This window comes from Eptatretus burgeri, chromosome 8, assembly GCF_056783735.1.
Source record: "Eptatretus burgeri isolate ZD-2024b chromosome 8, Ebu_testis_v1, whole genome shotgun sequence".
Taxonomy (NCBI): domain Eukaryota; kingdom Metazoa; phylum Chordata; class Myxini; order Myxiniformes; family Myxinidae; genus Eptatretus; species Eptatretus burgeri.
In genome coordinates, this window is record NC_140968.1 from 18,797,268 (window position 1) to 18,941,446 (window position 144,179).

At 46.7% G+C, this 144,179-nt stretch overlaps 3 protein-coding genes and 1 pseudogene across 3 annotated transcripts in view; 3 read left to right on the forward strand and 1 right to left on the reverse strand.

Annotated features, from left to right (window-relative positions):
- The first annotated feature begins 1,077 nt into the window (after positions 1-1,077).
- On the forward strand, positions 1,078-4,303 carry LOC147021237 (uncharacterized; annotated as a pseudogene).
- A 16,366-nt stretch (positions 4,304-20,669) lies between these two features.
- LOC147021238 (uncharacterized) lies at positions 20,670-120,917 on the forward strand. Its single transcript, XM_085891029.1, has 4 exons — positions 20,670-20,739; positions 39,781-40,213; positions 51,056-52,282; positions 118,736-120,917. The coding sequence occupies exons 2-4, from the start codon at positions 39,793-39,795 to the stop codon at positions 120,139-120,141; spliced, it is 3,054 nt and encodes a 1,017-aa protein (XP_085747155.1). The 5' UTR covers positions 20,670-20,739; positions 39,781-39,792; the 3' UTR covers positions 120,142-120,917.
- On the reverse strand, positions 27,832-35,925 carry LOC147021239 (uncharacterized). Its single transcript, XM_085890426.1, has 4 exons — positions 35,802-35,925; positions 32,049-32,140; positions 31,393-31,464; positions 27,832-28,416 (listed from the first exon to the last, which is right to left on the reverse strand). The coding sequence occupies exons 1-4, from the start codon at positions 35,923-35,925 to the stop codon at positions 27,832-27,834; spliced, it is 873 nt and encodes a 290-aa protein (XP_085746552.1).
- A 16,263-nt stretch (positions 120,918-137,180) lies between the features above and the next one.
- LOC147021240 (uncharacterized) overlaps positions 137,181-144,179 on the forward strand; it is a 10,119-nt gene continuing 3,120 nt past the window's right edge. The window contains 4 exon segments of the mRNA XM_085890427.1: positions 137,181-137,217; positions 142,451-142,926; positions 142,929-143,125; positions 143,127-144,179. The exon segment at positions 143,127-144,179 is cut by the window's right edge and continues 3,120 nt beyond it. Of these exon segments, the coding sequence (XP_085746553.1) occupies positions 137,181-137,217; positions 142,451-142,926; positions 142,929-143,125; positions 143,127-144,179 (1,763 nt within the window).

Consider the following 144,179-nt stretch of genomic DNA (forward strand, 5'->3'; position numbering starts at 1 on the left):
CCTGCATGTCAAGGATTCTGCCGTGAGAGGGATGGCAGCCGGCTTTGAGAGGTGAGCGTGGAAAAGGAAAGAAAAGGTGATTTGATAAAAGAGAGAGAGAGAGAGAGAGAGAGAGAGAGAGAGAGAGAGAGAGAGAGAGAGAGAGAGAGAGAGAGAGAGAGAGAGAGAGAGAGAGAGAGAGAGAGAGAGAGAGAGAGAGAGAGAGAGAGAGAGAGAGAGAGAGAGAGAGAGGAACTGAGAGGACTAAGAGGACTAAGCGGAAGTCGGGCTTCGAGGCGGGAAGGCAGGAGAGGAGACGCCGGAGCCTCTGACGGTCCCTGCTCACACCAATAGCTCGACACATTTGCCGATCCGCTTGCCGGAGCCAGGCACCTCGATTTGGGCCTTGTCTGGTGGACAGGCCAGGCCTGGATTTGTATGCTGGACCTTGAGAGAAATCGGCTGAGGCCCATCGTTGATTTGGCGCTCTCGTGCCATTGACCTTAAGCAGGGTCAGAGCGCGCACGGTGCGAAGGGGACAATAGTATGGCGCCACCATCTTGCCACGCGGCGCGTTCGAGCTGGGGCTCGAACCCGTGGACATCTGCCTGTTGCGAGCGACATTCATGCTTTTGACACTGTCCTCTCATCCATGAAACCTCACCAAGTACTCTGTCTTGTCTTGCATGCATGCTGTCTGTCTGTAGTTGTCTGCACGTTGTTCAAGGCATATTTTGGTAGCGACCCCCTCAAAACCTGTAGTCCGTTGTTTCCTCGTTAAGAACGGGTTGAGAATTGTTAACAAAAACATTGTTGTGAATTTTGCTTGTGTTGTGATCCCTGATGTGCCCCAGAGGAATAAATCCACCTGATTCGTCAAAAAAATCTTTTTTTTTATAAATGGCTACGGATTGGAGCCGACACCTATCGAACTACACCGTCTGAATCCGCAACAATTGGTAGTCAGGCGCGGGATACTTGGACCAGTGGTGCATTTCGCACAACGGATATTGCTTACGAAATTAAAAAAACAGTCCAAATTTGATTTGATTTTATGCTTGAGCGGATCGGAAGAAAAACTTGCAAATTATAAAGAAAATGGAGTCGCAAAATGGCGGCGCAGCTCCATCTCGGCGTGACACGAAGCGGGAGAGGGCTAATTATAGGGCAACGAACCGTGCGGCACGAAGGAAACGCTCCCGCCCACCGGTTCAGGCCACCTGGACACGGTATACGCCATGGCAGACAAGTCAGGACGCCAACGCGTATATTGGCAAGCTTGAGACACAATTGTCGGATGCCTTGGAGCAGTGGAGGTGTGGTGATGACTGTATAGAGGAATTGCAAATTGAATTGGATGAGGCACAACGGCAAGCAGACGAGGTTCATGAGGATTACGTGCACGGGGAGTCACAACAGTTGGCCAATGCACAGGAACGAGTTCGGGGACTGGAAGAGGACTTAGCCAACACAGGCGTGGAACTACATGGAGAAAGGATTAGAGTGGAGTGGTTTATCCGAAGGATGTTGGAACTAGAGAGGAGCGAACTGAACAAAAGAATAGAGGAAGAGCAGATTGTTATCTCCCGGGATAGAAAGAATTTGGAGGAAGAATGGGGAAAAAAGCTAGAAAAGGAAAAATGTGAACACGATTTGGAATTGAAACAACTGAAGGAAGAGGTTTGATCAGACAACCATATAAGAGAAAGCCTCGAACAGAAGATAAAAAGAGGAGAGAAATCTCTGGAGCAAAGGAAGGAAGAATTGTTGGAAAAGTCAAGACAGTTCGAAGAACTACAGGGAGAAATGAGGGAAGTAGAGTGGAGTACCCATGAGTTGGAACAAGAGAAGAGCGAACTGAACGAAAGAATAGAGGAAGAGCAAATTAGTAATTCTCGGATAGGAAGAACTTGGAAGAAGAATGGAAAACAAAGCCAGAAAAGGAAAAACGGAAACATGATATGGAATCAAAACAACTGAAGGAAGAGGTAAGCTCAGGCAATCAGATAAGACAAAGCCTCGAACAGAAGATAAAAAGAGGAGAGAAATATCTGGAGCAAAGGAAGGAAGAATTGTTGGAAAAGTCAAGACAGTTCAAAGAATGCCAGGAAGAAATGAGGGAGGAAGAAGAAAGGAAAACAAAGCTGGAAGAGGAAAATTGTGAACAAGATTTGGAATTGAAACATCTGAAGAGAGAGGTAAGAGCAGACAATCAGAGAAGAGAAAGCCTGGAATAGAAGATAAAAAGAGAACAGAAATATCAGGAACAACGAAAGGAATATGGTAAGAAAAAGGACGAATTGAGGGAGGAAGCATGCGAAAGAGGTGCGGAGATGAGCAAGAGAATGGATGAAATGAGGAAGGAAGCATGTAAAAGAGGTGAGGAGGCGAGAGAGGAATTATGGAAAAAACCTTCTGAGTTACGGAAACACCAAAGCAAAGAGAGGGAATTACAAAACGAACTGTGGATGTTAAGGGAGGAAAGAAAGAGAACGGAGAATGAAACGTTAAGGAACCACACTGTGTAGATTGAACAGTTAGAAGCCAAGGCCAGATTTAAGAATGAGATGCAAGAAAGAGCAATGAAAGAACAACAAATGTAGCAGGAAAGGGAGATCAATAAATTGAAGGAAACAACGAGATTGGGGAATGAAAAACATGAGAGACAGTGGGATAGAAAACAAAAAGAACATGGATTTGAAATAGAACAACTGAAGGAGAAACCAAGTTTGGAGTACGTGGAGATGGTGAAAGAACAAGGAATGAAGAAGGAAAGGAAAATCAGCCAATTGAAGGAAACGACGAGATTGGAGAATGAGGAACAAGAGAGACAGTGGGATAAGAAACAAAAAGAACAAGGAATGAAGCAGGAAAAGGAAATCGACAAATTGAAGGAAGTGACGAGATTGGGGAATGAAGAACAAGAGAGACAGTGGGATAGAAAACAAAAAGAATATGAATTTGAAATTGACCAACTTAAGGAGGGAGCAAAGTTGGAGTATGGGGAGATGGAAAAACTCTGGAAAAATAGGAAACAACTCAAAAGGCTCGGAGAGGAAGAACGACTCGAATGGAAAAGAAAATGGAGCCAGGAAGTAGAACAGCATAATAATATGGGATGTGTGACATCACCACAGGGAGGAATGTTAGTGTTGCGGAACTTGATTCACATCACTCGTCGGATGACACAACAATTAGAGCAAACCCTGCTGATGGAGACATTGAGGGAGTATACGGGGTTGTTGACGAATGAAACACATTTTGAGCAGGTCCAGCATGTGGAGCTGACAGCCCCAGAGGAGTATGGTGAACCGATGATGAGTAACCTGTTGGAGAGAAGCGTCCAGACAGAGGTGAGTCTGGAACGAAGCAGGTACGTGGGTACATGCATACATGGTGCGGACAATGAGCTTAAGGTAGAAATTGAATTTTATGTTAATGAAGAGACTCTGTCCAATGGGGTGCACGTATGCGTGACCCCTGAAGGTGTGTGTGGAATGCCTGTGAACGAATGCTGTGAGCCCACATTCCAGACTACAGCACCGGTATGTGCTGCCGAGGCCGAAGTGTGTGTGGGTATTTACCTGGCGGTCGAGAATGTAGCCCTGGAGTGCGAGGCAGTTGGTCAGTACACAGGGAAGTTTGAATGTGTGGAGGGTCAACACATAACCTTGGAATGTGTGCAGCTTACTGTTTGTGGGAGTCCTGGGCATGGAATGAGTGGTGACATAGGAAATAGGTTTGAGGTGCAAGGGAAAATAGAAATGCCACCAGGACAGAACTTGAGCCAGGGGATGGGATCGATAATGGACAGCTCCGCATGGGTTCTTACAGAGTTGGTGGTGCTGCATCCAGGAGCAGGCTTTAGAAATCGGATTTTAATTTCTCTATCAGCCTCACAGGAACTTTGGAGTGGAGTGCAGATGAGTAGCAGGTGGCACTGGCGTGTTTCACTTGGTCTTCAAACCTTTCTGAGCACACGAGTGGTTTGGCTAGCTGAGTGGGGTTTATCTGTCTTTAGGGAGTTAATGGAGAAGAGGGGGAGGCCGCCTCCCTGATTGGGGTTTACCTGATTTCCGTGAACCCTGGAAAAGAGGGAGAGGCCATTCCACCTATTGGGGTTTACCTGATTTCCGTGAACCCTGGAGAAAAGAAGGGGGTACATCACAACCCGCATTGAGGCGTGACCCCCTTGAGCCGTGGTGGAAAGGCATCGGGCTCATGTAATGGTAATGATGGATTCGTTCCCTCACTCCCCTTCCAATGAGCCAAAGAAGCAGGCCATATGGGGATGTAAGAAATTTTGATTGGAAATTGTACCGAAAGTGATTGCAAATTGAGAGATGGCAGAAGGCATAAGAGTGGCACGGGTGGATATGGGTGATTATTGAAAAAAATGGTGGAGACATTACAGGCAGAACGTTGAACACACCTGAAACGAGTGGATGACAAAGAGTGGCTTGTTTGAGGAAGGATTGAAATACCTGGTTAGAACCATGCAGAGGTCCATGGGGCTGGTGAAGAGATTTTGATGTTTTTTTAAATTGTTGGAAATAAACAATTAGGGCAGTATGGAGGAGGCCAGCCGAAGATGGACGTAGTGACAAATTTATAGGGGTTTGAGGAAAAGGTGTACCAGTTAAATTTGATGACCAAGTGGGATCCGAGGGACTGGTGTGTTTTTGTTTTCACATAAAAGTGAAAGGTGTTGGATGGTGTTGTGGACTGGGTGTGTGGCACTGTGGAATGAATGACTAAAGTGTTTGGGTGAATGGCATGATTGTGCAAATGAGGTGAGTGAGCGCGAACAAAGTACCCTGTCGGTAGGTGTCTCCTAACCAAGTTAGTGTAGGTTAGGGGGACTAAGAGGACTTGACATGGATTCTGGCTGCTGTTCCATTGTGCAGGCGGACTGCGATGGGGAGGTGCAGGCCAAGGTATGGGGATACTGGCTGGTAGTGTGACATGGCATGGGAAGTTGGTGAGTCGGGAAATAGGGCAGCAGGGCTTTGAGGGTTCAGTGCCAAGAGAGCACCGTAGGGTTCAGTGCTAGGAGAGCACGGTAGGTTCAGTGTCATGAGAGCACAGTATGGGTGCAAGGAGAGCACAGTGTGGGTGCTATGAGAGCACAGTATGGGTGCTAGGAGAGCACAGTATGGGGACTAAAGAGAGCCACCCCTTAGTTAGGAGTGCCAGAAGCACGCTCAGGTGAACCCCGAGGTCACTGGGTGTCCTCCACCACGATTGGAAGCAGGTGAAGAGGCCTGGTAGTAGTCACACTCCCCAGCCAGCGAGTTATGCCTGGCACCACCGCATGGCAAAAGATAAATAAGGGCCTTGCCCAGGTTTAATAGAATGGAACAGTGTGCCAGGTCGGGAAAAATGGGTCATTGGGATCATTCTAGCCATAGCAGGGTTTGTTGCATTGTTTCGGGCTAAAAAGTAAATGGTTCGGTTCGATGGATTCTCCTCTGCACCATTCATGTGTGACACCTGGTACGAGTCGTGTTGATGGGCGAAATTGTTGGCAAGGGCCAGGGTAGGTCACCCTCTCCAAGTGCTAGAGAGGCCACCAGTATGTCATGACCACACATCCACAAAGATAACAGGTGAGTAAGAGACACACCATCCTGTCTGTAAAAGGAAAAAAAGAGTGAGAAAAAAAAGAACTTCACCAAAGCAAGTCAGGCAAGGAAGGTTAAGGGTACATTCCATCTCACCTGGTCTGAGGTCATCACACCCATTTGCATCCTCAAGAACGCCTCCGAACTGCATTTGTTTCCCATCGATATCACCGTGCCACCATTGCTGTGTCACCTGCTGTCCAATGCAGGGCTTGTTGCCTGCTGCTGCTTGTGAGTAGGCCACATGGGCCGAAGCATTTTTGTAGGCCATTGAGGCCAAAGTGCTTTTGTGGGCCGTTGCGGCCGAAGATGCATGCCATTTTGTGGGCTCAGTGGGCTGAAGAACTGTGAGATTTGGCCACTGGGCCGACTGAATTCACCTGGTGAGAGGCCAATAAGGCCACGAAGTGAGGAAACTCTCAGGGGTGAATGGACAATACTGCCGGGAGGGGGCATGAAGGAGCGAACACGTGAAAGAACTTTGAACCTTTGAATGTCCTGCTCCTATGCCAATATTGGTGTTCAAAGTAAAATTGAATGCCCTCCCATTGAAATCCATAATTAGAATGTTAAGTAGTGTGCATAGAGTGTGAATTTGGTTGTTAGATTGGTGACCTGACACACTAGGATAGGCACATGCCAATCCTACTGTGACACTTTGGTTTTTGGAGTTGTGCTTCTCATGTTGTGGGTTAGAGTAAATGGGAGATCTGTGCTGTATGTTAGACAGGGCCATTGCCATGGGCTGCCCGAGATGGTGGCTCGGGAGAGCCTCGGGAGAAAGGTGGGGGTAGTGTAACGGAAATGGCCCTTATTGGACTACGAAATATAGGATTAGCTCAGATCCCCCATTAAATGCATGTATAGATAGGTTGTTTGGTAAAATGAACATTATATGTGTGTCTGGAGAAGTAAGAGGCTGTTTTATTGTTTGTGCGGTGGTGGTGGAACAAGGGCCCCATATTCTTCCTCCCCTCTACGGACGATAGGCTCCGCCCAGTCGGCTGAGAGGGTCTGGCTAAAGGGAGGAAGTGACACGAAGCGGAAGAGTTTTGTTGGACTTCACTGAGAGAAGGGAGCTCTTGTGTCGAAGGAGCGAATGAGAAAGCAAACGAAGACCTCGTCAACAACTTCAGTTTGGCAGAAGTACAAAACTGCACTCGGTTGAGAGGCATGCTCGTATGTCAAAGAAGCGAAGGAAAGAGAAACGAAGGCTTCGCAAAAGAGGATTGCGTGTGAAGAACAGTCGGGTTCTCGAGGTGAGCTCGGAGTCGCTTCAAAGTGAGTGAACGAAGGAAGCACACTGTTGGATCTGCCGGGAGAGACGCTGAACCGGCCTGCACGTCAAGGATTCTGCCGTGTGTGGGACGACAGCCGGCTTTGAGAGGTGAGCGTGGAAAAGAAAAGACAAGGTTATGCGACAGAGAGAGGAACTGAGAGGGCGAAGCAGAAGTCGGGCTTCAAGGCGGGAAGGCAGGAGAGGAGACGCCGGAGCCTCTGACGGTCCCTGCTCACACCAATGGCTCGACACGTTTGCCGATCTGCTTGCCGGATTTGGGCCTTGTCTGGTGGACAGGCCAGGCCTGGATTTGTATGCTGGACCTTGCGAGAGATCGGCTGAGGCCCATCGTTGATTTTGCGGTCTCGTGCCGTCGACCTTACGCGGGGTCAGAGCACGTGCAGACCACATGCGGTGCAAAGGGGACAAGAGTATGGTGCTGCCATCTTGCCACGCGGTGCGTTCGAGCTGGGGTTCGAATCCATGGACATCCGCCTGTTGCGAGCGACATTCGTGCTTTTGACACTGTCCTCTCGTCCAAGAAACCTCACCAAGTATTCTGTCTTGTCTTGCATGCATGATGTGTCTGTCTGTCTTTGTTTGCATGTTGTTTAAGGCATATTTTGGGAGCGACCCCCTCAAAACCTGTAGTCCGTGGTTCCCTCGTTAACAACGGGTTGAGAATTGTTAATAAAAACATTGTCGTGAATTTTGCCTGTGTTGTGATCTCCGAGTTCCTCCAATAAATCTGGTTGATTCGGATGAAGTTGCCGCGATGGATTAATTCGTGTCGGGTCGAGGAATGATCCGTTAGATTGGCATCTTCTTCTTCTTCTTCTTCTTCTTCTTTCGGCTGCTCCCGTTCGGGGTCGCCACAGCGGATCATCCCTATGATCCGCATAGTGATTTGGCACATGTTTTACGCCGGATGCCCTTCCTGACACAACCCTGGTCGCCTCTTACGACACAGGGATATGGTACACCTATTTTAACCGGGGTATACACCGGCCCAGTATACTGGTACTCATTTCGCCGACCTCAGAAGGATGACAGGCTGAGTCAACCCCCTGGTGTATTAATTCAGTGGCCCAACGGGGCTTGAACTCAGAACCTTTTGGATCCCAAGCCGCTGCCCTAACCACTGCGCCAACACCAGGCTCTATCTGTTAGATTGGCATATAACACCAAAATGGTTCAGACTGGCAGAAAACGCTCAGCATCTGACAAAACCAGTCTGTAACCGGGGGCTCTATTTCCCCAACTGGCAAGGTTCAGGATTACGTTGGTATTGCGATTGAAGATGCGTGACCCGAGGCCTGTGCTGAGCCGGCCAGCATTATAAACCCCGGAGATGGTGGGGGTGAGGGTGGCGCCAAGGACCGGGTGAGAAGCCCGCCACCACAGATCCGCAACAATAATATATCCAGTATATTTAAGTTAAATAATGAGCTTGTTTCCCCCATGCAGGTACAGAGGGGGGTAAGGCAAGGCTGCCCAGTCTCTGGGTTATTATTATTCACCCTTGTGTTGGAGCCATTTCTAGTTTTACTGAGGAAGAATGTCTCTCGAGTGGTTGTCTCCAGGGTACCCTTCAGTTATCTTATCAGCCATTACTGATGATGTCTCGGTGGTTGTTAAAGATAATAATGACATTGTTGCTCTCTATAAGTGTTTAGATTTGTTTTATTTCACTTCGTCTCTGAAGTGCAACTGGGAAAAAAGCAATGCTCTATGTGTTCCTTGCGTGAAAAGGAAGTTACCTGGAATAGCCCAATTCCAACAAGTACATCTTCATCAAAAGCTAAAACGTGTGGATGAAGCTGTTAAATTTCTGGGGTGTCCACAACATAGCCAAAAAAAAACTGGGATGGTGTTTCTGAACGGGTGGAAAAAAGATTGAGTAGGTGGAAAAGAGCCCTGCCCCATCTTTCGTATAGAGGTTGGCTCCTGGTCATCAACAATTTACTTTCCTCCTTTTTATGGCACAGGTTCATTTTGCCTGTCACCACCAGAAAGCTTGTTAAACATAGTATAAAAGCAACTGTTGGACTTCTTTTGGGGAGGCCATCACTGGTTACGACCAAGCATTATATGCCGTCCATTGGTTGAAGGTGGCCAGGGTATGGTCGACATCAGGAGCTGCATAATGGCCTTTCGGCTATTCTTTGCTAAAAAATTTGCTATCTGAAGAACAATTACCAAACCCTCTCTTGCCTTCTCAGATTCTGCAGCAAGCAGGTGGGCTCGGATATGGCCGTGAATGTTTTCTGGTCCTGCTTCAGTGTGTTGATGCATCTTCTCTCTCTAATTTCTATCAGAGTCTATTGAACACCTGGCAGAGCCTTTCAGTGTGCCGCCAGCAGGACACCTATGGAACGAAGATGTTCGCTCAAGAACCTTTGTTCCACATTCGTCTCTTCCCCTGTCTTCCCAGAAGTCGGGACTTCTGCCAACATTTTATATCAGCAGGCGTTACAAAAGTATGGCACTTCTTTTATGTTTCAGATTGTAGATGGAAATCTGCACAGGAAATAGCCGACCCAACAGGAACTCACTCCAAAAGAGTGATCGGAAAAATCTTGAGAGAGGTCACATGAATCGGGTCCCGACTGGGATTAGTTTGGACCCAGGAACATGATGCACTGTTTTATGAGGGGTTTTTCCCGATTTATGTGTGTAGTTTATCCCTAAAAACTTACTCCCCCCCCCCCATTAGAATGGGGTTAAACCCTTTTGAAAGATGAGCAAGAACTTTCCAAGTCTTGTGTCAAACATGTGTCCCCATGTGGGAGTCCATGTATAACAAGCTCATAAGTAAAAGGTCCGATGATCTCCAATATAGGTTGATCCACCGGATAGTCCCTTCCAAGAGGCTAATTAGTAAATTTTCTCCTGAATCTATGAGTTGCCCATTTTGTGTATGTTCGGAAGATGTGTTCCATGCCTTTATTAATTGTGTGAGATTGATTCCTTTATTTAATTGGTTTAATTTTGTATCACACAAAATTGATGTTGTGTTTTCTTTGTGTTCCTTTATTTTTGGTTTTCATGCCAAACATAATGAGGAAAATAAACTTTTTAGATTTCTCATAGCAACTGCCCAACTTGCAATATATCTCTCAAGGAGAGAAAAAATAAATGGAAAACCCATCGGGCAATGCGACATAATGTTTTTCTTTAATGCTCTCGTGTGAGCGAGAATAAAACTTGAATTTTCTTACTCCCAAGATGCTAAAAAGCTTGATGAGTTCACCAATACTTGGTGTCAGGATGCAATCTGTGAGGTGCGTGAGAACCAACTCATAATACTTTTGTCGTGTGCTATGGATTAATGTACAAAGTTAAAGTTCTCTTCTTTCTTTTCTTCTTCTTCTTCCTGCCTGTCTCTCTATCTCTCCATCTGCAGCCATCTCAGCCATCTATCTACAGCCATCTCATTGGTGGGTAGTTTCCTGTTGATGAAGTGTTTTTTTTTGTTTTTTTTTCCATGGTTGATTTCTACATATTAAATTTTGCACATGGTGAAGTCTCTGATTAGTGTTCCCTGTCTCTGTCTCTGTCTCTGTCTCTCTCTCTCTCTCTCTCTCTCTCTCTCTCTCTCTCTCTCTCTCTCTCTCTCTCTCTCTCTCTCTCTCTCTCTCTCTCTCTCTCTCTCTCTCTCTCTCTCTCTCTTTCTTTCTCTCTTTCTTTCTCTCTTTCTTTCTCTCTTTCTTTCTCTCTTTCTTTCTCTCTTTCTTTTTTTTTTCTCTTTTTCTCTCTTTCTCTCCTTTTTTTCCTATTTGTTAAATTGTATTTTAGTAATTTTCTGAAGCTTCCTTTGTTTCATTGCTTTGATGTACCAACGGTTGATGGAACTGCATAATTTTTTTGTATTTTGTGATAATAAAAGGACTTCAAAAGTCAAAGTCTCTTTCTCTCTTTCTCTCTCTCATGAAAGTTCATGTGAACATTTTCTTTCAGAACAGGCTGGTCTCATCTGTGTTGAAGACCTGCTTCAGTACATACCCATTCTCCTCGTTGAGTTGCATGAGTTGATCAGGGAAAGTTTCACCTGCCTCATGGTCCGCTCAGGTACTCTCACCTGTGATCTTGATATTGTGGAGACTGTAACACTACTTGAAGCAGTCAAACGATCCCCTAGTGGCTTGGAAGGGACTGGAGCCACTTGTACAAACATCACTCCAAACCGCATCACTCATGCTTGCAACACCACCTATGCCAGCCAAATAATTGTCCATGTGCTTTGCCTCATCACAAATCAGATGTCTGCTTTAAGGCAAGTGGCCCTGGCCACTCCATGCCTATATGCCTCAGCTATACTGCATGTGGTGTGAGGGACTATTGCAACAGAGCTCTGCACAAGTTGCTTCTCTTCTCCACTTATTCTCCCCACCTACTCTCATCCACTTATGCTCTGTCCTACACCAAGTTTAACCAAACATGGTTCCCCGTTCACCATGACAGAGCATGAGATTGTGCTGGGAGAAATGAGACTCATGAGAGACTCTACTCTGCAAGGTGGCGTTGGACTTCTGAAGGAAAATGCTTGTGGCTGCTGCTTCTTCTTCTTTGTTGGAGAAATGCCATGAGTTTCCGAAACACCCAAGTTATTGTCATTCTCTTATTTAAAAAAAAACTGATCCTGATCAAGAAAATGCAACATTCCGGTGAGACAGCACCGCCCTCTTTGGTGGTACTGCATGCACCCAGCTATCAAAGGAAGCATACAGGAGAAGATTGAGGTCCTGATACCCTGGAAAACTTGAGTGCGCAACACCTAACCTGTCTGGCCTGTCTGGACTCGCATCACCGTTCACCTCCTATGAAAAATGGATCAGCAAGCTGTGCAAAGCTTTGGAGGACTGCGAGGGCTGGGCTCGGTGATCTGCACACAGATGCTGATGTTCCTGGAATATGAAATGCTCAAGTTTTGCCTATATAGTCTCTTAAAAATTCATTAATTGTGATTGTTGTCTGAATGACAAAAAGGGAGGATGTCGATAGAATTCTCCAAAATGAACATGATGTGTTTGAGGGTGATAAAAATAAGAATGAAATGTTGCCATTTGCACCTGATTAAAAATAAATGTATTATAAATCTTTAATGGAAAATGTACTCAAATATGTTATGATTATTACTATTCTATATGCTTGAACATGTATCTGTTTTTAATTTACATGATTACCGAAGTTCTTTCCATGCCAAACGACCACTTACAGAAAGGCACCTATCCCTCTTTACATCGCTTATTCAGTCCTGTGGTGGAAAAGAACTCAATTTCCACAAGTTGGATCAGCATGCAAATGAAGAATCTTTAACTTCATATATACGGAGGAAGAACATTGTATGATTCACTGAAACATTTGAATGAACTTCAATGGAACAAGCCCAAACTAATCCCTTTTATACACAATTTAACATTACAAAGAATGGGAGGGTGAGAAGTATGAGGCAAAAGAACTCAAAACTGCAATACGTGTCCACTTTGGGTGGGAGGGAGAGAATGACACAATCATGGCAAAAGTTTAGTGTTAACAACCAGGTCACTCTGTTTCTATGTGACAAGCAAGACCTTTTTTCATAGTAAGATATTCCTTTTATCAATATGTAGGTCAAAAGACGTGGGGGGAAAAGGGAAACATTACTGACAGCCAATTGGACTTTAGTACAAAAATTAAATTTATGAAGTACCAGCAACAATTCAACACGTCAATATAATTGAAAATACATGAATATAATTATTTTTCTTCCACATGACCCTCAAAATTTTTCATACTTACCAGATGTAGTTTTCTACATCTGCAATGATGTCATAACGAAGGCACTTATGACATCATAGAAATCACACTTATTCCCCACGCGGAGTACTTGTCAAGTTTCATTTTTTTTCCTTGGTGCAGTTTCAGAGATACAGAGGTACAAAGTTTTTCTGTTTTTTCCAACACGGCTGTCACACCACGTGACCTATGACATCATAATTATAACTCAAACATTTTACATGAGCAGTCACACCTGTATTGAAAATTTCATCTCAATCAGACAAGAGGTTGTGGAGAAAAACATGAAAGTTCTGTGTGGACAAACACACAGACAAACAAATGGCCCCAAATGTAACACCCTCTCTGAATCCTTCGATGAGGATAATGATATTGGAAACATCAACGTTTCACAACTGGACTTTTATTTCAAGATGTTTTGAAATTCTTGCAAGCTGATGTAATCCCATGCAACTGCAGACTCCACGGGCACCTATCGGAGGCCATGCCAATACCAGTACATTGGTACTCATTTTGCCAACCTCAAAAGGATGACAGGCTGAATCAACCCCACCTGGTCTTAATTCGGCAGCCAAAGCAGCTCAAACTCAGTACCCGAAGATCCCAAGCTAGCTACCACAAACCATTAAATCAACACCAGGCTTACCTATCGACTTACTAACAGTGTTCATGTGATGAACACAGAATGAGCTGTGCGACTGCAGTGATATTGTTGTGGGCCGGGGGTTGGTGGCGAGGAACGGCCGCCAGGTGGAGCAGTAGAGCCGTCTCCCACCGAACACCCGGAATTGTAGGTCGTAACCTTCAGACAACTCCGAAGGTCATGGGTCACGTTAGGACCGTGATCGTCAATTCTCTGAGGTGTGGGGTAGGGTTAATAGCCAAATTTCAATATACCTTTGTACCCATGTCGTCAAAATTACCGGGGAAGTCACACCCTCAACGGACTCTGTCGAACCGGGTCGCTCTCGCGACCTCAGTCCAGTGTAACCAGGCAGAATTACCAAAGTCCATCAGTCCAAACGACAACTTACAGTGCAATCGGCTTACTGGTTCTCAAGCACGAACCGTGCTGGGTCAAAAATAGAAAGCACAACAACGACCTGGTACATTGAACAATCGAGGTTTATTTATAATGGGGCAGGGGAGCATAAACCGAATATGAGAAATGCAATTTATATACAAACAAACACTGAGCAATTTCTACTTAAGGACGGGACCCACGGACGGACACACACACACACACACACACACACACACACACACACACACACACACACACACACACACACACACACACACACACACACACACACACACACACACACACACACACACACACACACGAAATGGACCCCGTCGGGTCTTTTTGGGACCTTCCAGCCGAGGAGGATAGGTCAGCTTGGGAGTCAAGGTCTGGCCGGGTCGCTGTCCGCCTTGTGCGGTCACACTGGACTCCAACCCCACACGGTGGGACTCGAACCCACGACCCCGAATCCACCGAGCCTACGATCCTGGCTGCTCGACCACCACCACCACCACGAGGAGCTCCGCAAAACACCGCAGACCATGACCGCTGATTTTTTTTTGCTTCCGGTTTTTTTTTCCTTCCGGTTTTTGTTATGGGGAATGATGCATGCCGGGAGATAAAGGCATCGTCGGAGACATGAAAGACCCAAATAATATCAGACATGGTGTATATTTCCTCCACTGATTTTAATAAAGATATCTTCCGCATCATCAAAAAATAAGTTTTAATCGTGATTTACGTTATTTGATCGCTGATCCCGAATCCAGGTCGAAGTAACCGGAAATTGCGTATACAGTTGTGAACAAGTTATTGGTAAATTCAGAAGCGAATGTGAGAAGAATTCTATGTTTGCTTCTGATATTTATTTTTTTAGATGAGATCCTGTTCGAGGTGGTGTAGTTGTTGTTGTGAAGGTAATGTTGGGGAAATATTTATTTTTTTAGATGAGATCCTGTTCTAGGCAGTGTAGTTGTTGTTGTGAAGGTAATATTGAGGAAATATTAATTTTTTTAGATGAGATCCTGTTCGAGGCGGTGTAGTTGTTGTTGTGAAGGTAATGTTGAGTAATCTTAATTTTTTTAGATGAGATCCTGTTCTAGGCAGTGTAGTTGTTGTTGTGAAGGTAATGTTGAGGAAATATTTATTTTTTTCAATGAGATCCTGTTCTAGGCGGTGTTGTTGTCGTTGTGAAGGTAATATTGAGGAAATATATATATATATATATATACATATATATATATATATATATACATATATATATATATATATATATATATATATATATATATATATATATATATATATACATATATATATATATATATATATATATATATATATATATATATACATATATATATATATATATATATTTTTTGATGAGATCCTGTTCGAGGTGGTGTAGTTGTCGTTGTGAAAGTAATGTTGAGGAATTTTATATTTTGCAGGTGAGATCCTGTTCTAGTTGGTGTCATTGTTGTGAAGCAAATGTTGAGGTATAATGTTGAGGTAATACTTATTTTTTTTAGATGAGATACTGTTCTTGGCGGTGCAAATGTCGTTGTGAAGGTAATGTTGAAGAATTTTAGGTTTTTTTCAGATGAGATCCTGTTCTCAGCGGTGTAGTTGTTGTTGTGAAGGTAATGTTGAGGTAATATATATATATATATATATATATATGTATATATATATATATATATTTTAGATGAGATCCTGTTCTAGGCGGTGTAGTTGTTGTTGTGAAGGTAATGTTGAGGTAATATATATATATATTTTAGATGGGATCCTGTTCTAGGCGGTGTAGTTGTTGTTGTGAAGGCAATGTTGAGGTCATATATATATATATATATATATATATATATATATATATATATATATATATATATACACACATATATATTTTTTAGATGGGATCCTGTTCTAGGCGGTGTAGTTGTTGTTGTGAAGGCAATGTTGAGGTCATATATATATATATTTTTTTTTTTAGATGAGATCCTGTTCTAGGCGGTGCAGATGTCGTTGTGAAGGTAATGTTGAGATAATATATTTTTTTTCAGATGACATCCTGTTCTCGGCGATGTTGTTGTTGTTAGTGTGTACTAGGTGCGGTGGGACGCAAGAAGCACGCGGGCCACCATCTACTCCGCTTTATTGCGCGACCAGAAGCACAGTCCTGCCACCCCTAGCGGGCGAGGCATGATATACGAAAACCCAATCACGTGACACAGCACACTCCTCCCCCCGTAAAATGACCCGTCACATAACGAACGGATACTCACAACATGACCATCAGAAACCCATCAACACTCATAATCCTCCAAGTACCGCGGCCGCACCCTGACCCGCCTCGGACGGGCAGCGCCACCAGACAGTCCAGGCTCATACGCCTCCCGGCTCGGTCGAGGTGACACCCTCGCCGGACTCGCACTTTCCGCAACACCAGCTACCCCCGACTGCCCAGCCTGCTCGACGTCCCCGGGTAGGACGGCATCAGGCGAAGACCCCCTCGGCGCCGGCCCAGCCAGTCCCGGCGATACAACGTCAGGTGCCGGCGAGACTACCGGTGGGGGCCCCGCAACGTTCGGCCTGGGGAGGTGTGGGGGGGGGGTGACGCTGAACAGCGATCATGCATCTGGTCCACGTGCCGCTTCCACACACCCCCACCATCAGTCCGCACCATGCAATTCGCCGGCCCCAGCACCCCAGAGACCACCGCCGGCACCCACTTGGAACTGTGGAAATAATCACGTACCATCATCCGCTGCCCCACCTCGAAGCTGCGCAGCCGCGCCGGACGTGACATAGCCCCACTCCCCGACCCTCCAGGTCGCAGCAAATCTAGCCTGGACCGCAAAGCCCGTCCATAGAGACGAATAGCAGGCGTGTCACCCGTGACAGGATGAACTGCGTTCCTGTAATGGAGCAAAAAAACATCGACCACCGTCTGCACAGGTGCAACACCCCCCCTGCGCAAAGCCCACTTCAACATCTTGACAAACGACTCAGCTTGGCCATTCGTCTCAGGATAAGGTGCGGACCTTAGATGTCGAATACCATTCTGGCGCATAAACTCATCAAATACACCCACGATGAACTGCGGACCATTATCAGAGACCAGGATCTCCGGCAACCCCTTATTAGCAAAGATCGTCCTCAGCTTCTCTACCGTAATGCTTGCTGAAGTATGCTGCATTACTACCACCTCCGGCCATTTCGAGAATGCATTAATCACAATCAAAAACATCTTGCCATTAACCGGTCCCGCAAAATCTACATGGACCCTCTGCCAAGCTCGGTCTGGCACAGGCCAGAGACTCGAAGCTCGACGCGGGTTATCAGCATCTGTCTGGCACGTGGTGCAACGCTTAACCAATTGCTCAATGTCTTTGTCCAACCCCGGCCACCACAACAGGCTACGAGCAAGACTCTTGGTCTTCACGATGCCCAGGTGACTGACATGCAGTTCTTCCAAACACCGCTGCCTGAACCTCGGTGGAATCACGGTCCTCATTCCCCACATTACGCACCGTTGGACCAACGACAGCTCCGCTGCGCGTGACGTGAAAGGTCGAAATGCCGGTGTCGAAGGCAGATCGCTCCAATTCCCCGTAGAAATCGCCTGGACGACACGGGCAAGCACCGGATCACGAGCCGACTCCACCGCGACCTGCCTGGCCGTGACCGGCCCGCTTTGGACCTGGTCCAGCGCAAACACGTCGACACGGTCGCCCAGCTCAGACGCAGGTGGACCCTCCGCACACGGCAAGCGTGAGAGCCCGTCGCAGTTAGCATGCTTCTCGGTGCTTCGGAACTGAATATCATAATCGTAAGCACCCAGAAACAGACACCACCGCTGTATTCGCGCGGCTGCTACCACCGGCACTCCGCGTTCGGGTCTCAGGATGAATTGAAGCGGTTTGTGATCCGTCTGTAAAATGAAATGCCGTCCCAGCAGATATTGATGAAACCTCCGCACACCCCAGACGAGGCTGAGAGCCTCCCGTTCGATCTGGGCATATCCGCGCTCTGCTGTGGACAGGGTCCGGGATGCAAAACAAACAGGCCGCTCGGAACCATCGTCCATCCTGTGGGAGAGCACTGCCCCGATGCCATATGCAGAGCTGTCGCATGCCAATAGGAGCGGACGCGCAGGCTCGTAGTGCACGAGGACCGTATCCTCTGTGAGCAGCCGCTTGACGCGGTCGAACGACGCCTGGTGTGCAGGCCCCCAAGCCCAGCGCTCGTCCTTCTTGAGCAACCGCGTCAACGGCGCAAGTTGTGAGCTGAGCCCGCGCACGAACCTTTGGTAATACTGGGCCATACCAATGAACGCGTGCAGCTGCGTCTTGTCGCGAGGCGGTGGCATGCGCTGAATCGCCTCCACCTTCCGAGGACCTTTCAACAGCCCCTCCGGCGTGATGATGTGCCCGAGGTATTCCAAGCGCTGCTTGAAGAATGCGCACTTGTCCCTGTTTAAGCGCAGGCAGCACGCTTCTAGCTTCGTCAGCACTCGGGCAATGTTCGCCAGAAGCTCGTCCGCCGTTTTCCCCGCAATGAGTACATCGTCCAGGTAGGTCTGAGCGGGCAGGCCAATGCAAACCTGATCCATGGCTTTCTGCCACAAAGCTGGGGCCGAAGCAATCCCAAAACAGAGTCGGGTATATAGATAGAGTCCTTGACACGTGTTGATTGTTAAAAGCTCGCTACTCCCGGGATCCATCGGCAGGTGAAAATATGCATCATGCAGGTCTAGCTTCGTGAAGTATTGACTCCCCGCCAATCGTGCATATATTTCAACGATTGACGGCAGTGGATATTGCTCCACGCTGAGCTCCGGGTTAACTGTGGATTTGAAGTCCCCGCACAATCGGACGTCCCCATTCCGTTTCAGCACCGTGACAACCGGGGTGGCCCAATCCGAGCATGACACCCGTTTGATCACTCCACAGGCCTCCAGCCTATCCAGTTCACCCTTGACCTTGTCCTGCAGGGCATACGGCACCGGACACGGTTTACAAAACCGAGGAACCACCCCCTCCTTCAAGAAGAGTTTCGCCTCCATGCCCTTGAGTTTCCCAAGGTCGTCTCTAAACAACCGTTGATGTCTTTGAAGAATCTCCTCCAACTGATCCTCCCACTGGCTCGGCACGGGTTGCACAAGGTGAACTGCGGCCCAGTCTAGCCTGATGCGGGTCATCCAATCTCGGCCGAGGAGAGACGGCCCCCTCCCCCGTACGACGTACACCCGAAGCGTGGCGACCTGGCCTTGGTACCGCACAGACACGTCTGCCATCCCGACTGGCGTTATCCTCTCGCGGGTGTACGTGAACAGCGTGAGGTTTGACCTGATAAGCTTCAAGCCGTTGAGTCTACGCGCGGTCTGTTCGCCGATGAGCGACACTGCTGCTCCCGTATCGACCTGGAACGTGATCGGCGTTTCGTTCACTTCGACCTCCACCGTCATCGGGCGCGCCGTCGTCGGGCCAACTGAACCCAGGCTCAACACCGGCCGCTGGTTCCGCCCCGAGTCGCGTAGCACATCGCCGTCCACGACCTTAACGGTGGCCGACGCCCCACGGCACACACGCGCCAAATGACCCACCTTGTGACATTTCAAACACACGTTGCCTTTATACGGGCATGCACGGCGCAGGTGTCGACCTCCACATCCCAAGCATGTCCGCGGGGTCACCCCGCCGCATGCGTGGCCGCGCGGTGACGTCCGACCCGCATCGAAGGTCGTGCGCGCGTCCCGGGGCGCTCGCGACCCCGCGCGGCCGGTGATGGCTCGAACATCCCCGCGAGTCTGCTCAACCGCCATGTGTGCTTTCATTTTCTCCACGATGTCCCGAAACGCCAGCCCGTCATCCCGGGGCCTGTTCGGTGCCACTAAGTCACCCAGCAGCCGATAATGCTCCGGCGAAAGCGAAGCGAGCAACATTGACTTCTGCTTGCTCTCGTCGACCACATCGTTCGCGTGGAAATAGCAATCCAATTGCTCTGAAAACGATTCGAAGTCGTCCCCGTCGAAAACGGGCATAAGTCTGTATGATCCCATCTTCGTCAGCCAACTAGTGTGTACTAGGTGCGGCGGGACGCAAGAAGCACGCGGGCCGCCATCTACTCCGCTTTATTGCGCGACCAGAAGCACAGTCCTGCCACCCCTAGCAGGCGAGGCATGATATACGAAAACCCAATCACGTGACACAGCACAGTTGTGAAGGTAATGTTGAGGTTATATATATATATATATTTTTTTTAGATGAGATCCTGTTCTAGGCGGTGTAGTTGTTGTTGTGAAGGTAATGTTGAGGTAATATATATATATATATATATATATATATATATATATATATATATATATATATGTATGTATGTATGTATGTATGTATGAATGTATGTATGTATATATATATATATATATATATATATATATATATATATATATATATATATATATATATGTATATGTATATATATATATATATATATATATATATATATATATATATATATATATATATATATATATATATATGTGTTTAGATGAGATCCTGTTCTGGGCGGTGTTGTTGTTGTGAAGGTAATGTTGAGGTGATACGTAAAGTCAGAAGCGAATGTAAAAAGAATTCTGCGTTCGCTTCGAGGCTTTGCCTATTCCATATTATCCACAACTTTGAATCGGGTGAAGGATACCATACTAATGGACGTGAAAGGGAGTGTGTGTACCTCCAACCTTGGTGCCAGTCGATGTTTGAACAGAAACCCAACGAAAGGTCATTCTAAAGAGGTGTTACACGTGCACCATGAACATTGAATGGAGTGGTAAAATGGCCGCTCTGTGGCTTCAGTTGTTCATATGACACCAAATGAGAAATGAGCCGTCAACGACTGTGGTTGAGATCAGGGCTTCATATTACGAGAAGAAAAAAGAAAAATTTCCATGAAGAAGAAGAACGAAGGATTACTTCCGGGTTGATCTTCCTGTGAACCTTGAACCGGAACTCGAACGGAGGTCCACGTGGTCAGAGCAGAACTGATCAGAAGAGGTATTTTCGGAATTCTTATTTAATAATGAGAAAAATCTGTGAAACATTAATTTAATACAAAATAATTTTCTGTTCCTTGATGAATGCAATGAAGGAAATTTATGGCAGTTTTCATTGAATCTTTGTTGAGGTGTTTGATTGTTGATTTAATGAGGTGTTTTTAACTCGTTTTGTTTTATTCACCACATTGTTTTATATCACATCGTCACTAAACTTCCTACGAGGATTAAACCTCATTCTTCCTTTTAACTACAAAACTACCAGAAACCTTTTATTATTAACTTGTACTAGTGCGGGCCCGTAGGTGCAGCTTCGTTCCTTCGCTCTCTTAAACGACGACTGGACTGGGGTTATTGTTTCAATAAGATCGGACCAACCGTATCATAAATGGCCATAACTTGGGAAACACCTGGGAAACACACTCAGGTCCCCAGCGTCAATTGTGACGTCATATCAAACGAAGAAGAAGAAGAATTGTGACTCCCCCTCTCTCTCTCTCGCCCCCCTTTCTCTCGCCCCCTTCTCTCCCTTCTCCCCCTCCCCTCCTCCCCAGCCTCGCCCTCCCTCTCCCCATCCCTCCTCACTTCTCTCTCTCTCTCGCCCCCCTCTCTCGCCCCCTCTCTCGCCCACCTCTCTCCACCCCCCTCTCTCGCCCCCTCTCTCGCCCCCTCCTCTCTCGCCCCTCCTCTCTCGCCCCCTCCTCTCTCGCCCCCTGCTCTCTCGCCCCCTCCTCTCTCGCCCCCCTCCTCTCTCGCCCCCTCCTCTCTCGCCCCCTCCTCTCTGGCCCCCTCCTCTCTGGCCCCCTCCTCTCTCGCCCCTCCTCTCTCGCCCCTCCTCTCTCGCCCCTCCTCTCTCGCCCCTCCTCTCTCGCCCCCTCCTCTCTCGCCCCCTCCTCTCTCGCCCCTCCTCTCTCGCCCCTCTCTCTGTCAATGCATTCACAAATGTCCACCAAGCACAACAATTAATTCAAACCTTGGGAAAAAAAACAACTTTCAAACCCTTGAGAAACATCTGTTTCCCTTGGGAAAATTCAATCCATGGGATTATTTAATAATTTGAACAATTAATTCAAAACTTGGGAAAAAAAACAGCTTTCAAACCTTGGGAAACACTTGGGAAACAGCTAAAACGGATGAACGATATCAAACCTTGAAAAGGCACATAATTAGGTACCTAGCCGATTGTGACGTCATACCAAACGAAGAAGAAGAATTGTGACGTCAATTGTGCAAAAAAAAACTAATTGTGACGTCATAGCACCTGCCCTGTCATTGGTTGACAGACAATATATACACGGTTCGTACGGGTCCTTAAAACCCATAAAAGTCCAACATTTCTGAGTTGTGCAATTTAAGTACTTAAATGTCCTTAAATTTCAGGAAAATGTTCAAAAGTCAATAAAAATCAGATTTTCCTATTATTTGGTGAAGGGTGTTTCATTTTCCTCGCACGAGTACTCGAAACAAGGACAAATGTGTCCAAGAGCCGTGTCCTAAAGGTTTTGTCTTCACTATAAGAAGAAGAGGAAGAAAAAAAACAAAGAAAACAACAACTTCCGATATTTCGTCACGTGCTTTGACGGAGCCAATAGCGAGAGCCGTCATGGACGATCGTAAAGATACCTCTGCCAGGTGCGATCATTTTACTGATGTAACTGGGTGTAAAGACTTCTCATTGAAATTTTGTAAGCACAGGTGGGTTGAGAATGGTCCTGTCTGCAGCAGAGTTATTCAATTGTGGCCTCACCTGAAGTTATTTGTTGAGGCATGTGAAAGCAAGAAGAAGCGAAAACCAACCAGCAACTCTTACAAAACTCTGCATGGTGCAATGAATGATGAGCTATCTGTCGCAAAACTGTCTTCAAAGACAGAGGGGGGCGAAAGAGCGAGGAGACAGAGGGGGGCGAAAGAGCGAGGAGACAGAGGGGGACGAAAGAGCGAGGAGAAAGAGGGGGACGTGAAAGAGCTAGGAGACAGAGGGGGACGAAAGAGTGAGGAGAAAGAGTGGGACGTGAAAGAGCGAGGAGACAGGGGGCGAAAGAGCGAGGAGACGGAGGGGGGCGAAAGAGCGAGGAGACGGAGGGGGGCGAAAGAGCGAGGGGGGCGAAAGAGCGAGGAGACGGGGGGGGGAAAAGAGCGAGGAGAAAGGGGGGCGAAAGAGAGAGGAGGAGACGGAGAAGGGAAAGAGCGAGGAGACGGAAGGGGGCGAAAGAGCGAGGAGACGGAGGGGGCGAAAGAGCGAGGAGACGGAGGGGGGCGAAAGAGCGAGGAGACGGAGGGGGGACGAAAGAGCGAGGAGAGGAAGGGGGGCGAAAGAGCGAGGAGACGGAGGGGGGCGAAAGAGCGAGGAGACGGAGGGGGCGAAAGAGCGAAAGAGCGAGGAGACGGAGGGGGCGAAAGAGCGAGGAGACGGAGGGGCGAGAAAGAGCGAGGAGACGGAGGGGGGAGAAAGAGCGAGGAGACGGAGGGGGCGAAAGAGCGAGAGAGACGGAGGGGGCGAAAGAGCGAGGAGACGGAGGGGGGCGAAAGAGCGAGGAGACGGAGGGGGGCGAAAGAGCGAGGAGACGGAGGGGGCGAAAGAGCGAGGAGACGGAGGGGGGCGAAAGAGCGAGGAGACGGAGGGGGCGAAAGAGCGAGGAGACGGAGGGGGCGAAAGAGCGAGGAGACGGAGGGGGCGAAAGAGCGAGGAGACGGAGGGGGGCGAAAGAGCGAGGAGACGGAGGGGGGCGAAAGAGCGAGGAGACGGAGGGGGGCGAAAGAGCGAGGAGACGGAGGGGGCGAAAGAGCGAGGAGACGGAGGGGGCGAAAGAGCGAGGAGACGGAGGGGGGCGAAAGAGCGAGGAGACGGAGGGGGCGAAAGAGCGAGGAGACGGAGGGGGCGAAAGAGCGAGGAGACGGAGGGGGCGAAAGAGCGAGGAGACGGAGGGGGGGGAGGAGACGGAGGTGGGAGCGAAAGAGCGAGGAGACGGAGGTGGGAGCGAAAGAGCGAGGAGACAGGTGGGAGCGAAAGAGCGAGGAGACAGGTGGTGGCCAAAGAGCGAGGAGACGGAGGGGGCGAAAGAGCGAGGAGACGGAAAGGGGCGAAAGAGCGAGGAGACGGAGGGGGCGAAAGAGCGAGAGACGGAGGGGGGCTAAAGAGCGAGGAGACGGAGGGGGCGAAAGAGCGAGGAGACGGAGGGGGCGAAAGAGCGAGGAGACGGAGGGGGCGAAAGAGCGAGGAGACGGAGGGGGGCGAAAGAGCGAGGAGACGGAGGGGGGCGAAAGAGCGAGGAGACGGAGGGGGGCGAAAGAGCGAGGAGACGGAGGGGGGCGAAAGAGCGAGGAGACGGAGGGGGGCGAAAGAGCGAGCGAGGAGACGGAGGGGGCGAAAGAGCGAGGAGACGGAGGGGGCGAAAGAGCGAGGAGACGGAGGGGGCGAAAGAGCGAGGAGACGGAGGGGGCGAAAGAGCGAGGAGACGGAGGGGGCGAAAGAGCGAGGAGACGGAGGGGGCGAAAGAGCGAGGAGACGGAGGAGGGCGAAAGAGCGAGGAGACGGAGGGGGCGAAAGAGCGAGGAGACGGAGGGGGGCGAAAGAGCGAGGAGACGGAGGGGGGCGAAAGAGCGAGGAGACGGAGGGGGGCGAAAGAGCGAGGAGACGGAGGGGGCGAAAGAGCGAGGAGACGGAGGGGGCGAAAGAGCGAGGAGACGGAGGGGGGCGAAAGAGCGAGGAGACGGAGGGGGGCGAAAGAGCGAGGAGACGGAGGGGGGCGAAAGAGCGAGGAGACGGAGGGGGGCGAAAGAGCGAGGAGACGGAGGGGGGCGAAAGAGCGAGGAGACGGAGGGGGGCGAAAGAGCGAGGAGACGGAGGGGCGAAAGAGCGAGGAGAGAGCGGAGCGAGGAGACGGGGGCGAAAGAGCGAGGAGACGGAGGGGGCGAAAGAGCGAGGAGACGGAGGGGGCGAAAGAGCGAGGAGACGGAGGGGGGCGAAAGAGCGAGGAGACGGAGGGGGGCGAAAGAGCGAGGAGACGGAGGGGGCGAAAGCGAGCGAGACGGAGGGGGGCGAAAGAGCGAGGAGACGGAGGGGGGCGAAAGAGCGAGGAGACGGAGGGGGGCGAAAGAGCGAGGAGACGGAGGGGGCGAAAGAGCGAGGAGACGGAGGGAAGGCGAAAGAGCGAGGAGACGGAGGGGGGCGAAAGAGCGAGAGACGGAGGGGGGCGAAAGAGCGAGGAGACGGAGGGGGCGAAAGAGCGAGGAGAGACGGAGGGGGCGAAAGAGCGAGGAGACGGAGGGGGCGAAAGAGCGAGAGACGGAGGGGGGCGAAAGAGCGAGGAGACGGAGCGAAAGAGCGAGGAGACGGAGAGGGGGCGAAAGAGCGAGGAGACGGAGGGGCGAAAAAGAGCGAGGAGACGGAGGGGGCGAAAGAGCGAGGAGACGGAGGGGGGCGAAAGAGCGAGGAGACGGAGGGGGGCGAAAGAGCGAGGAGACGGAGGGGGGCGAAAGAGCGAGGAGACGGAGGGGGCGAAAGAGCGAGGAGACGGAGGGGGGGCGAAAGAGCGAGGAGACGGAGGGGGGTCGAAAGAGCGAGGAGACGGAGGTGGGAGCGAAAGAGCGAGGAGACGGAGGTGGGAGGGGAAGAGCGAGGAGAGGGAGGTGGGGGGGAAAGGGCGGGGGGACAGGTGGGGGCGAAAGAGCGAGGAGACGGAGGGGGCGAAAGAGCGAGGAGACGGAGGGGGCGAAAGAGCGAGGAGACGGAGGGGGGCGAAAGAGCGAGGAGACGGAGGGGGGCGAAAGAGCGAGAGACGGAGGGGGCGAAAGAGCGAGGAGACGGAGAGGGGGCGAAAGAGCGAGGAGACGGAGGGGGCGAAAGAGCGAGGAGACGGAGGGGGCGAAAGAGCGAAGGAGACGGAGGGGGCGAAAGAGCGAGGAGACGGAGGGGGCGAAAGAGCGAGGAGACGGAGGGGGCGAAAGAGCGAGGAGACGGAGGGGGCGAAAGAGCGAGGAGACGGAGGGGGCGAAAGAGCGAGGAGACGGAGGGGGCGAAAGAGCGAGGAGACGGAGGGGGCGAAAGAGCGAGGAGACGGAGGGGGCGAAAGAGCGAGGAGACGGAGGGGGGCGAAAGAGCGAGGAGACGGAGGGGGCGAAAGAGCGAGGAGACGGAGGGGGCGAAAGAGCGAGGAGACGGAGGGGGGCGAAAGAGCGAGGGAGACGGAGGGGGCGAAAGAGCGAGGAGACGGAGGGGGCGAAAGAGCGAGGAGACGGAGGGGGCGAAAGAGCGAGGAGACGGAGGGGGCGAAAGAGCGAGGAGACGGAGGCGAAAGAGCGAGAGACGGAGGAGACGAGAGGGGGCGAAAGAGCGAGGAGACGGAGGGGGGTCGAAAGAGCGAGGAGACGGAGGTGGGAGCGAAAGAGCGAGGAGACGGAGGTGGGAGCGAAAGAGCGAGGAGACGGAGGTGGGAGCGAAAGAGCGAGGAGACAGGTGGGAGCGAAAGAGCGAGGAGACAGGTGGTCGCCAAAGAGCGAGGAGACAGGTGGGAGCGAAAGAGCGAGGAGACGGGCGAGAGACGAGCGAAAGAGCGAGGAGACGGAGGGGCGGAGAGAGACGGAGGCTAAAGAGCGAGGAGACGGGGGGGCGAAAGAGCGAGGGAGACGGAGGGGGCGAAAGAGCGAGGGAGACGGAGGGGGCGAAGAGCGAGAAGAGCGAGCGAGGAGACAGGTGGGGCGAAAGACGAGAGACGGAGGCCGGCGCGAAGAGCGAGGAGACAGGTGTGTTTAAGAGGAGACAGGTCCTGTCTCGGAGGCTCTTTCCTGTCTCCTCGCGTCTGTCTCCTCGCGCCCACTCTGTCTCCTCGCTCTTTCACGTCCCACTCTGTCTCCTCGCTCTTTCACGTCCCACTCTGTCTCCTCGCTCTTTCACGTCCCACTCTGTCTCCTCGCTCTTTCACTTCCCACTCTGTCTCCTCGCTCTTTCACGTCCCACTCTGTCTCCTCGCTCTTTCACGTCCCACTCTGTCTCCTCGCTCTTTCACGTCCCACTCTGTCTCCTCGCTCTTTCACGTCCCACTCTGTCTCCTCGCTCTTTCACGTCCCACTCTGTCTCCTCGCTCTTTCACGTCCCACTCTGTCTCCTCGCTGTTTCACGTCCCACTCTGTCTCCTCGCTGTTTCACGTCCCACTCTGTCTCCTCGCTGTTTCACGTCCCACTCTGTCTCCTCGCTCTTTCACGTCCCACTCTGTCTCCCCGCTCTTTCGCGCCCACCTGCCTCCCCGCTCTTTCGCGCCCACCTGTCTCCCCGCTCTTTCGCGCCCACCTGTCTCCCCGCTCTTTCGCGCCCACCTGTCTCCCCGCTCTTTCGCGCCCACCTGTCTCCCCGCTCTTTCGCGCCCACCTGTCTCCCCGCTCTTTCGCGCCCACCTGTCTCCCCGCTCTTTCGCGCCCACCTGTCTCCCCGCTCTTTCGCGCCCACCTGTCTCCCCGCTCTTTCGCTCTTTCGCCCACCTGTCTCCCGCTCTTTCGCGCCCACCTGTCTCCCCGCTCTTTCGCGCCCACCTGTCTCCCCGCTCTTTCGCGCCCACCTGTCTCCCCGCTCTTTCGCGCCCACCTGTCTCCCCGCTCTTTCGCGCCGACCTGTCTCCCCGCTCTTTCGCGCCGACCTGTCTCCCCGCTCTTTCGCGCCGACCTGTCTCCCCGCTCTTTCGCGCCGACCTGTCTCCCCGCTCTTTCGCGCCCACCTGTCTCCGCGCTCTTTCGCGCCCACCTGTCTCGCTCTTTCCGCTCTTTCGCGCCCACCTGTCTCCCGCTCTTTCGCGCCCACCTGCCTCCCCGCTCTTTCGCGCCCACCTGCCTCTCGCTCTTTCGCGCCCACCTGCCTCTCTCGCTCTTTCTCTCGCCCACCTGCCTCTCGCTCTCTTTCGCGCCCACCTGCCTCCCCGCTCTTTCTCTCGCCCACCTGCCTCCCGCTCTTTCTCTCGCCCACCTGCCTCCCCGCTCTTTCTCTCGCCCACCTGCCTCCCCGCTCTTTCTCTCGCCCACCTGCCTCTCTCGCTCTTTCTCTCGCCCACCTGCCTCCCCGCTCTTTCTCTCGCCCACCTGCCTCCCCGCTCTTTCTCTCACCTGCTATCCCCGCTCTTTCTCTCGCCCACCTGCCTCCCGCTCTTTCTCTCGCCCACCTGCCTCTCTCAGCTCTTTCTCTCGCCCACCTGCCTCCCGCTCTTTCTCTCGCCCACCTGCCTCCCCGCTCTTTCTCTCGCCCACCTGCCTCGCTCTTTCTCTCGCCCACCTGCCTCCCCGCTCTTTCTCTCGCCCACCTGCCTCCCCGCTCTTTCTCTCGCCCACCTGCCTCCCCGCTCTTTCTCTCGCCCACCTGCCTCCCCGCTCTTTCTCTCGCCCACCTGCCTCCCCGCTCTTTCTCTCGCCCACCTGCCTCCCCGCTCTTTCTCTCGCCCACCTGCCTCCCGCTCTTTCTCTCGCCCACCTGCCTCCGCTCTTTCTCTCGCCCACCTGCCTCCCGCTCTTTCTCTCGCCCACCTGCCTCCCGCTCTTTCTCTCGCCCACCTGCCTCCCGCTCTTTCTCTCGCCCACCTGCCTCCCCGCTCTTTCTCTCGCTCCTTTCTCTCGCCTGCCTCCCGCTCTTTCTCTCGCCCACCTGCCTCCCCGCTCTTTCTCTCGCCCACCTGCCTCCCCGCTCTTTCTCTCGCCCACCTGCCTCCCCGCTCTTTCTCTCGCCCACCTGCCTCCCCGCTCTTTCTCTCGCCCACCTGCCTCCCCGCTCTTTCTCTCGCCCACCTGCCTCCCCGCTCTTTCTCTCGCCCACCTGCCTCCCCGCTCTTTCTCTCGCCCACCTGCCTCCCCGCTCTTTCTCTCGCCCACCTGCCTCCCCGCTCTTTCTCTCGCCCACCTGCCTCCCCGCTCTTTCTCTCTCTCGCCCACCTGCCTCCCCGCTCTTTCTCTCGCCACCTGCCTCCCGCTCTTTCGCTCGCCCACCTGCCTCCCCGCTCTTTCTCTCGCCCACGTGCCGCCCGCTCTTTCTCTCGCCCACCTGCCTCCCGCTCTTTCTCTCGCCCACCTGCCTCCCCGCTCTTTCTCTCGCCCACCTGCCTCCCCGCTCTTTCTCTCGCCCACCTGCCTCTCGCTCTTTCTCTCGCCCACCTGCCTCCCCGCTCTTTCTCTCGCCCACCTGCCTCCCCGCTCTTTCTCTCGCCCACCTGCCTCCCGCTCTTTCTCTCGCCCACCTGCCTCCCGCTCTTTCTCTCGCCCACCTGCCTCCCGCTCTTTCTCTCGCCCACCTGCCTCCCCGCTCTTTCTCTCGCCCACCTGCCTCCCGCTCTTTCTCTCGCCCACCTGCCTCCCGCTCTTTCTCTCGCCCACCTGCCTCCCCCGCTCTTTCTCTCGCCCACCTGCCTCCCCGCTCTTTCTCTCGCCCACCTGCCTCCCCGCTCTTTCTCTCGCCCACCTGCCTCCCGCTCTTTCTCTCGCCCACCTGCCTCCCGCTCTTTCTCTCGCCCACCTGCCTCCCCCGGCTCTTTCTCTCGCCCACCTGCCTCCCGCTCTTTCTCTCGCCCACCTGCCTCCCGCTCTTTCTCTCGCCCACCTGCCTCCCCGCTCTTTCTCTCGCCCACCTGCCTCCCGCTCTTTCTCTCGCCCACCTGCCTCCCCGCTCTTTCTCTCGCCCACCTGCCTCCCCGCTCTTTCTCTCGCCCACCTGCCTCCCCGCTCTTTCTCTCGCCCACCTGCCTCCCCGCTCTTTCTCTCGCCCACCTGCCTCCCCGCTCTTTCTCTCGCCCACCTGCCTCCCGCTCTTTCTCTCGCCCACCTGCCTCCCCGCTCTTTCTCTCGCCCACCTGTCTCCCCGCTCTTTCTCTCGCCCACCTGTCTCCCCGCTCTTTCTCTCGCCCACCTGTCTCCCCGCTCTTTCTCTCGCCCACCTGTCTCCCCGCTCTTTCTCTCGCCCACCTGTCTCCCCGCTCTTTCTCTCGCCCACCTGTCTCCCCGCTCTTTCTCTCGCCCACCTGTCTCCCCGCTCTTTCTCTCGCCCACCTGTCTCCCCGCTCTTTCTCTCGCCCACCTGTCTCCCAGCTCTTTCTCTCGCCCACCTGTCTCCCCGCTCTTTCTCTCGCCCACCTGTCTCCCGCTCTTTCTCTCGCCCACCTGTCTCCCGCTCTTTCTCTCGCCCACCTGTCTCCCGCTCTTTCTCTCGCCCACCTGTCTCCCCGCTCTTTCTCTCGCCCCCTGTCTCCCCGCTCTTTCTCTCGCCCACCTGTCTCCCCGCTCTTTCTCTCGCCCACCTGTCTCCCCGCTCTTTCTCTCGCCCACCTGTCTCCCCGCTCTTTCTCTCGCCCACCTGTCTCCCCGCTCTTTCTCTCGCCCACCTGTCTCCCGCTCTTTCTCTCGCCCACCTGTCTCCCCGCTCTTTCTCTCGCCCACCTGTCTCCCGCTCTTTCTCTCGCCCACCTGTCTCCCCGCTCTTTCTCTCGCCCACCTGTCTCCCGCTCTTTCTCTCGCCCACCTGTCTCCCCGCTCTTTCTCTCGCCCACCTGTCTCCCCGCTCTTTCTCTCGCCCACCTGTCTCCCCGCTCTTTCTCTCGCCCACCTGTCTCCCCGCTCTTTCTCTCGCCCGCCTGTCTCCCCGCTCTTTCTCTCGCCCACCTGTCTCCCGCTCTTTCTCTCGCCCACCTGTCTCCCGCTCTTTCTCTCGCCCACCTGTCTCCCCGCTCTTTCTCTCGCCCACCTCTCTCCCCGCTCTTTCTCTCGCCCACCTGTCACCCCGCTCTTTCTCTCGCCCACCTGTCCCCCCGCTCTTTCTCTCGCCCACCTGTACCCCCGCTCTTTCTCTCGCCCACCTGTCCCCCCGCTCTTTCTCGCCCACCTGTCCCCCCGCTCTTTCTCGCGCCCACCTGTCCCCCCGCTCTTTCTCGCGCCCACCTTTCCCCCCGCTCTTTCTCGCGCCCACCTGTCCCCCCGCTCTTTCTCGCGCCCACCTGTCCCCACGCTCTTTCTCGCGCCCACCTGTCCCCCCGCTCTTTCTCGCGCCCACCTGTCCCCCCGCTCTTTCTCGCGCCACCTGTCCCCCCGCTCTTTCTCGCGCCCACCTGTCCCCCCGCTCTTTCTCGCGCCCACCTGTCCCCCGCTCTTTCTCGCGCCCACCTGTCCCCCCGCTCTTTCTCGCGCCCACCTGTCCCCCCCGCTCTTTCTCGCCCACCTGTCCCCCCGCTCTTTCTCGCGCCCACCTGTCCCCCCGCTCTTTCTCGCGCCCACCTGTCCCCCCGCTCTTTCTCGCGCCCACCTGTCCCCCCCGCTCTTTCTCGCGCCCACCTGTCCCCCCGCTCTTTCTCGCGCCCACCTGTCCCCCCCCGCTCTTTCTCGCGCCCACCTGTCCCCCGCTCTTTCTCGCGCCCACCTGTCCCCCGCTCTTTCTCGCGCCCACCTGTCCCCGCTCTTTCTCGCGCCCACCTGTCCCCCCGCTCTTTCTCGCGCCCCACCTGTCCCCCCCGCTCTTTCTCGCGCCCACCTGTCCCCCGCTCTTTCTCGCGCCCACCTGTCCCCCCGCCTCTTTCTCGCGCCCACCTGTCCCCCGCTCTTTCTCGCGCCCACCTGTCCCCCCCCCGCTCTTTCTCGCGCCCACCTGTCCCCCCGCTCTTTCTCGCGCCCCACCTGTCCCCCGCTCTTTCTCGCGCCCACCTGTCCCCCCGCTCTTTCTCGCGCCCACCTGTCCCCCCGCTCTTTCTCGCGCCCACCTGTCCCCCGCTCTTTCTCGCGCCCACCTGTCTCCCCCGCTCTTTCTCGCGCCCACCTGTCTCCCCGCTCTTTCTCGCGCCCACCTGTCTCCCCCGCTCTTTCTCGCGCCCACCTGTCTCCCGCTCTTTCTCGCGCCCACCTGTCTCCCGCTCTTTCTCGCGCCCACCTGTCTCCCCGCTCTTTCTCTCGCCCTCCTGTCTCCCCGCTCTTTCTCTCGCCCACCTGCCTCCCCGCTCTGTCGCTCGCCCGCCGCTCTCCCCGCTCTTGCTCGCGCCCACCTGTCTCCCCGCTCTTTCTCTCGCCCACCTGCCTCCCCGCTCTTTCTCTCGCCCACCTGCCTCCTCCGCTCTTTCTCTCGCCCACCTGCCTCCCCGCTCTTTCTCTCGCCCACCTGCCTCCCGCTCTTTCTCTCGCCCACCTGCCTCCCGCTCTTTCTCTCGCCCACCTGCCTCCCGCTCTTTCTCTCGCCCACCTGCCTCCCGCTCTTTCTCTCGCCACCTGCCTCCCCGCTCTTTCTCTCGCCCACCTGCCTCCCGCTCTTTCTCTCGCCCACCTGCCTCCCGCTCTTTCTCTCGCCCACCTGCCTCCCCGCTCTTTCTCTCGCCCACCTGCCTCCCGCTCTTTCTCTCGCCCACCTGCCTCCCCGCTCTTTCTCTCGCCCACCTGCCTCCCCGCTCTTTCTCTCGCCCACCTGCCTCCCCGCTCTTTCTCTCGCCCACCTGCCTCCCCGCTCTTTCTCTCGCCCACCTGCCTCCCCGCTCTTTCTCTCGCCCACCTGTCTCCCCGCTCTTTCTCTCGCCCACCTGTCTCCCCGCTCTTTCTCTCGCCCACCTGTCTCCCGCTCTTTCTCTCGCCCACCTGTCTCCCGCTCTTTCTCTCGCCCACCTGTCTCCCCGCTCTTTCTCTCGCCCACCTGTCTCCCCTCTTTCTCTCGCTCTTTCTCTCGCCCACCTGTCTCCCCGCTCTTTCTCTCGCCCACCTGTCTCCCACGCTCTTTCTCTCGCCCACCTGTCTCCCCGCTCTTTCTCTCGCCCACCTGTCTCCCGCTCTTTCTCTCGCCCACCTGTCTCCCCGCTCTTTCTCTCGCCCACCTGTCTCCCCGCTCTTTCTCTCGCCCACCTGTCTCCCCGCTCTTTCTCTCGCCCACCTGTCTCCCCGCTCTTTCTCTCGCCCACCTGTCTCCCGCTCTTTCTCTCGCCCACCTGTCTCCCGCTCTTTCTCTCGCCCACCTGTCTCCCGCTCTTTCTCTCGCCCACCTGTCTCCCCGCTCTTTCTCTCGCCCACCTGTCTCCCGCTCTTTCTCTCGCCCACCTGTCTCCCCGCTCTTTCTCTCGCCCACCTGTCTCCCCGCTCTTTCTCTCGCCCACCTGTCTCGCTCTTTCTCTCGCCCACCTGTCTCCCCGCTCTTTCTCTCGCCCACCTGTCTCCCCGCTCTTTCTCTCGCCCACCTGTCTCCCCGCTCTTTCTCTCGCCCACCTGTCTCCCCGCTCTTTCTCTCTGTCTCCCGCTCTTTCTCTCGCCCACCTGTCTCCCGCTCTTTCTCTCCCCGCTCTTTCTCTCGCCCACCTGTCTCCCGCTCTTTCTCTCGCCCACCTCGCTCTTTCTCTCCCCCGCCCACCTGTCTCTCGCCCACCTGTCCCCAGCTCTTTCTCTCGCCCACCTGTCCCCGCTCTTTCTCTCGCCCACCCCTGTCTCCCGCTCTTTCTCTCGCCCACCTGTCTCCCCGCTCTTTCTCTCGCCCACCTGTCTCCCGCTCTTTCTCTCGCCCACCTGTCTCCCCGCTCTTTCTCTCGCCCACCTGTCTCCCCGCTCTTTCTCTCGCCCACCTGTCTCCCCGCTCTTTCTCTCGCCCACCTGTCTCCCCGCTCTTTCTCTCGCCCACCTGTCTCCCGCTCTTTCTCTCGCCCACCTGTCTCCCCCGCTCTTTCTCTCGCCCACCTGTCTCCCCGCTCTTTCTCTCGCCCACCTGTCCCCCCGCTCTTTCTCTCGCCCACCTGTCCCCCGCTCTTTCTCGCGCCCACCTGTCCCCGCTCTTTCTCGCGCCCACCTGTCCCCCGCTCTTTCTCGCGCCCACCTGTCCCCCGCTCTTTCTCGCGCCCACCTGTCCCCCCCGCTCTTTCTCGCGCCCACCTGTCCCCCCGCTCTTTCTCGCGCCCACCTGTCCCCCGCTCTTTCTCGCGCCCACCTGTCCCCCGCTCTTTCTCGCGCCCACCTGTCCCCCGCTCTTTCTCGCGCCCACCTGTCCCCCCGCTCTTTCTCGCGCCCACCTGTCCCCCCGCTCTTTCTCGCGCCCACCTGTCCCCCGCTCTTTCTCGCGCCCACCTGTCCCCCCGCTCTTTCTCGCGCCCACCTGTCCCCCGCTCTTTCTCGCCCACCTGTCCCCGCTCTTTCTCGCGCCCACCTGTCCCCCCGCTCTTTCTCGCGCCCACCTGTCCCCCGCTCTTTCTCGCGCCCACCTGTCCCCCCGCTCTTTCTCGCGCCCACCTGTCCCCCGCTCTTTCTCGCCCACCTGTCCCCCGCTCTTTCTCGCGCCCACCTGTCCCCCCGCTCTTTCTCGCGCCCACCTGTCCCCCGCTCTTTCTCGCGCCCACCTGTCCCCCGCTCTTTCTCGCGCCCACCTGTCCCCCCGCTCTTTCTCGCGCCCACCTGTCCCCCCGCTCTTTCTCGCGCCCACCTGTCCCCCGCTCTTTCTCGCGCCCACCTGTCCCCCCGCTCTTTCTCGCGCCCACCTGTCCCCCCGCTCTTTCTCGCGCCCACCTGTCCCCCGCTCTTTCTCGCGCCCACCTGTCCCCCCGCTCTTTCTCGCGCCCACCTGTCCCCCGCTCTTTCTCGCGCCCACCTGTCCCCCCGCTCTTTCTCGCGCCCACCTGTCCCCCGCTCTTTCTCGCGCCCACCTGTCCCCCCGCTCTTTCTCGCGCCCACCTGTCCCCCCGCTCTTTCTCGCGCCCACCTGTCTCCCCGCTCTTTCTCGCGCCCACCTGTCTCCCCGCTCTTTCTCGCGCCCACCTGTCCCCCCGCTCTTTCTCGCGCCCACCTGTCTCCCCGCTCTTTCTCGCGCCCACCTGTCTGCCCGCTCTTTCTCGCGCCCCCCTGTCTCCCAGCTGTTTCTCGCGCCCACCTGTCTCCTCGCTCTTTCGCGCCCACCTGTCTCCTCGCTCTTTCGCTCCCACCTGTCTCCTCGCTCTTTCTCGCGCCCCCTGTCTCCTCAGCTGTTTCTCGCGCCCACCTGTCTCCCCGCTCTTTCGCCCCCTATGTCTCCTCACTCTTTCGCCCCCTCTGTCTCCTCACTCTTTCGCCCCCTCTGTCTCCTCACTCTTTCGCCCCTCTGTCTCCTCACTCTTTCGCCCCCTCTGTCTCCTCACTCTTTCGCCCCCTCTGTCTCCTCACTCTTTCGCCCCCCTCTGTCTCCTCACTCTTTCGCCCCCTCTGTCTCCTCACTCTTTCGCCCCCTCTGTCTCCTCACTCTTTCGCCCCCCTCTGTCTCCTCACTCTTTCGCCCCCTCTGTCTCCTCACTCTTTCGCCCCCTCTGTCTCCTCACTCTTTCGCCCCCTCTGTCTCCTCACTCTTTCGCCCCCCTCTGTCTCCTCACTCTTTCGCCCCCCTCTGTCTCCTCACTCATTCGCCCCCCCTCTGTCTCCTCACTCTTTCGCCCCCCCTCTGTCTCCTCACTCTTTCGCCCCCCCTCTGTCTCCTCACTCTTTCGCCCCCCCTCTGTCTCCTCACTCTTTCGCCCCCCTCTGTCTCCTCACTCTTTCGCCCCCCTCTGTCTCCTCACTCTTTCGCCCCCCTCTGTCTCCTCACTCTTCCCCCTACCCCCCCTCCCAGCGAAGCGACGGTGTTTAATAATGCTTGATAACTCTGATCTCATCGGTCACACGGTCTGGCAGCCACCTTCGATTTACCTGAAAACCTCCAAAATTCCTCTTCTCCAGAACGGTTGGACAGATTGAGGTGAAACTTCACAAACCTATTCCTATTCAGCATGCCTTCGTGTTACCATGGTGATCAAGAATATTTGATGTCATGTGTTTTGGTGGCAATGTTGGATTGAAACAAGACATGAAAGAATGTTTTGTCGAACCACTGATCCAAACGAGTCAAAATTTACCAAATGTAATCTCACACTATGTTGCCTTCAGTGTGGAAATGGTGACGTTGGAGGTCGTATTGTGTGACTGCCATATTGGATAGAAAAATGAGCCATATCCGATCAAAACAAAACTGCACACATGTGATCCTCTCCAAAATCATGAACAAAGTCAAAACTTTCAATGCCATCGGTCATGTGGTTTGGCAGCCATTTTATGTTAGTTTGAAAACTGAAAATAAGGAAAACCTTTTCCCCAAAAACCGCTTGATGGATCGATGTGAAACATGTTGCTTTTCATGGAGTAAGGACAGTGGATCACAAATGCAAAGTTTCGTGTCGATTGCTGCAGCGGATTCTGAAATATAATTTTTATCCCCCGCCGCATGGCGGAATGGGGGTATTGTTGTCACCCAGGTCGTCCGGCTGTCCATCTGTCCTTCCGTCCGGGCGTCAACATTTATAGCTGTGAGTGCGATAACTCAAAAACTGTTGGCCATATCGATTTGAAATTTGAGTTACACATGTACCACCTGAAAAGGAAGAACCCTACTGATTTTGATGGCCGACCATGGCGGCCATCTTGAAAAAAACGTTTTTTGTAATTCATGGAAAACCGCTTCTCTGATTTCAATTATTTTTGGTTACTACGTTCCTCACCCCTGGGGAACTTTTTTGAGATGATGACCAAATGGTGTCTTGTTTCCAATTCACCTCCCTCATTATCTGGAATATGTATGACCTTTTTCATTCAATGGCGGGGGGTTCCCTATCTCTGATGGTATATTTATAAATTTTCCTTGAAACCAATGTGTGCCACATCATGTGACTGATATCATTTTTGAGTCAAATATATGCATCAGGAGGAGTGCATCATAACTGCAAAGTCTCGTATTGGTCAGTTAAATGGTTTCTGAGAAATAATTGTGACGTTGCTCTCAGTGCCGGGCAAGTTCTTTCCTTGGATTAATCTTGATAGAGTTCGCCACCATCTACTTGAAAAACGAGCACACAGAGCAGTCAGGCTTTACATAAAAGAGATCAATGATTGACCTTATCCTTGCCCTTCGGATCCTCACTGAACACCGAGATTTTTGGAAGGGGACCGAGAACATCATCAATAATTCAAAATTCAAAAACATCATATTTAAGAGCAAAGATCATATTTAAGAGCAAAAACATCATATTGCATCGAGTGGATTCTGGGGAGGATGTTGGAGATATCAAGGTGCGGTGCATCGTTTGGGAATGCCAAGATCTCTGACCTTGATTTTGCAGATGATGCAGTCACCTTTGCAGAGACTCTGGATATCTTTTTGGTGGCCCTCGAGGTGCTGAATGAGGAGTCGGAGCCGCTGGGATTATGGGTTTCCTGTGTCAAAACAGATCCAGGCTTTCACTGACATCTTGGAAGCTGCTATCTTGTCTGTACCAGTTTGTGGTGAGGATGTTGAGGTCACGGAGAGATTCACGTACCTTGGGAGTAACATTAATGTCTTTGCTGGCTGTGAACCAGAGGTCAATGGATGTCTGGGTCAGGCATTGGGAGTCATGTATTCACTGGGTCTTGGGGTGTGGGGCTGTCAGTTCCTGTGCAGGAGGACGAACGCGCGAGTCTTCAGGTCTTTGGTGCTTCCAGTCTTCCTCTACGGATGTGAGACTTGGACTCTGACCAGGGATCTGAGATGGAGACTTCATTCCTTTGGAACCAGGTCTCTTCGGAGAATCCTTGGCTGTCGCTGGCCGCACTTTGTGTCCAATGAGCAGTTAAGCCAGTCACTTTAACTGTGAAGCCAACACCAGGCTTTGGAGGTCTCTGCTCTTCATTGATGTATCTTTTAGCTCAACAATTGCTACTCTCGGCCCTGTGTTCCTGTTCTGTCCAATACCCCCATCCTCATGACCCTGTTTATACGTACTCTTTCAACCTGTGTTCCTGACTCTATCATTTACGCAACAGACTTTAAGTCTGCTTCCTGCCAACCTTTGTGAGTATTTGCAGAAGATTCAGGAGGGGAAACACAAATAAATTGTTTTTTTTTCTTCTGTTCCTTTCAGTCATCTCTTCTGCAGCAGCCATGCTGCCACTATTTGAGCGATCGTCATCCTGCTGAGAGTACGTTCCTCAAACCTCACATTCAGTGAGAGATATGATATGACGTTCAGGCTTGGCATGCTGTGCTTGGTTTACAAAGTGTGCTTTTGTGACATTCAGCAAATGTTCGCTCCAATCTTTTCTCTCAAACATTTTCACATTCTTAAGCCCTCTTTCACCTGACCAACATGGTGGTCAAATGATTTCTTTCACTTGTGGAAGGAATGTTGCACACAAATGGATGGATGAACCAACATGCAAGTATACACATCGATGTGTAGTGCAAAATTCAAAATCCTCTCCAAAAAAATTCAAAATTAAAAAAAAAAATCATATTTAAGAGCGAAGATATCGCGGCATGTTTCTTAACAGAAAAAAAAAATCATATTTAAGAGCGAAGATATCGCGGCATGTTTCTTAACAGAAAAAAAAAAATCATGAGCGATTGAGGCAGCATCTTTTGCTTTTTACACGGCTCAGGTTTAAATCCAAGGCCTGCCCTCACTACCCCTCACCACTGACTGCCCTCGCTACCCCTCACCACTGACTGCCCTCGCTACCCCTCACCACTGACTGCCCTCGCTACCCCCTCACCACTGACTGCCCTCGCTACCCCCTCACCACTGACTGCCCTCGCTACCCCCTTACCACTGAATGCCCTCACTACCCCTCACCACTGACTGCCCTCGCTACCACTCACCACTGAATGCCCTCGCTACCCCTCACCACTGAATGCCCTCACTACCCCTCACCACTGACTGCCCTCACTACCCCTCACCACTGACTGCCCTCGCTACCCCTCACCACTGACTGCCCTCGCTACACCCTCACTACTGAATGCCCTCGCTACCCCTCACAACTGACTGCCCTGGCTACCCCTCACCACTGACTGTTCTCACGACCCCTCACCACTGCCTACTCTCACCGCCCCATACCCTCTCACCACTGCCTGAACTTGCTACCCCTCATAAGGTGGTCACGTGTTGAACAAACGGAGAGGTGGCTCTGAAGACGAATCTTGCGTGGGGCGGCATTTCATCTCGGGCCTGCTCTGGATGGGCCAGGAGCAGATTGGTGGCATTACGTCTCACTGCATGAATGGAAACTCATTGATTCATTCATTGTAGGATGCTCCACAGCGCGTCGCTCCGTCCACTTTCCGCTCGTACTCCAGGGCCTCCGTCTGGCAATCCCCAGGCAAATGCCTGGCCCATCCCCATCACTTGGGGATTGGATATTGCAGACACCCACCCGAAGGGATGCCTCAGATTAATCTGAAGAGACTCGCCTGGTGGATGACACCTCAGCACCACCACCTCAAACACTTCAGTTTGTTTTGCTGTGGCTGGAGGGCAAATCCTACCACCAACCTCCTCAGAATGGTAACCAACTGCAGGATGATGTCCGCAGATGCAGGTGGCACCAGATATGGATGGCTGTTGGCTCACAAGAATCTCTTACGCCCTTTTGGCAGGTTTTGTATTTAATCCTGCTGGGTGTCCATGAAAGGGAAATGAAAAAAGAAAATATTGAGGTTCTTCCCAACCAAGGCTTTTCCACTTGTTTTGTGCAACCATGGTGTTCCTGTTGATACAATTACCTTTTTCCTTTGGATATTGATCATATGCTTATTAATGAAACAATGAGAGAGCAAGGCAGGGAGGGGGCACTTTCATTTTTGGTTCTTTCATTGTGTTTGCAGTGGCTGCTGGTTGCATCATTGCTGCAAGTGTGGTTGTGCCACTGATGTCGTGCCCCCTGTAAAATGGAAAATAAATTTTGAATTTGGCCAGCGTGCCAGTGGTAGCTCGCTTACTCTTAGAGAAAGATTCCATGGGATCTTTAATATCCACCAACTAATGCTGTGAGAGGTCATGCCCAGTTGAACGTTCCACTGAAGGATGGCACACGCATTGATCCCTTTCCCTATCTGTAGAACACCACGGTGATAGTTCATAGCCGTGTCGAGAATCAAACCCTAGGTAGACAACTCAGGGGCAAGTGTGCCTACCTCAAAGCCATCCTGTCAGCCCACATCAGGTGAACAAACTGGCTACAAAATCCTGCATTGATTAGATAAAATGCAGATAATAGAAAATAACATGTGTAACCTTTCCTTTGTTAACATGAGCATTGTGTCTCTGGCAGGTCATCGGTGAAATGGACAACTTCTTGGAATGGCTCCAATCACATGGTCTGAGAGCAGAAACAGCCCAAGTAGTGATCAGTATACTTGGAATTGAGAATCGGAATGTGCTTCGAGCTTGTACAGACTCCGATTCATTACGAGCAGAGCTCCTCTCTCTTGCCAAAGAGAAATTGAAATTTGCAATGTATGCTGACTTCTGTAAATTTGTGAAATCTTTTTTGAAGCCGCAGGTTGTCCAGCTTGCAGGCTCTTCTCTGTTGGGAAGTCTGTTCGTCAACTTGGAGAATGTTACTCGAGAACTTTCCAGTTTCGGCCAAAAGTTTATTGGATTCCAAAAGGTGCAGCTGGAAAATGTTCCTGGTTTCCGGGGAATCGGTTTCAGTGATGTCTGTAACCTCCACGATCAGGATGATGCATTCACACCTCAGTCTGGTATGTCACTATTTTATACACCCTCACATGTCAAGAAATACCTTGATGTTCAGCCATTGATGTGGTTTTTTTTCATGTAACTTATGGAATCTCTTTTGGAACAACTTTGAGTTGTTGAAGACGTTTCGATTCATGATCAATGTTTTTTTTTTTATGCCTCCGCACCAAGGGTGCCAGAGGCATTATGTTTCCGGGTTGTCCGTCCATCCGTCCGTCCGTTCGTACGTCCGGATTTCGTTTACGCGATTACTCAAGAAGCAAATTGTAGAATTTCATCAAACTTGCTAAAAAGGTAAAGTAAGACAGGGCAATTAAGTGATTAGATTTTTGGCCAGATGTGATAAAGGTCAAGGGTCAAAGGTCAAGGTCAAACTCTGAAATTTTACTGTTTGCACCCCAACTCAAATATTGGACAGAATTTCATCAAACTTGGCACGAAGGTAAATTTAGACAGGGAAATTAACTGAGTAGATTGTGGGCCAGATATGATAAAGGTCAAGGGTCAAATATGTCATTACTCAAGTATTTGTGCAGGAGAGCGGAGGCATGCCCGTCGACTGCGCGCAGTCAAATTACTCGAGTTTATTATGTTTCCGGGTCATCCGTCCGTCTGTCCGTCCGTCCGTCCGGAATTTCGTTTACGTCATAACTCAAGAAGCAAATTGTGGAATTTCATCAAACTTGGTAAAAAGGTAAAGTAAGACGGGGCAATTAAGTGATTCGGTTTTGGGCCAGATGTGACAAAGGTCAAAGGTCAAGGTAAAACTCTGAAATTTTACTGTTTATGCCCGAACTCAAGAAATATTGGACAGAATTTCATCAAACTTGGTACAAAGGTAAAGTTAGACTGGCCAATTAACTGATTAGATTTTGGGCCAGATATGATTAAGGTCAAGGGTCAAATATGTCAATATTCAAGTGTTTGTGTGGGAGAGCGGAGGCATACCCGTCGACTGCGCGCGGTCGAATTACTCTACTTTTCTTCTAAATAATCTTAAATTCCAAAGTGTTCCATGTTTATCAGCACATTTCATTTTTCCTCATGCAAGAAGTAATTTGTTTTCCCCCTCGTATAATGGTGGACAGTGTGACTGACATCCTCTGGGAGAAAGGATTTTGTTAAACAGATAGTAGAGTGGAGCCCTCAGATGTTTGAGGTGCACACACTGAGGTACAGCGGAGAAGGTTTGGTGGAAGGATGTACAAGTGGGTGTGGTGAGAGGTGGTGAGTTTGGGGGGGGGTAGAGCAGCTTGGAGAGGATGGAGTGAGGGGATGCAGAAAGAGGGGACATGAAGTGGAGGGATGTTGAAGAGGGGGGCACATGGAAGGACGTGGGCTTGTAGTCCATTTTTGGGAGAGCACTGACACGGAGGGGTTTGACACTGCAAAACAACGTGATGGGATTTGATTGTTGTGTGTAGACAACCTCTGCAAACAACTTCCCAAGATTCCCGCATTTAACTTTCTGAGAACAATGTGTGATGGGTGGATGACATTTTTTTTTAACACTCGGAGAAAGGTCGAGCTGTAGCAACCAGAGGTTGGATGACACAACCAGCGTTTCCAGGAGAGACAGGTTAACAAAATATGCCTGTGTTTAAGAGGATGAATAATAAATCGTAATGAAGATCACGTTGGGTGCTGATGCCAGAGAAACAAGGGGAGATGAGCATTTCAATACATTTTCAAAAACTTTTCAAGGAAGAAGCGTTTTCTTCAATGTGTGTAACACTTGAGGGTTGCGGGGGTTGGTGAGAGTGGTGGGGGTGTTTATCCAAACGTTACTGAGTGTTAGTAGGTGGTAGGTGGGGTGGGGGATGGGGTTTCCAGTGGAATCACAACAGGAGTCGGCATGACAACTTTCAAATGGAAGCCATTTTGTATCCATTGAGTGCGATGCACCGAACCTGTGCCAATTGCGCATGATGCGGAATGTGTTTTTTATATCATGAAGCTGTCTTTCTCTGCACGCAAATCGAAGATTTATGACTTCATGCTTTTTTTTGTTTTGTTTTTCGAACACGTCAGAATAAGTATATTCAATCAGTCAGAATCGATTTAATCTTTAAACAAATCACAGAAGCCAAGTCAAAATGAAGTGTCACACCTGAGTAAATTTCCTCATTTGAGGTAGACAGACCTCGTAATTGGAATAAACACATCGGTATTGACAGATAGAAAAGAGAAATTTGAAAAGTGAAAAAGAGAAATAGAGGCACGCCATCCACGGCAGAATTGCACATCATCAAGGGAGTCGAGAATTAGAGAAGATAACAATTTGGAGAGGGAAGAAAGAGATAAACAGCTTGAGTTGATTGATTGTTTACTCTGCCTGAAGGAAGGTCCTTGGCTGCTTGGCAAGGCTGATACTGTGTGGTTGCTATTACCTTTCCAGACCTTCATTTCTTTCAACGTACTGTTAACTTTTCATTCAGTACTGTGCCACTGAAAACATGCACACGTTGATTGTAATTCTTCATTATTTTCTATTTTCATAAAATCTCTCGTTTCTTGTTTTCCTTTTTCCCACAGCTCATAAACACATGTTTAGATATGATCAATTAAAAGGGGAGCATTTATCTTTGGCATGTGTTCAAGAAAGGTGAATGTACACTTGTGTTCAAGAATAGTATTTTCATCCTTTCATGAGCATGTACCTTTCCACAGCCTTTATTGAACACGTCTGGTGATCCACAAACAATTCCACAACTGGAAGGGTACCCGGTGGAGTGCATACTTCTGCCACGTAATTCCTGATCCACGAGAACATATTGGGCACAATGCATTTTTGAAATATCATTCCATACAGTACGATATCTTTTTTTGGCTCCATCTCTCAATGATGAAGAATCACTTTAAAAGTTTTAAATAATTCTCGTATCCTGATCTGGATTAGGATATTCACCAAAATCGAAGCGATTCGTTGTGTTCACACACCCAACCAGTCCACCACCTTTCATCCGAATCCATCCAAAACTTTTTGAGATATCGTATTGTTGCGAATCTGGAAGCTTGCTGCACACAACAGTCAGAGTCTCTATAGATCAGTTATATCGGAAAGTATGTGTTTCGAGTTAGGGTCCCGTCCCCTATGTCAAATGGGAATTAAGTGTGCATGCGCTGCAAAGTTATTTTATAGATAGGATTTTTACACTTATAACAACAACACGCCTTCACCTCGCTTCCTCGACACCACGCCATAGCGCCCGCGGTGGGCGGAGTGCAAGGCGGAACCTCGCGGAGGCTCTCGCCCAATCGGGGTGATGCGAGCGAGGTTGCCGTCCTTCGACCAATGGGACTCCTCCATTGTGTGAGGGGCGGTCTGCCGTGACAGGCCGCCACGCCCCCCCCCCCTCCGGTCCAATCAGCAGACTTGGCGCCCCTTTCGGCCAATCATGGGGGTAACGAGCGTAATTGCGCGCCAAAACCATCCAGTGAGAGAGAGCGGGTCCGAGGAGGTGGCTCCTCCCCTCTGGAAAAGGGGTGAAAAGTGTTTGGGTATGTTCTGTCTGTTGGGGAGAAAGAGAAGGTTGCCTTGTCAGCCTCGTCGCCTTGTCACCCTCGTCGCCTTCTCAGCCTCATTGCCTGATCATCTCGTCTGGCCTGCCGGCGTTCTGTCTGGTTCACCTTCGTGCCAACTGGCGTCCATCATTGCTTTGTGTTGCGGGTTCAAGTCCCGCCAAACCAGATCATCACAAACCGCACGAGGCGGAGATGTGCAAGACAGGTTCTCCCCTTCAGGTCACCTTCCCTCCCGAGCTGAAGGGCTGAAGAAAGGCCGCGGCCATCATTTCTTTTGGGTGTGTGCCTGTGGGTCCAGTCTGTAAGTCGGAATTGTTAAGTGCTCTGTGCCTTGTACATACTTGCATTTATTTTAGTCGGTTTTACCCTGCTCTTTGTGTGTTCCCTCCCCCCCTATTGTAAATAAATATACATTTGGTTGAATGTTTCAGCTCGTCCTCGTCCTTTCCCTCATTAGTTTAGCACGGTGCGTGCTGGGGGATTAAAAAGGCCGTTGCTGCAGTAGTTGTGCATTTGGACCGACGGGACCTCGGTAACCATCCGCTTGGGTTACGCAGGGGTCGAGCGCAGTCACGGCTCGTCCCGTTCGAGCTCCATCGAGGGTGTGAATTCCTCGGTATCTCGCCATGTGGGCCTCTAAGTATTTTGAAATTTGGCAAATAACCCTGTCCCACCCGGTTGAATTATTGACGATTCACGGTCCTGGAAGGGACCCGTACCTTCGGAGTTATCGGAAAGGTACGATCTCGATTCCAGGTGTTCGATGGAGCCGACTCTACTGCTCCATCTCGCGGTCATGCTCACCACCAAAACTCTGCTTCACAACAGTATTATATATCAGTTTAGACCGATCTGTCAATAGTGAAGAATCACTTAAAAAATTATCGGATCCAGATTCGAATCTTCACCCAAATTGAATCAATTCTTGCTTGTCACACACCCAAAGTGTCCACCAAGTTTCATCCGGATCCGTCCACAACCTTTTTTGAGATATCCTGCACACAAACAAACAGAGAAAAATTATGGTAACCAAGAGGTGGTTTTGCATTGTTCTTCATTGGGCAATGCAAACTGTAGAGGTGCAGCGTTTCACTGCAAACTCCACACTTTATAACCAAAAATTCATCGTTACTGACTTGTCCCACCCATGTGAACATTAACTTATCCACTATTATCATCACTACTTGGAAAGTTAGGAAAATCATCCAAGGGCTGGACATTTCAAAAGCTACTGGACCAGATCGTATCCCTGGGATTGTCCTGAAGATGTGCTTGTCAGAATTGCCCCCTGTTCTCTCAAACCTGTACAACCTATGCTTATCAAAATCAGTTTTCTCATCTTTCTGGAAGTTGGCTTCAGTTGTACCTGCCTTTTAAAGGTTCTGTTGAGAAATCGGATCCATCCAAATCTCAGCCGATCAGCTTTCTTCCCATAAGGATCAAAGTATTGGAATGCCTTATCAATGAGCAGGTTATCACCATCCTGGAAGACCACAATCTCCAAACTGATGCTCAGGATGGATTTCATCATTTCTCTCATAACTGAACACTTGAACCAGGCCTAAACTCGTGTGGTGAGGCCAGACTTGTTGCCCTTGACATCTCCAAGGCTTTTGATAGTTTGACACAAGGGTCTCATTCACAAGCTGCAGTCGCGTGCTATTCCTGGGCATCTGAATGCACTATTCTCAGAATTCTCACAGATCACCAAATTTTTGTGGCATGAGGGTCAATGTTCTGCAGCCCATATCATAAATGCAGGTGCTGCCCAGGTCGATGTAAGGGCCTTTGATGTTTCTGCTTTACAGGAATGATGTGCCCAAAACATTTCATTAAGGCTCGCCATTTTTGCTGATGACACAACCTGCTACAGAACCTATCCTTGCTGTCTGCCTGTTTCATTCCACCTTCAAGCCAGCGTCACTCTCGATTGGGACCTTGAGAATGTTAGTAACTTGGGAAAAGACTGGTTCATCAGCATCAATCAAAAGAAGACCCACCTCATATCCATGTCCAGGTCAAGATACCCCTCTTTTCACAACATCGTTGTGGACCAAACACCATAACAACAAGAGCGAGTATTGCTTTGCAATAAATGTCCCATACTGTGATATTTTCTAAGTCCAAAAAGGGCATAACTCTGTGAAAATATGACGAAATACCCTGAAACTCGAACTGTTTATATCAATTATCATAATAAAGCTGTGTACCAAGTTTCGGTGAAATATGTTTAAGGGTATCGAAAAAAAAGTCTGAAAAAGCACAGGTGTGACTGACGGACAGAAACCCTTTCATCCCCTCCATTGAAACCGGTTGGGGCCTAATAACTCGATGGCAACTGCCTTCTTGGTCCAGACATGACTTCTTACTTTGGTTGGGATAGGTACATTTCTGGCAATGCCAAAAGAGCTTCCTCGTGAATTGGCTGCTTGTATCGAGCTCTCTGATATTTCCCTCTTGAGGCCAGGCTCCACCTGTTCAAGACCACCATACGTTTAGTCATGGAACACTGCAGTCACATCTTGGAAAATGCTTTGACTCGTCTTCTGTCCCTTCTTGACAGAATTTAATGAAGAGGTGTTAATCTGGTCGGTCATGAACTGGCATCATCTCTGCAACCTTTCTTTGTTTGACACTTTGTGGATTCTCTGTGTCTCTTCTGCAGGTACTATAATGGAACATACTCAAAGGAACTTTCATTCCTTGTACATCACTTTTGCATTCTTTCACACACATTATCTGTTTGGCAGTCTCTGCACAACCCCACACCATCTGTTTCTTAGGGCAACACGGTACGAAATTCCTTCAGTTTTTTTTTTTCCCCATGCCCTGCCAAACTCTGTAATTCCCTAACTCCATCCTGTTTCCCAGTAACATCAACCTTTCCCAGTTAAAGAGAGATGTGAATAGGTTTCATTTAATCCTGGTACTTCCGGTTCCCACAATTTATTTTTTGTCGACCCCACCTTTGAATGGTGCGACTGTGCAGACTCCCTGCTGTGAAGCTGCATTCACACGATTCAGACCGACCAAGGTTAGGTCAATAAGTGGCAGGATTTATCTGCTCAGTTAAGCAGGGCTGTAAGGAATTTAATTCAGTCATGTGTCCAAGTGATTAAGTGGACATCGTCCTACACAATCTGAGGGAGAGAAAATGGAAAACAAGAACGGTGTGAATAGGTCCTCAAGCAGGCTTCTCAGACAGGATTATCACCGGCTCCTGGGGTTTGTGAAGAGGTTCCGATCCTCAGGAGGCTTCCTCCTGAGGTCAGGCAGGATCTGCAGGTGGCAGTCATACCATCTGTTTGCCTGACGTCTTTCTGCGTTGCCCCAGCCTGATGAAACTGTCACATAAAGTGGTTCTTGGAGTCCATGCAACAATTGTTGTGTTTTAGGTGGCATCATGGTGAGTCAGATGTTTAGATCCTCATGGAGGATCTCTAAGTCGAACTCACGTTGTTCTCGTGGACTTGTTTGTTTCACAGCCTTCAGTTTTCATCAAAATTTCCTGAAACTTGGCGTATGTATGTAAAAATTCCCTGTGCAGACAGTAACCATCTCCAATTTTGAAAATTCCTCCGAGAAAAAGTTATGATGTCAAAATATCTCCGCTAATGGAAATCGGCAAAAAGATTATCTCAAACTTGGCAAGCTTTTTGAATTCTGTTTGCGGGAATCGAACAGGGCATCAGCAGAGATGAATTACCGCACATATGATGCATCACTATGATGTCATATCAATTTTTATGACGTCATTCCTATTTTTTGACATTTTTTGTTTCACAACCCAGAGTTTTCATCGGATCTTCGTGAAACTTGCCATGTATATGCAGAAAGCATACGCAGTAACCATCTCCGATTTTGGAAATTCTTCTTAGAAAAATCGTTGACATCATAATATCGCCGCTAATGGAAATCGCCTCTACCATTATCTCCGAAACTCGGCAAGCCGTTTGAATTTTGTTTGCGGGAATCAAGCCGGGCATTAGCACAGATAATTTATCACAAATCTGATACATCACAATGACGTCTTATTCGTTTTTATGACGTCATCATAAAGAGGACGAGGATCTTAGCTCATTTGAGCTTGTTAAAAGTATTCTCAAAATCACAATGCATAAAGGAATTAATCGTTCAGTGTAGGGAGAAGTCAAATACCCTGAAAAGTCATTGCAAGTGCAGAGAGAGATTGTTATTGATGGAAAGTGCAACTCCACCACAAGGCTGTGGTTAAGGCCGAACAAATTGGAGACAACAAGTCAGGGAGAGACACTAAAGAGTCAGGGACATTCTGTGAAAGGAAAGATTCTGTGAAATGGATGATATCTGGTTCATTAGCAGTGGCCTGGATTGAGAGATCTATTATGTTAAAGCAGAGACCTTGGTTGATTGAGGTCCATAAAGTTGGGGATGGAGCGGTGGCATTGGGAGGGTGCAGGGTTGTGCTGGCAGGGGGTCGTGGGCATTGCAGGGGCAAGATTTCAGGAAGGCTTTGAGTGGTGCGGTAATGTGCAACGTTTGAGTTGCTCAGGTGCAGGGTAAGCATTGTGGTGGTGGGTGTGGGGGGAACGATTGAGAGGGTAGGTTGAAGTGGGATGCAGAAAGGGGGACATGAAGTGGAGGAATGCTGATTCCAAATTCCAATATTGGACAAAGGTATTCTGAAGATGAAGAGGAATAGATGATGGTGAAGATGAGGTACTCTTGATGTAAAAATAAGGAAAGTGAAGCATTTTAAAGGAAGAAGCATTTTTAATCAATGAAGAGCTTGAAGTGTTTGAGAAAAGGGGGGGGGGGAATGGTGAACAGAAAGTACAGGCAGAAGGAAATTCAAGTGGAATGAGATTTCTCTGAAGTGAATTTTTGTATTTTTTTTTTTGAAATGAGCATAAGAAATACGATAATTTTGAGGTTGAAGTGAAATATTTGGAAAGAAAGAAGCAAAATGAGGAATATGGAGACAAAAGGTACACCATTTTACAGTCGCCGGCTGAAGTAGGCCGTGATCAACACAAACTATTAATTCGACAAATGCAACACCATACGGTACGAATTAACACAGACAACACGTGACTTGAAATGATGTGATCTGCCTCAGATTGTTCGGCATGCATCCACAGAATCCCTTGTGACAATAGTCACCATGTGGCTTGGATGTATAGCATGCCTGCCAAATAAGGATTGCACCATGAAGCGACTCCCCAACTTTTAAAAGCATCTGAAAACATTTGGAAGTGTACCTCTGCACAACAAAATATTTGGAGAACTTTCTGAACAACTTAATACTTTCTGATCAAAAGTTAATATCTTGCAGCCCGAACCAGAAAAAATCCTTGATGCTCTGGGCCCATGAGGCACGAGGGTTCATAGACGTGCTTGTTTCTTCTCAAACCTTCGTGCTTCTTAACACCGATGGGGAGATCATATCTGGGGCTTTCCGATGCACAGGGTTAGTTTAAAGTGATGCTATTTACGATAAATCATGTTTCGAAGAAGTGGGAGTTGTGTGAGCTTTTGGTGCCATTATAAATATTTATTTTTGTATGGTTCCGGGGCCATGATAAAAAAAAAGAAGGGCACTTGGAAGAGTGCGTAATTCCACCTCCAATGTCAGATCCAGTGAAACATATCGAGCCCAATAACTTTTTGAAATATCATGTTGTTTGTCGTTTTTAGCCCCATCTCTTAATGGTGAAGAATCGCTTTTAAAAATATTGGAACCAGATCCTGATTTGGCTCAATTCTTCCTGGTCACACACACACACACTTTTGTTCACACTTTTTGAGATCTGAACACACTTTTTGAGATATCATGCTGTTTATCGATTTTTTCCCAATCTCTCAACGGTGAAGAATTACTTTAAAAATTCCAGCAGCCGGATTTTCACCAAAATCTAATCAGTTTGTCCTTGTCACACACCCGACCTGTCCACCAAATTTCATCTGAATCCGTCCACAGCATTTTGAGATATCCTATGGACAGAAATGGGTGAAAACATAACCTTCCACTTTCGGTGGCGGAAGTAATTTTCCTTGATTTTGCATCTTTTGGTGAGAGGAGAAGCGTCCGTCTGTTGTGACCACTGCCACCACTAGCTCATTGTATTAACAGAAAATGGTACGAACCCAGCACCTCTCATGCATTGATATTTCTCCTATTGCTGTATTTCTGAGTGCGATTTGAATTGAGGAACAACATTGTGGTTTACCTATTTGAAATTGCCACTCTCGTATGAACACTGAAAACTGTGTGTGTGTGTGTGTGTGTGTGTGTGTGTGTGTGTGTGTGTGTGTGTGTGTGTGTGTGTGTGTGTGTGTGTGTCTGTGTGTGTACATAGTCTCGGCTCGTGGAATAAAGGTCTATTTGAATTGCGGTTTAGCGTCAATAAAGGCAGGTTTAAAGTGCCTGGTGAGTCCAACAGTTTCACTGAAAACGCACAGAGCACATGCACAAAAGGATTCTTAGGCATTTCTACATCATTTCACAGGGATTGCGTTTTTGATGGGATATGACAGCAACACATGGGCGAAAATATAACAGAAAAACACAAACGATCTAGTTTGGAAAACTTGACTTTAATGTGTTGGATATAGCATCTGGCAATGACAAGTTTGATCTACACGTGTAAAAAAAATATATATATATATCCCCAAACGGGAAGTCAACGCAAGAGGTCGCAAAATTATAGTGCGGCTTATGTACACCAAATTATGGTTATACCAGGTCGAGCATGGGGAAATACCTCTGAAATGGTTGCGAAACATACCAGATCGTGTGTGCATATATATATATATATATATATATATATATATATATATATATATATATATATATATAAATATATATATACATATACATATATATATATATATATATAAATATATATATATATATATATTTCTCGTTTTAAACACCTCGATTCATCTAACATAATAGCGGCAGCTTTATGGAGCCTCGTTCTAACAGCGGAAATGACGTCTATTGCATACCACCTATTGGCCGGGTTTGCATTTGGCAGTGTTTTACACATGATGTCCATTATTTTCAAGTGATGTCGATCTTGTAAATGTGGAATCTGGATGACACAACAGTTCATCTTTCTCATAAATTTAAGATCTCCTTCGAGAAAGGGAGATTCAAATGTTTATTTGACAAATGGCAGCACTACCTGTTCTGCAACGCATGAGCAGAAACCGACAAAAAGAACATTCAATCTTTTGAATTCAGGGTTTATATAATTTTTGAAATCAATAAATATCTTGCATTTTGAGTTTTACAAAAAAAAAACCCAAAAATAACTTCCAGTTTGTTTTTGCAGAACAATCAAGCAGTCCAGTTGGGCAGATGAGGTCCAGGAGCAGCTTGATAGTGAAGAAGATGTCTATTTTGAACAACCAATCACAAGAACAAGACTCACAACCTTCAAAATACAAGTGCACATCTGGTGAAAACAGCACAAAGACCAATGTTAAATTAATCAAACCCCAAAAGGTTATCGAAAGTCAAATGTGTAATAAGTGTAATATATGCAGTGCACATTTTACTTCACCGAGAAACATCAAAATACACATGAGGACCCACAGAGGAGAACGCCCACACAAATGCTCTGTTTGTGATAAAGGTTTCTCTCGAAAAAGCAGTTTGAATGTACATTCGAGGATCCACACAGGAGAGCGTCCTTACAAATGCTCTTTATGTGATAAAGGTTTCTCTTGTATATATGCCTTTTATAAGCATATGAGGATCCATCCAGGACAGCGACCTCACAAATGTTCCATATGTGATAAAGCTTTCTCTCAAAAAAGCGATTTCAAGAGGCATATGAGGATCCACACAGGAGAGCGTCCTTACAAATGCTCCACATGTGATGAAGATTTCTCTCGAAAAGCTGATTTAAATAACCATATAAGGATCCACACAGGAGAGCGTCCTTACAAATGCTCCACATGTGATGAAGATTTCTCTCGAAAAGCTGATTTAAATAACCATATGAGGATCCACACAGGAGAGCATCCTTACAAATGCTCCGTGTGTGATAAAGGTTTATCTCAAAAAAGGAATTTGAATATACATATGAGGATCCACACAGGAGAGCGTCCTTACAAATGCTCCACATGTGTTAAAGATTTCTCTCGTAAAAGCCATTTGAAGATACATATGAGGAGCCACACAGGAGAGCGTCCTTACAAATGCTCCACATGTGTTAAAGATTTCTCTTGTAAAAGCCATTTGAATACACATATGAGGATCCACACAGGAGAGCGTCCTTACAAATGCTCCTTATGTGATAAAGATTTATTTCGAAAATATGATTTAAATAAGCATATGAGGATCCACACAGGAGAGCGACCTTACAAATGCTCCATATGTGATAAAGCTTTCTCTCAAAAAGGCCATTTGAAACTGCATCTGAGCATTCACACAGGAGAATATCCTTACAAATGCTCCATTTGTGATAAGGGTTTCTCTCAAAAACGTGATTTGAATATACATATGAGGATTCACACAGGAGAACGTCCTTACAAATGCTCCATATGTGATAAGGGTTTCTCTGAAAAACGTGATTTGAATGTTCATGTGAGGAGAGATGAAGGAGAGCATACCAAAACTCCACACAAAAACAACAGACAACAATACAGGAATGAGAAAACGAAGCATCCTGCAAATCCCTCAGAATAGAAGGCCCCAGTTACAACACAAAAAAAATGTGTAAAATAATCAGCAGAGTCCCAACACAAAATGAGACTAATTCTGAAGTCATCCCTTTCTACAATTAACAAAACCAAAACTATAAACCAGATTGCATTGTTGGTATTCCAATGTGGCTGTGCAATTATAAACTGGATACAATTGGAGATCAACAATTTAGTCACAAAACAAGGAAGCTTCTATTACTCACAAGATGTTCTCGAAAAATCTATGCATACTGCGGTTGAATTCACCAAAATGAGAATGAAGAGGTGGTGTGATTGAGCTGAACCAAGTGCACAGAATATCGTGTGTTGGACTCGCAGAATATGTGAAAAGCTCAACAGACTATAGTATGAGATGTGTACATGAGCAAGAAAACAACAAACCAGAAAAAGGATCCTCAATTAATTTAGCAACAACTTCCAAAAACAGGTGCAAATGTTGGATACGACACAGTAAAATGAAACAGAAATAAACAAACGCACCCCCAGTGATTGCAAAAATAAGAAAAACTACAAAAACAAGTCGTTTATATCCTCTAACAAATAGGAGAACAAGCCGGTAGGCAGACATGGGTAGTCGACTACCCAATAGAACCTGACGCGATGGGCCCGTTTGATGGGGTATGACCTGAGGATTAAGCACAAGAAAATTCATGATTCTTGCTTCAAGGGTTAATGCTGCAGATTATTTTTTCGTTAAAATACCCCCACATTTAGAGGTTTTTCGGCTGTTGCTCGGCAATGGAGGGGTCCATAGCAACAGTTCTTTCTCACACATAACTAGGAGATACCATCAACCCACCATACCAGTTTCATGTATATTTGACTCATTGTCTCTGAGATATAACGAACTTCGTTTTTTATTGTTTTCGACCAGGGTTCATTCAAAGTCTATCTTCTCCGACAGTTTTCATGGGATCCGGCTGGAAATTTTTGACAATATGGCTGAATGTACTGCGCTCGTGGCCCGATTTTTGATTTTCGAAATTTTTTTTTTTAAGATTTAAAAAAAATTTCAAAGTCCCGTTGCTGAGCAACCAAAGGTGCGTCAGCAACCAGTACCTACATGGCACAACGAGGTCATAAACTGGTCATACCACCCAAATTTCATCAAAATCGAACAACTGCAAGGGGGTCAAAAACCCCCGACAAACACACCCACGGACAAACCGACACCATGACCAACAAATAAGGGGAGATCAAAAAAAAATTTTTTTATCGAAAAAAACTTCTTTTTTCGAATTTTTTTTTTCGACTCGATCGACTACCCAATGATAAAAGAGCAGGAATATTAAAAGAAAGAACTTGACAGAACATGGATCGAAAAGGAAGACTCTTTGGAATGGCTATGAAGACGTCAAATTAATTGTGATGGACAACGAGTAATCATAAATGCTCAAGACCAAGGACATGACATGAATGCCTTTAAGAAAATGGTGGGAAGTGGGGACACCACAAACAAAGCATTGTGTCAGGACATCGAGCTCAAACACAAAAAGGAAAATCAGAATTGTTGATTGAGGTTTCAGTTCCCAATGACTTTGGACTAAATGCCACAGAAATCAGGAAAATGACCAAATACCAGGATCTGAAAAATGAGGTGAAGACGACTTGGAAATTGAAGAAGGCTGACATTATTCCAGTGATAGATGGAGCTGCAGGAATGATAAAGATAACCCTTCCTGAGTACTTAAAATCATCGTGGGAACATCACTCCAAACGAGCTGCAAGTGGAGGTTGTCAGACATTCAGTGAAGATTTTGGAAAGAGCCCTTGGAACGAGGCTATGAGAACGACATTTCACAGTTTGATTCATGAATCATGATCCTTTACCAAAAAGGAGGTGGAGCTTTTAAGTTCTGGGAGAATTTACTCCCACCTCCTGAAATCTGTATGAAACCAGCAGTTTGAAAATTTACTCATAAGATTCAATCAAAAACTTCGGAAGTAGAAGCAGAGTGTTGCAATCTCTCCACCTCAAAACGATGAACTAGTTCTGGAAAGGGATTTATGAAAACTGAAAAGAACACAAGAAGAAGGTGGAATAGATTAAAAACTTTGAAAGGAAGAAGCAACATCGAGGGGATATTCCTCAAGTGATAATTGCCAAACAGAAAATTATGAAACTCGCCAAGATGCCGATTCAAAACCCCTGGATGCCATCCCACATTCCTGATGCTCCCCACAATCACTACATTCGAGCATTGGATGAGCTTATCCAAGGGGAAAAGGCAACGGATGAGTGGAAGTCCAATCCTGATCTTCCTTCCTGAGTTTTCAAGAGGCAATTCACCATTTTAAGTCCTCTATCATCCTGACCCACTGTCTTTCGATCTTCACTCATTCACTGTGTCTTTTGCACCTGAGAAGGAGGAGAATGTTCATTCAAACCAGGAGTTAACTCGATTCTACCCTTGTTCAACATGGTCTCGGCTCGGGGAAAGAGCTCGGACACCGAACAGATCAGGACACAACATAATGAAGGGAACAGCAGTAAAAAGGGGAAAAACAGATGGAGATTGACAAACAAGAGATGCAGGTAACTATGAGCGGTAGGGGACAACGTAAGGTGTGGAAAAATTGGATACATAAGCAGAATTTTTGAAGTGGTGGGGATTGTTTAATGAGTGTAGAAAAGATCATTGTTTTTGATGGGTGATGACTTGAGATGGTGGTGAACAGATGTCTTTAAGACCTGGAGGGAAGAATCAAATTGAAGAATGTGGGGAAAAAGAGGAATACATGAGTTAATGTAAGCAGTGGTTCTGGATATTGGCAGTTTCACTCTAAGAGGGTTGCTGGTGTACTGCATGCATCCTGAATATACTTAGGAGAGAGGAAGCATGGAGAGGGAAGAAGGTGATAGACCAGAAGTGATTTGGAAGAAGTTTGAGACCACCGACTTGTTAGTGTTGGCAAAGTGAGAGGCCCATGGACAGATTCATCGTGAGAGATTCCCATGATCTTGAAAGCCTTAAATTCCACAGCTTCAAGCTGAACAAGATGGGAGCAAACGGAGCCAGCCCAGATGGGAGAGTACTCCATTAAGCTATGGATGAAAGCCTTGTAGGTATATAGGAGCTCAGGTGTACCAAGGTGTGTATGTTGATAGAAGCTCAGACGATGCATGACAGAGGATGTCAAGTCTGGTTTTGGAGAACAACTTTGAAATGTGGCTTGCCCAAGAGAGATCTTGGCTAACAGTGAGGCCCATGAGTTTGAGTGACTGAACCTCTTCAAGAGGGTTGTTGTGAAAGTTGATGTGTTTGTGGTATGGTCCTTGGGGGAGGAAGAGAGGGGGAGAGAAGTCGAGGAAGATGGGTGTTTGACCAGTTTGTGGTCTTTGTTAAGGTCCAAACAGAGGGAAGAAGCTGCTGTCTGTCAGAAGGATGAGGGATCTCATGGCAAAGAGTGGAGTCATCAGCAAAGAAACAATGAGGATTTTCCAGAGAGTCAATGAGATCATTGATGAAGATTAGGAATAAGATGGGGCTAGAAACACTGCATTGGGTCTCGCCTTGACAGGGAGGGGCGAAGAAAAGGTTCCGTTGAGAGTCCCCTATTGGCTACGAGAGTGTGGAGGAAGTGAGTTATCCAAGAATGAAGTATACTTTGATTCGAAAGGCAGACAATTTGGAGAGCAAAGCAGGATGTCAGACCATATCGAAAGCTCGAGATATGCCCAGAGAGATGGCTTTGTTGTCATGTCTGATATTGAAGGCCTCCAACGATTTTTGGGAGAGCAAAAGCAGAATCTCTAAGTTAGAGTGACCTGGTCTGAAACCAAATTGATGATTTGTGATGAGGCTGTTGGATAAAAGGTATGATTTTATATCAACTGCGATGATGGATCCACGACTTTGCTGATGATCGGAAGTTAGCTCAAATGCAGGATCCCGTGCCCTAACAAACTATTGTAGATGCCAGCTTGTAAGAAGAAAATATTTTAAAATCCTTTTTCATGCCTCTCGTTCGGTTTTGCCTCTATTAATCCAAGTGCAGTCAAGTGAGATATACCTTAAAATTTCTGCAGTTTTGTTTAAATAACTGTTGAATGTGAAATAAGAATGACTTGTCTTGCTTCAACAGTTTATTGAGCATTGCAGGTGGAGATGGATGATAAACCATGAAGATACAATGAAAGATCTGTCAGGTTGTATTCAATGACAATTTACGTTCCAAACTTCCGGGCAATACTTTGATGTGTTCAATGATAGATGCTGTTACCATTAATTATAGTTAAAGAGCAAATATATTACTAATGTAATCTACAAGCCATTGAACAATTTTGATTAACTATCTCCAGTCATTAATTCCTGTGTTAACGAATAAAGACATGATAGTTTATAGACAAATGTACATTCCAATATGACAAATGACTGCAATTATTCTACAGTTGAACAGTGAAAATATTATAGCAAGCTAACCACGAACAGTAATAGTAATATTGTTCTCCAATAAATGATGTATAACACACATGAGTCATGACACTTCTTATTAGAGCTCGTGCGATGTATACAATTGCACCGAGTTTGAAATGTCCCCGGTGTCCCCCCCCCCCCACGTTCTTGTGACAGCCAATGACGGCCGTCCGGTAGATGGCAGTGCGTAACCTCGACGGAAATGGCGACAATTGATGGAAATACCCGAGTATTTCAATGGAAATTTGTGAAACTAATGTGTTATATATGTGAAAACCATTGAATTTATTGCTTGACGGAAAAAAATCAAGAAACCCTCCCCTCTCATATACGAATGAAAGACGTCATTTCCGCCTACAATGGCATTTCGTGCTGAATGCTGAAAGCTAAGTTCTTCTTATGCCATCATTCTCTTTAATATTCGCCATAAACAAGTGTTTCGTCATGCATTAGTCGTTGAAATTTACTTACAATTGTGGCAGATATTGGTAACAAAGTGATAAGTGGTTCTTTCAACCAGGGACACCTTGAATCATTTTCATAACTTTGTACTGTACATTCAAAATATGCAAAAATTAAATATGCTTAAATTCAAAATGTGTTCGTCTATATTTTATATAATAACAATATAACTAATATTATGTAGTTGGTGTAACCACTATGTTTCAATGTTTTGCTCAACAAATATTTTAGCTTTGCTTTCATCTTTTCATCAGCAAAGCTTACATTTTACTCATCATTTGTTTGTCTGTACATTAACTTTAAGATTATTATTTTTTTACATCATTCTTTTGCGGCCCCCTGCCATGCTGTATCGAACAATTTCATTCATTCTGTTATATATAAAGGTGCTTATCACAATAATAACAAGATTTTTACATTTCAAATATTAAGTACACTTTTTAATTGTTTTTAAACTGAAAAAGCATAAATTGCATATTATAACATGTGTACTCATTTGCTTCACCACACGTGCTGTGTTGAAGGATTTCACTTGTTATTGCTGATAATAACTGAATGCATCAGTTAGTGTATCCAGACTCAGAACAAGCAATGATATAATGTTGCGAGCAATTTGAATTTTCTTCTCAAAATGAACATTACAGGAATAACAGACAAACAAATCAATTGGATTAAAGAAACATTTATCATGCCATAAGTGGGGTCAATCCAAACATTCAGGTTAGTTCAGGTGTGGGAGCAGCAAGTCGCAGCGTCCACTTTCCACTGGTACTCCAGGGGTCTCTGTCTGGCCATCCCCTATGCAGATGCCTGGCCCATTCCCATCTCCTTGAGATGCCGATCAATGTGCTACAACCACGAGGCACATGTTCGACCCATTGGCTTCCTCCACCCATGAGGCTCCCTTGCTGAGAGAATCTGGTGAGCAGGATCAGCATCAGGAAAACGAGCTACATGCCCCTACAGCCATAGCTGCCACTCACGGACTTTCCAGGAAACAAATCTCATCTGAATCTCTCTCGGCAACTGCTCATTGGACACAAAGTCCGACCAGCGATAGCCAAGAACTCTCCAAAGAGACCTGGTACCGAAGGAGTTAAGTCACCATCTCAGATCCCTGGTCAGAGTCCAAGTCTCACATCTGTAGAGCAAGACTGGAAGCACCGAGGACCTGAAGACTTGGACTTTTGTCGTCTTGCATTGGTACTGACAGCGCTGCACCCCATAGTCCAGTGAATCCATGACACCCCAGGCCTGACCCAGACATCTAATAGCCCCTGGCTCACAGCCAGCGGAGGCATGAATATCACTACCAGGGTGAGTGAATCTCTGCGTGACAACATCGTCACCACAAATGGGGACAGACATGAAGACAACATCCAATATGTCATTGAAAGCCTGGATCTTAGTTTTGACCCAGGAAACTCATAATCCCAGCAGCCCCGACTATTCAATCAACACCTTGATGGCCCCCTAAGGATATCCAACATTTCCACAAAGATGACTGCATCATCTGTGAAATTGAGGTCAGAGATTATGACATTCCCAAATGATACACTGCAACTTGACCTCTCGACATCCTCCCAAGAATCCAGTCCATTAAATCGCTGAAAAGTGTGGAGGCTCTGAATACCCTTACGTGATCATTGAACACATACGCGATAGTCCAAAGGTCAATGTGTGGTGTGGCCTTCTCCATGACCGCTTGATGGGTTTGTTTTTCTTTGCGGAGGGTATATTGACCTCTGCAATTTACATGAACATGCTGGAAGGATTCACCTTCCCACAGGTTGAAGATCTGCTACCCGATATCATTTTCAACAGTTGTTTGAGCACTGTTGACAGCACTCCCCCTCACTGGGCCTTAGTTGTTTGAGCCGTCATGTTTGAAATATTTCCAGTTTGCTGGATTGGCCGAGATGGACCATCCACCTGGCCCCATGATCACCAGACATGACCCCCCCTTGAGTATATTTTTTTTCTATCGGGGTTTGTCAAAGATTTTGGCTTCAACACCAAGGTGGAAAACCTGCAGGATCTTCGATCTCGGATCACTGCTGCATGCACACTGGTTCACCCAAACATGCTGAGCCGAACATGGGAAGAACTCGTGTTCTGCCTTGATGACAAATTGTCTTGTCTTGCGCATGACAAATTAAGCTCATATTGAAGTGTATCGATGGTATGTCCAAAACTCTATGAGTTTCTGTGTCATGTAAACCAAAGGGTATCGTATCTTGTTGTTCGAAATATATTATGTTTGCCGGGTTAGATGGAGGAATCCCTTCGTGAAGGTAGGATTGTATAGTATAGCATGAGCCGTGGACGGATCGGAGACATATCGATGTAATTTCAGTGGGGAAAACTGTGAGCTAAAGATTTTTACGTGTCACCACATGGCAGGTGGTGCTGTGTTAACTTGGTAGGCTAGATTCTCCCAGTGTGTGATTGCCCCGTGACGTTTTCCTATGTTTTAGCATTTACAAAGCCAGCAATAAAAGAACCACATTCTTGCAACAACAGAGCTGAATGTTTCCGAGCAGGCAAAAACTCCGCCTTCCCAGGTTCGTACCAGCAGGCCATGTCCCCAAGGCTTATGATTGGTCAGTTTGACGTCAGAGGGAGCATGATCGGAGAGGGGGGTAAGTTGGTGTGAGGAGAGCAGTTCGACGAGAGGGTCTCACTTGTCTCTTCTCTGCGTGGTCAAGAAGGCTGCTCAGGTCTCGTTGTTTGTGCTGGTGCCAATTTTCTCATGTACTGGAATAGTACACCAGCCATTGACTTCGGGTGAGTTTGTGTTTGTGCACTTTGGGAGAGAGGAGAAGAGGAGCTTATTCTCTCAGCTCTAACTCAGAGTCTCCTGTTTGTGCGGAGAGAAACGCCACGCCTTTTGCTGTGAGCCTGCATGGTGTTGAGAGCGGTGTCGGCAATTTCGATCATGAGTAGGAACTTAGCAGCTTGTGGACCCTTAATGACAGGAGGATCGCCCGCATGAGTTACCTCACGAACATAGCCACTGAGAGCGGCTACGCACCAACTGGTGCGTTTCCCATGCGGAGAGCAACTTGGTGCCATTTTGTGCATTTCCCGAACGGTGGCTTCGAGGCTTGATGATTGTGAGGCTCCGAAAGGTCATCTCTGGACAGAAAGCTGAGTACCTGCATAAAGGGTGGAATTTTATTTTATTTTATCTGTCCCCTTGTCTGTTTTTGTGATTGAGTGGATGTCTCAAATTAGGTTTCAGTTTACCTCACTTTTCATTTCCTCACGCTTTCATTTATTTTCATTTTCACTCGTGAATTTATTTCCATATTAAGTCTTTGATATATTTTTATTCAAAAATTATTTGTTAAATTTACTTGGATTCGTTTATTTGTTGTGGGTTCGAGGATAAACCCATATGCTCACGTTCTGGTAAATGCCCCGTTGTGGACGCCTTCGCTGTTTCCCATCCCGCGTGCGCCTCAATCTCCAAGGATTTCGGCCGTTTGCCTCCGAGTAAGAACCGTTCGGCTGTCCATCCAAGCCGGTGATGACTGACCGGGACACGACAACATCAACAACCAAAGTTGTCTGGGTCTTTTTGGATTATCCTGTGCAATGGATAAATAATTAATTCAACAGAGGAATAATAATATTTCCATCATTTCACTTGAACCAAAATCTAATCCACTTCTTGTCACCTCCCCAACTCATCCACCAAGTTTTGGCTGAATCTGTTCCAAACTTTTTGAAATATTAGCATTCTATACACGACCAGTCAAAAGTTTTAGAACATCCTCATTTTTTCCAGTTTTTACTGAAATTTAAGCAGTTCAAGTCCAGTGAATAACCTGAAATGGTACAAAGCTAAGCGGTAAACTGCCAGACATTAAAAAAAGTTTTGCTCTGCCTGATTCGGTCAAGGAGTTATGTGCTATCTTTGACGAGAAAAGCAATGATGAGGATTTCCTCGGGTTTAGCTGAAAAGCTTTATCAAACCCAAACGGCCCATTTCAGGGCTACAAATCATCAATAAATATGCATGATACCGGTATGAATCCATTCTCTTCCTTTTTCTCGGAACAAAAAAAGTCCTCCATTATGTTAAAAAATAAGAAAGAAAAATAAAAAACTTCTTGGTGACCTCTCCTCTCTTCAACTTCTTGAAAATGAGAATATGACTAAGATAAAATTTAAGCGGACATGGGAGGAAGCGTATTGATACCCACATCGCTTTGTTCTGTGCACAGTTAATGGACAAACATATTTAGATTGAGATCAGAAAATAAAATGATTAATATATTCATTTATTTTGAGGGTGAATAACATGGTGTGGTTAATACACCGGAAGTTTTTGTTTTATTATTATTTTTTTTTGAGGGTGAAAAACGGGTGTGGTTAATACACGGCCGCGGTTTTACACAGGAAAATATGGTACCCATCTTGCTATCGTCTTGCTGTTCCTCTTGCTAAAGCATTACCTACTGGTTCCATTGCTCTCCATCTCACTGAAAAGCTTTCCTACATCCATATTACTAATGCCCTTTATTATTTTAAATATTGTAACATGATCTGGTAATTTCCTCCTTTCAATAGTAAAAATTCCAGACTCCCTCCTCCAATTCCACATAGCTTAGTCTCTCGCCCCATAATAAATCTGGGAACTCCACTGAACTCCGTCAATGGCAGTTATGTCATTCCTAAAAATTGACCGTTAGACCTGGCTACCAAACTGAACACGACGATGGCAGATTGTATCGTACACAATGGCAGATTGTATCCTGGTTCTTCACTGATAAATCAATCATTGTAGCCGTCCATGCCCTCATATCACTGCTGTCGTTTTACATTTCATCTTGAGTTTGAGAAATGACACGATGTGAGATGTTGCCTTCACTTTGTGCTCCTCCTTGTTGAAATTTTTTTTTTCTAATAAAAACTATCAGATTTGATCCCATCGCTGTTTCTTCTGTTCTGATACACAATCCTAGTTCAAATGAGAGAGTTCATAGAATATGTTACACCATGCAGTGTTCAATTCAATACTTCCATTTAAATAAAATAATGATATCAAAGATCGTTAAATAAAACATTCTGCAAGTGTAGCGCTATTGCAGCAGTCTTATATACCACCTGAGTTAACATGTCCAAGTACTGCTAAACGGAAGGGTTTTGGAAGTGACAAGAAAATTATTTGTGTTCTGCAGTATTCAAGCATGTATATAATTCAATCTAAATAAAGCTAGTACGTGCCCATACGTGCAAAAAAAAAAAGCAAAACTTTCAAACCGCGAGCCAGAAACAACCACACACTGAGTTCCTTCACTCTCTCGTGCCCGTACGTGCAAACCAAAAAAAAAAAATTTCAAACAACCACGCAGGCCGTTCCTTCGCTCTCGTAAACGACAACTGGATTGGGGAATTGTGTTTATCTATAAATGCGCATAAGATATCGAGAAATTATTAGAATACAGTGAGTCATCACTATCCGGAAGTGGTGTGTCCCCGTACGGAATGTTCACATGCATTCCACTAATTATAGCTTGCATTTAAGAAACAACTGCTGTGATACTTACGCACAAAGAGTTAATTAAAATCAAGTTTACCTCCCTGTCTTTGCTTGCCATGACATTCGCTGCCATTGACCATTGCCACTCCTACGCCACAGTAACTAAGGCGCCTTTCCCCATCGTAACCGGCACGGCCCGTGACGTCATCGTCAGCCAGCCGCAACGGCCTACGCAGCAACGTGTCTTGTCATTGGTTGGTAAATAAATGGCCATAACTTGGGAAGCACTTGTCCGATTAATATCAAACCTTGAAAAGGCACATACTCAGGTCCCCAGCAATATACCAGGCAAGCTTCAATTCGACCAGTGGTTGTCGAGAAACAGCGGTCACAAACACACACACACACACACACACACACACACACACACACACACACACACACACACACACACACACACACACACACACACACACACACACACACACACACACACACACATTGCTGCAGTTATAGATCGATAAACGTTGTAAAAATCGTTTAAATAAATTGTTTTCCTGCTGTTTCACCCAATGCTTAGAACATCACCCTGTCCAACACGTTACATTACTTTTTCATGCCTGTTGTTTGTTTCCTTTATGACATCCTTAAAAACAGTAATTTTTTAAAAAACTTATCATGCTGTGCCACCTCCAGGTGGGCGAGGAGATAACAAGTCCCCACCCTTTGCAGTTCAGTATTCCTGTCCCCACGTTTTTCAGTGCAGTATTTTAATTACACGTTTGAATAAGGATAATGACATAACCCTCTTTTTTGTATACCATGTCGAGGCTCGTGTAAGAGCTAACACCCAGAACATATAACAAGGCGGGAGAGGGGAGCACAAAATAGTGGGGAACAGAGATGATAGGAGATCTGTGGAAGAGAGAGGGATGGGGGAGGGTACATGGGGTAAACAAGATGGTATTACAGAGATTTTCATGAAAGAAAACAAGGAATTTAAAGGAGATGGGTTTGGGGTAGATAAACGGGGAAAGAAAATATCAAGATTTTAGATGGGGGAAGATATGAAATGGTGTTGATCAGCTATTTTGAAGACCTGGAGGGAAGAGTGGGATTGAACAGAGTGTGGGAGTTTGCTCGAGGCCGGAAAAAAAGAGGAATGAAAGAGTGAAGGTGAGCAATGATTTTTGATTTTGGCAGTTTCACCAGAAGGGTTTTTTGGGGGAACTGAGCACAGACAGAGCAGGGGCGTGAGGCTGGAGAGGAGATGGTGGAAGATGGAAAGATCACCGACCTGCCTCTGGTGAGAGAGTGAGAGACCCAAAGACTCGGCCTCAACGCTGGAGATACCAATGATCCGAAAAGCCTTGGTTTCCACAGCGTGAAGCTGAGCTCGGTGTGAGGCAGGAGCATCAGCCCAGAGTGGAGACACACACACACACACACACACAAGCATTTAAAGGCCATTTTCCCCGCTAAAGCAGGGGTTAGCCTTGCGGGCCCCATGACGATCTTCTCCACTTTACCCTATTTTCTGCATCTCCCCTTCTTAAACCCCTTGCCCACATTTCCCCTTCCACCACCTTTAGCCAAGTTTTTCTCAGTCTTCCCCGTCTACTTCCGACTACACTCATTTCCAACACTCCTCTCACCCAGACACTTTCATCCTTCCTCAACACATGACCCAACCATCTCAACCTGTTTCTCTTCACAACATCCATCATAGACTCTATTCCCAGAGTGGAGAGCAGTTTTCTATCAGACTGAGGATGAAAGCTTTGTAAGTGGTTGGAAGTTGAAGTGTGCTAAGGAAGGACTTTGCATGATGTAGGATGCCCATTCGGCTTTAGAAGCCAGCTTGGAGATATGGCTTTCCCAGGAAAGATTGTGGCAGATAGTGAGGCCCAAAGACTTGAATGAAAGCACTTCTTCAAGGGGATTGTTGAGAAAGTAGATGGGGTGGGGGGGGGGGCAGGGATCCAGATGGTCCTTTAGGAGATACATAGTGAGGGTATGAGATATATCAGGATTGTAAGACATATTCCAAGTGTTTGACCAGCTTGTGATTTTATTCAGGTCTGCAGAGAGTGAAGAGGATGTTGCTTGTCAATCACAGGGATGACAGATTGTATGACAGAAGGTGAAGTCATCAGTAAAGAGATAGAGGATTTTCCAGGGAATCTGAGAGATCGTTGATGAAAACCAGAAAAAGAACAGGGCCCAAAACTCCGCCTTGAGGAAATCCAGCCTGGACAGGAGCCATTAAGAGCCACAAGTTTGCTGTGACAGGAGAGAAAGTCTGCGAGTCATGAGTGGAGATTGCCTTGGATACCGGAAGAAGAGAGTTTGGTGAACAATGCGGGATGCCAGACCGTATCGAAAGCTCACGATATGTCTAGGGAGATGGCTCTGATCTCATGTCTGACATTTAGGATCTCCATCCATTGTTGGGAAAGTTGAAGCAGCTTTCCCAGGGTAGAGTGGCCTGGTCTGAATCCAAATTTATGGTCAGCAGCCAGACAACTTAGCAGTAAAACCATAAACAGAAAAAGAGTAGTTTTGGGTGGATAAGTAATCCTGAATATCGTGAAAATGTCTAGAGGCTTCTGGAGTTCATGTAATAGATAGGGAAGTTACCTGTAATAATCAGGAAGATTCAGATTATTAAGATTGAGATTATTCGATACAAAGTAGTTGCATGTGATATCATTTACATAAGCTGCGTTGGCTGGAGTGCCAGCAAGACCAATAATTTCATTAAACGTGTTCACATCAGGACAATTTTGCAACTTAGAAAGTATTTGTTGGATTGCCAGCAGCAGCCAGGTGTGTGTTCAGTTAAGAAGTTTCTTGTCGAGTGCTCACCAAGTGGTGTAAGCACTCCATCCAAAGCCGCTGATGAGGAATGGCTGGCTTGGCAAGCGCTAACTGCTTGGTAACTGAACACATCCCAGATTGCCAGCAGGTTTTCCAGCAGTATCAGATGAAACAAGGAAGGTAGTGGAGATTCCATGATGCTCCATAAAACGTATCCAGTACTTCTGCATGCTCATACCATTTTCCAGATCTAAAACGACATTTCTTTCCTTCCTGCTAAGCCTTAGCGACCTGCTTTGACCATCGGCGTTCTTCTTGGAGATCTTGTGTGAGGTCTTTCACACAGCGCTAAGAGTTTGGACGATCAACCGGGAACACCATGAGGTTTCTGGTCGCACAAATCCCTTTTGCTGACCTCGGAAGGATCACAGGCTGAATCAACCTCACCTGGTGTTAATTCAGCAGCTGGCACGGCTAAAACTCTGGAAAACCTGAGGTTGTTGACTGCTTGCAGCTGTAGGTTTTGCCAGCAAGCGTTGGTGGTGGCTTTCATTTCATCCAGCGAATCTTTCATGGTGCTGAGGCAGTGCACTTCCAACATTTCCTGATGGAAAGTTTGGAGTCTTACTCCATAGCTTCAAAGATACGATGGAAGGTGGGGTGGGTGTTGTACATTTTAAACGTTGAAATTACACCTTGGTCGAGCGGTTGTATCAGGCAAGGTGGTGTTGGGTGGCAGAAGATGATGTCGTCGTTGAGATGGGCCACCTTCAGTGACTCAGGGAGGCCAGGAGCATTGTCCACCAGCAGGTGGACCTTGAAGGAGAGGTTATTTTCTGCGAGTACCTCTCCACTTGAGGGACAGAACAGTTGTGGAACCAATCCATAAAAATGGCAACTGTAACCCACACCTTTTTTTTGCATTTGAGAGCCATTTGAGTAACATCCCTGGGTCAGATTGCGGGAGAGTGTGTCGGAGTGGTGCTGATGTGTCGTCCACTAGACGGCGGTCTCCTTGGGTTAACCTGAGGCGGTCCCTTCGGGTGGGTGCCTGGAATGTCCTATCCCTAAGAGAGGATGATCACCTGTCTCTGTTATCATCTGAGCTCAAGCGTTTGGACATCGGGATTGCAGCTCTCTCTGAGGTTCGGAGACTGGATTGCGGCGAGATAATGGTGAGTGGTTACACCTACTATTGGTCTGGTCGCTCTGATGGTTACCATACCCAAGGAGTTGCTGTAGCTGTGTCCAATAAGCTGACCCCAATGATAATTGAGGTAACACAGGTCAACGAGCGTATTATGAGATTAAGGATTCGTCACTCCTTAGGTGTCATTTCCCTGGTCTCTGTTTATGCTCCGACTGAGGCGAGTGATCTCACCGTGAAGGATGCATTCTACGCCACACTCGAGTCTGTGGTTGATCAGTGCCCCAGACGAGATACACTTCTAGTCTTGGGGGATTTCAATGCATCGACTGGAACTGATAGGGATGGTTATGAGATGTGTGTTGGTCCCCATGGGTCAGGAACTATGAACCAGAATAGCACTAAGTTCCTTGACTTTGCAAGAAGTCATGGACTTAGGATGGCTGGTTCATGGTTTCAGCGCCCACAAGCTCATCGCTGGACTTGGTATTCCAACGCTGGCGGTGTGGCAAAGGAGATTGACCATGTCCTCATTGACGGTCGTTGGAGGATGATCCAGAACTGCAGGGTCTACCGGAGTGCTCAGTTCCTCAATACTGACCACAGGCTTGTTGTAGCAACTCTAAAGCTGCACCTTAAATCCTGGAGAATGGTACCATCCCAGCCTAGGCTGGATGTTGCCAAGTTCAGGGATGAGAGAGTCGCTGAGGAGTTTGCGAACAGGTTGAGTGGACACTTGGGGGTCTGGGTGCTTTGGGGGGTCCTGAAGAGTTGTGGAGCGCCTTCAAGACCACCATCCTTGATGTTGCCGGTGGATGCCTTGGAGCTCACCGCAGGGCAAAGAAGAATTTTGTCTCTCAAGGGACACTGGATACCATTGACCAGAGTCGCAGGGCCAGGCTGAATGGCAGAGCTGAGCTGTTCAGGGAGCTGAGGCGTAATACTGTACGTGCACTGAGGGTGGACAAGGAGGCCTATGTGCGAGGAATCTGTGAGGGGTTAGAGCATCACCTGTGGACAGGTGATTCTCGTCCCGCTTACAGGGGAATTCGCGCATTACGTTCATCCAAGCCCATCCCTCGGAGCACTACAGTTCGAGCAGAGAGTGGTAGGCTCTTGACAGAGGAGTCTGAAGTGAAGGCCCGCTGGGCCGGTTACTTTGAGCGGTTGTACCAGGCTGATCCCCCAGCTGTCGAGTTGGACGTCAAGGGTGTTACAATCCCTGTTGCTGACCCTCGAATCAACTGTGGTCCACCTTCACTTGTGGAAACACGGGCTGCGGTGAACCAGATGAAACGGGGCAAAGCTCCAGGGATCTGTGGCATCCATGCCGAACTTCTCAAGGCTGGTGGAAATACTGCACTCGTGTCGTTGCATGCAGTTTTGTGCTCTGCCTGGAACACAGGCATCATCCCAACTGACTGGAAGAGGGGCCTTGTTGTCCCTCTCTTGAAAGGGAAGGGTGATCGCCAAGACTGCAACAACTACCGAGGGGTGACGCTGCTCTCAGTGCCGGGCAAGGTCTTGGCTCGGATAATTCTCGATAGGGTTCGCCACCATCTGCTTGAGCACCAGCGTCCAGAGCAGTCAGGCTTTACACCAAAGAGGTCAACGATTGACCGTATCCTTGCACTTCGTGTCCTCACCGAACGCAAACGAGAGTTTCGGCAGGGGCTGCTTGCAGCCTATGTTGATCTCTGTAAAGTGTTCGATTCAGTGAATCGGGATGTCCTCTGGAGGATTCTTGGTCTTCGTGGGGTGCCACCAAAACTGATCGATCTGATGTCTGAACTCTACTCTGGTACTGAGAGTGCTGTGAAGTGTGGTGGTACCATCTCTGACTTATTTCCAGTTGTTACTGGAGTTCGTCAGGGATGTGTACTGGCCCCCACACTTTTCAGCACTTGTATGGACTGGATTTTAGGGAGGATGTCGGAGAGATCAAGTTGCGGTGCATTATTTGGGAATGTCAAGATCTCGGACCTTGATTTTGCAGATGATGCAGTCATCTTTACAGAGACTTTAGACATCCTCTTGGGGGCCCTCGAGGTGCTGAATGAGGAGTCGGAGCCGTTGGGATTACGGGTTTCTTGGGTCAAAACTAAGATCCAGGCTTTCTGTGACATCTTGGATGCTGCTGTCCTGTCTGTGTCTGTTTGTGGTGAGGATGTTGAGGTCGTGGAGAGATTCACTTACCTTGGCAGTAATATTCATGTCTCTGCTGGCTGCGAGTCAGAGGTCAGTAGACGTCTGGGTCGGGCCTGGGGAGTCATGGATTCACTGGATCATGGGGTGTGGCGCTGCCGGTACCTGTGCGGGAGGACGAAATTCCGAGTCTTCAGGTCCTTGGTACTTCCAGTCTTGCTCTATGGGTGCGAGACTTGGACTCTGACCAAGGATCTGAGATGGAGACTTAATTCCTTTGGTACCAGGTCTCTTCGGAGAATCCTTGGCTATCGCTGGTCGGATTTTGTGTCCAACGAGCGGGTGCTGAGAGAAACTCGGATGAGATTTGTTACCTGCATAGTCCGTGAGCGTCAGTTGCGGCTGTATGGACATGTGGCTCGTTTTCCTGACGCTGATCCTGCTCACCAGATTCTCTCAGCGAGGGAGTCTCATGAGTGGAGGAGGCCAGTGGGCTGACCACGTGCCTCATGGTTGCAACAGGTTGACCATCATCTCAAGGAGATGGGGATGGGCCTGGCATCTGCCTGGGGGATGGCCAGACGGAGGCCCCTGGAGTACCGGCGGAAAGTGGACGCAGCGACGCGCTGTTCTGGCACATGCTCCCATACCTGACCTATTTGAGAGCATGTGAATTCAGGGAACGATACAGCATCATTGGCTCGATCATGCAGTCGCTGCTGGCATTGGCACAGAGGAGAAGAACTATCCAGTCATTCACAGCCTTGAACACACTGCTGTTCTCTCTCTCCTTTCTTGCCCTGGTGGTAGTTTGGGTGTGCTGTCATGGCCGCTTGCTGCAGCTGCTCTGTGCTGTGGTGAGTTGCTTGTGTGGTTTTCTCCTTCCTGCCTCCCCTCCCTCCCCTCTCTCTCTCTTTCTATCCTGCTGTGTTTGTCTCATTTTTTCTCTCTAGTTGTGTTATCTACACCCTCTGTCCTTGAGAGAGAGAAAGAGTGAGAGTTGGCCTACTTGGGTGTGGCCTACCCAGTGTTGATGAGGCTTTATTAACGTTTTGTCTCATTGTTAATTTATTATTTTATTACTTAGTTTTGATCATGTTGCCTGAACTGAGCAAAGTGGTGTTAGTTAAATCGCCGTAATGGCGACCACAGGTCCTCGATATGAGGCGTTTGATAGTTTAACTCAGAAACATGAGCTCGTGTGTGTTCCGCCAGGAGTCCTCACTGAGGACGTAGTCCTTGCAGTCGGGAATATAATCGGTTTTAAACATGTTCGCGCTGTGTCTCGAATGAATCAGAAAGTTGTTGTGTTCGTGTCGAATGAAAATCTTGTTCACGATGTTGTGAGTGCGGGGTTAACCACCGAGAGTGGTGTTTTTATGTTAGCTTCCCCCATGGATTCTCCTGCGGTAAAAATCGTTGTGTCTAATGCTCCTCCATTCTTACCGAATGTTGCATTATTTTCAGTCCTGTCTCGTTGTGGAACAGTTGTCTCGAGAATGTCGATGATCACCCGAAGAAGCAGTGACAAGAGCATCAAACCTGTAATGAGTTTCCTTCGACAGGTGTACAAGGAACTTCCCGACCGTGGTGACGACACGGGGTTGACCATTTCGTTCAAGGTAAATTTTAATGATTGCTAGTATCAAATGTACACCTCGCTGTTGAGAATGATAGTATTTCACTTCTCGTTCCGGTAAATGAGGTAAATCCAAATTTGTCGACTATTCCTGTTGATTCCTCATGTAGTGAAGCAATGATTGAGGATCCCATTATTATTATTTCAATAAAACGGAGAGGATCAGCTGCTCGTCTTTCCATCGGAACTGCAAAGAAGGTAATATTGGAGAACGACAGTGTAGCTGAAAATACCCTCAATGTGTTCCTCATGTTTCGACCTGAATTGAGAAAAAAACAATCAAGTAGGTCCTGCAGTTAAGGAAAATACGTCTCAAAGTTAACATTATTTCTGAGAATACAAATTGTTGAATCGGTGAAGAAGATGGTGATGCTGAAGACAGTGTTAAACCCTCAAATTAACCATAACTATCACTAACTACTGTGAACAAGCAGACAGTGATTGACACGTCCCTCTTCATTGCTCCTTTTACCGACACGGATTCACAATTGTACTCTGGGATCTTGAATTAAATTGGTCGATAAGGCTCCGCAAGAGTGTGAAACCAAGGTTTTAATTCCTGTTGAGCAGAAGGAACACCATGGAAATGACGGCAACACAGTAGAGCTTTCCAGCGAATCGCCAGAGATTCGGACATTCCATGAGTGACTTCAGAGACTGAAAATCTTGTCTGATTTGTCAGAATCCGATAAGGATGACGAGGTGCCTTAGTTGTCTCGGCCTTCATCTGATCAGCCAATGATAGCTCCTCAACTCGTTCTTTCTTTCCAAAATGAAACTTATAGACAGTGAAATGTAGTTATCAAAGATAAATTTCCTGATCGAGTTTCATTTATTCAAACTGCGAAAGATATTATGAGAAAGGCCGATGAGTTCTCCTTCACAAAGTCACAGTTTCACCATTTTAGGAAATTCATGACAAGAGCCGGTCTTGAGATTCACAACACCCAACCAAGCCCTTTGAATGAAGAAAATCACCTTTGGTACCTTAAATATTAATGGTGGAGGTGTAAACCACAACCGCCAAGCTCAAGTGAAAAGTTTATTGAGACGGAGGAACATCGACATACTTTTATTACAGGAAACACACATCACTCAGAATGTGGACAGTGCGTTACAGGAAACACACATTGGTGTCGTCTTGTTTGGGGGGGGGGGGGACGATGCTTTTTTTTATAGCAACTTGTCCCCTCTCTCGGCAGGTGTTGCTTTCATACTGAGACCTGGGCTGACACCTGAGTCATGCCTCTTTCAGGAGGTTGTTAAAGGCCGGTTCATCTCTCTTGAACGAGTCATTAACAATTTCCATTTTATGTTATTTAATGTATATGTGCCTCATGAGAGCACAGAATGGAGAGCTTTCTTTGTGTCTGTGATCAATCACTTACAGGTAGTTGATTCAAGTCGCTGTGTTTGCATTGGGGGTGATTTTAACTGTACCTCTGAAACCGCAATGGACAGGAATACACCAGAACCTCATCCCAAACCTTGGAGTGATTTATCGCTTTTCTTTTCTCGGGTTGGTTTGTGAGATGTATGGAGGGTACTTTACCCCAAATGCATCCCAGTTTACGTGGAGCCGTCTTACCAGTGGGAGGTTTGCCTTTGCCAGATTCGACCGATGGTAAATAAACTCATTGTTTCGGAAAACGGTGCGCTCTCCAGATTTCTCTCCATCGATATTCTCAGATCATTACATAGTAACCATGGGGCTTTTTCTCCCTCAATCAATACATAGAAGTGTATATTGGAAATTTAATACCAATCTTTTAGAAGATGATCGATTCAAAGAAGCTTTCCAAGTTTTCTGGGCTTCCCAAATCCGAAGAAAACCCCCTTTTTCTTCAGTGAATTTATGGTGGGACAATACGGAAACCCAGATTATGGTGTTTTGTCATCAGTTTACAGCAAATTTGTCATCACAAATTTTAAGAATGTAACAATGGCTTCTTTCGAAGCTGACATTGTACACCTTGAAGGTAAATTGGCTAACAGCAATGATACAGGAAGTTATCAATTATTACTTGCAAAGAAGATTCAGTTAAGAGAGTTAATTGAAGAGAAAGCAGCTTGGTTGTTACTCAGACTGAGGATTAAAAACTTAAAGCTATTATATACCGCGAGGAAATAATTATTTTGGTTAGATTCATCTCGTAAGTCACCCAATACTATATTTTCTGTTTATGACCCCAACGGAGTTGTTGTCGTTGATCCCAATGATATAAGGTTGTGTGTTAAGGATTTCTTCTCCAATCTATTTACAAAACAAACTGTTTGTGATGAAATTATGAAACAATTATCCTCTCACCTCTCCTCTCTAACTGAGCCCCAGCGTCGAGAGTTGGACTCACCAAGTATGCTGGAGGAATTAACCCAAGCCTTAGCTGGAATGGACTCGGAAAGTGCTCCGGGGATTGATGGCCTGCCGGCTGAATTTTATGTGCAATTTTGGAACCTGTTTGGCCCAGAACTGATGCCCGTCTTTAAATCATCATTGTTGCATGGAGAACTGCTTCAAAGCTTGAGAAGAGCGGTAATGTCCCTTCTTCCAAAGGCGAGTGACTTGCGACAAATGAAGAATTGGAGACCTTTTTCTTTGCTTTGCACTGACTATAAAATCCTTTCCAAAGCCTTGGTGAATCGACTCAAAAAAGTAATTGGTGATTTGTTCCATCCTCATCAGAATTATTGTGAACCGTGCGGATCCCTATATGATAACATTTTTTGCATGAGACTTTATCGAGGGTAATTGTGCACAGATTGACTTTGGTTTAATTTTTCTTGATTTCGAAAATGCTTTTGATATAACATTGTATATACCATGGCTTTTGTATCTGTGCTAAAAGTTTATGGATTTGGGTTCATTTCAGGACTTAAATTGCTTTATTGCATAATAATGTTATGGAAATGGCCCTTATTGGACTACAAAATATAGGATTTGCTCAGATCCCCCATTAAATGCATGTTTCGATAGGTTGTTTGGTGAAATGGACGTTATATGTGTGTCGGGAGGTATAAGAGGCTGTTTTACTGTTTGTGCAGTGGTGGTGGAACAAGGGCCCCCTCTTCTTCCTCCCCTCGACAGATGATAGGCCTCACCCAGTTGTCTGAGAGGGTGTGCCTCAAGGGAGGAAGTGACGAGAAGGGTAAGAGTTTTGTTGGACTTCGCTGAGAGCAGGGAGCTTGTGTTTTGAAGGAGCGAATGAGAAAGCAAATGAAGACCTCGTGAACAACTTCAGTTTGGCAAGAGTACAAAACTGCAGTCGGTTGAGAGGTGTGCTCGTGTGTCAAAGAAGCGAACGAGAAAGAAACGAAGGCTTCGTAAAAAGAGGATTGTTTGTGAAGAACAATCGGGTTCTCGAGGCATGTCCGGAGTTGCTTCAAAGCGAGCGAACGAAAGAGGCACAGTATTGGATCTGCCGGGAGAGACGCTGAACCGGCTTGCACGTCGAGGATTCTGCCGTGAGAGGGAAGGCAGCTGGCTTTGAGAGGCAAGCATGGAAAAAAAGAAAAGGTGATTCGACCGAGAGAGGAACTGAGAGGACGAAGCGGAAGTCGGGCTTCGAGGCGGGAAGGCAGGAGAGGAGACGACGGAACCTCTGATGGTCCCTGCCCACACCAACGGCTCGACACGTTTGCCGATCTTCATGCCAGAGCCCGACACCTCGATTTGGGCCTTGTCTGGTGGACAGGCCAGGCCGGCCTGGATTTATATGCTGGACATTGAGAGAGATCGGCTGAGGCCCATCGTTGATTTGGCGGTTAGGGTACGGTGGGTACGGTTCGGGTTAGGGTACGGTTAGGGGACGAGTACAGTGCCGCCATCTTGCCATGCGGCTCCTTCGAGCTGGGGTTCGAATCCGTGGACGTCCGCCTGTTGCGAGCGACATTCGTGCTTTTGACACTGTCCTATCGTCCATGAAACCTCACCAAGTACTCTGTCTTGTCTTGCATGCATGCTGTCTGTCTGTCTTTGGCTGCACGTTGTTTGAGGCATATTTCGGTTGCGACCCCTCGAAACCTGTAGTCTGTGGTTCCCAAGTTAAGAACGGGTTGAGAATTGTTGATAAAAACATTGTCGTGAATTTTGCTTGTGTTGTGATCCACGATGTTCCCCAATAAATCTGGTTGATTCGGATGAAGTTGCCGCTATGGATTAATTGGTGTTGCGTCGAGGAACGATCCGTTCGATTGGCATATAACACCAAAAATGGTTACAGTCTGGCAGAAAACGCTCTGCATTTGACAGAACCAGTCTGTAACCGGGGGTTCTATTTCCCCAACTGGCAAGGTTCAGAATTACGTTGGTATCGCTATTGAAGACGCGTGACCCGATGCCTGTGCTGAGCCAGCCGGCGTTATAAGCCCCGGAGACGGCAGTGGTGAGGGTGGAGCCAATGACCGGGTGAGAATCCCACCACCCCAGATCCGCAACAATAATATATCCAGTATAGTTAAGTTAAACAATGAGCTTGTTTCCCCCATGCAGGTACAGAGAGGGGTAAGGCAAGGCTGCCTAGTGTCTGGGTTATTATTCAGCCTTGTGTTAGAACCATTTCTGGTTTTACTGAGGAAGAAGCTCTGGTTTAAATCCAGGCTTTCGGTGACATCTTGGATGCTGCCTTCCTGTCTGTGTCTGTTTGTGGTGAGGATGTTGAGGTCGTGGAGAGATTCACTTACCTTGGCAGTGATATTCATGTCTCTGCTGGCTGTGAGTCAGAGGTCAATAGACGTCTGGGTCGGGCTTGGAGAGTCATGGATTCACTGGATCATGGGGTGTGGCGCTGCCGGGATCTGTGCGGGAGGACGAAAGTCTGAGTCTTCAGGTCCTTGGTACTTCCAGTCTTGCTCTATGTCTATGGATGCGAGACTTGCACTCTGACCAAGAATCTGAGATGGAGACTTAATTCCTTTGGTACCAGGTCTCTTCGGAGAATCCTTGGCTATCGCTGGTCGGATTTTGTGTCCAACGAGCGGTTGCCGAGAGAGACTCGGATGAGATTTGTTACCTGCATGGTCCGTGAGCGTCAGTTGCGGCTGTATGGACATGTGGCTCGTTTTCCTTACGCTGATCCTGCTCACCAGATTCTCTCAGCGAGGGTGTCTCGTGAGTGGAGGAGGCCAGTGGGCCGACTCTATCAGTGCTCTCACTCTATCTCGTGCTCTCGTTCTATCTCTTGCTCTAGTTCTATCTCTTGCTCTAGTTCTATCTCGTGCTCTCGTTATATCTTGTGTTCTAGTTCTATCTCGTGTTCTAGTTCTATCTCGTGCTTTAGTTCTATCTCTTGCTCTCGTTCTATCTCGTGCTCTAGTTCTATCTCGTGTTCTGTTCTATCTCGTGCTCTCGTTCTATCTCGTTCTATCTCGTGCTCTCGTTCTATCTCGTGCTCTCGTTCTCTCTCGTGTTCTCGTTCTATCTCGTGTTCTCGTTCTATCTCGTGCTCTAGTTCTATCTCGTGTTCTGTTCTATCTCGTGCTCTCGTTCTATCTCGTTCTATCTCGTGCTCTCGTTCTATCTCGTGCTCTCGTTCTATCTCGTGCTCTCGTTCTATCTCGTGCTCTCGTTCTATCTCGTGCTCTCGTTCTATCTCGTGCTCTCGTTCTATCTCGTGCTCTAGTTCTATCTCGTGCTCTAGTTCTATCTCGTGCTCTTTTTCTATCTCGTGCTCTCGTTCTATCTTGTGCTCTAGTTCTATCTCGTGCTCTCGTTCTATCTCGTGCTCTAGTTCTATCTCGTGCTCTCGTTCTATCTCGTGCTCTAGTTCTATCTCGTGCTCTCGTTCTATCTCGTGCTCTCGTTCTATCTCGTGCTCTCGTTCTATCTCGTGCTCTAGTTCTATCTCGTGCTCTAGTTCTATCTCGTGCTCTCGTTCTATCTCGTGCTCTCGTTCTATCTCGTGCTCTCGTTCTATCTCGTGCTCTCGTTCTATCTCGTGCTCTAGTTCTATCTCGTGCTCTCGTTCTATCTCGTGCTCTAGTTCTATCTCGTGCTCTAGTTCTATCTCGTGCTCTAGTTCTATCTCGTGCTCTCGTTCTATCTCGTGTTCTCGTTCTATCTCGTGTTCTCGTTCTATTTCGTGTTCTCGTTCTATCTCGTGCTCTCGTTCTATCTCGTGTTCTCGTTCTATCTCGTTGAGGTGGTATCGGCAGGAATGTGGGAGATGCATTCAAAATGTATTTTCCTTTGAAGAGTTTGACCAGATTCTGGTACGTGGCGTGGATAGAGCCTCCTGGCTCTGAAAGCGCCATTAAACTTCAACAACAAAGAAAAAGAAGAAAGACGAGCATGAAGAAGAAGAACTTCCGGGTTGATCTTCCTGTGAACCTTGAACCGGAACTCGAACTCAGGTCCACGTGGTCGGGGAGGAACTGATCGAAGAGGTATTTTCGGGATTCTTCTTTAATAACGAGAAAAATCCGTGAACCGTTAATTTAAATATAAAATAATTTTCTGTTCCTTGATGACGGAAATGAAGGAAAGTTAAAGGAGTTTTTATTGAATGTTTGTTGAGGTGTTTGATTGTTGATTTCATGAGGTGATTTTAACTCGTTTTGTTTTATTCACCACATTGTTTGATATCACATCGTCACTAAACGTCCTACGAGGATTAAACCTCATTCTTCCTTTTAACTACAAAACTACCAGAAACCTTTTATAATTAACTTGTAAATCCAATTTGATATCTACATGAGGAGGTGTAACAAGGGGACGAGGTACAATTACCTACTTTACCTGTTCCGTGGGATATTTAACGATCAGAACCCGAATGGAGATGAAAAACCTGATTCATAATCCAAAAACTCATAAACATCGTGTGGGTCTAAAATGTAACATCCTCGTTAACCTTCCACGGACATTCCATCTCAGGTCAATTGGACTCCACTGGGAAATCATTCCAGAAATGGAGAACTCGGAGGGAAAGTGCAGTCCCGCCCCCCTCTACCCCCCCCGTATCGCCCTCTTCACCCCCCCCCCGTATCGCCTTCTTCACCCCCCCATATCGCCTTCTTCACCCCCCGTATCGCCCTCTACCCCCCGTGTCACCCTCTACCCCCCGTGTCACCCTCCACCCCCCTGTGTCACCCTCCACCCCCCGTGTCGCCCTCTACCCCCTCCGTATCGCCCTCGTCCCCCTCCATATCGCCCTTTACCCTCCCCCGTATCGCCCTTTACCCTCCCCCGGATCGCCCTCTACCCCCCCCCCAGATTGCCCTCTACCCCCCCTGGATTGCCCTCTACCCCCTGGATCGCGCTCTACCCCCCGTGTCGCCCTCTACCCCCCCCCGTCGCCTTCTACCCCCCCCGTGTCGCCCTCTAACCCCCCCCCGTCGCCTTCTACCCCCCCGTGTCACCCTCTACCCCCCCCGTGTCGCCTTCTACCCCCCCCGTGTCACCCTCTACCCCCCACCCCCCGTGTCGCCCTCTTACCGCCCCCCCCACCCCATGTCGCTGTGCACCCACTTTTTCAATTTTCAATTCCAGGAGAGTGTAATTTCATGATGTTTCTGTGTGAGAGAATTGAAGTAAAATTAAATTTAGATATTTGTTGCTTCTTCTCTCCATGGAGCTCTCCAGGTGGTGTGTTGTGTGTGTGTGTGATATGTGTGTGTTTCATTACCACTGATGTGTATATATATATATATATATATATATATATATATATATATATATATATATATATATATATATATATATATATATATATATATATATATATATATATATATATATATATGATATGACACCTTACACACTCCTTGAGCTAAAACTGCTGCGTAAGGCAACCAACAAGGCCTGCACAAGGTAAGCGTTTATTATCTGGCGATGCCTCCACATCTGTTCCCCACCCCCCCATTCACAAGTGAGAGATGTGGGTGGGTCTTTCTTTATTCTTTATATATTGACTGCTTTTGACGTTTGCACGTGGCACATGCTTTGGAGCCTCATTGGTATGCATTGCTGTCTGCGCTGTCGCTGATGATTCGTCAATAAGCAATTAAAACCAGTCTGGCAACTGAGGGATTCATAGTAGCACTGGGACTCTCATGTGTGTACTATTTGTGAACGTCTTCATAGCTGTGGAGGAACTCTGGGAAGGGTTTGATACAGCAAAACGCTTACCTCGTGTAGACCTTCTTGGTTGTTTTACGCAGCAGTTTCGGCTCGAGGAGCATGGGAGGTGTTAATTTATTTATATAACCCGAACCAGCTGGGTTTAGTTGATTAGGTGAGAGCTGATTGGCTATTCCCTCCATTCACAGGTGAGAGATGTGGGTGGGTCTTTCATATATATATATATATATATATATATATATATATATATATATATATATATATATATATATATATATATATATATATATATATATATATATATATATATATATATAATTGTTGCAGACCTAGGGTAAGGGTATCCCTGGTTCTCCGCCACAATGGTTAAAGGGAATCCCCAATGGAGCACCGAGGCCAAACACCAGTCTTGGTGAGGTTGAAATCAACTTTAATAACACACACGATACAACATGCCCGATTCGGCCAAACCTTCCACGATACAGCACCACCTGCACGGTAACCCCGTGCACCACGCTCGCACGACGGATTAAACCACGTACTCGACTGGCGCTCCATTTAACTGGGAACACGCAGTTGCCTTATCGGGGAATCACGCCCTTGGTGGTTGTGCTGCTGTTGTCTTTATTGGATCTTGATTAATGCGGCCGAGCTTAGCACTTGCCCAACGCCAGACTGATTTTAGAGCCAATTAGTTGGGGAATTACAATCTCCCAGCTTATCCATGTATGGGTATTGCTGGATCAATAAGAAGAAAGGACAGACACAGGCAGATTGATTGTAAAATCTGAACAAGGCAATTTGTTAACGGCACACAATGAGGAAGGAGGGAAGGGAGCTCGAGGGCTTTACTGGAGTCAAAGGTGCAACTGTGGCAGGAAAAGGGGAAAATGCAACAAAAAGCAATCGAGGTGTGTACTGTGTATTTACAAAAAGGAAAGAAAATGCACAAGTTGCAGACTTAGCTCAACGCATACCTTACCAACCGGAAAACAAGACAGGGTACCTACCCATCAGATCGCACACACAGGGAGACAAATTGGAAGCGGAAGGGTTGCCTCCATCTACTGGTATGTATGTAACTGTCTCCCTCCCCTGCTTGATACTGCTCTCCCTGCCACTCTCCAGAATGGCCCCGACACTGCACATCAAAACCGAGGGTCCACGAGCTCCATCGGGAGCGTCAACCAAAGCGTCTGGGACCAGGAAAGAAGCGAGGGTGATGCAAAGTGTCCGAGACTAGGGCAGAAACGATAGTGACAACCAGGGGAGAGAGAGATCGAGAGTGAGTGCGATGACCAGGGCTGCCCGAGAGGGATCCAGGCACCGAGCACAGCTTTATAACCCGTGGGGCATGGGGGGGGGGGGATGTAAAGAGCCACACGTCAGATCTTGAGGTGGCCTGGTGTAGCAATTTGGGAATTCCCCGCAACCCTGCCCATTTCTGCTGCCCGTCTGGATACACAATCCCTTGGTCTTTCTGACTGTCGCCAGATGAGGACCTCTGCACTTAATATGAGGAAATCCCTTTTTACCCCCATGCACCAAGGATGAACCCCACCTGTCCAAATATGTCTGGCACAAAGCCAGGGAATGCGGCGATTGTTGCAGGGAGGCTGTGTCGTGTCCTGGTCCATTTGCTGGTCATGTTCAGGTGGGGGTGAATGAACAGAGATTAAGGAAAATAAACACAGTAGAGGGGAAGACGGCAAGAAGTTACATGACGGGGTAGACATCCACACAGACAAACGGTGAAACAAAGACTTGGCAGGGCTTTAAACAATAAATAGGAATTTGGGGTGCACTACCTCAAGCCATGGCTTTGGTGAAGTTTCCAGAATGCTGTTGTTATTTGCACAATTTGAACAGCCGCATGGCAGTAAAACACGTGCGCCCAACGTGATAATGGCAGTCACAGCACGCGTCATCACACGCTGTTCTCGCCATTATCCCAATGGGATGAGAGGGGGCACAAGCAACCCAACCCAACCCAATGCTTTTAATTGCATAACAACTCCAAGAGGGAAGGTGTTATTCTTAACATACATTATGGAAATAACTATTCTCAGAAATTTCGTCATGCGGTATACATAACCGCAACAATAAATATATATATATATATATATATATATATATATATATATATATATATATATATATATATATATATATATATATATATATATATATATATATATATATATATATATATATATATATATATACCTGGAGCATACCTTCAGCATTCCCCCCACTAGGCAAATTGCCGCCATGTTGAAATTCCCTTTCCTCGCTATGATGCAAGAGGTACAGGCATAGCTGAGGGTGTGATAAGCACTTGACTTTATCAGGTTCCATTGACAAATTGATTCACATTTGTTTTCCTCTTTTGTTTGTTTTCCTTGGAATAGAGCTACGACCTACGAAGGTGACTGCCAACACTGAGAGTGATTTTATTAATTCAGAAGTGTCAAGTTGAGTTGTTCTGCGAGAATAATAGTTTCAGTGCCTCAATAAAATGGAACGAAAGTGGGGAAGGGGAAACGGTTTAAACCACAAATTGATAATCGTCCTCCAGTGTCCAGCGATTATACCAGTTATATCAGTTTGAATTTTCATGTCGATTTGCTTTTTTGTAATTGGAATTTTGAATATACCAGTATACTGAAAAAAAAAAATTGGAATGAAAATATATAATCGACGTATCACCAATGAATTGAAGAAAGGTGTTTACAATATATAAATGCCTGTTCATCATCGCTTTGAATCGCTGAGTGTATTGCAGTGCTTATAAACGCCTGTGGATGCCAGTGTTCTGTAGATGCCACTTACAAAGCATGTAGAGGTCTGTAATTTTTATCATAGGTACACTTCAACTGTGAAAGACGGAATCTAAAACAAAAATCCTGAAAATCACATTGTTTGATTTTTTAAAAATAATTAATTTGCATTTATTGCACGAAATAAGTATTTGATACATCAGAAAAACAGAACTTAATATTTGGTACAGAAACCTTTGTTTGCAATTACAGAGATCAGACGTTTCCTGTAGTTCTTAATCAGGTTTGCACAGACTGCAGCAGGGATGTTGGCCCACTCCTCCATACAGATCTTCTCCAGATCCTTCAGGTTTCGGGGCTGTCGCTGGGAAACATAGACTTTCAGCTCCCTCCAAAGATTTTCTATTGGGTTCAGGTGTGGAGACTGGCTTAGCCACTCCAGGACCTTGAGATGCTTCTTACGGAGCCACTCCTGAGTTGTCCTGGCTGTGTGTTTCGGGTCGTTGTCATGCTGGAAGACCCAGCCACGCCCCATCTTCAATGCTCTTGTTGAAGGAAGGAGGTTGTTGGCCAAGTTCTCGCGATACATGGCCCCATCCATTCTCCCCTCAATACGGTGCAGTCGTCCTGTCCCCTTTGCAGAAAAGCATCCCCAAAGAATGATGTTTCCACCTCCATGCTTCACGGTTGGGATGGTGTTCCTGGGGTTGTACTCATCCTTCTTCTTCCTCCAAACACGGCGAGTGGAGTTTAAACCAAAAAGCTCTATTTTGGTCTCATCAGACCACATGACCTTCTCGCATTCCTCCTTTTGGATCATCCAGATGGTCATTGGCAAACTTCAGACGGGCCTGGACATGCGCTGGCTTGAGCAGAGGGACCTTGCGTGCGCTGCAGGATTTTAATCCATGACTGCGTAGTGTGTTACTTCTGGTTTTCTTTTATACTGTGGTCCCAGCTCTCTTCAGGTCATTGACCAAGTCCTGCCGTGTAGTTCTGGGCTGATCCCTCACCTTTCTCATGATCATTGAGGCTCCACGAGGTGAGATCTTGCATGGAGCCCCAGACCGAGGGAGATTGACTGTTATCTTGAACTTCTTCCATTTTCTAATAATTGCACCAACAGTTGTTGCCTTCTCACCAAGCTGCTTGCCTCTTGTCCTGAAGCCCATCCCAGCATTGTGCAAGTCTACAATTTTGTCCCTGATGTCCTTAGACAGCTCTCTGGTCTTGCCCATTGTGGAGAGGTTGGAGTCTGATTGATTGAGTGTGGACAGCTGTCTTTTATGCAGATAACGAGTTCAAACTGGTGCAGTTAATACAGGTGATGAGTGGAGAATGGGAGGGCTTCTTCAAGACAAAACTAACAGGTCTGTGAGAGCCGGAATTCTTACTGGTTGGGAGGTGATCAAATACTTATTTCATGCAATAAAATGCAAATTAATTATTTAAAAAATCACACAATGTGATTTTAAGGATTTTTGTTTTAGATTCCGTCTTTCACAGTTGAAGAGTACCTATGATAAAAATTACAGACCTCTACGTGCTTTGTAAGTGGGAAAACCTGTAAAATCGGCAGTGTATCAGATACTTGTTCTCCCCACTGTATATGAACAACCGAGAGAATCTCTGAAACTAACAATTATTACAAAATGTGAGCTCCAGATTTGAAAATATCAGCAGTTCCCACTCCAAAAAAGTGTTGATTTGTCCAATTTGGCCAATGCATGAGCGTTCCCGGGTGCCAGTTGGATCGACGGCAATTGCTAATCGCTTTCCAAGCCATGCGTTCTGTTGGAATGCTTTCTTGAGTGCTAAAGCCACGTACTGAGCTGTACAGTGCAGTTCATGTGCCGATCTGGATGTACATTCGACAGTTATTCCAAGGAAGAGGTGGGTATGCAGCACACATACCCCCTCTATCTCCTCACTCTTCCAGCCCCCTCTATCCCATCACTCTTCCGCCCCCTCTGTCTCCTCACTCTTCCGCCCTCACTTGACTTCCGGTTCCGGGTTTGGAGCGTGGAGAGGTCTCCTTCGGGGCTTTCTGCTGACATTCTCAAAGTTAAGTTTACGGTCATTATTTGTCCCGTTTTAACTGTTTAATTTTCTCACCTACATGTTACTGTATGTTCCTAGTTCGGTTTTGTTTAAAAAATCGTGCTATTTTGTGAGTTTTTGTTGACGTTCTTACCGGTTGTATGAGGCCTCGACCTTGGCCTAGGCTTGAGACCTACCAGTTCCCCTCGGTGTTCGATTAGTTTTTTTTGCTTGTTTTTTCTCCCCATTACCTTCAATTTCTATCCTCCCCACTTTCCTAAGATCCCCGATTCTCCCAACTAATCTCTCTCTTTCTTATCTTAAAAATAAAAAATAAAGTAAAAAAACAATACGCAAACCTTCTCCCCATTCTGCCTCTTCTTCTTCCTCTTATTCTACCTCCTCTTCTTCCTCGATTTTTTTTTTTTTTTCTACAACACTTCCATGACCTAATCTGTAGAAAACTCTCTCAAACATTAATAATAATAACAAAAACGATCTTATGCTTCATCTTCCTCTCACACGTGGTACTCTTTACTGTTTCATAATGCACCACTCTTCTGCTATTTTAACAGACTGCTCTCATTTTGACCTCTCCTTCATTCCTTGCCTAAAAAATCCAACTATTACAGCGTTTCTTCTCTCCATTCTCTGAATTCGGCTTTATTGCATCCATCAAGAATTGTGTTAAATCGCATCTCTGACCTGAAACTTTAAAAAAACCCCAGTTTGCTATGAATCTTCGCTTTCCATCAACCATTCTTTTTTTCCAACTTCAGTGCCAACTCACCCCTCTTACCCCTCACTCTCACTCTCAAAGCAACCATCCCACTCTTCTCCCTCCAAGCCTCCCTCTCACCTCTCTCAAAAATTCCCCCCTCACCTTTCTCCCACCTTTCATCCCCCTCACTCATCCTTCTCAAAGTTGCCCCCCCTCTCATCCACTAAGCTGCCTCCTTCCACTGCCCTCTCACCTCCATCTCTGCACTCCACCTCCTCAAATCCTCAACTGCCTTCTTCCCCCTCTCTTGTCTCCCCTCTCCCCCAGCACCACAGAGCCTTTTCTCCTCCTCATCCAGCCCCCTCCCCGAGCTATTCTGCAATCCCCCACACTCTTTCAACAACCCTCCTCACCTCCCCCCCTCGTCCCTTGTCCTACCCCCCCCACCACCACCTGCACCCAAAGCCTCCTCCCCTACCTCTTCATTAAAAGGGTGGACCTCAAATATCCGGGGCTTTCGCTCAAACCTTTCAGATCTTTCCAGACAGGCTTCCACTGACAAACCACACATAATCTGCCTAACAGAAACTTTCCTCTCCCAAGACGTGTCTGACTCCCAAGTATCTCTCCCCGGTTCCTCCCTCCTCCAGTATGACAGACCTGAGCCTCGTCCTGGTGGAGGTGTTGCTCTCTTCATCAAAGACTCTATTCCTCACTCTCCATGCACTGCTCTCACTCCCCCACACCCCCAGAAATACCTCTGGCTACGGCTTACCCTCCACTCCCACCTCATGTTTATATGTGTACTGTACCGTCCACCTTACAGTGATGACTCCATCTACACCTCACTATCCGAAAACATGGACCATATTCTATCTTCTCATCCAAACTCGCTCTTCCTCTTATGTGGTGACTTCAATTGTCATCATGCCAGTTGGCAAGGTGTGGGTACCTGTCTCACCTGTCATGTCACCTCAGCAAAAGCTTTCTGTGATTCATTGGGACTGACTCAATCGGTCAACTTCCTGACCGGGAACTCAACCAATAGTACTCCATCTCTTCTGGATCTGATTTTGACAAATTTCCCTCACAATATCTGCTGCTCTTCCACCGCTGCAATTGGTTCTTCTGACAACGTCCTTGTCAAAGTGGACATCTCTCTGGCTGTTATCAGAGAACCACCTCACCTCCGTCGAGTCTGGCATTTCACTCAAGCCGATTGGCAGGGTCTCCGAGCAGCCATCAAACTTATAGACTGGTCTCCTATCACTACTTTCTCAAACATCAACTCATCCTGGGAATTCTTTCAAAGAAACTTGCTCTCCCTCATGCACAGATTTATCCCCTCTCGTCTTCAGTTGTCCTACCCTTCCTCCCGCCCTCAGTTTACTGAAGCTTGTGGCGAGGCAGTTGTCCTGAAACAACTTGCTTTTGCCTCATGGAAAGCAAACCCAACTGAGGGCAAACTCAGTTCTTTCCACAAAGCTCAGAACAAGTGTGTATCTACCCTCAGGACAGCCAGATAACAACATCTCTCTCATCTCAAGTCTGAACTCTCAAACCTCTTTTTGTCCTCAAAATCCTGGTGGCATTTAATCAAATCTGTTTCTGGTGTATGTTCCCACTCTATCCCCTCCCTTACCTCAAATGGCCGCACTGCTGAGACTGCACGTGAAAAAACTGAATGCCAAAACTCGGTGTTTGCAGCAAAATCTTGTGTCCTAAACCCATCACTTTCTCTACCCACCTTACCCAGTCGCACCCAACTGTCCTTGGACTCTGTGTCCTTTTCTCCTGACAAGGTGGAGAGCTTGCTTTCAAACCTCAACTCAGATTCTGCAACCGGTCCAGACGGCATCAGCCCACGTGTCCTCCGCTGGTACTCAAGGTGCAAAAACAGATCCCTGCAACTACAGACCAATCGGCCTTCTCCCAATCATCAGCAAGGTTATGGAATCCATCATCGCTTCAGACATGAAATCCTTCTCTTCTCCAATTGCTTGATTTCCAATCATCAATTTGGTTTCACACCAGGTCACTCTACCCTTGATATGCTGCTTCTGCTCTCCCAACAATGGATGGAGGTCCTCAATGCCAGACCGGAAATCCGAGCCGTATCGCTGGACATATCACGTGCTTTTGACACAGTCTGGCACACTGCCCTACTCACCAAACTCTCTTCCCATGGTATCCAAGGCCATCTCCACTCATGGCTCGCAGACTTCCTCTCCTGTCGCAGTCAACGTGTGGCCCTAAATGGAGTTCTTTCATCCCCTCTTCCTGTCCAGGCTGGAGTTTCTCAAGGTAGTGTTCTGGGCCCTGTTCTTTTTCTGGTTTTCATCAATGATCTCTCCGACTCTCTGGAAAATCCTCTATATCTCTTTGCTGATGACTCCACCCTCTGCCGTACCATCTGTCGTCCATCAGAGCGGCAAGCAGCAGCTTCTTCGATTACTGCAGATCTGGATAAAATCACAAACTGGTCCAACACGTGGAACATGTCTTTCAATCCAGACAAATCTCACACTCTCACTATGTCTCTTCAAAAGGACCGTTTAGAACCCCCCCCCCCCATCCACTTTCTCAACAATCCTCTGGAAGAAGTCTTTTCTTTCAAGCTTCTGGGTCTCACTATCTGCCATGACCTTTCCTGGGAAAGTCACATTTCCAACCTCACCTCCAAAGCCAGTCGCCGAGTGGGAATCCTCCGTCGTGCTAAGTCCTTCCTCGGCCCTCTTGAGCTCCTGACCACTCACAAAGCTTTTGTCCGTAGCCTGATGGAGTACTGCTCTCCCCTCTGGGCTGGTGCTCCTGCCTCCCAACATTCTCGGCTTCACGCTGTCGAAACTAGGGCATTTAGGATCATCGGCATCTCCCGCAATGAAGCTGAGTCTTTGGGCCTCTCACTCAATCACCGCAGGTTGGTCGGTGGTCTTTCTGTCTTTTTTTTTTTTTTTTTTTTTTTTGTATACCTTGGTCGAGGCTCGTATGAGAGCGAACACACAACTCACAGCAAGGAGGCATGAGACAAGAGGGGCGGGAGTGGAAGGGACAAAACAGTGCAGAACAGACACATTAGGTGAACTGTGGAAGGGAGAGGGATGGGGATGGGACGGGGAACATGGCGAAGAGAAGATGGACATTTCACGGACTTTCAGGAAGGAAAGCAGGAGAAATGAAGGAAGTGGGCTTGGGTGGATTATCGGGGGTAGAAAAGATCGAGGATTTGGATGGGGGAAGATAAGAGGTGGTGGTGAACAGCTGTTTTGAAAGCCTGGAGGGAAGAATGGGAAAGAATAGAGTGAGGAAGTTTATTCCAAAGGCGGGAAAAAAGAGGAATGAAAGAGTGAAGATGAGCAGTGATTCGTGATTTTGGTAGTTTTACCAGAAGGGGGTTGTTGGCGGACCTTGAGCGCCCTGTGGAAATGTGGTGGGGACAAATCGCAGAGAGAGCAGGGGGGCAAGGCTGGAGAGGAGTCGGTAGAAGACAGAAAGACCACCGACCAACCTGCGGTGATTGAGTGAGAGGCCCAAAGACTCAGCTTCATTGCGGGAGATGCCGATGATCTTAAATGCCCTGGTTTCGACAGCGTGAAGCCGAGAAAGGTGGGAGGCAGGAGCACCAGCCCAGAGGGGAGAGCAGTACTCCATCAGGCTATGGACAAAAGCTTTGTAAGTTGTCAGGAGCTCAAGAGGGCCGAGGAAGGACTTAGCACGACGGAGGATTCCCAGTCGGCGACTGGCTTTTGAGGCGAGGTTGGAAATGTGACTTTCCCAGGAAAGGTCATGGCAGATAGTGAGACCTAGAAGCTTGAAAGAAAAGACTTCTTCCAGAGGATTGTTGAGAAAGTGGATGGGGGGGTTTTGTAAACGGTCCTTTCGAAGAGACATAGTGAGAGTGTGAGATTTGTCTGGATTGAAAGACATGTTCCACGTGTTGGACCAGTTTGTGATTTTATCCAGATCTGCAGTGAGTGAAGAAGCTGCTGCTTGCCGGTCTGAGGGATGACAGATGGTACGGCAGAGGGTGGAGTCGTCGGCAAAGAGAAATAGAGGATTTTCCAGAGAGTCCGAGATATCATTGATGAAAACCAGAAAAAGAACAGGGCCCAGAACGCTACCTTGAGGAACTCCAGCCTGCACAGGAAGAGGGGATGAAAGAACTCCATTTAGGGCCACACGTTGACTGCGACAGGAGAGGAAGTCTGCGAGCCATGAGTGGAGATGGCCTTGAATACCATGGGAAGAGAGTTTGGTGAGTAGGGCAGGGTGCCAGACTGTGTCAAAAGCACGTGATATGTCCAGGGATACGGCTCGGATTTCCTGTCTGGCATTGAGGACCTCCATCCATTGATGGGAGAGCAGAAGCAGCATATCCAGGGTAGAGTGACCTGGTCTGAAACCAAATTGATGATTGGAAATCAAGCCATTGGAGAAGAGGAAGGATTTCATATCTGAGGCGATGATGGATTCCATCACCTTGCTGATGATTGGGAGAAGGCTGATTGGTCTGCAGTTACAGGGATCTGTTTTTGCACCTTTTTATGCAGGGCAGTGATGTTAGCAGATTTCCAAGCAGATGGCAGATGACCTTGGGCAAATGAGAGGGTGAATAGAACAGAGAGTGGGTGAGCAAGAGCAGAAGAGCAGGCTTTGAGGACACGTGGGCTGATGCCGTCTGGACCGGTTGCAGAATCTGACTCGAGGTTTGAAAGCAAGCTCTCCACCTTGTCAGGAGAAAAGGATACAGAGTCCAGGGACAGTTGGGTGCGACTGGGTAAAGTGGGTAGAGATAGTGATGGGTTTAGGACACAAGATTTAGCTGCAAACACCGAGTTTAGACATTCAGCTTTATCACGTGTGGAATCAGCAGTGCGGCCATTTGAGGTAAGGGAGGGGATGGAGGGGGAACATACACCAGAAACAGATTTGATTAAACGCCACCAGGATTTTGAGGAGGGAGAGAGGTTTGAGAGTTCAGACTTAAGATGAGAAAGATGTTGTTTCCTGGCTCTCCTGAGGGTAGATACACACTTGTTCCGAGCTTTGTGGAAAGAACTAAGATTGCCCTCAGTTGGGTTTGCTTTCCATGAGGCAAAGGCAAGTTGTTTCAGGACAACTGCCTCGCCACAAGCTTCAGTAAACCAAGGGCGGGAGGAAGGGTAAGACAACTGAACACGAGAGGGGATAAATCTGTGCATGAGGGAGAGCAAGTTTCTTTGAAAGAATTCCCAGGATGAGTTGATGTTTGAGAAAGTAGTGATAGGAGACCAGTCTGTCAGTTTGATGGCTGCTCGGAGACCCTGCCAGTCGGCTTGAGTGAAATGCCAGACTCGACGGCGGTGAGGTGGTTCTCTGATAACAGCCAGAGAGATGTCCACTTTGACAAGGACGTGGTCAGAAGAACCAATTGGAGCGAAGGAAGAGCAGCAGATATTGTCAGGGAAATTTGTCAAAATCAGATCCAGAAGAGATGGAGTACCATTGGTTGAGATCCGGGTCGGGAAGTTGACCGATTGAGTCAGTCCCAATGAGTCGCAGAAAGCTTTTGCTGAGGTGCCATGGCAGGTGAGAGAGGTACCCACACCGAGCCAACTGGCGTGATGACAATTGAAGTCACCACATAAGAGGAAGAGAGAGTTTGGATGAGAAGATAGAAGATGGTCCATGTTTTCGGATAGTGAGGTGTAGATGGCGTCACCACTGTTCGGTGGACGGTACAGTACACATATAAACATGAGGTGGGAGTGGAGGGGAAGCCGAAGCCAGAGGTATTCCTGGGGGTGTGGGGGAGTGAGAGCAGTGCATGGAGAGTGAGGAATAGAGTCTTTGATGAAGAGAGCAACACCTCCACCAGGACGAGGCGCAGGTCTGTCATACCGTAAGAGGGAGTAGCCAGGGAGAGATACTTGGGAGTCAGACACGTCTTGGGAGAGGAAAGTTTGTGTTAGGCAGATAATGTCTGGTTTGTCAGTGGCAACCTGTATGGAAAGATCTGAAAGGTTTGAGCGAAGGCCCCGGATATTTGAGGTCCACACTTTTAATGAAGAGGTAGGGGAGGAGGCTTTGGGTGCAGGAGGTGGAGGGGGAGGGGGAGGGTAGGGCAAGGGATGAGGGGGGCAGGTAAGGAGGGTTGCTGAAGGAGTGTGGGGTATTGCAGAACAGCGAGGGGAGGGGCCGAATGAGGAGGAGAAAAGGCTCTGTGGTGCTGGGGGAGAGGGGGGACAAGAAACAAGGAAGAAGGCAGTTGAGGATTTGAGGAGGTGGAGTGAAGAGATGGAGGTGAGAGGGCATTGGAGGGAGGCAGGTTGGTGGATGAGAGGGGGGCAACTTTGAGAAGGAAGAGTGGGGGGGGTGAAAGGTGCGAGAATGGTGAGGGGGGGATTTTTGAGAGAGGTGAGAGGGAGGCTTGGAGGGAGAAGAGTGGGATTGTTGCTTTGAGAGTGAGAGTGAGGGGTGAGGGGGGTGAGTTGGCACTGAAGTTGGAAAAAAAGAATGTTTGATGGAAAGCGAGCATCCATGGCAAACTGTGGTTTTTAAAAGTTTTAGGTCAGAGATGCGATTTAACACAATTCTTGATGGATGCAATGAAGGCGAATTCAGAGCATGGAGAGAAGAAGCGCTGTAATAGTTGGATTTTTTAGGCAAGGAATGAAGGAGAGGTCGAAATGAGAGCAGTCTGTTAAAATAGCAGAAGAGTAGTGCATTGTGAAACAGTAAAGAGTACCACATGTGTGAGAGAGGAAGATGAAGCATTATAAGATCGTTTTTGTAGTTAAAAATAATGTATGAGAGAGTTCAACAGATTAGGTCATGGAAGTGTAAAAAAAAAAAAAAAATCGAGGAAGAAGACGAGGAGGAGGTTAAGAGGAAGAAGAAGAAGCAGAATCGGGAGAAGGTGAGCGTGTTGTTGTTGTTGGGTATATATATATATATATATATATATATATATATATATATATATATATATATATATATATATATATATATATATATATTTTTTGTTGTTGTTGTTAATATTAATATATGAGAGAGTTCAACAGATTAGGTCATGGAAGTGTAAAAAAAAAAAAAAATCGAGGAAGAAGACGAGGAGGAAGTTAAGAGGAAGAAGAAGAAGCAGAATCGGGAGAAGGTGAGCGTGTTGTTGTTGTTGTAGGGTATTTTTTTTTTTTTTTTTGAGATAAGAAAGAGATTAGTTGGGAGAATGGGGGATGTTTGGAAAGTGGGGAGGATCAAAATTGAAGGTAATGGGGAGGATAGAAATTGAAGGTAATGGGGAGAAAAAACAAACAAAAAAAAAAAAACGATCGAACACCGAGTGGAACCGGTAGGCCTCAAGCCTAGGCCTTGACCTCAAGCACAGGTAAGAATGTCGACAAAAATACTCACAAAATAGCACGATTTTTGAAACAAAACCGAACTAGCAACACACAGTAACATGTAGGTGAGAAAATTAAACAGTTAAAACGGGACAAATAACAACCGGAAACTTAGCTTTGAGAACGTCAACAGGGAGCCCCAAAGGAGGGCCTCTCGCTGCTCTAAAACCGGAACCGGAAAACCCGATGGTCTTCTATGGTCTTCTACCATCTCCTCTCCCGCCTTTCACGCCCCCCTCTGTCTCCTCGCTCTTTCATGCCCCCTCTGTCTCCTCGCTCTTTCATGCCCCCTCTGTCTCCTCGCTCTTTCACGCCCCCTCTGTCTCCTTGCTCTTTCACGCCCCCCTGTGTCTCCTCGCTCTTTCACGCCCCCTCTGTCTCCTCACTTTCACGCCCCCCTCTCTCTCCTCGCTCTTTCACCCCCCCTCTGTCTCCTCGCACTTGCGCCCCTCTGTCACCTCGCACTTTCGCCCCTCTGTCTCCTCGCACTTTCGCCCCTCTGTCTCCTCGCACTTTCGCCCCCTCTGTCTCCTCGCACTTTCGCCTCCTCTGTGTCCTCGCTCTTTCGCCCCCCTCTGTCTCCTCACTCTTTCGCCCCCTCGGTTTCCTCACTCTTTCGCCCACCTCGGTCTCCTCACTCTTTCGCCCCCTCGGTCTCCTCCCTCTTTTGCCCCCTCGGTCTCCTCACTCTTTCGCCCCCCCTCGGTATCCTCACTCTTTCGCCCCCTCGGTCTCCTCACTCTTTCACCCCCTCGTTCTCCTCACTCTTTCGCCCCCTCGGTCTCCTCACTCTTTCGCCCCCTCGGTCTCCTCACTCTTTCGCCCCCTCGGTCTCCTCACTCTTTCGTCCCCCTCGGTCTCCTCACTCTTTCGTCCCCCTCGGTCTCCTCACTCTTTCGTCCCCCTCGGTCTCCTCGCTCTTTCGCCCCCCTCGGTCTCCTCGCTCTTTCGCCCCCCTCGGTCTCCTCGCTCTTTTGCCTTCCTCTGTCTCCTCGCTCTTCCCCCCCCTCCTCTGTCACCTCGCTCTTTCACCCCCAGCTCTCTCCTCGTTCTTTCGCCCCCTCTGTGTCCTCACTCTTTCGCCCCCCTCTGTCTCCTCACTCTTTCGCCCCTCGGTCTCCTCACTCTTTCGCCCCCCTCTGTCTCCTCACTCTTTCGCTCCCCTCTGTCTCCTCACTCTTTCGCTCCTCTCTGTCTCCTCACTCTTTCGCTCCCCTCTGTCTCCTCACTCTTTTGCTCCCCTCTGTCTCCTCACTCTTTCGCTCCCCTCTGTCTCCTCACTCTTTCGCTCCCCTCTGTCTCCTCACTCTTTCGCTCCCCTCTGTCTCCTCACTCTTTTGCCCCCCTCCTCTGTTTCCTCACTCTTTTGCCCCCTCCTCTGTTTCCTCACTCTTTTTCCCCCCTCCTCTGTCTCCTCACTCTTCCCCCCCCCCCCAGCGAAGCGACGGTGTTTAATAACTTTTGATAACTTTGATATCATCGGTCACACGGTTTGGCAACCACCTTCGATTTACCCTAAAAACTCCAAAATTCCTCTTCTCCAGAATGGTTGGACAGATGGTGATCAAGAATATTTGATGTCATGTGTTTTGGTGGCAATGTTGGATTGAAACAAGACATGAAAGAATGTTTTCTCTGGAACTGCTGATCCAAACGAAACAAAATTTACCAAATGTAATCTCACACGATGTTGCATACAGTGTGGAAATGGTGATGTTGCGGTCGTATTGTGTGACAGCCATATTGGATAGAAAAATGAACCATATCCGATCAAAACAAAACTGCACACATGTGATCCGCTCCCAAATCATGTGCAAAGTCTAAACTTTCAATGCCATCGGTCATGTGGTTTGACAGCCATGTTAGTTTGAAAACTGAAAATTAGAAAACCTTTTTCCCCAAAACCGCTTGATGGATCGATGTGAAACATGTTGCTTTTCATGGAGTCAGGACAGTGGATCACAAATGCAAAGTTTCGCGTCGATCGCCACAGTGGTTTCTGAAATGTAATTTTTATATATTTTCCTTTAAACCAATGTGTGCCACATCACGTGACTGATGACATCATTTTTGCGTGAAATGTATGCATCAAGAGGAGTGGATCATAACAGCAAAGTCTAGAATTGGTAAGTTAAATGGTTTCTGAGAAATAATTGTGACGTTGCTCTCAGTGCCGGGCAAGTTCTTTCCTTGGATTAATCTTGATAGAGTTCGCCACCATCCACTTGAAAAACCAGCACGCAGAGCAGCCAGGCTTTACGTCAAAGAGATCAATGATTGACCTTATCCTTGCCCTTCGGATCCTAACTGAACACCGAGAGTTTGGGAAGGGGTACGTGCAGCCGACGTTGATCTCTGTAAAGTGTTTGATTCAGTGAATTGATTTGCCCTCTGGAGGATTCGTGGTCTTTATGGGGTCCCACCAAAACTGATCAATCTGATTTCTGAACTATACTCTGGTACTGAGAGTGCTGTGAGATGTGGTGATGCCATCTCTACTTATTTCCAGTTGTTACGAGAGTTTGTCAGTGGTGTGTGCTGGCCCCCAGACTTTTCAGTGCTTGCATCGACTGGATTCTGGGGAGGATGTTGGAGATATCAAGGTGCGGTGCATCGTTTGGGAATGCCAAGATCTCTGACCTTGATTTTGCAGATGATGCAGTCACCTTTGCAGAGACTCTGGATATCTTTTTGGTGGCCCTCGAGGTGCTGAATGAGGAGTCGGAGGCACTGGGATTATGGGTTTCCTGGGTCAAAACTAAGATCCAGGCTTTCAATGACATCTTGGAAGCTGCTATCTTGTCTGTACCTGTTTGTGGTGAGGATGTTGAGGTCACGGAGAGATTCACGTACCTTGGGAGTAACATTAATGTCTCTGCTGGCTGTGAGTCAGAGGTCAACAAATGTCTGGGTCAGGCCTTGGGAGTCATGTATTCACTGGATCTTGGGATGTGGGGCTGTCAGTATCTGTGCAGGACGAAAGTCCGAGTCTTCAGGTCTTTGGTGCTTCCAGTCTTCCTCTACGGATGTGAGACTTGGACTCTGACCAGGGATCTGAGATGGAGACTTCATTCCTTTGGAACCAGGTCTCTTTGGAGAATCCTTGGCTGTCGCTGGTCGCACTTTGTGTCCAATGAGCAGTTAAGCCAGTCACTTTAGCTGTGAAGCCAACACCAGGCTTTGGAGGATTCTGCTCTTCATTGATGTATCTTTTAGCTCAACAATTGCAACTCTCGGCCCTGTGTTCCTGTTCTGTCCAATACCCCCCAGCCTCATGACCCTGTTTATACGTACTCTTTCAACCTGTGTTCCTGACTATCAATTATGCAACAGACTTTAAGTCTAATTCCTGCCAACCTTTGTGAGTATTTGCAGAAGATTCAGGAGGGGAAACACAAATAAATTGTTTTTTTTCTTCTGTTCCTTTCAGCCATCTCTTCTGCAGCAGCCATGCTGCCACTATTTGAGCGATCTTCATCCTGCTGAGAGTACGTTCCTCAAACCTCACATCCAGTGAGAGATACGATATGACGTTCAGGCTTGGCATGCTGTGCTTGGTTTACAAAGTGTGCTTTTGTGACATTCAGCAAATGTTCGCTCCAATCTTTTCTCTCAAACATTTTCACATTCCAAAAACCCCTTTGACCTGACCAACATGGTGGTTGACTGATTTCTTTCAGTTGTGGAAGGAATGTTACACACAAACGGATGGATGAACCAACATGCAAGTATACACATAGATGTATAGTGCAAAATTCAAAAAGATCATATTTAAGAGCAAAGATATCGCGGCATGTTTCTTAACAGAAAAAAAAAAAATAAGGAGCAATAGAGGCAGCATCTTATGCTTTTTACACGACTCAGGTTCAAATCCACTGATTGCCCTCTCTATTCCCTCACCACTGACTGCCCTCGCTATCCCTCACCACTGACTGCCCTCACTACACCCTCACCACTGACTGCCCTCGCTACCCCCTCACCACTGACTGCCCTCGCTACCTCTCACCACTGACTGCCATCACTACCTCCTCACCACTGACTGTCCTCGCGACCTCCTCACCACTGACTGTCCTCGCGACCCCCTCACCATTGCCTACTCTCACCACCCCATACTCTCTTACCACTACCTGAACTTGCTATCCCCTCATAAGGTGGTCACGTGTTGAACAAACGGAGAGGTGGCTCCGAAGACGAATATTGCGTGGGGTGGCGTTTCATCTTGTGCCTGCTCTGGGTGGGCCAGGAGCAGTTTGGTGGCATTAAGTCTCACACTGTATGAATGGAAACTCATTGATACATTCATTGGAGGATGCTCCAGACCGTGTCGCTGCGTCCACTTTCCGCTGGTACTCCAGGGCCTCCGTCTGGCCATCCCCATCACTTAGGGATTGGACATTCCAGACACCCACCCGAAGGGATGCCTCAGATTAATCTGAGGAGACTCGCCTGGTGGACGACACCTCAGCACCACCACCTCAAACACTGGTTTGTTTTGTGGTGGCTGAAGGGCAAATTCTACCACCAACCTCCTCAGAAAGGTAACCAACTGCAGGAGGATGTCCGCAGATGCAGTTGGCACCAGATATGGATGGCTGTTGGCTCACAAGAATCTCTTACGCCCTTTTGGCAGGTTTTGCATTTAATACTGCTGGGTGTCCATGAAAGGGAAATGAAAAAAGAAAAGGAATAAGGTTCTTCCCAACCATGGCTTTTCCACTTGTTTTGTGCAACCATGGTGTTACTGTTGATGCATTTACATTTTTGCCTCTGGATATTGATTATATGCTTATTAATGAAAAAATAATGAGAGAGCAAGGCAAGGAGGGGGCACTTTCATTTTTGGTTCTTTCATTGTGTTTGCAGTGGCTGCTGGTTGCATCATTGCTGCAAGTGTGGTCGTGCCACTGGTTTAGTGCCCCCTGTAAAATGGAAAATAAATTTGGAATTTGGCCAGCGTGCCAGTGTTAGCTTGCTTACTCTTCGAGAAAGATTCCATGGGATCTTTGTTGTCCACCAACTAATGCTGTGAGAGGTCATGCCCAGTTGAACGTTCAACTGAAGGATGGCACAGGCATTGATCCCTTTCCCTATCTGTAAAACACCACGGTGACAGTTTATAGCCGTGTCGTGAATCAAACCCAAGATAGACAACTCAGGGGCAAGTGTGCCTACCTCAAAGCCATCCTGTCAGCCCACATCAGGTGAACAAACTGGCTACAAAATCCTGCATTGATTAGATAAAATGCAGAGAATAGAAAATAAGATGTGTAACCTTTCGTTTGTTAACATAAGCATTGTATCTCTGGCAGGTCATCGGTGAAATGGACAACTTCTTGGAATGGCTCCAATCACATGGTCTGAGAGCAGAAACAGCCCAAGCAGTGATCAGTATACTTGGAATTGAGAATCGAAAGGTTCTTCGAGCTTGTATAGACTCTGATCCATTGCGAACAGAGCTCCTCTCTCTTGCCAAAGAGAAATTCAAATTTGCAATGTATGCTGACTTCTGTAAATTTGTGAAATCTTTTTTGAAGCCACAGGTTGTCCAGCTTGCAGGCTCTTCTCTGTTGGGAAGTCTGTTCGTCAACTTGGAGAATGTTACTCGAGAACTTTCCAGTTTCGGCCAAAAGTTTATTGGATTCCAAAAGGTGCAGCTGGAAAATGTTCCTGGTTTCCGGGGAATCGGTTTCAGTGATGTCTGCAACCTCCACGATCAGGATGATGAATTCACACCCAAGTCTGGTATGTCACTATTTTATACACCCTTCCATGTCAAGAAATACCTTGATGTTCAACCATTGATATGGTTTTTTCATGTAACTTCTGGAATCTCTTTTGGAACAATTTTGAGTTGTTGAAGACGTTTCGATTCATGATCAAAGTTTTTTTTTTTTTATGCCTCCGCACTAAGGGTGCCAGAGGCATTATGTTTCCGGGTTGTCCGTCCGTCCGTCCGGATTTCGTTTACGCGATAACTCAAGAAGCAAATTGTAGAATTTCATCAAACTTGGTGAAAAGGTAAAGTAAGACAGGGCAAATAAGTGATTAGATTTTGGGCTAGATGTGATAAAGGTCATGGCCAAACTCTGAAATCTTACTGTTTACACCCTAACTCAAATATTGGACAGAATTTCATCAAACTTAGTACAATGGTAAAGTTAGACAGGGCAATTAACTGATTAGATTTTAGGTCATATATGATAAAGGTCAAGGGTCAAATATGTCATGACTCAAGTATTTGTGCAGGAGAGCGGAGGCATACCCGTCGACTGCACGCAGTCGAATTGCTCTAGTTTATTATGTTTCCGGCTCGTCCCTCCGTCCGTCCGTCCGGATTTTCGTTTACGCGATAACTCAAGAATCAAATTGTAGAATTTCATCAAACTTGGTGAAAAGGTAAAGTAAGACAGGGCAAATAAGTGATTAGATTTTGGGCTAGATGTGATAAAGGTCATGGCCAAACTCTGAAATCTTACTGTTTATGCCCTACCTCAAATATTGGACAGAATTTCATCAAACTTGGTACAAAGGTAAAGTGAGACAGGTCAATTGACTGATTAGATTTTGGGCCAGATAGGATAAAGGTCAAGGGTCAAATATGTCAATACTCAAGTGTTTGTGCGGGAGAGCAGAGGCATACCCGTCGACTGCGTGCAGTCGAATTGCTCTACTTTTCTTCTAAATCACAGTAAATTCCAAAGTGTTCGATGTTTATCAGCACATTTAAGTTATCCTCATGCAGGAAGTAGTTTGTTTACCCCTCGTATAAGTGTGGACAGTGTGACGGACATCCTATGGGAGAAAGGATTTTGTTAAACAGATAATAGAGTGGAGCCCTCAGATGTTTGAGGTGCACACAGTGAGGGACAGCGGAGAAGGTTTTGGGTGGGCGTAGGCTGAGAAGGTGTGGGTGGGAGGGGTCAGCATGGGCGGGATGTACAAGTGGGTGTGATGAGAGGTAACGTGAGTTTGGGGGGGGGTAGAGCAGCTTTGAGAGGATGGGGTGAGGGGGATGCAGAAAGAGGGGACATGAAGTGGAGGGTTGTTGAAGAGGGGGACACGTGGAAGGACGTGGGCTTGTAGTCCATTTTTGGGAGAGCACTGACACGGAGGGGTTTGACACTGCAAAATAACGTGAATGGGATTTGATTGTTGTGTGTGGACAACCTCTGCAAACAACTTCCCAAGATTCCCATATTTAACTTTCTGAGAACATTGTATGATGGGTGGATGACATTTTTGTTTAACACACAGAGAAAGGTCGAGCTGTAACAACCAGAGGTTGGATGACACAACCAGCGTTTCCGTGAGAGACAGGTTAACAAAATATGCCTGTGTTTAAGAATATGAATAATAAATTGTGATGAAGATCACGTTGGGTGCTGATGCCAGAGAAACAAGGGGAGATGAGCATTTCAATACGTTTTCAAAAACTTTTCAAGGAAGAAGCATTTTCTTTAATGTGTGTAACACTTGAGGGTTGCGGGGGTTGGTGAGAGTGGTGGGGGTGTTTATCCAAACGTTACTGAGTGTTACATAGGTGGGGGGAGGGGGAGGGGTTTCCAGTGGAGTCACAACAGGAGTCGGCATGACAACTTTCAAATGGAAGCCATTTTGTATCCATTGAGTGCCGTGCACCGAACCTATGCCGATTGCGCATGATGCGGAATGTTTTTTTTCTTTTTATCATGAAGCTGTCTTTCTCTGCACGCAAATCGAAGATTTATTACTTCATGCTTTTTACTTACGAAATCTAAAGATTTCGTAAGTATATTGATGACTTCTGTCCTCTGTTTGTGTGTTTGTTTGTGTGTGCGTTTGTGTGTTTGTTTGTAGGCATGATAACTCGAGAACAGAAGAAGCTACCAATGTCAAATTAAAGCACGTGATTCAGGAGGGTGATGCCAAGCGCTGATTAGATTTTGGTCAAAATTGGTCAAAGGTCAAGGTCACAGTGAGGTCAAACATAATTCCATAAATTCATGTGGAGAAATGGAGTATTTTTGCTTCGGTCGACGTTACGAGTTCGTTTTAACTTCAATTTTAATTTTGTCTTCGGTTTTTGCGATCGTTTTGGACGAGTAAAGGCCCGGTCACACCTTGACGTTTTAGCCAGCGATGGCAACGTATTAAAATGTATGTAAAACGCTGGCTTATGTTGAACTTTTGATGTTTTTTTTTTTAAAGATTCGGACGTATTCATAGCGACTTGGTCTTATGTATAACGCATTGGTAACGGACACAGAACGTTACGTTGTGTTATAGATAACTTATACCAACCTGTTGTCGGCCTACACAACCGATGCCCAACGATAGTCTAACTTAGACATAGCGCGTTGCACGCATCGCCGACGATGTCGTGACGTAGCCTATTAAAAGGCTGACGCACAATGATTCGAATCATAACTGCCGTAGAAATGGAAGTGTCAACATCGCGGTCACATCTTGGCGATCTTGCCAGCGTATGCCGACCTAAGAAAAATGTGTCTAAAACGTTGGGGCACGTCAAATACGGTATGAGTAAGTTTGGTATACGTGAGTAGAACGCTAAAGTACGCTATCATACGTCGTAGTAAGTAGAGTACGTCAAGAAATTTTAAACATGTTCAAAATTTTACGACGTACTCGGCGTATGACACACGTTCCGCATGCGATGGGGATAAGTTTTACACACGATATGTGGACGCTTACACACGTCCACAAAGGCTACTTATAAGCTACTCATAAGTCGAAACACGTCGCGGTAATGCCTTTTTTACGCGAAACTTATTTCTAACTTATGTTTGACGTGCTTTGAACCAATTCTTTACGTAGTCCCAACACGCATCAACGTATGTAGACGTATTCCAATGACGTCTTCCGGTCGACAAAAAAAAAAATTAACGTGTTTCTAGCTTACAACAGCCATATAAAGACGTGTTCCCAGTGGTTTTGGGAATTGGTATATAAAAATGCTGCTCATAAAAGGGGAACCCAACAGTGTTTTTGAGTCCTTTTTTGAGTCGATGTCCATGTCAGCAGTAACAGTATCAGTATCAGTATTAGTATTAGTATTAGTAGTAGTTTGTTCATGTTGGCAGTAGTAGGTGAGTGTGAGGGGGAGGGTGTGGGTTATGATGGATCGTCCTTACGTCCGCGTGTCCACGGGTAGGAGACATCTTTTCACCATTGTTCGAAGTTCTTCGCAGCTAATTTTTTATGGGGCTTTTTCAACAATGAGCTATAGCTTGTTTTTACGATTTAGGTCTATTCATAACGGGTTGGACAAATGCACAATGAACTAATAATGTGCATACAGCGCTTTGATTACTTATAGATACGATATACCAACGAATAATTATCGTGAAGCCGGCGTTCACAAACTATGCCCAACGATAGCCTAACTTATCCATATCGTGCGGCAGTTTATCTTTGCCGGTGACGTGGGGTTTGCTATTCATAGGCTGCCACTCAACGATTTAAATGGCTGCATCTCCACTATTGAAAGGAGACACTTGCACTCAACAATTGGATTTTTTTTACACTCAACAACTTTTAAACAGTACCACTCAGCTATTTTCATTGTTTACAATGAACGATTTAAATTGCTGTCACTCGCCTTTGTTTTTTGACGCTGGCGCTCGGAAATTTTAATCGTTTCTATTGAACGTGCTGAATCGCTCAAACCCCACTATTGAAAGTAGACGCTTGCGCTCAACAATTGGATTTTTTTTACACCCAACGACTTTTAAACGGTACCACTCAGCTATTTTCATTGTTTACAATGAACGATTTAAATTGCTGTCACTCGCCTTTGTTTTTTGATGCTGGGGTTTGGAAATTTGAAGCGTTTCTTCTGAACGTGTTAAAACGCTCAAACTCGACTATTTTAAATAGACGCTGCCGATGGACAATTGGAATCATAGCCAAGCTAGACATCGAAGTGTGAACATCCTCGTCATGCTGAAGAAAAGTTTGAAGAATGCTGCAAATAAGTGTCCTGGCCGTGGCCGTGGACGCTGACGCAAGGACGATCCATTATACCGACGTCTTTCAGCCTATGAGTAACTTAAAAGTAACGTCTGTCGATGTGTGGCAACGATCGCGTAACGTGCTAACAACACGTTAATCATAGGTTAGAAATAAGTTTTGGGCACGCTAAACATTACCGCGGCGTGTCTCAACGTATGATTAACTTACAAGTAGCATGTGTTGACGTCTGTCAACGATCGCAGACCGTGCATACAACTTGTGGCCAGCGTAGCGGAACGTGTGAGTCATACGCCGGCATACGTCGTGAAATTTCAAGCATGAAAAAATTTGGACAACCAAAAAGTACAATGTTTAAAGCCAACATACAACGACATATGACAGTGTTTTTCAGCGTGCTCTCAATGTTATCAAAACTTACCCATAACGTATTCAACGTGTGCCAGCGTTTTAGAAAAAAAATTCAAAAATCGGCATACGTTGGCTAAAACGTCTCGGTGTGACCGGGCCTTAACACTCGGTTGTCGAAATTCTGGTAAAAATCGGATGTTTTGGAGACGTTTTAAGATTGTATAAAACATATTTCACTCGCCACGTCACGGTTCGTCACGTGGTGCAGCGCGCTCGAGCAGACGCGTCGTTGAGTCACGTAAACGTTTTGCGTGTGCGCGCTGACGGTGTTTTCGATAAAGATGATGTTTAAAAGTCTTTTTTTAATCCCAATAAAGGTTATCGTCGCATGCCTGACTCGCTAAGCCGTCGGATTATGTAAAGATTGTTGGTGGATGGCCGAATATTACGGTTTGTGACTTTGATAAAATAATAAGAAATAATTGCGTGGAGAAATGGAGATTTTTGCTTCGGTCGACGTTACGATTTTTGATGGTTTGGTACAGAATCATCGTAGAAACTTCTGGTTTGCGTCGCTACCTTCTCGAGAGACAGCTTTTATCAGACAAGGTCAGAGGTCAAGTTGACGATTTCGGAAGTGCCAGTCTATGACTGCTTGTTACTTAAGAAATCTAAAGATTTCATAAGTATATTGATGACTTCCATCCTCTGTTTGTGTGTTTGTTTGTTTGTTTGTATTTGTGTTTGTGTGTTTGTTTGTTTGTATGTGTGTTTGTTTGTTGGCATGATAACTCGAGAACGGAAGAAGCTACCAATGTCAAATTGCACCACGTGATTCAGGAGGGTGATGGCTAGTGCTGATTAGATTTTGGTCAAAATCGTTCAAAGGTCAAGGTCACAGTGAGGTCAAACATTCGATTTTGATGGTTTGGTACAGAATCATCGTAGAAACTTCTGGTTTGCGTCGCTACCTTCTTGAGAGACAGCTTTTATTGGACAAGGTCAGAGGTCAAGTTGATTTCGTAAGTACCAGTCTATGACTGCTTGTTACTTACGAAATCTATATTGATGACTTCTGTTTGTTTGTTACTTACGAAATCTAAAGATTTCGTAAGTATATTGATGACTTCCGTTTCTGTTTGTTTGTTTGTTTGTAGGCACGATAACTCGAGAACGGGAGAAGTTACCAATGTCAAATTACACCACGTGATTCAGGAGGGTGATGGCTAGTGCTGATTAGATTTTGGTCAAAATCGGTCAACGGTCAAGGCCACAGTGATGTCAAACATTCGATTTTTGATTGTTTGGAACAGAATCATCGTAGAAACTTCTGGTTTGCGTCGCTACCTTCTCTAGAGACAGCTTTTATTAGACAAGATCAGAGGTCAAGTTGACGATTTCGTAAGTACCAGTCTATGACTGCTTGTTTGTTTGTTTGTTTGTTTGTTGGCACGATAACTCGAGAACGGAAGAAGCTACCAATGTCAAATTACACCACGTGATTCAGGAGGGTGATGGCTAGTGCTGATTAGATTTTGGTCAAAATCGGTCAAAGGTCAAGGTCACAGTGAGGTCAAACATAATTCCGTAAATTCATGTTGGAGAAATGGAGTATTTTTGCTTCGCTCGACGTTACGAGTTCGTTTTAACTTCGATTTTAATTTTGTCTTCGGTTTTTGCGATCGCTTCGGATGCTTAAAACTCGGTTGTCGAAATTCTGGTAAAAATCGGATGTTTTGGAGACGTTTTAAGATTGCATAAAAAATATTTCACTCGACGCGTCACGGGTCGTCCCATGATGCAGCGCGCTCGAGCAGACGCATCGTTGAGTTACGTTGAGGTTTTGCGTGGAGAAATGGAGATTTTGGCTTCGGTCGACGTTACGATTTTTGATGGTTTGATACAGAATCATCGTCGAAACTTCTGGTTTGCGTCGCTACCTTCTCGAGAGACAGCTTTTATTAGACAAGGTCAGAGGTCAAGTTGACGATTTCGTAAGTACCAGTTTCTGACTGCTTGTTACTGACGAAATGTAAAGATTTCTTAAGTATATTGATGACTTCCGTTTCTGTTTGTTTGTTTGTTTGTTTGTTTGTTTGTTTGTAGGCACGATAACTCGAGAACGGAAGAAGCCACCAATGTCAAATTACACCACGTGATTCAGGAGGGTGATGGCTAGTGCTGATTAGATTTTGGTCAAAATCGGTCAACGGTAAAGGTCACAGTGAGGTCAAACATTCGATTTTTGATGGTTTGGAACAGAATAATCGTAGAAACTTCTGGTTTGCGTCGCTACCTTCTCTAGAGACAGCTTTTATTAGACAAGGTCAGAGATCAAGTTGACAATTTCGTAAGTACCAGTCTATGACTGCTTGTTTGTTTGTTTGTTTGTTTGTTAGTTTGTGTGTTTGTTTGTGTGTTTGGGTGTTTGTTTGTGGGCACGATAACTCGAGAACGGAAGAAGCGACCAATGTTAACTTACACCACGTGATTCAGGAGGGTGATGGCTAGCGCTGATTAGATTTTGGTCAAAATCGGTCAAAGGTCAAGGTCACAGTGAGGTCAAACATAATTCCGTAAATTTACGTGGAGAAATGGAGTATTTTTGCTTCGCTCGACGTTACGAGTTCGTTTTAACTTCGATTTTAATTTTGTCTTCGGTGTTTGCGATCGCTTAGGACGCTTAAAACTCGGTTGTCGAAATTCTGGTAAAAATCGGATGTTTTGGAGATGTTTTAAGATTCCATAAAAATATTTCACTCGCCGCGTCACAGGTCGTCTTGTGGTGCAGTGCGCTTGAGCAGAGGTGACGTTGATCACGTAATGGTTTTCCGTGTGCCTGCTGACGGTGTTTTCGATAAAGATGATGTTTAAAAGTCATTTTTTTATCCCAATAAAGGTTATGGCCGCATGCCTGACTCGCTAAGCCGTCGGATTATGGAAAGGATGTTGGTGGATGGCCGAATATTACGGTTTTGTGACTTTGATAAAATAATATAAAAATAATTGCGTGGAGAAATGGAGATTTTTGCTTCAGTCGACGTTACGATTTTTGATGGTTTGGTACAGAATCATCGTAGAAACTTCTGGTTTGCGTCGCTACCTTCTCTCGAGACAGCTTTTATTTGACAAGGTCAGAGGTCAAGTTGACGATTTCGTAAGTACCAGTCAATGACTGCTTGTTTTTTTGTTCTTCGAACACGTCAGAATAAGTATATTCAATCAGACAGAATCGATTTAATCTTTAAACAAATCACAGAAACCGAGGCAAAATGAAGTGTCACACCTGAGTAAATTGCATCATTCGAGGTAGACAGACCGCATAAGTGGAATAAACACATCGGTATTGACAGATAGAATAGAGAAATTTGAAAAGTGAAAAAGAGAAATGGAGGCACACCATCCACGGCAGAATTGCACATGATCAAGGGAGTCGAGAATTAGAGAAGATAACAATTGTGAGAGAGAAGAAAGAGAGATTTTAACACTTATAACAACAACAACACGCCTTCACCTCGTTGCCTCGAACCCACGACATAGTGCCCGCGTTGGGTGGAGTTCAAGGCAGAACCTCGCGGCAGCTCTCGCCCAATCGGGGTGATGCGAGCGAGGCTTCCGTCCTTCGTCCAATGGGACTCCTCCACTGTGTGAGGGGCGGTCTGCCGTGACAGCCGCCATGACCCCCCCCCCCCCCCCCCCCGTGTCCAATGAATGGACTTGGCGCCCCTTTCGGCCAATCACGGGGGTGATGAGCGCAATTGTGTGCCAAAACCATCCAGTGAGCGAGAGTGGGTCCGAGGAGTTGGCTCCTCCCCTCTGGAGAAGGGGTGAAAAGTGTTCGGGGGCATTCTGTCTGGTGGGGAGAAAAAGAAGGTCACCTTCTCAGCCTCGTCGCCTTGTCAGCCTCATCGCCTGGTTGTCTCATCTGGCTTGCCGGCGTTCTTTCTGGTTCACCTTTGCGCCGGCTGGCATCCATCATTGCATTGTGTTGCGGGTTTGAGTCCCGCCGAACCGGATCATCGAAATCCGCACGAGGCGGAGAGGTGCGAGACAGGTTCTCCCCTTCGGCTCACCTTCCCTCCCGAGCTGAAGGGCCGAATAAAGGCCGCGGCCATCATTTATTTTGGGTGTGTGCGTGTGTGCCTGTGGGCCCAGTCTGTAAGTAGGAATTGTTAAGTGCTCTGTGCCTTGTACACACTTGCATTTCTTTTAGTCGGTTTAACCCTGCTCTTTGTGTGTTCCCTCCCCCCTATCTATATATTAATACTGAACGACCAATTTTCTGCTCCTCCTTGCGGTCGCGTCACATTTTTCTCGGTACTGTGACCGAGAATGAAAGAAACTTCGTACCTGTAAGAGTGCATCGCACATAGTGGCAATGGTCAAACTTCAACTCTGAAGCAGAATAAACACTTTTCGTTTTACATGGCGATGTGTGACGTCACTGCTGAGAGGTGTAAGGACGTCATGACATCATCGGTCATTCGCTGACGTCATTACGTCTGTCGTCGACAGACCGTCACGGCTGAGAGGTGTAATTCCACTCCTCGAAAATAGCGTCTGCAATGTAAAACCCTCTTCTGCACATGCTGACTACCTCAGAATGTGAATTTGACACAAAAAAGCAACAAGAAACATTGTATCTATATATTAATACTGAAGGACCAATTTTGTGCTCCTCCTCGCGGTCGCGTTACGTTTTTCTCGGTACTGTGACGTGAGAAGTTTAGACACTGTTTGTGCGTCAAATTAGACACGTGCACAAATCAGGGGACTTCTTCACAAGGAGTAGTGCACACCAAAAATGTCGTGTATAAGGACGTTTTGTAGGCCTCATTAGGTAAGGCCATGGAGTACATCGACTGGGATCCTGCTCTTACAAGAGCCGCCACTGGTTGTCATATTGGGCTCATGGAACGGAATCCATCTGTGACGGGGTTTTGGCTAGTTGTAAATAAATATCCATTCTGTTGATTATTTCAGCTCGTCCTCGTCCTTTCCTTCATTGGTTTAGCACGGTGCGTGTTGGGGGATTAAAAAGGCCGTTGCTGCCATAGTTGTACATTTGGACCGACGGGACCTCGGTAACCATCCGCTCGGGTTGCGCACGGGACGGCTCGTCCCGTTCGAGCTCCATCGAGGGTGTGAATCCCTCGGTAGCTCACCACGTGGGCCTCGAGGTATTTTGAAGTTTGACGAATAACCCTGTCCCACGTGGTTGATTTATTGACGATTCACGGTCCTGTAAGGGACCCGTACCTTCAGAGTTATTGGAAAGGTACGATCTAGATTGCGGGTGTTCGGTGGAGCCGACTCTACTGCTTCATCTAGCGGTCATGCTCACCGCCGAAACTCGGCTCCACAACAGTATTATATATCAGTTTAGCCCGATCTGTCAATAGTGAAGAATCGCTTAAAAAATGATCGGATCCGAATTCGAATCTTCACCAAAATTGAATCAATTCTTGCTTGTCACACACCCAAAGTGTCCACCAAGTTTCATCGGAATCCGTCCACAACCTTTTTTGAGATATCCCACACACAAACAAACAGAGAAAAATTATGGAAACCAAGAGGTGGTTTTGCATTGTACTTCATTGGGCAATGCAAACTGTAGAGGTGCAGCATTTCACTGCAAACTCCACACTTGATGACCAAAAAATTAATTGTTACTGACTTGTCCCACCCATGTGAACATTAACGTATCCACTATCATTATCACTCCTTGGAAAGGTAGGAAAATCATCCAAGGGCTGGACATTTCAAAAGCTACTGGACCAGATCGTATCCCCAGAATTGTCCTGAAGATGTGCTTGTCAGAATTGCCCCATGTTCTCTCAAACCTGTACAACCTATGCTTATCAAAATCGGTTTTCTCATCTTTTTGGAAGTTGGCTTCAGATGTACCTGCCTTTTAAAGTTTTTGGGGAGAAATCAAATCTCAGCCGATCAGCTTTCTTCCCATAAGGATCGAAGTATTGGAATGCCTTATCAATGAGCAGGTTATCACTATCCTGGAAGACCACAATCTCAAAACTGATGCTCAGGATAGATTTCATCATTTCTGAGTGACTGATGGTGCTCTTTCTCTCAAAACTGAACACTTGAACGAGGTCTAAACTCGTGTGGTGAGGCCAGACTTGTTGCCCTTGACATCTCCAAGGCTTTTAATAGTTTGGCACAAGGGTCTCATTCACAAGCTGCAGTCGCGTGGTATTCCTGGGCATCTGAATGCACAATTCTCACAGATCACCAAATTTTGTGTGGCATGAGGGTCAATCTTCTGCAGCCCATAAAATAAATGCAGGTGCTGCCCATGTCGATGTTAGGGCCTTTGATGTTTCTGCTTTACATGAATGATGTGCCCCACAACATTTCATTTCAGCTCGCCATTTTTGCTGATGACACAACCTGCGACAGAACTTATCCTTGCTGTCTGCCTGCTTCATTCCACCTTCAAGCCAGCGTCGATCTCGATTGGGACCTTGAGAATGTTATTAACTTGGGAAAAGACTGGTTCATCAGCATCAATCAAAAGAAGACCCACCTCATATCCATGTCCAGGTCACGATACCCCTCTTTTCACAACATCGTTATGGACCAAACACCATTACAAGAAGAGCGAGTATTGCTTTGCAATACATGTCCCCTACTGTGATATTTTCTAAGTCCAATAAGGGCATAACTCTGTGAAAATATGACGAAATACCCTGAAACTCGAACTGGTTATATCAATTATCATAATAAAGCTGTGTACCAAGTTTCGGTGAAATATGTTTAAGGGTATCGAAAAAAAGTCTGAAAAAGCACAGGTGTGACTGTTGGACAGAAACCCTTTCGTCCCCTCCATTGAAACCGGTTGGGGCCTAATAACTCGATGGCAACTGCCTTCTTGGTCCAGACATCACTTCTTACTTTGGTTGGGATAGGTACATTTCTGGCAATGCCAAAAGAGCTTCCTCGTGAATTGGCTACTTGTATCGAGCTCTCTGATATTTCCCTCTTGAGGCCAGGCTCCACCTGTTCAAGACCACCATACGTTTAGTCATGGAACACTGCAGTCACATCTTGGAAAATGTTTGACTCGTCTTCTGTCCCTTCTTGACAATTTAATGAAGAGTTGTTAATCTGGTCGGTCATGAAATGGCATCATCTCTGCAACCTTTCTTTGTTTGACGCTTTGTGGATTCCCTGTGTCTCTTCTGCAGGTACTATAATGGAACATACTCAAAGGAACTTTCATTCCTTGTCCATCACTTTTGCATTCTTTCACACACATTATCCGTTTGGCAGTCTCTGCTCAACCCCACACCATCTGTTTCTTATGGCAACACGGTACGAAATTCCTCCAGTTTTTTTCCCCCATGCCCTGCCAAACTCTGTAATTCCCTACCTGCATCCTGTTTCCCAGCAACATCAACCGTTCCCAGTTGAAGAGAGATGTGAATAAGTTTTATTTAATCCTGGTGATTCCTCTTCCCACAATTTATTTTTTGTAAATCCCACCTTCGAGTGGCTTTAAGGCCTTCTGATGGGCGAACTCCCCATAAAAAATATACATCGATAAATGCGACTGTGCAGACTCCCTGCCGTGAAGCTGCATTCACACGATTCAGACAAACCAAGATTAGGTCAATAAGTGGCAGGATTTATCTGCTCAGTTAAGCAGGGCTGTAAGGAATTTAATTCAGTCATGTGTCCAAGTGATTAAGTGGACATCGTCCTACACAATCTGAGGGAGAGAAAATGGAAAACAAAAACGGTGTGAATTGGTCCTCAAGCAGGCTTCTCAGACAGGATTATCACCGGCTCCTGGGGTTTGTGAAGAGGTTCCGATCCTCAGAAGGCTTCTTCCTGAGGTCAGGCAGGATCTGCAGGTGGCAGTCATACCATCTGTTTGCCTGACGTCTTTCTGCGTTGCCCCAGCCTGATGAAACTGTCACATAAAGTGGTTCTTCGAGTCCATGCAACAACTGTTGTGTTTTAGCTGGCATAATGATGAGTCAGATTTTTAGATCCTCGTGGAGGATCTCAAAATCTTACTCATGTTGTTGTTCTACATCTTCTTCTTGTGGACTTTTTTGTTTCACAGCCTACAGTTTTCATCGAAACTTCCTGAAACTTGGCATAAATTAAGTAAAAAATACCCTGCTCAGAGAGTAACCATCTCCGATTTTGAAAATTTATCCGAGAAAAAAAGTTATGACATCAAAATATCTCCGCTAATGGAAATCGCCTAAAAATTATCTCCGAAACTAGGCAAGCTTTTTGAATACTGTTTGAGGGAATCGAACAGGGCATTAGCAGAGATGAATTGCCGCACATATGATACATCACTATGATGTCATATCAATTTTTTGACATTTTTTGTTTCACAACCCAGAGTTTTCATTGGATCTTCATGAAACTTGCCATGTGTATGCAAAAAGCCCACACGCAGGCAGTAACCATCTCCAATTTTGGAAATTCTTCCGAGAAAAAAAGTTGACGTCATAGTATCGACGTGAATGGAAATCGCCTCTACCATTATCTCCGAAACTAGGCAAGCTGTTTGAATTTTGTTTGCGGGAATCAAGCCGGGCATTAGCACAGATAATTTTTCGCAAACCTGATACATCACAATGACGTCATATTCGTTTTTATGACGTCATCATTAAGAGGACGAGGAGCTTCGTATCCTCGTCTTGTTAAAAGTATTAGGGTTAGGGTTAGTGGCCAAGCTGTTAAAAGTAACAACTTGTTAAGCTAACAAGCTAACAGGCCAAGCTAACAACTTGTTAAAAGTATTCTCAAAATCACGATGCGTAAATGAATTGATCGTTCAGTAGAGGGAGAAGTCAAATACCCCGAGAAATCAGTGCAAAGGCAGAGAGAGATTGTTGTTGATGGAAAGTGCAACTCCACCACATGGGTGTGGTTGAGGCCAAACAAATGAGAGACAAGTCAGGGAGAGACACGAAAAAGTCAGGGACATCCTGTGAAAGGAAGGATTCTGTGAAATAGATGATGTCTGGTTCATTAGCAGTGGCCTGGATTGAGAGATCTATCATGTTAGAGCAGAGACCTTGGTTGACTGAGGTCTATAAAGTTGGGGATCGGGAGGTGGCATTGGGAGGGTGCAGGGCTGTGTTGGCAGGGGGTAGTGGGTATTGTAGGTACAAGATTTGAGGAAGGCTTTGAGGGGTGTGGTAATTTGCAACGTTTGAGTTGCTCAGGTGCAGGGTAAGCATTGTGGTGGTGGGTGTGGGGGGAAGCATTGAGAGGGTAGGGTGAAGTGGGATGCAGAAAGGGTGACATGAAGTGGAGGAATGCTGATTCCAAATTCCAATATTGGACAAAGGTAATCTTAAGAAGAAGAGGAATAGATGATGGTGAAGATGAGGTACTCTTGATGTAAAAATAAGGAAAGTGAAGCATTTTAAAGGAGGAAGCATTTTTCTTCAATGAAGAGCTTGAAGTGTTTGAGAAAAAGGGGGGGGGGAATGGTGAACAGAAAGTACAGGCAGAAGGAAATTCAAGTGGAATGAGATTTCTATGGAGTGAATTGTTATTTTTTTTTGAAATGAGCATAAGAATTATGATAATTTTGAGGTTGAAGTGAAATATTTGGAACGAAAGAAGCAAAATGAGGAATATGGAGACAAAGGTACACCATTTTACAGTCGCCGGCTGAAGTAGGCCGTGATTAACACAAACGATTAATTCGACAAATGCAGCACCATAAGGTACGAATTAACACAGACAACACGTGACTTGAAATGATGTGATCTGCCTCAGATTGTTCGGCATGCATCCACAGAATCCCTTGTGACAATAGTCACCATGTGGCTTGGATGTATAGCATGCCTGCCAAATAAGGATTGCACCATGAAACGACTCGCCAACTTTTAAAAGCATCTGAAAACATTTGGAAGTGTACCTCTGCACAACAAAAGGTTTGGAGAACTTTCTGAACAACTTGATACTTTCTGATCAAAAGTTAATATCTTGCAGCCTGAACCAGAAACAACTCTTGATGCTCTGGGCCCATGAAAGGCACAAGGGTTCATAGACGTGCTTGTTTCTTCTCAAACCTTAGTGCTTCTTAACACCGATGGGTAGATCATATCTGGGGCTTTCCGAAACACAGGGTTAGTTTAAAGTGATGCTATTTACGATAAATCGTGTTTGGGACAGGTGGGAGTTGTGTGAGCTTTTGGTGCCATTATATATATATATATATATATATATATATATATATATATATATATATATATATATATATATATATATATATATATATATCTTCTTCTTTCAGCTGCTCCCGTTAGGGGTCGCCACAGCAGATCATCCGTATGATCCGCACAGTGATTTGGCACATGTTTTATGCCGGATGCCCTTCCTGACGCAACCCTGGTCGCCTCTTATGACACAGGGATATGGTACACCTATTTTAACCGGGGTATACACCGGCCCAGTATACTGGTACTCATTTCGCCGACCTCGGAAGGATGACAGGCTGAGTCAACCCCCTGGTGTATTAATTCAGTGGCCCAACGGGGCTTGTTCTGCAGCTCAGGACCTTTTTGGATCCCAAGCCACTGCCCTAACCACTGCGCCAACACCAGGCTTTATATATATATATATATATATATATATATATATATATATATATATATATATATATATATATATATATATATACATATTTGTATGGTTCCGGGGCCATGATAAAAAAGAAGGGCACTTGGTAGAGTGCATAACTCCACCATACAATGTCTGATCCAGTGAAACATGTTTACCCATATCCCAAACACGATCTACCCATATCGAGCCCAATAACTTTTTTAAAAATCATGTCGTATGTCGTTTTTAGCCCCATCTCTTAATGGTGAAGAATCACTTTTAAAAATATTGGAACCAGATCCCGATTTGGCTCAATTCTTCCTAGTCACACACACACACACACACACACAAGTGTCCACCATGTTTCGTTCGAATCTGTACACACTTTTTTGAGATATCATGCTATTTATGTATTTTGCCCTATCTCTCAACGGTGAAGAATTACTTTAAAATTTCTAGCAGCCGGATCCGGATCTTCACCAAAATCTAATCAGTTTGTCCTTGTCACACACCCGACCTGTCCACCAAATTTCATCTGAATCCGTCGACAGCATTTTGAGATATCCTGCAGACAAACGGACAGAAATGGGTGAAAACGTACCCTTCCACTTTTGGTGGCGGAGGTAATTATCCTAGATTTTGCATCTGTTGGTGAGAGGAGAAGCGTCCATCTGTTGTGACCACTACCACCACGAGCTCATTGTATTAACAGAAAATGGTACGAACCCAGCACCTCTCATCCATTGATATTTCTCCTATTCCTGTATTTCTGAGTGCGAATTGAATTCAGGAACAACATTTGTTGTTAACCTATTTGAAATTGCCACTCTCGTATGAACACTGAAAACTGTTTTTTTTTAATGTGTGTACATAGTCTCGGCTCGCGGAATAAAAGTCTATTTGAATTGCGGTTTAGCGGCAATGAAGGCAGGTTAAAAGTGCCTGGTGAGTCCAACAGTGTCACTGAAAACACACACAGTGCATTCAAAAAAGGCTTCTTCAGCATTTGTACATCATTTCACAAGGATTGCGTTTTTGATGGGATATGACAGCAACACATGGGCGAAAATATAACAGAAAAACACAAACAATCTAGTTTGGAAATCTTGACTTTAATGAGTTGTATATAGCATCTGGCAATGACAAGTTCGATCAACAAGTGTAAAAAAAAAAAAAAAAGATATATATATATATATATATATATATATATATATATATATATATATATATATATCCTCAAACCGGAAGTCAATGCAAGAGGTCGCAAAATTATAGTGCGGCTTATGACCACCAAATTATGGTAATACCAGGTCGAGCATGGGGAAATACTTACCTCTGAAATGGTTGCGACACATACCAGCTCGTGTGTATATATTGTTGTAGATTTCTTGCCCATCAGCGTGTGAACGACCGCGTCTAACCAATAGCGGTTGCTTTGCCCACCGAACGGACAATCCAGTCGTGACTTTCTGGAGCAACGTCAGAAACCAGTCATGGGTGGGTTTTTATCCCACCACGGCCCAGTCCGTATTCTACCCGCGCGAAATAGGGTCAATCGCCGAATATCGATATACCGAAGTACCCGCGTGGGTAACCTACCGAGGGACTATACCTCGGCGAAGGCCCGCTTGGACACGAATCGCTTAAGCGGTCCGTTCCGTTCTGGGATAGCCGAGCGGGTATTATCGCCAGACCTCGCCGGACCCGTTTATATTTATCGGTTATTTAAAAACCAACTATATTCCGAGTGCAAGATGGGGCGGTTCAATGAGGGAATGGACGCAACAAACAGGTTTACATTCACACAAGGACATTTATTATAATAAAGCACGTATGCAATTAAACAAGGCAAAACATGTATGCAATTATACAAGGCAAAGCACGTATGCACCTATGCAAGCAACAAAAGCATGACAAAAGAACGACAACCGTCTACTTATTATGTACAGTCACTTGCACTTACCAGCAGTTCCTACTTATTAGATGGGCCCACGGACACACGTATGCACACACACACACCCAAGAAATGGTGGCAGAGGCCTTTAATAACGAGCTCCAGCTCGGAGGACAGGTGAGCTGAAACCCAGAACCTATCTCGAACCTCTCCACCTCGTGTGGTCTTCAAGTTTATCGGACCCGGGCTTCAGCGAGAGCGAACTGGATCCAATCGCCGTGAGCCGTGATCCTTCCTGAGCTCCCACGAATTCTCCCGCACTTGTCAACACGTGCTGGTGAGACGAGGCACCGATCCTTCCCGTCGATGCGTCGCTTCCCTGAGGAACCACCTCCCACGCTTCTCAACATGTGCTGGTGAGACGAGGCGCCGATCCTTCCCGTCGATGCGTCGCTTCTCCGAGGAACCACTTCCAAGAAGAGGCCAATGAGTCGCACCAAGCCGGGAACCAAAATGGAGAACAAAGAGCTCCACGAACCAAGAAGAAGAAGAAGAAGCCACCATTCGCAGCTCAATCCCAGCAACCGGCTCAACTTCCTTCCAGAACAGAGCAGCTCGAAGCAAAAAGCTCTCCCGAACCAAACAGAAGGCGAAGCTCACTGAACCACCAAAGCAAAAAGCTTCCGAAGGCCTCAACCCTAACGCAAGCCAAGCAGGACCCGACGGTCTACTGAACCGCTACTCTGCCGAAGCAAAAAGCCTGCTAACCAAGAACAAAGAAAGGATCTCGTCCTTATCCTTCTCTGCCCCCCCTCCCCCACGCCCGGCGTGACTCATGCCCTAATGATCCATCCCCCCCCCCCCCCCCCCGCTCAACCACAGTTGGGAGGGAGTTGTTGACATCATGAGTCACGGGACGGCAGGATTCTCCTTCCTCTTTGCAGAAGAGGGGGAGGGATGTCTCTATTGTTCGTTCCCTAACTATTAAATCGATCCGCAGCACATCTAATCGATTTCTGAACATTTAAACAATGAAAGTTGAGCTATCTTGGGAACAAGCACTTATCGACATAGCTGACTAAAGGATCCTGTATGTTGTGTGCAATCGAATTCCCAAATTCGTAACAGTATATATATATATATATATATATATATATATATATATATATATATATATATATATATATATATATATATATATATATATATATATATATATATATATATATATATATATATATATATATATTTGCGGATCTGGAAACCATTATCGCACTCATGATTCAGGTCCTGTAGCTCAGTTATCTCGGTAAGTGCATGTTCCATAGATAGCTCGCCTTCCATTGTTTAACGGGTAAAAATCGATTAAATGCGCTGTGATTCATTTTAGTAGCTTGGGTTCGATCAGAAGACAAAGAAGAACGACCCTCCCCCTCCTCTGCAAAGAGGAAGAAGAACTCTCCCATCCCATGATGCAATGACGTAAACAACTTCCTCCCACCCGCGGTTGTGCGGCGCATGAGGGCATGAGTGACGCCGGGAGCGGGGGAGGGGGCTGACAGGAATAAAAAAGGGACACTGCTTGGCTCGAGTTGGGTCTTGTTGGGGGGGGTTCTTGGTTCTTGTTAGAGAGTTGTTCATCGGAAGAGGGGTTGTGGCTGGTTGGTTGTCATGAGTTTGTTGAGAGTTGTTCAAGGGAGTGTTCGTACTGGTTGTTGGTGGTTCAACGGAGGACCTGGTTGATCGGAGAGTTGTTCATCAGAGGAGTTGGTTCGGGTTGTCGTGGTTCTTCTCTGGCCTGGTTTAAGGGTGGTCGAGTTGGTTCGAGGCTGTTGTTCTGCTGGTGCTTCTTCGAGTTGGCTGTGCAGTCGGTGGTTCAAAGTGCTGGTTCTGAGTTATCTTGGTTCGGCCTTTGTTCTGCTTTGTGGCCTCATCTTGGTTTGGCTGGCTCTACTTGGAAAGCGACGCATCTTCGGGAAGGCTCGGTGTTTCATCTCACCAGCACGTGGTCCGGAGCGCGAGGTGATCCGCTAGAGCTCGGGAAGGATCGCGGCTCACTGCGATTGGATCCAGCTCGCCCTCGCTGGAGCCCGGGTCCGAACAGCTTGAAGACCACACAAGGTGGAGAGGTTCGAGATAGGCCTGGACTTCAGCTCATGTGTCCCTCTGAGCTGAAGTCCGTATTAAAGGCGTCAGCCACCATTTCTTGGGTGTGTGTGTGCGTGCTTGTGTCCGTGGGCCCATCTTGCAAGTAGAGAACTGTTAAGTGCTTTGTGTGCTGTAAATGATTGCATTGCCTTTATTGTATTCAGTATAGTTCTGCTCTTGTGTGCTTCCCTAGTTCCCCGATTACTGTATAAATAAACCCTAATTACCTTCGCATTCTGCGAAAGGTTATGTTTTGATCAGGGAATGTATTTATTTATTTGTAATCTTGTCATTCGTATAACTCAAAAAGTATTAAACCAAATTGCATGAAATTTGGTGGGATGATTGGTTATTAGCCAGGAAGCATTCGATTAGATTTTAGGATCGTTCGGCTCAAAGGTCAAGGTCAAGGTCACGGAAAGGTCAAAATCGTCTTTTTACGATAACACGGTCAATTTTTATTCAATTTGCATGCAACTAACGCCAAAATGTTCAGAATTCAACGCCTCATCTTGTGATATGCAATATGACACAATGACGCCCATAATCTTGTTACCGGTTAGGGGTCAAAGGTCAGGGAGGTCACGACCTTGAAAAATATGCGGTTTTTGTCATAACGCGGTCAATTCTTGTCCGCTTTACATGAATCCAGCACCAAAATGTTCAGAATTTAATGCCCAATCTTGTGACACAATGACCTCATAACACATGTCACCGGTTGGGCTAAAATGTTGGGGGGTCTCACGCCCTTGAAAAATATGCGGTTTTCGGCATAACTCAGTCAATTCTTATTCGATTTGCATGAAACCAGCATCAAACGAGAATACCTTCTCTTGTTCAAACGTTGTATTCACCGAACTTGCGAATGCAGACTCGCCAAAACGACGTGAGTTGATTGTTGTTTAGTCCGTAGCCCCCGAAAGTCGGGGGGGGGTCATGACATTATAGATATGTGGTTTGTGTCATAAGACCATTCATATGAAACCAGTTCCCACACTCATACCAAGAACAAAAAAAGTAGTGGCGGCGAAGGTATGCGCTCTTTGAGTGCCCGTTCTAGTTGTTAAATGTTTTCAGCTCGTCGCGTCGATTCTTTCATTAACTGAGCATGTTGTGTGTTAGGAATTAGAAGGCCGTTGGGCCGCCGTAAGGGGACATTCGGGCCGATGGAATTCGGCGATATCACCGCTCGGCTACGCACACGGAACAGGCTGCTTAAGCGGCTCACTTCCGTACGAGTTCCGCCGAGGGTGAAGTACCCCGGGAGCTGGATCACGTGGGTACTTAGGTACGTTGAAGTTGGCAATTAACCCTACCCCACGTGATCTCCCCATTGGCATATTTTGGTCCAAAATAACCATGACACATCGACCCGGACTTACCCGGGCCGGCGATCTGTATATTCCGGGCGATCGAGCCGAGACTGCCCCACTGCTTCATCGAGGGTCGTGCTCGTGGCTTCGCGCCGGCGGGAAACCACAACAATATATATGTATGTATATATTTCTCGTTTTAAACACCTCGATTGATTTCCCGTAATAGTGGCAGCTTTATGGAGCCTCGTTCTAACAGCGGAAATGACGTCTATTGCATACCACCTATTGACTAGGTTTACATTTGGCAGTGTTTTACACTTGACGTCCTTCATTATTTTCAAGTGATGTCTATCTTGTAAATGTGGAATCTCGATGGCACAACGGTTCATATTTCTCAAAAACTTTAAGATCTGCTTCTGGAAAGGAAGATTCAGATGTTTATTTGGCAAATGGCAGCACTGCCTGTACTGCAACACATGAGCAGAAACCTACAAAAAGAACATTCAATCTTTTGAATTCAGGGTTTCTTAAATTTTTGAAATCAATAAATATCTTGCATTTTGAGTTTTACGAAAAATAACTTCGAGTTTGTTTTTGCAGAACAATCAAGAAGTCCAGTTAGCCAGATGAGGTCCAGGAGCAGCTTGATAGTGAAGATGTCTATTTTGAACAACCAATCCCAAGAACAAGACTCACAACCTTCAAAATACAAGTGCACGTCTGGTGAAAACAGCACAAAGACCAATGTTAAATTAATCAAACCCCAAAAGGTTATCGAAAGTCAAATGTGTTATAAGTGTAATATATGCAGTGCAGATTTTACTTCACCGAGAAACATCAAAATGCACATGAGGACCCACAGAGGAGAACGCCCACACAAATCCTCTGTTTGTGATAAAGGTTTCTCTCGAAAAAGCAGTTTGAATGAACATTCGAGGATCCACACAGGAGAGCGTCCTTACAAATGCTCCACATGTGATAAAGATTTCTCTTATAAATATGCCTTGATTAAGCATATGATGATTCACACAGGACAGCGACCTCACAAATGCTCCATATGTGATAAAGGTTTCTTTCAAAAAGGTGATTTAAATAAGCATATGAGGATCCACAGAGGAGAGCGACCTCACAAATGCTCCATATGTGATAAAGCTTTCTTTCAAAAAGGTACTTTAAATAAGCATATGAGGATCCACACAGGAGAACGTCCTTACAAATGCTCCACATGTGATAAAGATTTCTCTCGTAAAAGCCATTTGAATATACATATGAGGATCCACACAGGAGAGCGTCCTTACAAATGCTCCACATGTGATAAAGATTTCTCTCGGAAATGCAGTTTGAATAAGCATATGAGGATCCACACAGGAGAACGTCCTTACAAATGCTCCACATGTGATAAAGATTTCTCTTATAAATGTGCCTTGATTAAGCATATGATGATTCACACAGGACAGCAACCTCACAAATGCTCCATATGTGATAAAGCTTTCTTTCAAAAAGGTGATTTAAATATGCATATGAGGATCCACAGAGGAGAGCGACCTCACAAATGCTCCATATGTGATAAAGCTTTCTTTCAAGAAGGTGATTTAAATATGCATATGAGGATCCACAGAGGAGAGCGACCTCACAAATGCTCCATATGTGATAAAGCTTTCTTTCAAAAAGGTGATTTAAATATGCATATGAGGATCCACACAGGAGAACGTCCTTACAAATGCTCCACATGTGATAAAGGTTTCTCTCGTAAAAGCCATTTGAATATACATATGAGGATCCACACAGGAGAGCGTCCTTACAAATGCTCCACATGTGATAAAGATTTCTCTCGGAAATGCAGTTTGAATAAGCATATGAGGATCCACACAGGAGAACATCGTTACAAATGCTCCACATGTGCTAAAGGTTTCTCTCGAAAAGGCCATTTCAATATACATTCGAGGATCCACACAGGAGAGCGTCCTTACAAATGCTCCACATGTGATAAAGGTTTCTCTCGAAAAAGCACCTTGAATATACATATGAGGATCCACACAGGAGAACGTCTTTACAAATGCTCCACATGTGAGAAGGGTTTCTCTGAAAAATGTGATTTGAATGTGCATGTGAGGAGAGATGCAGGAGAGCATACCAAAAATCCACACAAAAACAACAGACAACAATACAGGAACGAGAAAACGAAGCATCCTGCAAATACCTCAGAAGAGAAGGCCCCAGTTACAACACAAAAAATGCATAAAATAATCAGCAGAGTCCCAAAACAGAATGAGACTAATTCTGAAGTCATTGCTTTCTACAATTAACAAAACCAAAGCTATAAACCATATTGCATTGTTGGTATTCCAATGTCGCTGTGCAATTATAAACCGGCCACAATTGCAGATCAACAATTTAATCACCAAAATAAGGAAGCTTCGAACTACTCACAAGATGTTCTCTAAAATTCTATGCATACTGAGGTTGTACTTGCCAAAATGAGAATGAAGAGGTGGTATGATTGAGCTTAACCAAGTGCACAGAACATCGTGTGTTGGACTGTCAGAATATGTGAAAAGCTCAACAGACTATAGTATGAGATGTGTACATGAGCAAGAAAACAATAAACCAGAAAAAGGATCCTTAATTAATTTAGCAACAACTTCCAAAAACAGGTACAAATGTTGGATACTACACAGTAAAATGAAACAGAAATAAACAAACACAGCCCCAATGATTGCAATGAAAAAAAACAAGAAAAACTACAAAAATAAGTCGTGGATATACTCTGACAAATAGGAGAATGATAAAAGAGCAGGAAGATTTAAAAAAAGAACTTGACAGAACATGGATCGAAAAAGGAAGGCTCTTTGAAGACGTCAAATTAATTGTGATGGAGAATGAGTCATCATAAATGCTCAAGTCCAAGTACATGACATGAATGCCTTTAAGAAAATGGTGGGAAGTGGGGACACCACAAACAAAGCATTGTGTCGGGACATCGAGCTCAAACACAAAAAGAAAAAGTCAGCATTGTTGATTGAGGTTTCAGTTCCCCATGACTTTGGACTAAATGCCACAGAAATCAGGAAAATGACCAAATACCAGGATCTGAAATGATCTGAAAAATGAGGTGAAGACGACTTGGAAATTGAAGAAGGCTGACATTATACCAGTGATAGATGGAGCTACAGGAATGATAAAGATAACCCTTCCTGAGTACTTAAAATCATCGTGGGAACATCACTCGAAACGAGCTGCAAGTGGAGATTGTCAGACATTCAGTGAAGATTTTGGAAAGAGCCCTTGGAACGAGACTATGAGAACGACATTTCACAGTTTGATTCAGGAATCATAATCCTTTACCAAAAAGGAGGTGGAAATTTTAAGTTCTGGGAGAATTTTCTCCCACCTCCTGAAATCTGTATGGAAATAACCAATGAAAGCCTAAAAAAACTCAGATTAAGTAAATGACAGAAGAAAGGACCTGCAGTTTGAAAATTTACTCATAAGATTCAATCAAAAACTTAGGAAGTCGATGCAGTGTTGCAATCCCTCCACCTCAAAAAGATGAACTAGTTCGGGAAAGGGGTTTATGAAAACTGAAAAGAAAACAAGAAGAAGGTGGAATAGATTAAAAACTTTGAAAGGAAGAAGCAACATCGAGGGGATATTCCTCAACTGATAATTGCCAAACAAAAAATTATGAAACTCGCCAAAATGCCGATTCAAAACGCCTGGATGGCATCCCACATTCCTGATGCTCTCCACAATCACTACATTCGAGCATTGGATGAGCTTATCCAAGGGGAAAAGGCAACGGATGAGTGGAAGTCCAATCCTGATCTTCCTTCCCGAGTTTTCAAGAGGCAATACACCATTTTAAGTCCTCTATCATCCTGACCCACTGTCTTTCGATCTTCACTCATTCACTGTGTCTTTTGCACCTGAGAAGGAGGAGAATGTTCATTCAACCCTCGAGTCGACTCGATTCAACCCTTGTTCAACATGGTCTCGGCTCGGGAAAGAGCTCGGACACCGAACGGATCAGGACACAACATAATGAAGGGAACAGCAGTAGAAAGGGGAAAAACAGATGGAGATTGACAAACGAGAGATGCAGGTAACTATGAGCGGTAGGGGACAATGTAAGGTGTGGAAAAAAATTGGATACATAAGCAGAATTTTCGAAGTGGTGGGGATTGTTTAACAGGTGTAGAAAAGATCATTGTTTTTGATGGGTGATGACTTGAGATGGTGGTGAACAGATGTCTTTAAGACCTGGAGGGAAGAATCAGATTGAAGAATGTGGGGAAAAAGAGGAATACATGAGTTAAGGTAAGTAGTGGTTCTGGATATTGGCAGTTTCACTCTGAGGGGGTTGCTGGTGGACTGCATGCATCCTGAATATACTTTGGAGAGAGGAAGCATGGAGAGGGAAGAAGGTGATAGACCAGAAGTGATTGGGAAGAAGTTGGAGACCACCGACCTGTTAGTGTTGGCGAAGTGAGAGGCCCATAGACTCAGATTCATCTTGAGAGATTCCAATGATCTTGAAAGCCTTAAATTCCACAGCTTCAAGCTGAACAAGATGGGAGCTGAAGGAGCCAGCCCAGATGAGAGAGGAGTACTCCATTAAGCTATGGATGAAAGACTTGTAGGTGGATAGGAGCTCAGGTGTACTAAGGTGAGTAGGTTGATAGAAGCTCAGACTATGCATGACAGAGGATGTCAAGTCTGGTTTTGGAGGACAACTTTGAAATGTGGCTTGCCCAAGAAAGATCATGGCTAAGACTGAGACCCATGAGTTTGAGTGACTGAACCTCTTCAAGAGGGTTGTTGTGAAAGTTGATGTGTTTGTGGTATGGTCCTTGGGGGAGGGAGAGAAGTTGAGGGAGATGGGTGTTTGACCAGTTTGTGGTCTTTGTTAAGGTCCAAAGAGAGGGAAGAAGCTGCTGTCTGTCAGAAGGATGAGGGATCTCATGGCAAAGAGTGGAGTCATCAGCAAAGAAACAATGAGGATTTTCCAGAGTCAATGAGATCATTGATGAAGATTCGGAATAAGATGGGGCTAGAAACACTGCATTGGGTCTGGCCTTGACAGGGAGGGGAGATAAGAAGAAAGGGTTCCGTTGAGAGCCCCATATTGGCTACGAGAGTGTGGAGGAAGTGAGTTATCCAAGAATGTAGTGCACTTGGATTCGAAAGGCAGACAATTTGGAGAGCAATGCAGGATGTCAGACCATATCGAGAGCTCGAGACATCCCCAGAGAGATGGCCTTGTTGTCATGTCTGATATTGAAGGCCTCCAACGATTGTTGGGAGAGCAAAAGCAGCATGTCCAAGTTAGAGTGACCTTGTCTGAAACCAAATTGATGATTTGTGATGAGGCTGTTGGATAAAAGGTATGATTTTATATCAACTGCGATGATGGATTCCACGACTTTGCTGATGATCGGAAGTTAGCTCAAATGCAGGACCCCGTGCCCTAACAAAGTATTGTCGATGCCAGTTTGTAAAAAGAAAATATTTTAAAATCCTTTTTGGTTTTGCCTCTATTAATCCAAGTGCAGTCAAGTGAGATATACATAAAATTTTCTGCAGTTTTGTTTAAATTAATGTTGAAGGTGAAATAAGAATGACTTGTCTTGCTTCAACAGTTTATTGAGCATTGCAGGTGGAGATGGATGATAAACCATGAAGATACAATGAAAGATCTGTCAGGATGCATTCAATGACAATTTAGGTTCCAAACTTCTGGGCATTACTTTGATGTGTTCAATGATAGATGCTGTTACCATTAATTATAGTTAAAGAGCAAATATATTACTAATGTAATCTACTAGCCATTGAACAATTTTGTTTAACTATCTCCAGTCATTAATTCCTGTGTTAACGAATAATGACATGATAGTTTATAGACAAATGTACATTCCAATATGACAAATGACTGCAATTATTCTGCAGTTGAATAGTGAAAATCTTATAGTAGGCTAACCAAGAACAGTAATAGTAAAATTGTTCTCCAATAAATGATGTATAACACACGTGAGTCATGACACTTCTTATTACAGCGCGTGCGCTGTATACAATTGCACCGATTTTGAAATGTCCCCGGTGTCCCCCCCCCTTCCCCAAGAGCCTGTGACACCCAATGACGGCCGTCTGGTAAATGGCAGTGCGTAACCTCGACGGAAATGGCGACAATTGACGGAAATACCTGAGTATTTCAATGGAAATTTGTGAAACTAATGTGTTATATATGTGAAAACCATTGAATTTATTGCTTGATGGAAAAAAACCAAGAAACGCTCCCCTCTCATGAACGAATGAAAGACGTCATTTCCGCCTACAATGGCATTTCATGCTGAATGCTGAAAGCTAAGTTCTTCTTATGCCATCATTCTCTTTAATATTAGCCATAAACAAGTGTTTCGTCATGCATTAGTAGTTGAAATTTACTTACAATTATGGCAGATATTGGTAACAAAGTGATAAGTGGTTCTTTCAACCAGGGAGATCTTAAATTATTTTCATAACTTTGTACTGTACATTCAAAATATGCAAAAATTAAATATGCTTAAATTCAAAATGTGTTCGTCTATATTTAAAATAACAACAATATAACTAATATTATGTAGTTGGTGTAACCACTATGTTTCAATGTTTTGCTCAACAAATATTTTAGCTTTGCTTTCATCTTTTCATCAGCAAAGCTTACATTTTACTCATCATTTATTTGTCTGTACATTAACTTTATAATTATTATTTTTTTACATCATTCTTTTGCGGCCCCCTGCCATGCTGTATCGAACGATTTCATTCATTCTGTTATATATAAAGGTGCTTATCACAATAATAACAAGATTTTTACATTTCAAATATTAAGTACACTTTTTAATTGTTTTTAAACTGAAAAAGCATAAATTGCATATTTTAACATGTGTACTCATTTGCTTCACCACACGAGTTGTGTTGAAGGATTTCACTTGTTATTACTGATAATAACTGAATGCTTCAGTTAGTGTATCCAGACTTAGAACAAGCAATGATATAATGTTGCGAGCAATTTGAATTTTCTTCTCAAACTGAACATTACAGTAATAACAGATAAACAATTCAATTAGATTAAAGAAACATTTATCATGCCATAAGTGGGGTCAATCCAAACATTCGGGTTAGGTCGGGTGTGGGAGCAGCACGTCGCAGCGTCCACTTTCCACTGGTACTCCAGGGGTCTCTGTCTGGCCATCCCCCATATAGATGCCTGGCCCATTCCCATCTCCTTGAGATGCGATCAATGTGCTACAACCACGAGGCACATGTTCGACCCATTGGCTTCCTCGACCCATGAGGCTCCCTTGCTGAGAGAATCTGGTGAGCAGGATCAGCATCAGGAAAATGAGCCACATGTCCCTACAGCCATAGCTGCCACTCACGGACTTTCCAGGTAACAAATCTCATCTGAGTCTCTCTCAGCAACTGCTCGTTGGACACAAAGTCTGACCAGCGATAGCCAAGAACTCTCCAAAGAGACCTTTTACCGAAGGAGTTAAGTCACCATCTCAGATCCCTGGTCAGAGTCCAAGTCTCACATCTGTAGAGCAAGACTGGAAGCACCAAGGACCTGAAGACTTGGACTTTTGTCGTCTTGCATAGGTGCTGACAGTGCTGCACCCCATGGTCCAGTGAATCCATGACTCCCCAGGCCTTACCCAGACATCTAATAGCCTCTGGCTCACAGCCAGCAGAGGCATGAATATCACTACCAGGGTGAGTGAATCTCTGCGTGACAACATCGTCACCACAAATGGGTACAGACAAGAAAATAATATCCAATATGTCATTGAAAGCCTGGATCTTAGTTTTGACCCAGGAAACTCGTAATCCCAGCAGCCCCGACTATTCATTCAACACCTTGATGTCCCCCCTAAGGATATCCAACATTTCTGCAAAGATGACTGTATCGTCTGTGAAATTGAGGTCAGAGATTATGACATTCCCAAACGATACACTGCATCTTGATCTCTCCGACATCCTCCCTAGAATCCAGTCCATGAAATCGCTGAAAAGTGTGGAGGCTCTGAAAACCCTTACGTGATCATTGAACACATACGCGATAGTCCAAAGGTGAATGTGTGGTGTGGCCTTCTCCATGACTGGTTGGTGGGTTTGTTTTTCTTTGCAGAGGGTACATTGACCTCTGCAATTTACATGAACATGCTGGAAGGATTCACCTTCCCACAGATTGAAGATCTGCTACCCGATATCATTTTTCAACAATTGTTTTGGCACTGTTGACAGCACTCCCCCTCACTGGGCCTTAGTTGTTTGAGCCGTCCTGTTTGAAAAATTTTCCAGTTTGCTGGATTGGCTGAGATGGACCATCCACCTGGCACTCATGATCACCAGACATGACCCCCCTTGAGTATAATTTTTTTTTTCTATCAGGGTTTGTCAAAGTTTTTGGCTTAAACACCAAGGTGGAAAACCTGCAGGATCTTCGATCTCGGATCACAACTGCATGCGCACTGGTTCACCCAAACATGCTGAGCCGAACATGGGAAGAACTCGTGTTCTGCCTTGATATCTTGCGCATGACAAATGAAGCTCATCTTGAAGTGTATCGATGGTATGCCCAAAACTCTATCAGTTTCTGTGTCATAAAACAAAGGGTATCGTATCATTTGTGGTTCGAAATATATTATGTTTGTAGGGTTAGATTGAGGACTCCCTTCGTGAAGGTAGGATTGTATAGTATAACATAAGCCGTGGACAGATAGGAGACATCTCAATGTAATTTCAGTGGGGAAAACTGAGCTAAAGAATGTTACGTGTCACCACATGGTGGGCGGTGCTGTGTTAACTTGGTCGGCTAGATTCTCCCAGTGTGTGATTGCCCCGTGACGTTTTCCTACATTTTTGCATTTACAAAGCCAGCAATAAAAGAACCACGTTCTTGCAACAACAGAGCTGAATGTTTTCCGAGCAGGCAAAAACTCTGCCTACCCAGGTTCCTACCAGCAGGCCATGCCCCAAGGCTTATGATTGGTCCATTTGATGTCAGAGGGAGCATGATCGGTGAGGGGGGAAAGTTGGTGTGAGGAGAGCGGTTAGAAGAGAGGGTCTCGCTTATCTCTACTCGGCATGGTCAAGAAGGCTGTATAGTTCACGTTGTTTGCTGGTGCCAATTTTCTCACGTACTGGAATAGTACACTAGCCATTGACTTCGGGTGGGTTTGTGTTTGTGCACTTTGGGAGAGAGGAGAAGATGAGCGCATTCTCGGAGTCTCCTGTTTGTGCGGAGAGAAACGCCAGGCCTTTTGCTGTGAGCCTGCATGGTGTTGAGATCGGTGTCGGCAATTTCGATCATGAGAAGGAACTTAGCAGCTTGTGGACCCTTAATGAAAGGAGGATCGCCCGCCAGAGTTACCTCACGTACATAGCCACGGAGAGCGGCTTCGCACCAACTGGTGCGTTTCCCATGCGGAGAGCAACTTGGTGCCATTTTGTGCGTTTCCCGAACGGCGGCTTCGAGGCTTGACGATTGTGAGGCTCCGAAAGGTCATCTCTGGACACAAAGCTGAGTACCAGCATAAAGGGTGGAATTTTATTTTATTTTATCTGTCCCCTTGTCTGTTTTTGTGATTGAGTGGATGTCTCAAATTAGGCTTCAGTTTACCTCACTTTTCATTTCCTCACGCTTTCATTTATTTTCATTTTCACTCATGAATTTATTTCCATAATATATTGTTACGAATTTGGAATTCTATCGCACACAACATTCAGGTTCCTTTAGCTCAGGTATGTCGATAAGTGCATGTTCTATAGATAGGTCACCTTCCATTGTTTAATGGGCAGAAATCGATTAAGTGCGCTGTGATTTAATTTAATAGTTAGGGAGCGATCACAACACAAAGGAAGACGACCCTCCCCCCCCCTCTTCTGCAAAGAGTCCTGAGTCATGCCGGGAGCGGGGGAGGGGGCCAATGAGAATAAAGAAGAGATCCTCTGCTTTGTTTTGGGTTGTTCAGTAGAGCTTCGGCTTCTGCTTGGCTCGGGTTAGGGTTGAGGCTTTTAGTAAGCTTTTTGCTTCGGCTTGGCTTTTAGCAGGCCTTTGGGTTCTGCTTGGGAGGGTTGAGACTGCTGCTTGAGTAAGCTTCTTGCTATGCTTGGCTCGACTTGGTTATTGTTGGAGAGTTGTTCATCGGAGGAGTTGGTTTGGGTTGTTGTGGTTCTTCGGCCTGGTGGTCGAGGAGTGTCGGCCTGGTTCAAGGGTGCTCGAGCTGGTTCGAGCCTGTTGCTCTGCTTCGTGGCCTGGTTCGGCTGGCTCTTCTTGGCTCGTGGAGCTTTTGTTCTCCGGCTCGGTTCCCGGCTTAGTGCGACTCCTTGGCCTCATCTTGGAGGTGGTTCTTTGAGATAGCGACCCATCGACGCGAAGGATCGGCGCCTCGTCTCACCAGCACGTGTTCGGAAGTGCGAGAGGATTCGCTGGAGCTCGGGAAGGATCGCGGCTCACGGCGATTGGATCCAGCTCGCTCTCGCTGGAGCCCAGGTCCGAACAGATTGAAGACCACACGAGGTGGAGAGGTTCGAGATAGGTTCTGGGTTTCAGCTCATCTGTCCTCTGAGTTGGAGTCCTTAGTAAAGGCATCAGCTACCATTTCTTGGGTGTGTGTGTGTATGTACGTGTGTCAGTGGCGCCGTGTCTATCAAGTAGTAAACTGTTAAGTGCATGTGTGTAGATAATATTAGTACGGTTGTAGTTCTTTTGTCGTGCTTTTGTTGATTGCATAATTCCATGCGTGTTTGCCTTGCCTGATTGCATATGTGCATGCCTGCATACGTGCTTTGTAAATAAATGTCCTTGTGTGAATGTTCACCTGCTCGTTGCGTCCTCTTCCCTCAATTGAACTGCCATAATTAAGTTCGGAATATAGTTGGTTCTTAATAACCGATAAGTAATCGGATCCGGCGGGGCTTGGCGATATACACCTCTTGGCAAATCGCAAACGGAGCGAGCTCTTAGCGGCTCGTTTCCAAGCAGGTCCCGACGAGGTGTAAATCCCCGGCATTTCTGTCTGTGCGCATACTTAGGTAAATTGACAATTCGCCGATCGGACCCTATCACGCGCGGACAGAATAGCTGGCTAATTTTCCATGTGATTAAAGATACACCCGTGGCTGGATTTCGGCGTTGATCCGAAAGCTGCGACTTGGTTTGCCCGTTCGGTGGGCAAGAGCGGCCGCCATTGGCTAAAAGTGGTCGAGTGCACACCGACGGGCGGGAAACCACAACAATATCTTTGATATATTTTTATTAAAATATTATTTGTTGAATTTACTTGGATTGGTTTATTTGTTATGGGTTCGAGGATAAACCCATGTGCTCAGGTTCTGGTAAATGCCCCGTTGTGGACGCCTTCGCTGTTTCCGTTCCCACGTGCGCCTCAATCTCCAAGGATTTCGGCCATTTGCCTCCGGATAAGAACCGTTCAGCAATCCATCCAGGTCGGTGATGACTGACTGGGACATGACAATATCAACAGCCAAAGTTGTCTGGGTCTTTTTGGATTACCCTGTGCAATGGATAAATAATTAATTCAACAGAGGAATAATATTTCCATCATTTCACTTGAACCAAAATCTAATCTACTTGTTCTTGTCACCTCCCCAACTCATCCACCAAGTTTTGGCTGAATCTGTTCCAAACTTTTTGAAATATTATCATTCTATACACTACCAGTCAAGAGTTTTATAACATCCTCATTTTTCCAGTTTTTACTGAAATTTAGGCAGTTCAAGTCCAGTGAATAACCTGAAATGGTACAAAGCTAAGCGGTAAACTGCCAGAGGTTAAAAAAAAGGGTTTGCTCTACCTAATTCGGTCAAGGAGTTATGTGCTGTCTTTGACGAGGAAAGCATTGATGAGTATTTCCTCGGGTTGAGCTGAAAAGCTTTATCAAACCCAAAAGGCCCATTTCAGGGCTACAAATCCACAAGAAATATGCATGATACCGGTATGAATCCCTTCTCTTCCTTTTTCTCGGAACAAAAAAAATCCTCCATTATGTTAAAAAATAAGAAAGAAAAATAAAAAAACTTCTTGGTAACCTCTCCTCTCTCTTCAACTTCTTGAAAATGAGAATAAGACGAAGACAAAATTTAAGCGGACATGGGAGGAAGCGTATTGATACCCACATCGCTTTGTTCTGTGCACAGTTAATGGACAAACGTATTGAGATCGAGATCAGAAAATAAAATGATTAATATATTAATTTATTTTGAGGGTGAATAACATGGTGTGGTTAATACACCGGAAGTTTTTTTTGTTTGTTTTAGGGTGAAAAACGGGTGCGGTTAATACACGGCCACGGTTTATACACAGGAAAATACGGTACCCATCTTGCTATCGTCTTACTGTTCCTCTTGCTAAAGTAATGCCTACTGGTTCCATTGCTGTCCATCCCACTGAAAAGCTTTCCTACATCCATATTACTCATGCCCTTTATTATTTTAAATATTGTTATAAGATCTGGTAATTTCCTCCTTTCAAAAGTAAAAATTCCAGACTCCCTCCTCCAATTCCACATAGCTTAGTCTCTCGATCCCCATAATAAATCTGGGAACTCCATTGAACTCCATCAATGGCAGTTATGTCATTCCTCAAAATTGACTGTTAGTCCTGGCTACCAAACTGAACATGACAATCGAGATGAGACCTTACTATAGTCGTGTTTCTGTTAATACTACTCCCTTTAAATTCCACTTCAATTTTCTGAACATAATCCCAGTGACAAATCCTGCCTGTGCCTGTATTTTGGAATCCGTGTCGCCGATTTATTATTCTGCTGCATCGAGCCAGTGATTGCGCCACACAGTGGCCACTCGTACACAATGGCAGTTTGTATCCTGGTTCTTCACTGATAAATCAATCATTGTAGCCGTCCATGCCCTCACGGCTGTCGTTTTACATTTCATCTTAAGTTTCAGAAATGACACGATGTAAGATGTTGCCTTCACTTTGTGCTCCTGCTCGGTGTATAATTTTTTTTCGAATAAAAACTATCAGATTGGATCCCATAGCTGTTTCTTCTGTTCTGATACACAATCCTGGTTCAAATGAGAGAGTTCATAGAATATGTTGCCCATGCAGTGTTTATGTTAATACTTCCATTGAAATAAAAGAATGATATCAAAGATCGTTAAATAAAACATTCTGTAAGTTTAGCGCTATTGCAGCAGTCTTCTACACCACCTGAGTTAACATGTCCAAGTACTGCTAAACGGAAGGGTTTTGGAAGTGACAAGAAAATTATTTGTGTTCTACAGTGTTCAAGCATGTATATCATTCAATTGAAAGAGAATAAACGTTGTAAAACTCGTTTAAATGAATTGTTTTCCTGCTGTTTGACCCAGTGTTTAGAACATCACCCTGTCCAACACGTTACATTACTTCTTCATTACCTGTTGTTTGTTTCCTTTATGACATCCTTAAAAACAGTGAATGAAAAAAAAGGTTTATCATGTCGTGCCACCTCCAGGTGGGCGAGGAGATTTCAAGTCCCCACCCTTTGCAGTTCAGTATTCCTGTCCCCACGTTTTCCAGTGCCATGTTTGAATAAGGATAATAACATAACCCTCTTCTTTTTTTTTGTATACCATGTCTAGGCTCGTGGAAGAGCTAACACACAGAACATATAACAAGGTGGGAGAGGGGAGCACAAAATAGTGGGGAACAGAGATGATAGGAGATCTGTGGTAGAGAGAGGTATGGGGGAGGGTACCTGGGGTAAACAAGATGGTACGACAGGGATTTTCATGAAGGAAAGCAGGGAATTTGAAGGAGGTGGGTTTGGGGTGGACTAATGGGGGTAGAAAAGATCAAGAGTTTAGATGGGTGAAGATATGAGATGGTGTTGCTCAGCTATTTTGAAGAACTGGTGGGAAGAGTGGGATTGAAGAGAGTGTGGGAGTTTGTTCCAGAGGTGGCAAAAAAGAGGAATGAAAGAGTGAAGGTGAGCAATGATTGTTGATTTTGGCAGTTTCACCAGAAGGGTTTTTTGGGGGAACTGAGCACAGACAGAGCAGGGGGGTGAGGCTGGAGAGGAGATGGTGGAAGATAGAAAGATCACCGACCTGCTTCCGGTGAGAGAGAGTGAGAGACCCAAAGACTCGGTCTCAACGCTGGAGATACCAATGATCCGAAAAGCCTTGGTTTCCACAGCGTGAAGCTGAGGTAGGTGTGAGGCAGGAGCACCAGCCCAGAGGGGAGAGCAGTTTTCTATCAGACTGAGGATGAAAGCTTTGTAAGTGGTTCGAAGTTGAGGTGTGCTAAGGAAGGACTTTGCATGACGTAGGATGCCCAGTCGGCTTTGGAGGCCAGCTTGGAGATGTTGCTTTCCCCAGGAATATTGTGGCAGATAGTGAGGCCCAAAAGCTTGAATGAAAGCACTTTTTCAAGGGGATTGTTGGAAAGTAGATGGGGTGGGTGGTGTGGGGGGGAGGGTTCATCTGGTCCTTTCAGAGATACATAGTGAGGGTATGAGATTTATGAGGATTGTAAGACATATTCCAAGTGTTTGACCAGCTTGTGATTTTATTCAGGTCTGCAGAGAGTGAAGAGGATGTTGCTTGTCAATCAGAGGGATGAGAGATAGTACGGCAGAGGGTGAAGTCATCATTAAAGATATAAAAAGGATTTTCCAGTGAATCTGACAGATCCTTGAAGAAACCAGAAAAAGAACAGGGCCCAAAACACCGCCTTGAGGAAATCCAACCTGGACAGGAGCCATTAAGAGCCACAAGTTTCCTGTGACAGGAGAGAAAGTCTGCGAGTCATGAGTGGAGATTGCCTTGGATACCGGAAGAAGAGAGTTTGGTGAACAATGCGGGATGACAGACCGTATCGAAAGCTCACGATATGTCTAGGGAGATGGCTCTGATCTCATGTCTGGCATTTAGGATCTCCATCCATTCTTGGGAAAGTAGAAGCAGCTTTCCCAGGGTAGAGTGGCCTGGTCTGAATCCAAATTTATGGTCAGCAATCAGACAACTTAGCAATAAAACCATAAAGATAAAAAGAGTAGTTTAGGGTGGATAAGTAATCCTGAATATCGTGAAAATGTGTAGAGGTTTCTGGAGTTCATGTAATAGATAGGGAAGTTCCAGCAAGACCAATTATGTCATTAAACGTGGTCACATCAGGACAACTTACCAACTTATAAAGAAAGTATTTGTTGGATTGCCAGCAGCAGCCAGGTGTGTGTTCAGTTACGAAGTTTATTGTAGAGTGCTCACCAAGTGGTGCAAGCACTCCATCCAAAGCCATTGATGAGGAACGGCTGGCTTGGCAAGCGCTAACTGCTTGGTAACTGAACACATCCCAGATTGCCAGCAGGTTTTCCAGCAGTATCAGATGAAACAAGGAAGGTAGTGGAGATTCCATTATGCTCCATAAAACGTATCCAGTACTTCTGCATGCTCATACCATTTTCCAGATCTAAAACGATATTTCTTTCCTTTCTGCTTAGCCCTGGTGACCTTCGTTGACCATGGGCATTCTTGGAGATCTTGTGTGAGGTCTTCCACACACACTAACAGGTTGGACGATCAACCGCGAACACCATGAGATTTCTGGTAGCACAAATCCCTTTCGCTGACCTAGGAAGGATCACAGGCTGAATCAACCCCACCTGGTGTTAATTCAGCAGCTGGCACAGCTCAAACTCTGGAAAACCTGAAGTTGTTGACTGCCTGCGGCTGTAGGTTTTGCCAGCAAGCGTTGGTGGGGGCTTTCATTTCATCCAGCGAATCTTTCATGGTGCTGATGCAGTGCACTTCCAACATTTCCTGATGGAAAGTTTGGAGTCTGACTCCATAGCATCCAAGATGCGATGGAAGGTGGGGTGGGTGTTGTACGTTTTAAACGTTGAAATTACACCTTGGTCGAGCAGTTGGATCAGGGAAGCTGGTGTTGGGTGGCAGGAAGATGATGTTGTCGTTGAGATGGGCCACCTTCAGTGATTCAGGGAGGCCAGGAGCATTGTCCACCAGCAGGTGGACCTTGAAGGAGAGGTTATTTTCTGCGAGTACCTCTCCACTTGAGGGATGAAACAGTTGTGGAACCAATCCATAAAAATGGCAAATGTAACCCACACCTTTTTTTGCCTTTGAGAGCATATGAGTTCAGTGAACGATACAGCATCATTGGCTCGATCATGCAGTCACCTCTGGTATTGTCACAGAGGAGAAGAACTATCCAGTCCTTCGCAGCCTTGAACCCGCTGCTGTTCTCTCTCTCCTTTCTTGCCCCGGTGGAAGTTTAGGTGTGCTGTCATGGCCGCTTGCTGCAGCTGATCTGTGCTGTGGTGAGTTGTTTGTGTGGTTTTCTCCTTCCTGCCTCCCCTCTCTCCTTATCCTCCTTCTATCCTGCTGTGTTTGTCTCATTTTTTTTTCTCTCGTTGTGTTTTCTACAGCCTCTGTCCTTGAGAGAGAGACAGAGTGAGAGCGGGCCTACTTGGGTGTGGCCTGGCCTACCCAGTGTTGATGAGGCTTCATCAACGTTTTGTTTCATTATTAATTTATTTCGTTTTCCTTGGTTTTGATCATGTTGCCTGATCTGAGCAAAGTGGTGTTAGTTAAATCGCCGTCATGGCAACTACAGGTCCTCGGTATGAGGCGTTTGATAGTTTAACTCGGAAACATGAGCTCGTGTGTGTTCCGCCAGGAGTCCTCACTGAGGACGTCGTCCTTGCAGTCGGGAATATAACACTGAACAACAAAAATTTTTTACTGGAGATGTGTAAAGTGATTTAGACTAATTTGGGTACGCTGATTTCAAAAATCATAACCGTTTTGCTGTATCACGTCAGGATTTTCAGTAACAGAAATATTCCCATTGCCTAGAAGTCAGGATTTCAATGAAATTTACATAAATTCATTTATTCATTTATTTCATCATGAATGCTTCAAAATTATAGAAATTACAGAAAAACTCCACTAGAATGTAATTAAAAATGCTTTAGGCATTTGGCTTTGCGTTTGTGCTGCTCTGTGTCAGTTTCACGATGCAGGAACCAGCAGAAATCGCCCATCATGTTCGAGTTGTGCCGCCCTTGGTAACGCGTCTCCATGAGTGAAATCTCTTGGTGGAATCGCTCGCCGTGCTCGTCCGAGACTGCTCCCAAGTTGTCAGGGAAGAAGTTCAGGTGCTGGTGTAGGAAATGGATTTTCAGGGACATCCTGGAGCCAAGTTTCCTGAAGGACTCCAGCAGCTGCTGCACTATTTCTTCATAGTTGTCCGCGCGCTCGTTCCCCAAGAAGTTGTCCGTCACAGCTTTGAAGCTCCTCCACGCTGCCAGCTCTTTGGGGTTTAGAGTTGTCGGAAAAGTTTCGTCCTTCATAATCTGTCGGATTTGCGGTCCAACAAAGACACCAGCCTTGATCTTGGCCTCCGACAAGGTGTTGCCAAACTTTTCCTTGAGGTATAAAAACCCACGCCCATTCAGATCCATTGCCCATACAAAACTTTTCATCAAGCCGAGCTTTATGTGGAGTGATGGAAGGAAAACCTTGGCTGGGTCGACAAGGGCGACATGCTTCACGTTGTGTCGACCAGGTACATGCTCTTTTCGCTCTTCCCAATCTTTCTTCGTCCAGTGATTCTTGTCGTCTCTGCTATCCCAGAGACAAAGGAAGCACATGTATTTCGTGTAGCCTGACTGCAGCCCTAACAACAGCGCCACCACTTTCAAGTCTCCGCAGATGTGCCAGTTGAAGTCATTGTACTTGATGGAATCAAGCAGCTGCCGCATAGTCTCATAGGTCTCTGTCATGCCGAACGTGTGAGCCAGTGGGACTGATGGTTTCTCGTTGCCATTGTGGAGCAAAACAGCCTTCAAGCTGTTCTTCCCCGAGTCGATGAAGAGGCGCCAGTCTGCAGGATCGTGATCACACCCAAGTTCTTTCAACAGACCGTTGATGTCACTGCAGAATGTCATCATGTCTTCCATCTCAAAGAACTCAGCCATGTCTCTGTGACGTGCTCTGAACAAGGATATCTTGGTGTTAGGTTCAAGTAGATTCCACTGCTGCAGCCTTGATCCAAGCAGCTCTGCCTTCGCCTTTGACAGCGAGAGATCTCTTACAAGATCATTTAAGTCTCCCTGGTTCAGAAGGTGTGATTCTTGAGTGTCGGGTTCAAAAGGTTCATCATCACCATCCTCTTCACCACTGCTTACAGCTATGTTCTGATCAGCTGGAGGTGTTGGAACGGGGTTCTCGTCATCATGAGGCACAGGTTTACGAGCAGAGACGCAGTCAGCGTACTTGATGTGACCTTTATTCTTCTTGTTGAAGCCGGCGATGCTTGTGCAGCAGAAATAACAATCATCATGATGATTCTGCGGCTCACGCCATATCATGGGCACCGCAAATGGCATGCTCGCGCGCTTGCCCACCAACCACTGAGTCAAGGTTGTGTGACAGCTTGTGCAGCAGATGTGTGGTGCCCAGCTCTGTTCTTGGTCCCCCACCTTACACCCGAAGTAGTGAAAGTAGGCGGCCTTCATTTTCACTGCTGTAGATATACTTCGCTGTTGATCTTTTTTGGTATACTGACCACAGACATAACAGAAGTTGTCAGGATGATTGGTACAGGAACGCCTACTCATCTTTATCTGAAAGAAAGAAATATAACACAAGTTAACAACAATTGTACGAAATAGACATGTTAAAGACATATGTAAATTTCATTGAAATCCTGACTTCTAGGCAATGGGAATATTTCTGTTCCTGAAAATCCTGACGTGATACAGCAAAACGGTTATGATTTTTGAAATCAGCGTACCCAAATTAGTCTTAATCACTTTACACATCTCCAGTAAAAAAAAATTTTTGAAATTTGTTGTTCAGTGTAATCGGTTTTAAACATGTTCGCGCTGTGTCTCGAATGAATCAGAAAGTTGTTGTGTTCACGTCGAATGAAAATCTTGTTCACGATGTTGTGAGTGCGGGGTTAACCACCGAGAGTGGTGTTTTTATTTGCTCAAATAAACTCATTGTTTCGGAAAATGGTGGGCTCTCCAGATTTCTCTCCATCGATATTCTCAGATCATTACTTAGGAACCATGGGGCTTTTTCTCCCTCAATCAATACATAGAAGTGTATATTGGAAATTTAATACCAATCTTTTAGAAGATGATCTATTTAAAGAAGCTTTCCAACTTTTCTGGGCGAACCAAATCCTAAGAAATCCCTCTTTTTCTTCAGTGAATTTATGGTGGGACAATACGGAAACCCAGATTATGGTGTTTTGTCATCAGTTTACAGCAAATTTGTCATCACAAATTTTAAGAATGTAACAATGGCTTCTTTCGAAGCTGACATTGTACACCTTGAAGGTAAACTGGCTAACAGCAATGATGCAGGAAGTTATCAATTATTACTTGCAAAGAAGATTCAGTTAAGAGAGTTAATCCAAGAGAAAGCAGCTTGGTTGTTACTCAGACTGAGGGTTAAAACTTAAAGCTATTACATACCCCGAGTAAATAATTATTTTGGTTAGATTCCTCTCGTAAGTCACCCAATACTATATTTTCTGTTTATGACCCCAACGGAGTTGTTTTCGTTGATCCCAATGATATAAGGTTGTGTGTTAAGGATTTCTTCTCCAATCTATTTACAAAACAAACTGTTTGTGATGAAATTATGAAACAATTAACCTCTCACCTTCCTGAGCCCCAGCGTCGAGACTTGGACTCACCAAGTATGCTGGAGGAATTAACCCAAGCCTTAGCTGGAATGGACTCGGGAAGTGTTCCGGGGATTGATGGCCTGCCGGCTGAATTTTATGTGCAATTTTGGGACCCGTTAGGCCCAGAACTGATGCACGTCTTTAAATCGTCTTTGTTGCATGGAGAACTGCTTCAAAGCTTGAGAAGAGCGGTAATGTCCCTTCTTCCAAAGGCGAGTGACTTGCGACAAATGAAGAATTGGAGACCTGCTTCTTTGCTTTGCACTGACTATAAAATCCTTTCCAAAGCCTTGGCGAATCGACTCAAAAAAGTAATTGGTGATTTGTTCCATCCTTATCAGAATTATTGTGAACCGGGCAGATCCCTATATGATAACATTTTTTGCATGAGACTTTATCGAGGGTAATTGTGCACAGATTGACTTTGGTTTAATTTTTCTTGATTGAGAAAAGGCTTTTGATAGTATAGACCAGGGGTCGGGAACGTGTGGCTCGCGAGCCAGGTATGGCTCTTTTGATGATTGCATCTGGCTCGCAGATAAAATTGGAGTTTGAAACTTGGAAAGCCCAATATTTCTCGTGGAAGCTTTACCTATAGTTTGAATGGTGTCATGCTTCATTCACGTGCAGGGCTGAACTTGGCAGAAGGAGAGAAGAAAAAACACCTCCGAATTGTCTGAAGCGGTTTTTGTTTCGTCCAGTCATGCGGCCGATGCAAGTAGTGATTTCGGTTCCTCCAATGACGTGCCGCCGCCGAGATGCGTTCCGGAATTCATCTCGACCAATCACGCGCCACCGCTGAGGCGACAGCATCCCAGAGTCGGCCGGCCGCGCCGCACCTCTCGAGTATGTCAGCCCGTGCGCAGGCCAGCCAGACTCACTTGGGTCAACATCTCCCTCTCTCTCATTTACTCAAAGCTAACCCTTCAGCGAAGAAGATGGCGAAAAGAAAAAAAGATGAGGAGTATCGTACATTTCAGGACGAATGGGCCGAAGAATTCGCCTTTGTGGAGAGAGCAGGTTCTGTGGTGTGTCTAATTTGCAATGACAAAATTGCATCGATGAAACGGTCGAATATAAAGCGGCACTTCGACACGCGCCATGCTACCTTTGCATCAAAATACCCTGTGGGAGACAGCAGAAAGAAAGCGTGCCAAGAGCTACTGAGCAGGGTGCAAGCCAGCCAGCAGCAACTCCGCGTATGGACCCGGCAAGGTGACTATAATTCCGCCAGCTTTGCTGGATCTTTAGCAATAGGGAGGAACGGAAAACCATTCACAGATGGCGAGTATGCTAAAACGTTCATGCTGGATGTCGCCAATGAACTTTTTGATGATCTTCCGAACAAAGACAAGATAATCAAACGGATACAAGACATGCCTCTGTCGGCAAGAACTGTTCATGATCGTACCATCATGATGGCAAACCAAGTGGAGGAAACGCAAGTGAAGGACATAAATACAGCGCTGTTCTTTTCCCTGGCTTTGGATGAGTCAACAGACGTAAGCCATTTGTCGCAGTTCAGTGTGATTGCAAGATATGCTGCTGGTGATACACTGTGCGAAGAAAGTCTTGCTGTTCTGCCAATAAAAGGGTCCACAAGAGGTGAGTATTTATTCAAGTCTTTCATGGAGTTCGCTCAAGAAAAAAATCTACGAATGGATAAACTTATCTCAGTGTGTACTGATGGTGCTCCGTGTATGGTGGGGAAAAACAAAGGATTTGTGGCGCTTCTCCATGAACATGAAAATAGACCCATCCTAAGTTTCCATTGCATTCTACACCAGGAGGCACTTTGTGCTCAGATGTGTGATGGGCAGCTTGGCGAAGTGATGTCGCTGGTCATTCGTGTGATCAACTTTATTGTTACCCGAGCCTTAAATGCTCGCCAGTTTAAAACACTGCTGGATGAAGTTGGAAATAACTATCACGGTCTGCTTTTGCACAGCAATGTGCGTTGGTTGTCAAGAGGGAAGGTGCTTCGCCGTTTTGCGGCTTGCCTGAACGAAATCCAGACTTTCCTTGAAATGAAAGGGATTGAGCATCCTGAGCTAGCCGAAACTGAGTGGCTCCTCAAGTTTTACTATCTCGTGGATATGACTGAACATCTGAACGAGCTCAACGTGAAAATGCAAGGCATTGGAAATACAGTGTTATCCCTTCAACAAGCCGTGTTTGCTTTTGAAAACAAGCTGGAGCTCTTTATCATGGATCTTGAAACAGGTCGTTTACTACATTTTGAAAAACTGAGACAATTTAAAGATGCATGCACAGCAAGTGAGCCCACTCAAAACTTTGATCTCCACCAGTTAGCTGGCTTCACATCCAGTCTCCTACAGTCATTCAAAGCACGCTTTGGAGAATTTCGTGAGCACACTCGTCTTTTTAAGTTCATCACCCATCCAAACGAGTGTTCACTGAACACAGCCGACCTGAGTTACATTCCTGGTGTCTCCGTCAGAGATTTTGAAGCAGAAGTGGCTGACCTGAAGGCCTCAGACATGTGGGTGAATAAGTTCAAGTCACTGAATGAAGATTTGGAAAGAATCGCACGACAGAAAGCGAAGTTGGCGAGCAAGCACATGTGGACAGAAATGAAAAAACTTCAACCCGAAGACGAGCTGATTATCAAAACTTGGAACGCGCTTCCTGTCACATACCTCACACTGCAGCGTGTGAGTATTGCTGTATTGACCTTGTTTGGATCTACGTATGCATGTGAGCAGTCATTCTCACATCTTAAAAACATCAAGTCCAACCTACGATCACGTCTAACGGATGAAAGCCTCAACGCTTGCATGAAGCTTCACCTCACCAAGTACCAACCAGACTACAAAGCCATCAGCAAATCCATGCAGCACCAGAAGTCCCATTAATGGTGAGTATTATAACAACATTATTTAAAAGAATAAATTCAGAGGCTTATTATACTCACATTTAGTTGAATTCAGTCTTAAAATATATTATATGGCTCTCACTGAAATAGATTTCCAAATATTTTGCTTTAATGGCTCTCTGAGTCAAAAACGTTCCTGACCCCTGGTATAGACCATGGCTTTCTGTATCTGTGTTAAAAGTTTATGGAGTTGGGTTAATTTCAGGACTTAAATTTCTTTATTATATAATAATGTTATGGAAATGGCCCTGATTGGACTACTAAATATAGGATTAGCTCAGATCCCCCATGAAATGCATGTATAGATAGGTTGTTTGGTAAAATGGACGTTATATGTGTGACGGGAGGTTAAGAGGCTGTTTTATTGTTTGTGCGGTGGTGGTGGAACAAGGGCCCCCTCTTATTCCTCCCCTCTACGGACGATAGGCCCCGCCCAGTCGGCTGAAAGGGTTTGGCTAAAGGGAGGAAGTGACGCAAAGGGGAAGAGTTTTGTTGGACTTCGCTGAGAGAAGGGAGCTCATGTGTCGAGGGAGCGAATGAGAGAGCAAACAAAGACCTCGTGAACAACTTCAGTTTGGCAGATGTACAAAACTGCGGTCGGTTGAGAGGCGTGCTCGTGTGTCGAAGAAGCGAACGAGAGAGAAACGAAGGCTTCGTTAAAAGAGGATTGTGTGTGAAGAACAGTCGGGTTCTTGAGGCGTGCTCGGAGTCGCTTCGAAGCGAGCGAACGAAGGAGGCACAGTGTTGAATCTGCCGGGAGAGACGCTGAACCTGCCTGCGCATCGAGGATTCTGCCGTGAGAGGGACGGCAGCCGGCTTTGAGAGGCGAGCGTGGAAAAGGAAAGAAAAGGTGATTCGACAGAGAGAGGAACTGAGAGGACGAAGCGGAAGTCGGGCTTTGAGGCGGGAAGGCAGGATAGGAGACGCCAGAGCCTCTGACGGTCCCTGCTCACACCAACGTCTCGACACATTTGCCGATCCGCTTGCCTGAGCCTGGCACCTCGATTTTGGCCTTGTCTGGTGTACAGGCCAGGCCTGGATTTGTATGCTGGACTTTGAGAGAGATCAGCTGAGGACCATCGTTGATTTGGCGGTCTCGTGCCGTCGACCTTACGCGGGGTCAGAGCGCGCGCAGACCGCATGCGGTGCGAAGGGGACAACAGTACGGCACTGCCATCTTGCCATGTGGCGCGTTCGAGCTGGGGCTCGAATCCGTGGACATCCGCCTTTTACGAGCGACATTTGTGCTTTTGACACTGTCCTCTCGTCCATGAAACCTCACCAAGTACTCTGTCTTGTCTTGCATGCATGCTGTCTGTCTGTCTTTGTCTGCACGTTGTTTAGGGCATATTTTGGTCGCGACCCCCTCAAAACCTGTCGTCCGTGGTTTCCTAGTTTAGAACAGGTTGAGAATTGTTAATAAAAACATTGTCGTAAATTTTCCTTGTGTTGTGATCCCCGATGTGCCCCAGAGGAATAAATCCACCTGATTCGTAAATTTTAAAAAAAGGCTACGGATTGGAGCCGACACCAGTCGAACTACACCGTCTGAATCTGCAACAATTGGTAGTCAGGAGCGGGATATTTGGACCAGTGGTGCATTTCACACCCCGGATATTGGTTACGAAAAAATAAAAACGGTCCAAATTTGATTTGATTTTATCCTTGAGCGGATCAGAGGAAAAACTTGCAAATTATAAAGAAAATGGAGTCGCAAAATGGCGGCGCGGCTCCATCTTGGCGCGACACGAAGCGGGAGAGGGCTAATTATAGCGCAACAAACACGCAGCACGAAGGAAACGCTCCCTCCCACCGGTTCAGGACACGTGGACACAGTATATGCCGTGGCAAATGAGTCAGGATGCCAACGCATACATTGGCAAGCTTCAGACACAATTGTCGGATGCCTTGGAGCAGTGGAGGTGTGGTGATGACTGTATAGAGGAATTGCAAATTGAATTGGACGAGGAACAACGGCACGCAGACGAGGTTCATGAGGATTACGTGCACGGGGAGTCACAACAGTTGGCCGATGCACAGGAACGAGTTTGTGGACTGGAAGAGGACTTAGCCGACGCAGACGGGGTTCATGAGGATTATGTGCACAGGGAATCACAACAATTGGCCGATGCACAGGAACAAATTTGGGAGCTGGAAGAGGACTTAGCCAACCCAGGCGTGGAACTACATGGAGAAAGGATTAGAGTGGAGTGGTTAACCCGAATGGTGTTGGAACTAGAGAGGAGCGAACTGAACAAAAGAATAGAGGAAGAGCAGATTGGTATCTCCCGGGATAGGAAGAACTTGCAGGAAGAATGGCGAAAAAAGCTAGAAAAGGAAAAATGTGAACACGATTTGGAATTGAAACAACTGAAGGAAGAGGTAAGATCAGGCAATCAGAAAAGAGAAAGCCTCGAACAGAAGATAAAAAGAGGAGAGAAATCTCTGGAGCAAAGGAAGCAAGAATTGATGGAAAAGTCAATCAGAGAGTAAGAGCAGTAAGAGCAGGCAATCAGAGAAGAGAAAGCCTGGAAGAGAAGATAAAAAGAGAACAGAAATATCAGGAACAACTAAAGGAATACGGTAAGAAAAAGGACGAATTGAGGGAGGAAGCATGCAAAAGAGGTGCGGAGATGAGCAAGAGAATGGATGAAATGAGGAAGGAAGCATGTAAAAGAGGTGAGGAGGCGAGAGAGGAATTATGGAAAAAAAACTTTTGAGTTACGGAAACACCAAAGCAAAGAGAGGGAATTACAAAACGAACTGAGGATGTTAAGGGAGGAAAGAAAGAGAACGGAGAACGAAACGTTAAGGAACCACACTGTGCAGATCGAACAGTTAGAAGCCAAGGCCAGATTAAAGAATGAGATGAAAGAAAGAGTAGTGAAAGAACAACGAATGAAGCAGGAAAGGGAGATCAATAAATTGAAGGAAACAACGAGATTGGAGAATGAAGAACATGAGAGACAGTGGGATACAAAAGAAAAAGAACATGAATTTGAAATGGAACAACGAAAGGAGAAAGCAAGGTTGGAGTACGTGGATGTGGTGAAAGAACGAGGAATGAAGAAGGAAAGGGAAATCAGCCAATTGAAGGAAACGACGAGATTGGAGAATGAGGAACAAGAGAGACAGTGGGATAAGAAACAAAAAGAACAAGGAATGAAGCAGGAAAAGGAAATCGACAAATTGAAGGAAGCGCCGAGATTGGAGAATGAAAAACAAGAGAGACAGTGGGATAGAAAACAAAAAGAATATGAATTTGAAATTGACCAACTTAAGGAGGGAGCAAAGTTGGAATACGGGGAGATGGAAAAACTCTGGAAAAATAACGAACAACTCAAAAGGCTCGGAGAGGAAGTACGACTCGAATGGAAAAGAAAATGGAGCCAGGAAGTAGAACTGCACAATAATATGGGATGTGTGACATCACCACAGGGAGGAATGTTAGTGTTGCGGAACTTGATTGACATCACTCGTCGGATGACACAACAATTAGAGCAAACCCTCGTGACGGAGACATTGAGGGAGCATGCGGGGTTGTTGACGAATGAAACACATTTTGAGCAGGTCCAGCATGTGGAGCTGACAGCCCCAGAGGAGTATGGCGAACCGATGATGAGTAACCTGTTGGAGAGAAGCGTCCGGACCGAGGTTATTCTGGAACGAAGCAGGTACGTGGGTACATGCATACATGGTGCGGACGATGAGCT

What these genes read in the sequence shown, in the direction of transcription:
- LOC147021239 (XM_085890426.1), bottom strand. Translation starts at nt 35,925, where the DNA reads ATGCGGCGGGGGATAAAAATTATATTTCAGAATCCGCTGCAGCAATCG. An exon ending in TCACATCGATCCATCAAGCG is followed by an intron (nt 32,141 to 35,801) that starts GTTTTTGGGGAA and finishes GCGGGGAGGCAG; the next exon opens with GTGGGCGAGAGAAAGAGCGG. An exon ending in GCGGGAGGCAGGTGGGCGAG is followed by an intron (nt 31,465 to 32,048) that starts AGAAAGAGCGGG and finishes GGTGGGCGCGAG; the next exon opens with AAAGAGCGGGGGACAGGTGG.
- LOC147021238 (XM_085891029.1), top strand. Translation starts at nt 39,793, where the DNA reads ATGGACAACTTCTTGGAATGGCTCCAATCACATGGTCTGAGAGCAGAA. An exon ending in TGCATTCACACCTCAGTCTG is followed by an intron (nt 40,214 to 51,055) that starts GTATGTCACTAT and finishes TTGTTTTTGCAG; the next exon opens with AACAATCAAGCAGTCCAGTT. An exon ending in ATGCTCCATATGTGATAAGG is followed by an intron (nt 52,283 to 118,735) that starts GTTTCTCTGAAA and finishes TTTGTGATAAAG; the next exon opens with GTTTCTCTCGAAAAAGCAGT.